The 121896-nt window shown below is 44.8% G+C and overlaps 4 protein-coding genes across 13 annotated transcripts in view; 3 read left to right on the plus strand and 1 right to left on the minus strand.

The window, feature by feature from the left end:
- Positions 1–13177, plus strand: part of SKOR2 (SKI family transcriptional corepressor 2) — a 37439-nt gene extending 24262 nt beyond the window's left edge. The window contains exons 8-9 of the mRNA XM_059723554.1: positions 9471–9536; positions 12402–13177. Coding sequence (XP_059579537.1) covers positions 9471–9533 — 63 coding nt within the window. The 3' untranslated portion in view covers positions 9534–9536; positions 12402–13177. The remainder of the gene's footprint in view (positions 1–9470; positions 9537–12401) is intronic.
- A 30218-nt stretch (positions 13178–43395) lies between these two features.
- IER3IP1 (immediate early response 3 interacting protein 1) lies at positions 43396–50560 on the plus strand. Of its 2 annotated transcripts, none has more exons than XM_019496124.2 (3): positions 43396–43563; positions 47401–47502; positions 48561–49021. In XM_019496124.2, the coding sequence occupies exons 1-3, from the start codon at positions 43473–43475 to the stop codon at positions 48761–48763; spliced, it is 396 nt and encodes a 131-aa protein (XP_019351669.1). In that variant the 5' UTR covers positions 43396–43472; the 3' UTR covers positions 48764–49021. The 2 variants fall into 2 exon arrangements, with proteins under 2 accessions (XP_019351669.1, XP_014449436.1); XM_014593950.3 differs by lacking the exon at positions 48561–49021 and adding an exon at positions 49059–50560 and having other exon boundaries at positions 43420–43563.
- A 5058-nt stretch (positions 50561–55618) lies between these two features.
- On the plus strand, positions 55619–75137 carry HDHD2 (haloacid dehalogenase like hydrolase domain containing 2). 2 transcript variants are annotated; one of them, XR_001371550.3, is made up of 8 exons: positions 55619–55716; positions 60647–60748; positions 62462–62670; positions 67336–67420; positions 71955–72171; positions 73097–73160; positions 73903–74244; positions 74347–75137. XR_001371550.3 is itself a non-coding variant. In XM_006263342.4 (7 exons), the coding sequence occupies exons 2-7, from the start codon at positions 60648–60650 to the stop codon at positions 74004–74006; spliced, it is 780 nt and encodes a 259-aa protein (XP_006263404.1). In that variant the 5' UTR covers positions 55619–55716; position 60647; the 3' UTR covers positions 74007–75137. The 2 variants fall into 2 exon arrangements, 1 of the variants encoding a protein (XP_006263404.1); XM_006263342.4 differs by having other exon boundaries at positions 73903–75137.
- A 1122-nt stretch (positions 75138–76259) lies between these two features.
- On the minus strand, positions 76260–121455 carry KATNAL2 (katanin catalytic subunit A1 like 2). 8 transcript variants are annotated; one of them, XM_019495944.2, is made up of 17 exons: positions 121308–121447; positions 111763–111827; positions 110902–110972; positions 107406–107572; positions 104394–104436; positions 103795–103924; positions 102539–102637; positions 101841–101939; positions 100907–100984; positions 98508–98606; positions 97771–97834; positions 96973–97091; positions 93629–93720; positions 90278–90388; positions 78444–78606; positions 77399–77501; positions 76260–77065 (listed from the first exon to the last, which is right to left on the minus strand). In XM_019495944.2, exons 2-17 carry the CDS (start codon positions 111769–111771, stop codon positions 76926–76928), a joined length of 1587 nt encoding a protein of 528 aa, XP_019351489.2. In that variant the 5' UTR covers positions 111772–111827; positions 121308–121447; the 3' UTR covers positions 76260–76925. The 8 variants fall into 8 exon arrangements, with proteins under 8 accessions (XP_019351489.2, XP_019351487.2, XP_059581274.1 ...); XM_019495942.2 differs by lacking the exon at positions 111763–111827 and having other exon boundaries at positions 121320–121452; XM_059725291.1 differs by lacking the exon at positions 111763–111827 and having other exon boundaries at positions 103795–103891; positions 104394–104433; positions 121308–121452.
- Positions 121456–121896: the final 441 nt, after the last annotated feature.

Below are 121896 nucleotides of genomic sequence, written 5' to 3' on the forward strand. Positions count from 1 at the left end.
AGTACTTTTGTATTTAGCCTTCCCCATACCGAATGATCGCCCTTGCATCACTCAGCTGTTCCAAGGGCAGGAGTTGTTCCTAAATAGCCTTGCTTACCTGGATCAGTTCTGCATCTCATCCTCTGAATTTGCCTTGTGTGATCCTGGGGCATCCAGTCTTTGGTTACTATTGTTTTCTCTAGGTGAGTTGGGTTGTAAAAGTAATGCTGACAGTGCAGTTGTCAAAGTCATCAATCTGCAGTTATGCACCGAGGGGAGTGGTCTGGTTTCTAGTGGTGCTGGCTGCCCCCACACTCCCAATAACTTGAGAGACTGACTGCAGAAAACCCAACCCTGCTATAGAAGTTATGTATAGACTTTGAATTTCCTGCTCTTATTCCCCACACTCTTCTACTTTCTCATGCTCTTGAGGCCATGCGGCTTCTTCCATTTAATAGATTTCATAGATCTTTAGGGTTGGAAAGGACCTCAGTAGATCATCAAGTCCGACCCTCTGCCCTGGGCAGGAAAGAGCGCTGGGGTCAGATGACCCCAGCTAGGTGTCAACATTTGATGTTAGACAGGAGCAATGGTCTCAAGTTGCAGGAAGGGAAGTTTAGGTTAGATACGAGGAAAAACTTTCTCACCAGGACGGTACTAAAGCACTGGAACAGGTTACCCAGAGGGGTGGTGCAATCTCCATCCTTGGAGGTTTTGAAGACCCAGCTGGACAAAGCCTTGGCTGGGATGATCTAGTTGGGGCTGGTCCTGCCTTGAGCAGGGGGTTGGACTAGGTGATCTCCTGAGGTCCTTTCCAACCCTCGTTTCTATGATTCTATGAAGAATGCATGTCCAATGTTGTGAGTGGTTTAGTAGCAGTAGGATCATGTCTCCAGCCAGGCAAATGCTTAGATAAGGGCTTTTAACTGTTGGCATCTAATTAGCCTCATCCACTTCACTGGGATTTCTTCAGTGAGTAAAATAAATCTAAGTGTGTGGGTAAGAGTTTTGCAGGACTGGAGCCCATACAGCCTTAATGCTATGTCATATTGTGTTCACTGCACGGATATGGTTTCACCCTCTCCTAACCAAAGAATGAATGGATTTCCTCTCTAATGCATCAGGCTGCAGATCTGAGCCAATATTTTAAACCAAATCTCCCAGATCTCCATTCTAGGGACAGTTTCTCTTATTTATGGGGAACAGGAAAAGATCGCAGGGTTCAGGGAGTTGCTTTTTTATAGACTCCTAGAAAAAGAGGGCTGGAAGACAACTCAGGAGTCAAGTGTTTGTGTAAACTGGTCTTAATATTTTACAGCCTCCCTAGGTAATCTGTTCCAGTAATTAACCATCCTTGGGGTTAGATAGTTCTTTCTACTATCCTGTCTAAATTTCTCTTGTTGCAATTTAAAACAGCTACTTTTTATCTTGTCTCCTATGGTCATAGCGAACAGACTATCACCATCCTCTTTATAACTACCCTTATGAACAAGAATAAAAATACATTGTCTTCACTTTGGCAGACAAGGCTCTTTGGGTAAATCCGATATCTTTTATGAGACCAACTCTAATAGTTGGAAAAATTCTTTGCAAGCTTTCAGGTACGAACACCCTTCTTCAGGCAGAGGAAGCGTCTCCTTGTTTTCACTTTGGGGTGCATGTTAGAAAAACGCTAGGAAAAGTTCACAGGGTCTTCGTTAAGATCAAAAAATCAGGGCAGTGGTTTTCAAACTGTGTTCTGTGGGGTTGTGCGATATGTCACTGGGGTTCTGCCAAGAGACGGGTAATGGCAGAGCGGGCTGGGAGGCCGTGCGTTGCCAGCGCGGGGCAGTCACATTGTGGGGCTCCACTTGGAAAAGGGTCCGGGGTCCGTGGCAGAAAAGATGATACGAGAGGGTTCTGTGACTTTGCTAACTTTATTCAGGGGATAGTCCAAATTTATACTGGTGTGATTGATTGCAGAATTTGTTTGCTATATAACAGTTAATATGAGTAACATATAATATAATGTGTGTGCGTGCGTGCGTGCGTGCGTGCGTGTATATAGGATATGCTCTATATAGGATATGGCATATTAATAGAAAACTTGTTCAGCACAAGTATGTTACTCATATTAAATGTAATATCCTATATACATAGGATCTGTAATCTAAATACATCCTATTCACATGCTTATTTAAGTGGGCAGAACTCTGGATAATATAGCTCTACGTCACAGCAGCCTGTAATATAGCATGCACGCGCTGTAGGCTGGTCAGACATGTAGAACCTCACTCAGTCTAAATCCAGATTTCTCAGAAACATTCGTTGCTGACTAAGCAATTGTGCAGTGGAAATTTTAGCAAACTGTTGCAAAGTGCAAATGCCAAAAAAGCATCTGGCAGACAAAAATCTGTAAAAGTTTGAGAAAATGTACCTAAAGTATAGCTTTTAAAAAACTTGTTAGCATATGAAAATTGGAATTGCCTTCTTTACAGGTATTTCTCTCGACTTTATACTATAAGCAGTGATTGTTAATATAGGAATAATATTTTTAACTATTGCCTCAAAGGCAGCTAAGGTTGAGCACACTTTTTTATTGCAGTTCTTGAATGACATTGTGAAACTGCAATGCAGAACACATGACAAATTGCTAAGCCAGCATCCACATTTGAAGTAGGGAGTTTGCTGGGGAGTGACAGGTGTCCCAAAGCCCAGCCATGGATCAGTCTAGAAGTGCCCTCTGCTGTTTCGCCGTGGTTACTGCATGGTGCAGCAGCCAGGACAGAATAGGTGGAAAGTTCTTCGTTTAAGGTTTAGTTAAAATAACGTTCAGTCAATGCGTTTAATGTCAGTGCTACCGCAGGCTCGCAAAGATTATTTTATGATTTCCTGCCTGGCAGGGGCAGAGCTTCTAATCATGAAAGAACCTATAGGACAAATCCTGACCCGGTTGTACCTCTTGTAATGGGTATTGACTTTCATAGGCATAACTGACTGCAGCACGCAATTTTGGCGGGGGGTTGATCCTGTGTGGGCTGCAGCAGGCCTTGTTAAAAAGAGCTGATCAGTCGCAGGCTCCTTTAAGTCTGCAGCAGCTAACTGGAAATGTTCCAATACGTTTGCTTCTCCTGTGGAGGTGAAATGGGGAGAACACGGGTTTGAGAGCATTCCTCTCCCCTTGGAAAACTCCAAAGTTTCAGTAGTTTTGTCTGGAAGTGGAATCTTATTTCAATCCCATCAGCTTTGGCTTCAGTCATTTGGTTATCAAAGTATACAGCTGTGAGCTCCAAGAACTGGGTACATTCAGACATGGGGCAGGGATGGGCAACTTGAGAGCAGTGCTCTGGCTGGTTCTCTTTTTCTTATGCATTATTAACAGTAATGATGGTAGCACAGGTAAATTCTACACTTGGAGACACTGTGCAGTCCTATTGCATTAAAATCCTGTCTCCTGTGGAGTTATGCAATAAGGGAACTTGGTCCTTTCATTTGGCCTCACCATTGAGATGTGTCAGCAACGCTGAGGCACGAGCTCAAATAGATTCCAGCTCGCACCTCTGCAATAACACTGCCTTCTGTGCCTGAACCCGGACTCTGAGTTTGGACTCTGAATACACAGAAAGCTGATGTGTTGAATAAGCAAGTGAGATTTTCCTCCAATCCATTTACCTTTTGACCGAGAGAAATTAAACTTGTACCTGTCAGGGTCCCTGGATGTACTTTAGGTGAATGAGATGGAACCTGGTAAATTCCAATTTAAAAAATGAACTGATGACATGCTGGAATTATTGTTTGCAAAGAAAAACAGAAAAAAGTGTGTGTGTGTGTGTGTAATGTTAATACACCTGTTGAGTCTATATGTATATTAAATAGGTAAAGCCAACAGGTTCTCTTTCATTTTGTAGTAGGGGAATTTCCACTAATTCAGTTAACTAAAATGGATGCCCCCTATATCAAAGGTCAGATTTCCAAAGGGCCTCAAACCTGTCTCTGCTTGTGTCTGTGTCCAGAATTTCTTTTACATGTGATTTTTGTTATTGAAGCATACAACTGAGATAGCTTATAGCCAGTTGGCCTGGTTCTCAGTGCTTTGCACCTTGTGCAGCCAGTTACATTGATCTGGCCCATGCCATTACCTGGGCAGAATAGAAGAGTGTTTATACACTTTGCATAGGTATGACTAACAGCCCTAGGTAGAAAGAACTGGAGAACTGTTTTGTTTGGGTGCAAATCCTTCTGCAGTGAGTATGCTTTCCAGTTGAAAATACAGGCATATTCTTACATTTGTTTGTATATCCCATTGTGTCCAGAAATACCAGATGCACAAATAGAGTCTGTGTCTTGAGAGTTTAAACCATAGAAACACCTTGTGATATATATGTTAAATAATGTGCCTTTTTCCATGTGGATTTGTGTTGTGGTTTGGATTGGCTGTGGTGGCTAACAAGTATTCTGACTAAGTTATGCATCTACTCATCTAGCTCTACAGTATTTGGCTAAATAGATTCAGACATCACTGTTTAAATTAGAGGCACTGGGGAAATGGGTTTTCCTCCATTTAGTATATACTTTAAATCAGTGCAGACCACTACATGAGTTACAGGTAGAATTGGGGCAGAAAGATGGAAGTCTCTGTCTGTGTACAGAAGCTCCTTGGGATTCACTGGAAAAGCACTGTGCTAACATCCAAACCCTGCCATCTTCTTCTGCTGTTGCTGATGGTAGCATTATCCATGCATACTCTTGATCTGGGTGATGAGGAACACCGTGGATCTCCACACCCATTTGATGATCCTTCCTGCTCCTCTTCCTACCTTTTTTGTGTAACCCTTCTACTGAGCACCTGTCAGCAGCAACAAGGGCTGGGTTCAGTTTTGAAGTACTAAATATATTTTACCTTGGCTGAAGCCACCACCCAGACTACCTGGGAAACACTAAATGAATCACTAGGATGTCCACTAAAACCAACAACCCTTCCCTCGCAAGCAGTGTAAATGCAAAATCCAAGTTTATTATAAAGAAAAAGCAAAAGTGAACACTAGCTATAATTTTATAACACTACAAAATACAAAACAAAGTCTATAGGTGGCACCCTCTTGGGAAGGCTTTACCCATACCCAGGCAATCTGGGATTTGGGGCTCCCCAACAGGTAGCTCCGGGGGCCTGCACCCCTATACCTGCCCTTCAGCAATGAGCTGGGGAGTGGGTGCCACACTGGAGAGTCCTCCGAGCTGCTCCATGGCTTCACCATGCTGCAGGGAGCTGTTAGACAGTGTAGGTCCTTTTACTTTGCAAGGGCCCCTCCTTGCTCCCTACAAAGCTGTAGCACTGATTTCCACTGCCACATAGTAGCTTTAAGGAGTTAACTGCATCTCTTGTCAGCATATCGCACCCCCAAAGTTTCTAGTTCTAATCCCAGCTCTGCTGGGGCAGGAAAGCCAGCCAAACAGCAAAGGAGCCTGAACTGCAACCAGCACCGACCACGCTGCTTGGCCAGGACATACAGCTATAAAAGCAACAACATGTGCCAGGCCCAGACATGCAGCGAATATACAGCGAGGCTCAGCAGTACAGCTGTGCTGAGACACCACAGCTGTAAAGCAATAAAAGGGGGATTCACGCCTGTCCTGCACCAGGGCCTGAACATACAACAAAAGAGCGCCAGACCTATTTGGCTGCAGCCCGGAGATTTAGTCTCAGCTGCACTGCTATACTGAGACTTGACAGCTATGAAACAACAAAAGAGGGGGCAGGCCTATCTTGGCTTGGACCTGAACTGCAACCTGCACCCAACCACACTGCTTGGTTGGGGCATAAATTGCAAAAGGGACAAAAGATGGCCCCGACCTATTTTGCTGGCCCTGGACTGGGCAGCCAAAAGCCAGCCAAGCCTATACGGCACAAACAAGAAGTGCCAGGGCTTCACCCTGGCCGAAATCTGTCAGCCAACATATGGCTGAGTTTCAGCCCCACGCTGGTGGGCTGAAATGCAACAGCTCTAAAGCAGCCCAGGCTTATGGCTTCAGTCTGGATATCCAGTCTCAGCTGTACCACTACACTGAGACACTACAATCCCCAACACGGGGGCCAGTGACTGCTAAGACCCTGTTTCCTGGGCAGTCTGCACTAGGACTCATGGTACCACCCCACTCAAGCCCTATGTGGCCAAAACTGCCAGCAAGACATGCAGCTGGGGCTCAGAAACAGCTATGATGAACCCAAAAGAACCAGTTATGATGAACCCAGAGCATGCCAGCAAAATTGCCAGGCTCGAAACTTGGGTAGTTTGCTGCAAGGATTGATCCTCCCCCTCCCCCCAACAGCACCATCCTGCTCAAAAACCAGAAAAAAAGCAAAAGAGGAAAGAAGAGGGAGAGAACAGGACTTTGCCTTCACGTAGCTTCAGTCTGCTTCTCCAGTGAAGAGGGGGACCACCCCACCCCCATGGGAAGCAGACTTTCTGGCTCCCAATTCAGCTTTCAGGCTTCAGCATCCCCAGGAGGGAAAAAGAGAGCCATCCCAGGTGGCCTGAACCTCAAATAACTGTCCTGACATCACCACAGGGTCCAAATCAGAAGCCGCATCCTTTGAACACTGCTAATGCAGACAAGTAATTTAAAGGTGGCCAGCACTCCCGGTGAAGTGGCCAGAGTCACCAAACTGGTTCCACGGGTCCCTTGGAGGGACTCCTAAGACAATGGTCTGGACACAATGTGGGGAGAGGAAGTGGTTCTCTTTCAGTCAAAGAGGAGGCAAAATATACAGCACAAACAAGATACACAGGAACATCAAACCAGAACACACTACCACGCACAACCCCAGGTGTGCGGGGGTGTTACATTTGTCATCATTACAAATGCATAAAAGGGAGCCTGTTGTCAGCAAAGAATAGGTTACACTACTCATCCTAGTGCTGCACTGATGTCTTGAACTACTTTTCCAAAGGGGAGGTAGAAGGTTTTATACTGCCCTGTGTAGTTTAACTTCCATTAGGAACAAAATAGGAATGTCTTCGCTGGCCTTATAGCTACGTTCGTTGAAGGAAAAATAGATACCTCCAAACGTGGAGGAGAAGCTTGTACTGTCAAATATATTAGAGGGATAGCCTAAGAGAAGCTAATTTGTGACAATATGAGCCTCATTGTGTTGCCTAGGTCAGTATGACCTTGGGAGATTGACTGCCTAATTACCAGCCATCCAGGCTGCTGGTACCTGCCAGCCCTTTTGTGCGCGTGTCTGCCTCTGTCTTCCAGATTCCTGCAGGGTTTGGGGAGAAAGGAGCACTTCCTTTTAGGGCTGGTGTCTGCCCAGTGTTTGGGAAGCATCTGCTGAAGCCTTTGGTTTCCCAAAGTGTATGCAATACATCTCTGATGTAGTCTAGAAAGGGGCAAATCTACCCTGCCTTCTGCCTGGGTAGCTCCTGGTAAGTTTTATTGGCAAAGAATATGAGTTACTCAAATGGGTAATTCAGGAAAATAGATGCTTATAGCCCAGGGCTAGCAGAGGGGGGAGTTTACCACCCTAAGCAAACAGCCTGTGCCATGCCCTGAAGATCACTAGGTTCACGGTCTAGATGGAGGGGACAGATTCTGTGGTGGGGGAGCTCTTGACGGTGCTGAAGGATTGAGTAGCAGGGCGCCGCAACAGTTGTCTGCTGCTATGAAGGAAGACGGGGACAGCAGTAGCCATTTAAGCAGCTGGATCCTGGACCATTTCAAGCTTTGAAAGTCACAAATGTTTTAGGTCCCTCCTCTGTACACCTGCGTTCCCCTCCCACCACTTCTGTGGGTTCACTGGAACCCTCTAGCCAGCAGATTTCACATTTTAATTCATTTTTGCATTTTCTCAGTACAGCTTCTACCTGCCTCGTGATGCCAGGCCGACCACCCTTAACGAGAGACTCTGGGTTAATCCCTGAACTGTAGAAGATCCATTATTTAGTCCCACTGTGGGACTTTCCTTCTAATCCCACACGTGGTTGCAGGTACCATCCATGCTGCGAGTAAGCACTGTGAGTAGGGACAGACCATACACATCCTCAGTAATTTGGATTGATTTTTTTTTTTTTACACTGATGCAAATTATACTGGGGATAGGAATGGACAGACATACAGCTGTCTGCCTACAGCAGATGATTCTTCCTACATCTTGCTACCACGAAGCAGGAAATAGTCTAGTTGTCTTAGCAAATAGCTACCCTGGGCTGGAAGCAGGCTGATGACATCTAAGCCATTTTAAGTTATACCATTGGAGCTTGACTTCTAATTTTTTTGTAGAGTATTTCTGCATCAGACTGGGAAGAGTTACTTCAGTGTAGGGGTTTTCATCATTTATTGACTACTTTGTTTTCACTGTTGGAAACATGTTGTCTGTCCAGGCCCGGACATACAGTGACTTACACAAGCTCAGTGAGACTATTCAATATACACAGTGCAATGTACCAGAACAGGGCTTTAAAATGCTATGGCTTAAAGAGAATACAGAGGGATGGATTTTCAAAAATAATTGCATAATTGAAGCCTACACAATATTTGTTGCGAGAACAAACTCAGGGTACTTTGTGCCCAAAAGTTTGTGTAACATCTCACCTAACTACACACTTGGTCCAATAAGAGATATCCCTTGCTTGTCTTCCTGTGTCAGATGCAGGTGTATGTGCAAAGTGAGTTGTTTAAACTTTCTAATGCATTTTCCAATGTAGTTACCTGTTTATTTGTGCAACTTCATTCTTTAAGCTTGACTGATCTACCGGTGTGTGCAGAGCATTTGTGAGTGCAGTTTCAGCTGGGAATAAAAACAAGTGCATTTTGAAATCACAGTGAGGCTGCTCTGAACATTTAAGTGAGGATTAAAACACACCAGATAGCTAGTAGTTTGGTTTCCTATGATGAAATGTTTGGGGGATTCGGTTTTATGGTATTCTAAAATTTCAACATTAGCACAGGACAGTCCTTTATATCATTCCTAAAAGCCTATTATGTGTGTCATTCTCAATGACCATGAGAAGCATGAATGCATCGTTTTCTGTGTTCTTCCATTTTTCCTTAGTTACTACTTGCAACAGAGGGTCTCTCTCTCACATGGGTGGAAAATTGGGGTAACTTTTGACATCGTTGGCCATCTGTTGGTATAGACATGTGCAGAATCAGATTATTCTATTTGTACAGACAGAAATAATTTCCTGCTTTATTCTGCAGGCGCTTGTTTTTGCTACTATATTGGTTCCTAGACTACCAATAAAAATAAAATCAAACCACATAGTGCACATACTGCTATGTAAGAACTGGTAAGGTATCTTGACTTGCAACCTTCTCATTTTCTTTCCACTTTACCTTCCCTACCACTTGCCCATAGTTTAAAGGCCTTCTTGCTTTAGTTCCAAGCATCTCGCCCTAAAATAATGTAGCCATGTGAAATAAGCTCTCTTCCAAGGATCCCAGCCTATTAAAGTGACCTTGTTACCAAACTCTCAGCTTACTGTAATGTTTTTGGCTCTGTGTCATTACAGATTCCCTATGCAGCAAGCTTGATCAGGAAAGAAAAGCTCGGCACGCACCTCAGCAAAAGCTAAAAGGTGAGCTGATGAGCGTACTCTACAGATGGTTCAGCTGGTCTATTTCTGTATATAGCATTGCAAGTATTAGGGCATTCCCTGTGTTTCACAGCAGGGATGCTACTAGTACTGGTCTAAAAGCTCTGCTTATGGTTTATATGTTTGTGACTCTACTCTGATGATACCTAAATGTTGCTAGCAAGTTATAAATGTAACACAGGCCGAGATTGTGGGGTTTCCTTGGTAGGGAAACACCCTATAGATGAGCTGCTGTGGTATCAGATGCACATTATACTAATTTCTCCAGCTGCCCAAAGGTGTTATTAAGCTTTGTTCTCTATGGGGGATACTAACACACATTTGGAGAAGAGTCGTTAGCTGAGCTAATGAAAGGGAGGAGAAGGAAATGGGTACACTATTAGGGCACTTGTCTTTAAAGGAAAAAGGAATAGGCAGAGCAGGGAGCTGATTTCTATTAGCTAGTGACCCCTAGCTTCTCTGTACTAGTGAAGGAAAAAAGAGAGAGGGTTAGGAATGTGGAGAAAGAAAGCACATGGAGCAGACTTAGAGTTGTTATGGCCCAGCCCTGGATTGGAGCAAAAAATATGAACATAAAAATACTAATGACCACAAAAAATATTTAGAAGCAACAAGCATAGGCATAAACAGATACAAGCCAGACAAATTACTCCAGCCCCTGTACCACATCAGTGCACAGGTAGAGAGTTACAAAGTCAGTGAAATCATTGCCTTTATTTTCCTCTGCACAGGTTCTTATACTAATGTGCGTGAACCATAGACTCTTGATGCCTCGGCAGATCCTGGACTGTCCGAACACCAACTTGGCATGCAATTCAAACAGGTTAATAAGTTTAATACAAAAAAATCCCTGAAAGAGAAGGGGGTTGGGACCTGCAGCAGGGTAATTCAATCAATGAAGAGCTGATCTAAAATGAAATACCTTGCCTGACCATGGCATTAGGCTCCTAATTCTTTCCTGCTTGGGACCAAGTTTTCAAAACCAGACATTCCCTAAAAAAGAAGCTGTTGGAACCACTCTGCCAGCGGGTGGGATGCCTCATCCTTATGCGCGGAGAGCACGAAGGATTGATGCATTTCTCATGCTGTTTTTGTTTTCAGTGACACACCATCCCTGCAGACAACAGGGATTTCTCTAAGTAGGCCCTAGTGCTTTTGAAAGATTAGTGGTTACTTAAATGCTAAGCTAAATCAGCCAAGCAGAGAATCGCAACCATATTGCTGGAAGCAATTTCTGATTCTCAATGTGCCAAGCTAAACAGAGCTGCCTCCAGAGGAAACGTGTTTGTGTGTATGTGTGCGAATGCGTGCGTGCATGCATGCTCACACACATACACTGAAGGAAACAGAGGATCTTTGTATTTCTGAACAACTGCAGGCTAATCAAGTAAGGCCTGACTTGTCTGAATGAACATGGTCCTTGAGTAGCCTTGCTATCCTATTCTTCTGCGAATATCAAAGAGAAGCTCTCAAAGCAAATATTAGCCTTCCTACCGTAACATATACTGAGACCTATACTGCAATCACCATTCCTCAGCAAAACCTCTGCTGCCACATAGTTTGCCTGGTGAGATGCTCCTTTTTATCAGCTGCCCTGCTCATGGATCATAGCATCGTAGGGAAGTAGGGCTGGAAGGGACCTCGCAAAGTCATCTGATCCAGCCCTGGTAACCTGTTTGAATTGTATGCCAAGTTGGTGTTCAGACAGTAAAGAACCACAAAATCATTTAATCCATCTCAAGGCAGGAAAATCCCTGACTAAACCATCCCAACCAACTCTGTCTAACTGTTCATGAAAATTTCCAAGGATGGAGATTTCACAACTTCTCTGTTCCAGTACTTGGCCACCCTCACAGTCAGAAAGTTCTTCCAATTCTCCAACCTTAATTTCTTCTGCTGCAGTTTGAGGCCATTGTTCATAGTTTCATCCCTAGACCCAGGGAAAAGTCTATCTCTGTCCTCTTTATAATCTGTATTCTTTTTATGCGTGGTGTTAACTGAGGTACAACATGGGCATGTCTACACGAGACGTTACATCGCCATAGCGACAAGCTATGGCAAAGTAGCTCATCGCTATGGCAACGCAGCATTGGCAGGCACTAACCGTGACACTGCCCCTACTGCGCAGTAGCAACGAGCTCATTGCTACTGTGCAGTAGGGTCGAAAACGACCTGTGTGCTGCTGAGACTATGCAGTACCGGCGGGTACCGTGTAGTCATTTAGTACTTGCTAAGGGGCACGTATAGATGCACAAAGGGCACATATGGATGCTCCCAGGAAGTCGTAAATTGACTAGAATCATATAGGGACTCAGGCTACAAAGAGACATCACATTTATCCTGGGTTAAACCTTTTTATCCTGGGACAAAGTGCAATGGGATAAAGTTCATGGGATAAGAAGTAATAACAGATTGTCCATGGACTTGCACAGTGCATCTGAATGGTTATCCTGGGATTGCATCATCGAATCAATGGCAGAAAAGCAGCAATGTATTCAGCCACTCTTTAAACCCTGATTAGACGGGTGATGTGTACACACTCCAATCCAGGGCTATTTCTGTGCCAGGACAAACACAGGCATAACTTGTCCAGGGACAAATGCAACGTCTGTTCCTAGCCTCAGTGGTAGAGCCAAGGACAGCCCCTGGCATCCTAGTTCAAATTTCCCGGTGTAACCACTAGATGACACCCTTGGTGAATAAGCGTTCTTTTACCTGTTACATGAGAATGTAAAGCTATGAAATCAAAGGGATAAATGCAGCGCTGTTTTGTAAATATTTGAGTAAAGAAATCACGCACTGGAATTAATTAATGGTAACGTTTGCTTCTTTTTTTGTAACTAACAGAAGCACACGACCCTCTGCAGCAGTTCTCTTATAAGGTACAACCCACCACTCAGAAATCTGACTTGTTTAAAGACTGAGAAAACAGAAGGGCTTGGGAATTTAAAAAGCAAGCAAACAACAAAAAAAATCAGGTTCCTCTGAACCCAAGGACAAGTGACCTCAAAGCATCATGGACAACCATGTAAAATAGAATGTAGCAGCCATTTATTAGTAAAAAAACAAAAATCAAAAAATGCCTGTCCTGGATCTTTTTGGTGGTACCAAAGTTTAAGTCTTTGTGTTTTTAGAAGGACGACTGAACTGGGTAGAGTCTGAGAAAATGCTGCGAAAGGGACCGTGCTGATCCTTTCAACGCCTCAAACGCTGAAATCGTCTGCAAGTTCATCTTTTGCTTTTGAATAGTGATTGTTTCATGGAAAGAAGTGTGTGACTTGTCAGAAGGGCCACAATCACATTTGGATGGATGGATGGATGGATGAATGGATGGTTGGATGGATGGATAGATAGATGGAAGGAAAAAGCGTTAGCCATACACAGTGCTTTTTAAAAGCAGACTGGAAATTCCAACACCTCCCCACTTCCAGGCCCCTGTTCTCCTCTGGTTCTTTGCCTGCTGTATGAATTAAGATTGTACTCTTCTGGAAATATTTTACAATTTAATATTGAGTGTAATTAAGAATATAATCACTGTTATCAAAAAAAGGTATTTAACTCTGTTGTAGTTTCTTTATCATTCATGTGGATAAAAAGTCTATAATAAAAAAAGCCTAAAACTATGGTGCCCTGGTTGTGCTTCCTTGGAATTTAATATTGTGTGTTCATTAAAGAGATCAGCAAATCCGATATATATGTTAGCAATATTTTTGCTTTCAAATATTTGAATACATTTTATTTTTAAGTAGAAGTGGCCAAGATTGTTATTAGAAACGCAGAAATGGATAAATTAAGGTGATTTTGGGAGATGCAGGGATGGGATTTTCAAAAGCACTTGGCAGATTTGACCTGAAACAGCATCTTTTAAGTAGACTTAGGCCAAACTGTGAGGGTTTATGAAAACTGCAGTCAATCTTGGGGTGTGTGCAAATACCCATAGTCTGTTTAAGAGTATCCTATATATAGGCAGTATCATGATCACTTCAACCCAGCTGAATCTGCACGGGCCCACATTAGGTTCCAGGCACTGCTTGACCCTGTAGCATAGATTTCAGGAGTATGGAGTACCTCATCCACTCCCTCTGCACTGTTGTGAGTTTTGCAGATTTTACCGAACCAAAGCAAAGTGTGAAGACACTCTGGGAACAGATCACACTGGTATAAAATGTAGAAGACAGCAGGCATTTGAGTGAAGGTACAAAAAGATATAGAAGCTGCAAGCCCTGTTGCTTATTGGGACAGATAGTTCCTGCAGACTGGGTCAAACTCAGAGATTGTTATCATTCATGTACTAGAACACCATTTAATCCACCATTTCTTTTTAACTTCCTATATTTCAGATCTTGATGAGCACAGCCCATAAAAATCCAACAACATTATGAGAAGAGGACCCCTAACAATTTATAAGCAGGGAGCTGAATTTCATGAGTGCTGAGTGCCCACAGCTCCTATTGATCCCTGATGGGAAACTGCTAAAGTTGTATGACACTTTAAAAAGAAACATGCGGCTTGTGAAACGAATGTAAGTCTCCCACTTTGCAAGTTATAATACAAAAGACTGCCGTCAGGTTGACTGCAGATACCTTTTGGTTTGAGAACTAACAACATAGGACAGCAAGTTAAGAGTTGCTAAACTCTGTTCCAAGTCTTTGCTAGATCGGGGCCTGCTTGGTGGTACAAGGATTGTGACCTGGAAATAACTAAACAACATCAATTAAAACAATAAGCTTTTGTTTCTGGGTCTTCAGTCCTCTTTTTCTCCAGGGCCCCAGAACATCTTAATCCATCTCTGCCCCCTAGGCAGGAGTGAGACAGAAAATGAAAGCCAGGGCCTGGAGACTCCGGCTGCTGTTGCAGCTGGAGCAATGGCAGGGAGCAGAAGTTAGGTAGGAGCCCAGGGGCTGCAATATAGCCCCTCATGGGATGCATGTAGCCCACCAACCACCAGTTGGACAGTCCTGTTTTAGGGTATCATGGCACCACCCAAAAAGATCTGAAAGATTGGATCAAAGATTTCAGTGCGACCCTTTGGTGCTCCCCTTCCCTTACCGCTTTTATGCCAGTTACTGACAGTGTGTTTGGATTCAGGGCAACTGGATCCTCATAATGAGAAATCTCACTGCAACCTGTAGCCTCAAATAAGTCTCTTGACCAAATCAATGTGGAAACAGCACTAACCTCTCATTCTTACAGAAGACTTGAGTTGTCCACCAGGTTCCTATGATCCTAAAGAGACTTCCCAACAGCTGGGAATTGGCTCCAGCTGCAGGTAAATTGATGAGGTTTTGATTAAAGTTTAAACAGGAAGCATGATGTATTTTGGCACTTGCAATGTATGAATTTCATACCAATACCGGTGGGAAGCTGTGCCTACGTCAGTTCTGGAGAGAGATGCAATAAAGAGTGATATGAATTTTTTGTGTGGGAGGGAAGGCACTGTTGACCAACTGATGGCAACATCTCTTGTGAAGAATGAGCTCTTCTGTAATGCTTACTGTGACGCATCTTACCTATCTGACTGAGGATAACCCACACTATATGGTAATAGCCTTGCTCAGTGAAAGATGACTAATTTGCTGTTATCAGAGTTCTGAAGCCATTAGTTTGATAAAGTGCATAGAGTATCTATTGTATATAACAGATTAGGAAAACCCTGCAGACCTAAGGAAACAATCGGCAAAGGGTTTTTCTTTTTCTATTCATTAATTTTCACCAAATGGATCATGACATTCTTGAACGATTTTCTACAGAGAATAATCAGTAGCCTATGTGTTATCCAAGTTATTGATTGTGAGTGGAACAAATGACATTGTATCTCATGTAACTAACTCATGCAGAGGACTTGGTGGTATATATATCTGTTTTAAATTGTACATTCACATTTAATATATGTTATTGGTTAATTGTGCTGTACCGCATAGCCAGGACTCGAAGTTGACAAGCAGTCAAGCTGAGAGTTCACTTTTCACACTGGTGAAGCTGAAGACTTTGATCATTCATAGGAAACAAACATAAAAGGTCATGACTGCAGTCAAATCTACTTCAAGTGAAAGCCATTGTGATTTTTATACTATTGTTTGTTTCCTTCTGATCAACCCTCTGCTTTTTGTAGCTGTTAATAATGCTCAGATCCCAGCTATTTTCCTCCCTGCAACAAAACAGCCATCAGCATAAAGAATAATACTACTGATTGCACCCTGGGGGTGTGTTGACACGTGCATTAGATCCAGGAGTAGTTTACTTTCGAGTAAACTACTCATGTGTGAATGCTCCTGGGCAAGCATTTATACATGCAGGGATGCGGGAGCAGATTTGCTGCCAGTAACAGCAAACCACTCCCACCTACTGGGGCCTTGTAAGATGTCTCCTGGCTGGGGCTGGGATTGCTCCCTGCCCCCAGGAGGCTGCCTGCTGCCAGGATGGGAACAATCCCTGGCAACAGGGAGCTCCTGGCCCCAGCTCCCCAATCAGGGGCAGGGGACTTGGAAAGAGCTGCAGAGAAGGGGCAGGTCCTAGCCCCCTGCCCCAATCTGCCAGTGGGGCATCTAGTAGTGACCCCCTGGCTGGGCCAAGCTTCATGCCTCAATCACCCAATCGGGGCATGGGGTTGGGACCTGCCCGTGACCTGGACAGTTCCCAGCCCCCGCTCTGCTACTGCAGGGTGGGAGCTGGAGAACGGGTTCCCTGCCCAGCTCCGTGATCATGGAGCTGGGTGGGGATCAGGCTGGAGAGGTAGCAAAGTTATTCTCAATTAGAGCCGTTTACTGCACAGCAAGCATGTACATGTGTAGATGCACATGCTTACTGCACAGTAAACTACTCTACTGCACAGTAAACTATCTCGTGTAGATGCACCCTGAGGATACTAGATCACAGACCTAAGTGTCTGTGCAGTGATATTACTAGCTTGGAGTTTTCTTGCCTCTAATTCATACTTTCCCAAATTTTTCTCCCCTTGTTATCTGTTGTTAAGGGCATTTACTTGAAAATAATCTTTCACCTACAGAATCTACAAAATCCTGATCCTTCTTCCTACTTAAAGTTACAGTTTCTCCACGTCCTATGAGAATGCACAACAATGCCATCCTTTAGTGCAAAGTAACTCATGCTACTTTGATGTGACATCACATGATATTTTGATGGCATTTGACTCAATGACTTTCCAGCTTTTGTTGTTCCTGTCTGAAATCCCTGGTAAGCCATGTCCCATATGTTGCAGAATAGCTACATACATAAGCACCTGCTAAGTCTGCAGCTGCAAACAGTATCAGTTAATGCCCTGATTATTAAAGAAAACATTCTTATCTTATCTCAGTACCAACCTGATTCAAAAAACAAAGTATTAACAATAGAGCCTTTGGGAGCTGGTATAAAGTTTGGGGAAGGAGGGCTTGATATGGCCTAATTAATGCATCACCCTTTATTACAGGCAATAAGTTAAAACACAGGTGGGTCACAACCAGTGATCAAAATCCACCTCAAAAAAATTACTGCTGGGTCTTTCCAATTTCTTAATGATCCTCAGTGTGTCAATAGGAGTTGGTCCTGGAGCTCTGGATGGCAGGAGACTGTGGAAGTGCAAAGAGCAGGAGCTGCTGCTGAGAGGACGCTGCCTCTGTTGTATTTCCAGGTAATACCAGCAATTAAAACCAGCCTTGCTTTTGCTGTTGATCATCTACCATTCTTGTGTCCTTTACTTTTCATGAAAGGCTTGTACTTCAGATGACCATAAGCTTCATTATTCCTGTTTCTCGGGGTTTCTGTGATACCTTAGGGCCTGCTATGGCAAAATGACGTGTTTAACAGTAGCAGCTCCTCATTGGGTCTTATTCTCATTGAGCTAGATTGTTTTTACACCCACAATCAGTAAGGAATGGTATGTAACTGTAGCACGGAGAAGTTACCGAATCCTACTTCCAACCCAATCTCATGTCATTCTTCACTTTTCATTATTACAGTGTTGCTTAGCAAAGTGCAATAACTCCCAAAGAGAAACAGTTGTGGATCCTGCTTTACTGAATACCGTTATATGTCTATAACTTACTGTAACTTGTACTTTCCTCTGATTTGAATCTGAATGAATAGAAAACATGAACTCATTTCAATGATATTTAAGAATCTCCCTCCCCATTTTTCCCTATTCCTTCCAAACAGTCATGTAAAAGACTCTTTGGTTCACAAGGGTGCGTGTGAGACAAGAAAGTGGCCTTAGTGCTTCCAAGAGCATTTTCACTGGAAATACAGACAGGAGTTGTGGGCACTCAGCACCTAGCCAGAGATATTCAGCAATCTACCACTTAAGGCTCTTAGTGTGCGTGCAAGAGAGAGATCTTTCCTATAGGACCTATCCAAAGGAAGCCAGTGGGGAGATTCTTGTTCACCTTGGAGAGCTTTGGATTGGGCCCGTAAATAGTATAAATCTCAAGATTTTACAGAGGGTTTTTAAACAAAAAATGGGGAGCAGTGGAGCAGGCAAAGGCATGAAGCTGTCGGTGCTCAGAAGTCCTCCGGCACACATGGAATGCAGAAGCCTTTTTTTCTCATTAATCCTAGTTCATAAGACTCAAGGACCCATTAAAGAAAAAGAAGGGTCTTCCCTTTAGCAGCCCCCCACACATCCACCCGACTGTGATGCCCCCAGCAACAGTGACTTCCTCTCTCTATTTTGGAAATGGAGAGGGAAGACTTTCAGGACTCAGCTCTTGCTTCCCAAAACAAGAGGAAGAAGCTGTTGCTACTGCTGCAGGTGCTCAAATGAGAAATATTGAATTTGTGGGGTCCCATTGAAGTGGGGGGCCTGTGTCACAGCATAAGTAGCTTATGGATTAACCTAGCCCTGCTGTGACTATATTAGGCCTGCTCTGCATCCACTTCACTGGCTCTCCATAGAGTACTGTTAAATATTGGTCCTTCTGAGAATGTAATCAAATGCGTGCTCTTGGTCATGATCTCCGGGTGCTGAATGATCTGGGCTGTGAAAGCCTAAGGCATCCCCCAAATGAGATTCATCTCCTTGGGTATAATTGTGTGGTTCTGACATTTTTTACATTTTTACTAGGCAATGTGAAAGCCAGGCTGAGATCATTTTGTAACTACTTATTTATAGGAACAAGCGATTTAGGAGCTTACATCCAAAAGTGACTCGGGGCCAGATGTGAAAGGATATTTAGGTGCCTATAGGAGGTAGAAAGTACCCAGTGGGATTTTCAAAAACATATAGCTCACGTAGGTACTTTTGAAAATCCCGCTACATGCCTATCTGTATCATCAACAGGACTTTTAATTAAGTTCCTAGGTGTCTAATTTGCTTTTGAAAGTTGGAGTCAAGCTCCTAGATCACATGAGCACTTATGAGAAATATGATTTTTCTCATAATACAACTCTCCATGATTAGACAACACCATGGTCGTGTTTGGATCCTCCTTGTTTTAGACCTTGGGTCAAAACAAGATTTCCACAGCCTCTTTAAATGCTTCCAGGGGCTCATTTCACTGCAAGCTAAAGGGACGTTGTCCTGTGTGTGGATGCAGGACTGGAAACCACTGTTGTAGTCTTAGCTCTATTATGGATTTGCTGTGTGACCTTAGCAAAGTCTCTGATCATCTTTTTGACTTAGCTTTGCTGCCTTTGAAAATGCAGTTCTGTGCATTACATTCAAGGCAGGTTTTCATCAGGGTAAATTAACTCTCTGAGCTCCATGCTGCCATACAAGCCAGCTACTAGTGCCAGCTCTAATTTAAAGTTAGTTCAGGCAATGTTGTGCTATAAATACAGTCCATTCAGTGTAGAACAGTGGTTCTCAATCATGGTGCTGTGAGCTCCTTTTAAGGGTGCCATAGTGTCCCACGCAACGTTGGCACTTGGATGTGCAAATACTTGCATGATTCTCAAGCTAAATCCAAAGATTTCAAATAGGAACTCATAGTATGAAAAACATTATGCCCTGTTGCAGTCTCTCTGAGTAGTTTGCAACAGAACAATGGCTCTATTATTTTGTAGTCAAGATAGGAGTGAAAGAAGAGCTGGCATGTTGAGGGGTGCCTTGAGTTTAACAAGGGTCTTCAGTCTAAGAAGGTTGAGAACCACTAGTGTAGACATACCCTTAATCTCCTCTTCTAAAACAGGCTCTCTGTTCTCATCATCATAATAGCCCTTCTCTGTACTGTTCCACTTTGAATTCAATTTTATTTGCCTGATAAAATATATACAGTATTCTAGATAAGGTTTTGCCCATTCTTTATACTGTGTTATTAATACTTTTCTACTTCTGCTGGAAATACCTCATCTGCTATATGCTAAACTTCACTGTTTTATGGCTGTATCCTGTGGGCAGCTCTCATCATTATCCTGTGACAAACTGATACACACAGGGCTTTCTTCTCCTCTGGCATTTCCTGCTGCTGAGGTTTGCCCCCCTTGAAGTTGAATAATTCCAGTATTACCCAAGCTTAGGAGTGTACTGACTTCCCTCTCACTGCCAAGTCACATAAGTGATGTTAACTCATGCCAGTTAATGCGTGTGACAATGCATCTATTTTTTCCTAGTGAGGCCATGGTCCAAGACTTCAATTCTGTGTGCCTTCCACATCCAAATACCCACTGAAGCTGGTTGACTTTGGGTGTTGAAGGCTGGTGGCACAAAGTCCCTCAGTGGAGTCTAGTCTTTACCCCATCCTTTTTACATAAGAGCAGATGAAAGGCATTGCCTATCATGAAAATCCAGAGTGGAGAATCTGTGTGAGTCACCTGTGTACTTTATTGATCTTCTGTAAAAGGCAAGGATTATTATTACAGCCTACCATAAACCTGCAGAGAAAAGAAACTGATTAGGAGAGGGAAACAAGTCAGCAATTAGTCCAGAGATGCTTCAGACTGCATCTTCTCTTTTACTTGGAGTCTGACATGGTGAAGTCTATCGAGGGATCGTCTGCAGTCCCAAGGTAATTCAGAAATTTGCGGTTTCCTCTCTTTCTCTTCTTGAGTTTAGTTTCTGTGGTCAATGCGGGGGGTTTCTAAGAGGTGCCTGCCAATTCATTTTAGGGCAGGAAAAGAAGAGATGACACAGAATGTGGCTGGCAGGTGTATTTGATAAGTTGTGTTCAGGGGGAGGTGCAGGTGATCACCAGCTCTCAGGATCAGGCGCTTGGTGTGTTGGGCTGTTCCTCGAGAGCAGTTCCTAGATGAGTCCGTCTATGTGAGTAGGACAAGAAGTTTAATCCAACATCTCTCCACACACATACACCGGGAAACAAATGCGAATCAGTAACAAGTGCGAAGCACAATTGGAAGTAACAGGTGCAAGACAGTTGATCTAATTGATTCTTCTGCTTTGCTGTTCCCTGTTTTAAAAAAATAGGGTTTCTCCTCTCTTTTTCTCTGGTTTCAGGGCATCTGATTCTCACCATTTCCAATATTTCACTGAGAGCCAGGCTTCAGGGTTCCTGATTTTAAATCTGATGTAACTTTTCATACAAATGTGAGAGTTCCTTTTCCCACTCTGTGGGGTTTTATTTTCTTCAGTCACTTGGATTTTTTTGTACAAAGAATCCCTTTTACATGAATGTTAGTGTTTTAAAAAGAATAGGATTTAAAACGCAACCTGCACAAGCTTAGTGACTCACTCTTTTGATACCTGAGGAAATACCAAAGGCAGTTGATTAAAATATTTATTAAATGTATATCATCCAGATACAAATTCAATGACTCCATGCTTCTTTGACATCCTGGGAGAAGGTGCAGCTTAAATAGTGTACAAGAACCAACACATTAACAGGGCAAGGAAGGAAATTTAAGCATGAAGTGTGAATATATAGATATAAATGTCTATACGTTTATAAGAACAGAGATCCCTGGGTTCAGCAAAGGGGGGGGAAAAAAGAGACTTGACTTCCCTGTTGTTTAATGGAGGCTCACACCTGGGATTCTTTCAGTTATATTTTTTCCAGTAACTACATGTTTTAATTTTTTAACCTTGCCTTGAAAAGTAGAGAATAATCTTGGGATCAAGACATTGAAATGGGCATCAGGAGATCTGGATATGGTTTCTACCTTTTGCATAGACCCTCTACCTGACCTTGGGCAAATCACTAATTTAAATATATACAGTATTCTAGATAAGGTCTTGCCCATTCTTTATACTGTGTTATTAATACTTTCCTACTTCTGCTGAGGGCTTTCCTCAGCAGAAGTAGGGCTTTCCTACTTCTGTCTTCAGAGAAGAGACTCCCCTCTCTTCTTCCCAGCTAACCGCAGGCTAGAAGATTATACTCACTCCCCCTCTTTCCCTGGCTTCAGTCCTTTCCCATGTAGACAGATGTGAAGAATACCACCCCTCCTGCCCACGAATAGCCTATAGCAGTGGTTTTCAACCCGTGGTCTGCAGACCCTGTGGGTCCACAGACTATGTCTAAGGGGCCAGGAAAAGATAACTATGATCAATCAAAAGTATGAGAATACCAACACTTGCTATTTAAAGGGGTCCGTGCTTCCATTTGAAATCTTTTAGGGGTCCACAAATGAAAAAGGTTGAAAACCACTGGCCTGTAGCATGGAGGGTAGGGCCGTGTGGTTGATGTTTGAAGCCCCTTAGATGTGGGGAGAAATCAAACCACTTGGGCAACTGCTCTAAGCACTGGCCTACAGTTTAAATGGACTGGAGGTGGTGGTCACTCTTATCACAGTATGAAAAGAAAATGGTGACTACCACCATATTTTTGCAGAGCCTAATACCTGAGATGTGCCCTGAGAATGTCTCAGGGGATCAAGGAGTAAGAACACCAGTTTCCCAGATCCCAATTAGTTTGACGCATGAGCTAGGCATGGAGCTGCCCAGTTTCCTCAGGTGCTTCTGGGCACGCTCAAGCACAGAACTTGAGGGCTGTAGGAAAATGTAACCTCAAACACTGAGGCTCCAGCATTGGAGTGGGAGTGTTCAGCATCACAATTTTGGATGTAGGCATTTAAACTCTGCTTAAGTCTCATTTTAGGTAGCCAAGTCCCTTTTTTAGATTTGGCCTTTAACTTCTCTGTGCTTTACTTCTCCAGCACTGGGATGTCTTAGGGATCTGAAGAAGATAGTGACCACAAGATGCTTAGCTACTCTGCAAGTATCTAGGTTCATTACACTGAATTTCAGCAATAATTCCTGGTGCAATACCTTGTCGATCTTCTTTTGTAGCATGGCCAATGACAGTAACAGAACACTGCACAGCACGTTGGCTTCCAGGAACTCAGGTACTTTACTTTTCTAAAGTATTTTCTTATGGGTTTACAGTGGCTTATGCATGTACTCATTTGTATGGCAGTGGTGCTCAAAAGGCTCAATCAGTATCTAGCTGTCATTGATCCATTTGTGTGAAAGCACAGAAAGACTCAGTCACTCACCTCAAAACTGAAGTATTCCAGGGCAGGTAAGTGATGGGTAAAAGGATGTGGAGTCTGTTGGCAGAGTGACCGGCAGAGATATGCCCATGACACCTCATCCCCAGGTAGGAGAAAAATGAAAACAAGGGACTTGAGCCAAACCCCAGACCCTTAGTCAACTTTGGGTCAGACCCAAAAGCCAGAACGGATAGAGTGAAGCTGAGGAGCCGACAGCCTGTTGTGGCAGGAGAAAGGTGGGATGAGGGGTCTACTAACCAATGTCAATGCAAGAAACAAAGGGTGAGTTCCAGAAATCAATTGTGCAAATTGAATGAGTGATGATAACATTAGGGAGCTGCAGAGGCTCCTTCCTTTCTGAAGCAAGGGAGGGAAAAATCAAGAGATCTTGTGTCCCAGCCCCCATAAAGAGAGGATTACAGGGTTGACATAATCCTTGCAAGATCAACCCCACCTGGTTCTGGCTGGCGGCTTTGGGGAATATAGGGCTCTGGCATTTCCTCCTGGTGACTTCCTCCTAATTGCCGTAGCTATTCATGTGGAGTGGAGGAGGAGCCCCCTTGGCACAAAGAGCTTTCATTCCCCTCATCACTAACAAGCAGCCAGTTTGGTCTCAGCAACACCTTATCTACACCCCAGGGTATCTTTGAAAAGCAGTGAGCTAACAGTGGGCACAACAGTTAGGCTGATGGGACAAGGCTGAAGCCCAATAACACATGTAATATGGCTGCATAGTCTAAGCCAGAGCTGTCCAGTCCAACTTCTGAGTAATCAGGGGGCTACAGGCCCCCCAGCCACATACTGTGTTTCATGCCTCACTATCATCCATCCTCTGCCGCAACGACCTGCACTGCATAGGGTCTCTGGGTCCTCCCAAGCCCCCCACAGGTGCGCTCAGCCCCAGGGGCTGCACTGGTCTGTCCCCATAGGTGGAGGCAAGAAGCGAAAGTCGGAGGGGGAGAGGCAGCCCAGAAACTCCAGTAACAGAAACAAGGGAGCAATGGGGGGAGCAATACCCGAACAGGGAGCCCAGGGGGCACCACAGTTTAACCTCTTAGGGGGCCCATGCACCTTGCAAGATGCCAGCTAAAGAGCTCTGATCTAAAGATTAAAACAGTAGTTCCCAATTTTTTCCTAGTTGTGGCCCCATTTCCAACTCGCGCCCCACATTCTGATCAGCTCATGACTCTATTTCCAGTCCAAGCTCATCAACAGTAATCGAATTGTTGCGCCGCCTACATCCCAATCAACAGTGCCAGCAGAACCAGGAGACATGAGATCTATTCCTAGCCCTGCATCTTATGACGTGTCTGAACTTTGGCAGGTCACTTCATGGCTCTGTGACATCTTTAAACAGGCATCAGGCTACCCGCCTAAAAGAGGAGCATTATATTATGCTGCAAGACTTTTGAATGAAAAGTGGTACAAAAGGAAAATACATATATGTATATGTGTTTAAATGCCTTCCTGACTTTAAAAATGATCAGCCTTTCCATTTATGTCTGCAGTGTTATTAAAATCCCAGCTCCATAACAAATATTAGAATTTTCAGTAACAATTAAAAAAATTAAGTAAAAGAAGCTGGGACCATGGCACAAAGGGCTGCATTTTTAAGACTGTTTCATGGCTGCAAAACTTATCTATGATTTTCATATTTTGTGCAAGGTTCTTCCAGCTCTATTTATGAGATCATCATGATATCCATCTGCGGAAGTATGTTACTCTTGGCTGTGATTCACCTCGCAGTGAAAGTTCTCAGAAAGTAAGTAGCGGACTGCCATAGCACCCCAAACACAAGTAACCCGTGGTACCGATCTTGTAGCAGATGTTTGTTTTGCTTTGTTTCCATTGTGCTAGCCGTGAAAAATCATGCTGTACTGCCAAGGATCCTGCTATAAATGAGGTGATCCTGGAAAATATTAAAGTGAAGAATAATCATTGCGGCAAGATTTCAACAGTGGATTTTATTGGGCCAATATATGTAAGTTACATCTCAGAGCAGCAGGCCGGACTCACGGAGCTTCCTGTCCCTAAAGAGACCTTTTCCAGTGGAGTGTTACCTTACTTTTCCTTTGCACGCTCAATTACACCCCCTGATTCACCGCCACTAATACAATGACAGCAATGATGACTGGTAGACCTTTCCATCTGCAGAGAAGGATATCTTTCTCCTACCAGAAAAGTCTTCATTAGAAGAGACAAATACATGGCAAGTCCTGGGAGACGTGCTAGCAGACTGATTCCACATGGATGTCTTCATTTCCTTCACTGGAAGGGCAAAATGCCAGGACATGGATCATGAAACTGGAATGTGCCAGGAGTGATTAGAGCAGCAGTGGGGAGTAGACTCTGACCTTGTTTGTGTATATATGTATATATCCTGTCCTACAGTATATCTGTGTGCAGAGTTGTATTAAAGGATGACTAAAGAAGTCCAGGATGGAGTTCCTCATTCAGATGTTCGCTCCTTTTCCCACACCAAAAAAATTTCCCCCTGAAAAATTCAACCTCCTTCCTCCTCACTCTCTCTTGAATCTTGGAAATACATCTGAGCTTGTGTGTGTTGGCACATGGCAACAGTTAGGGGTTAGGAAAGGGCTGAGCCTACCCAGGAGCACCAATTCCTGCAGGCAGCTGGAAGTCTGCAGAAATCTGGTGGGTAGTGAAGACGGCATTAGTTTGCTCTGGTTTCCCACAGCATCCAGATGAAGAACACGGACAATGGCAGCAGGGCTTCTTCAGTAGCAGGGTTGTGGAGGGCAGGAAAGGGAGAGACTATGCAAATATGCCCCATCTCTTTGCATCCTGGAGGTCTCCTACGTCTTTAAGATACTGGAGATCATACTGTAATCTAGGCTGGTAGACCTCACTGCCTGCAGAGACCTATAGATTTCTCTCCTCAGTGGGATAATTTACAGGATTTTTTTCTGTGATTTTTTTTTTTCCCTATGTTTTTCTTCTCCCCAGAGGTTTGTCCACATTTATGCATTTATTCCCACCTTTAAGTCCTTATTTAACCTCTTATGTCTGGTTTATTTGTTTCAGGAGCTGGGTAAATTTGTTGCTATACTATGGGTGTGAGGAGTCATTCTGGTTTTTAGTTTCCGCCTGTCTCTGCCTATGATTCTAATGTAGTATTCTCTATTAATCTTTAAACTGAGCATTGTGACCCTTATTATACCAATGAACTATGTCCCTGACTAATGAAGTCTTGGCTGAGGGAGGTGTTACACTAGCTTACTGAGAAAGGGGATACCCAAGACTTTGTCTCTATCCAGGTGACAAGGGGCAGTGTCTCCCACAGAAATGTTCACGCCCAGAGCAAGTTCTTAAGTTGGATCTTCCTCGTCACCTAATACCCACATACTTCCCTGAAGCCAGGGAATTTAGGATCACATTTGTCAGGAGGGATATTTCTGCATCTTAAACAGCAGTAATATAATCCTATTGGGGTTTTAACATAAAAAGATATGTTTTAGGTAAAAGCCATTTGTGAGCCATGACAACAATTGGCCAGCCCAGATCCCCTGAAATACCCAAGTCTGGGGCAAAATCCCCCATTTGTTCCTTGCCCCCTGTGGAGGGGGCAGATTCATCTGTGAGCTGGCACAGACGTAGGCATTTTGTGGACAGATGTAACCTCTGGAGTCTAACCTTTGTTCCTGCCCGATAGCTGCTATAGGATGTGGCAGGCGTACAAAATGCCTTGGGTATTCCCCACCGCTTAGCCTGGACAGCCTCCAATGTGCCTTTGGTGTGAGGGTGTGCATGGTCCGAGGATACAATACAGGCCCCTTTGTCCCAGGGGTATTCTCCAGGAAGGAGCTTGTGTGTGGGCAAAACCACGCAGAACACTAAAGTTTTATGTGTGTGTGTGGAGAAAAGCACAACTTATGAGACAGCAGTTTGCCTGTTATGTGAATGAACCATTCATCCTCAGAGACCATGGCCTGCTCATTCATTTCCGAAAAACAAAATCAATTTATAAAATGAGTGATTCCCCAGGAAAAACTGTTTCCTCCATGTTGGAGGCTTCATTTTCCCCGAAGAACTCAATAGAAAAGTTTGCAAACTGTGCAGTCCCATCCATGGCAGGAGGCAATAAATCCTAGGACTTTCTCTTCCATGATGTCACCTGCCCACAGCAGCAATCTGGTATTTAAGGAGAAGTCCATGGCCAGCCAGTTGCAAGGGAAACCCTAATAACGTGGTTCTGGTGGAAACGTGCTGCCAGATTGAGTACTGGAGACCCAGAGGCAGCAAAGTGGTATAAGGGCCTTTATGGAGAGACCCGCACAGAATCCAGGGTTGAGCGCAGACCGATGGCCAGGTGAGACCCTATTTTAGATCCCCTTGTGTCATGTCTGGATTTGTCGTGAAGAGACTAATGTCTTGTGTAACCTTTCCATCAAAAAGGGGAACTAAATCAAACTTTATCTCTAAAGCGACTCTGCCATGTCTGAGCCCAGCAGAATGCCACTTGCTTGGACGAGGACTCAGCCACTTAGACTAGTTCCGTCCTCTTTTGGAGAAGACAGAGAAAGACTTAAGTGATGGCCTCTGGGGCACAGACAAAGGGATGGTCTCTCCTTCATAGAAATATCAAAGAGTCTCCTACAGGTATTCTCTTGAAGGTACAAGGCACTATTACATACACAGAACCAAAGAGTTTGGCTAGTATTTAAAACAAATAACAGTGCATCAGAGCCAGATTTATATCTCAACGCTAAACTATATTTTTGCTCCCTCACTCTACCACCAGCCTATTGCAAGTACCTCTGTGCTTTGTGCCACAGTGCCCCATGAATACAAAAGAAAGCTTCCCAGCTGCCAAAATTCACAAAGCCACTGCCTTATCTATCTGTAAATCTCTCCTTAAAGCTTGCTGCTGTTGTGATGCTTGCAAATCCCTGCTGTCTGACACTGGTTCAACACATAAGAGCTGAGACTCCCATTTCTCTGATAAGCTATCTATTTTATTATCTCATCCACCCCCATTCCCCACACCTTTTGTTTGCCTTATTCATCTGTCATGTCCAGTTTGACACTTAAACTAAGCTTCCTAGGGCTGGAATTGTCCTCTCTGCAATGCGTTTATATAGCACCAAGGCTGCAATGAGACCTTACCCTTGCATGGGGTATTTCAGCATTACAACAATACAAATAACAATATAACAATATAATGGTGGGCACACCTACACGTGCCTATTAATGTGCAGCAATAAGTTCCAGAGCTTATCACTACAGAGCTTATTGCTGCTGGGGGTGCATCTGCATGTGCACCTGGAATTGCAGTGCACTGAGCAGGGATGGAGAAGCCCCAACTGGCAGGAGACCTGGGGGTCAGTCTGCCAGCCCAGGGCTGCTCCCCCTGGCTCAACATACTGAGGAAGGGCTGGCTGGGGGACGAGGTGCTCCATTGTGGAGCTATCTGGTAGGGCTGTGCAAACCTTTGGTCCCTGATTCAATTCGGCGGAGATTCAGCCTGATTTGGTGGCCGAATCTCTGAATCCGGATTGAATCAGAGGACCCTTTAATCTCTCCAAATCAAATTGGAATCCTCCAAATTGATTAGGAGAGATTCGGAAAGATTCAGTGATTCAGACATAGACACAGCTTTAAATGTTTTTTCTGCATACCTCGAGGTACCAGGCGGCTTGTGAGTGCTGCAGTGTTGGGGCACATGAAGTGTCCAACAGGAGCACAGTGAGGGGGGAAGGCATGCTTGGCAGTAGACTCGGAAGTGGACCAGAAGCAGTTCTTGTCCACTTTCGGGTCCTCCGGGTAGCACGCCGGGGGGGCCCCTGCACCCCCCCAGCTCAGCGACTGGTGCCTCCTGAGGTTGGGGGGTACCCAGGGTCCCCCCGTGGCTGATCACTGAGTCAGGAGGGTAAAGGAGAACCCCCACACACTCCCTGGCGGACCCAGATGTAGACCAGAAGTACTTCCAGGTTCACTGTCGAGCACGTGGCGGGCCCCCTGCACTCCTGTGAGACGCTCCATGTACCCCACCACTGCAGTGATCACAAGCCATGCTGGTACCTCGAGGTATGTAGAAAAAACATTTAAACCTGTGTCTATATCTGAATCGCTGGTTCTCTGAATACCCTCCAGCCTCTATACGTGTGTTGCTGCAGATTTTTTTACTCCGCAGCAGGATGGTACTTGTAAATCCTGCTGTGGAACAAATTAGTTTACTCCAGCCTACTCTGGGCACTCATGAAGATGTTGAGACTTTTACTGCACAGCTAATTAGTCTCATGTAAGTGTGGCCACAAATTACATAAAAAGACCGTTACAGTTTCAAAGTCAAACATTAGGAAGTGCCAGAAATGAATTTGGCCACCCATATAAGTTTAGCATTGTTATTATGTCTTTAACCTTTAGTCTTCTATTTCCATTTGCTCCTTTCCTTGAAGAATTTGTTTTTCACTTTTGGAATTGAGGAAGTCTAGGAAAAGAATAGAGCTATGTGACTTAGAAGAAGGTAGAGCACAATTAAGCAACAACCTACTTACAGTTGTAGGTATAGGCAACGTGAAACTCCTTTCCTTATAGAATTACTAAATTGTCCCCTCCAACATAACAGCTTCTTGAATGAAGACACAAGGCACTATCACATACCCAGAACCTAATAAGAGTTTACTCCAATGTTTAAAATAATTCACTGGGAGGTAGTTCTGAGAACAAAATTTATCCCTGCAACAGATGCATTGCTTTGACCATGAAGGAAGTTAGTGACTGACTTCCTTATGCCTTTGTGTGCCCAATTGTAAAAAGGAACATAAGAAAACCTATCTGCTTTGCAGGTGTGTAGTGCAGCTCACTAATCAAATGTGTATAAAGTGCTTTGTAATCAGTGGATTAAAATACTTGGATGTGGCTAGTGTGTATGTGTACCATGATTATTCCTGCTGAGAGCTAGAGGAGCTCATTTGTAAGTCCCAGGCTGTATACTGTTTGCTGAAGGAGATTCTCAGGTAGGACGACTAGCTGTACCTTGTGCTTTAGCAGCACAGGATTTGAGTGCTAATTTCTCTGCTCCTGGTAAATTCTAAGTGGTCATATTAGGCTAAGTACAGACATTCAAAAGCCTGAGGCAGAATCAATCAAAACTTCATGGGTTTCTCTAAAAGTGTAGATTGGATTGGGAGTGCACAGAACACACATTCGTCTGTCGGTTTGGGGACATGCAGATGCCTGCACTGGTGGAGGCCAGAGGCAGGGATGTTCCCTCATGCCTCCCAGCAAGCCAGAGATTGCAGAGGGCAGGCAAGTGGGGGGCCATTCCTGATCAGCTGTTAGGCATATGCCCCAAACCCCTTGCTGTCACTGCAGACCCTCCCCCGTGCCCAGCCCTAGGCTTCCAGAGTGCCAGGTTGCTGGACATGCCAGGGTGACCCAGTCCTGTAGAAGGAAGCAACAGACTTCAAGGGGCCTAATCCTTCCTTCTGTAGAGTGCTCCTGTCCCTGCTGCCCAGCACAGGCCTTCCAGGTTGCTCAATGCATCTTGTCAGAGCTCAGCACCAGCCAGCAAGACCTGCCAGGCAGCCTGGGAGGCTTGTACCAGGCAGCAGAGACAGGGGCGCTCCATCGAAGGAAGTCTCAGGCCCCACAGAGCTCAGCACCGGTGGCAACAGGCACGATGTGTCTGACAGCCTGGGAAGCTTGTGGGGGTCTCTGTAGAAGGAAGGATCAGGTCCTTTGGCTGCCACTAATGCTGAGCTCTGAGGGGCCTGATCCTTCCTCCTATGGAGCTCTCCTGTCCCCACAGCCCAGTGTGAGCTTCCCTCCCTCTCCCTGTCCTCCTGCCTGTCTGCATCTTGCTGGTTCAGGTCTGTGACAGCCCAGAACAGCCAAGCACCCGGTGAGTGCTAGCACATCTCCCTGTGAGGGAGGGCTCATGGCAGGGAGAGGCTCAAAGGCCCCTAGGATGCCAGCAGACACTGACCTGACATGAATTGATAGAGGATCTAGTACAGAAGTTCAACAGAGTGGTCTAACCTAAATCAATTAAGTCTGATACTGATAGACATCCATGTCTATCTTAGACAAGGTTCTGCCATTTTAAAATCAGTCTTTGTGCACTGAACTTCTGTTCTGGTAAAGGTTTAGACTGGTTTCCGGTCACTTATACCTGTTTATGTATAATGTCTGTACCTGGTCTTAGGTGGCTTAGTGGCAGCAGCAATGGGGCCACTAATAAGTCCAGCCTCTCTGCCAGTCCAGCATGTTGTGGCTGAATCCATCCTCACCAGTCTTTCCTGTGGATCTGTTCTACCTTCTGGGCATACCTTTACCTTCAATTAACATACATGGGAGTTGTACATTGTATAACTCATTTCCTGCATAGTTAAGCCTCCAAGGCTACATGTCTTACAGCTTATCTGTACTCCAGAGTTGCTGCTGCTGTGGCACTACTGGAAACACAGCATGTCTGGGCAGGATGGCTTTTTCTCCTGACCTAGTTACATTGCCCCCTCTGGCATAGCTGCTTCCATACCTAGGATTTTGTTGGCATAACTGCATTGGCTATAGACGTGTGATACTTTCATACCCTATGTAGAGTAGCTAGGCTTTGTAGTTTAGACCCAATCCTCTTTTATATTGTTCTGTTACAGTTGGCTGCATTTTGACCTCTTGAATTCAGCCAATTGTAGCTTCTGCTTGCTTGTTATACATTGTAATGTAGCTAGGCTTAGGTATAATGGACTAAACTCTGACCTTAACTGTACTTAGTTAACACCATTCATTTTAATACCTCACAGTGGCATTATTGGGGATAAATAAATTAAATACTGAGATCAATTCAAGTACTACAGTAATGGCAGAGGCCTTATAAGCACCTAAAATTGCAGTAACTGAAAGCATGATATGGTTGTCAATATGTCTGGAATGCAGCCTGTTCAAATGAAGTGTAGACAGTGTCACAGTGGAAAATAGCATCTTTCTACTTCAGGTTTTTTTTCCATAAACACTGCAAAATCTGTGAGACTCCAAATCCAGTTCTTGTCACTGGGTAAAATACTATAAACTTTTCAAAATAAATTAATATTAGTGATGTGAATACTTGAAAGATGACAAAGGGTTTAGATTGTGACTCAGTTAAGGTCATGTCCCCAGTACTTCTCTAGCTCTTCTCAGGTAAGGTCATACCTAGATTGCCTATGGAACCTGGTGCTTCTGACACACATATCAGATTATGACTTCATTGGGATCAGTCTTGATTTATGTTACCTTACTTGAGAGAGGACTCAGGCTTCATGTGTGAACAAGGTCCCTGATCGTGCATCCTGCTCCATTTTGGTGAAGAGATCTGATCACAGCTTCAGAGCCTGGGTTGTAATATAACTATGTTATAACCAGGTCACCTAGGGACTAACACTGAAGAGCAAGCTGTATGAGAAAAGGCTGACAAATATGGGACTGTTCAGCCTAGAAAAGGAAGACTTTGGGGGGATTTGGTGGTAGTTTACAAATATATCAGTGGAAAGCTGTCGGCAGTCCCTCGGAATCAAAGATGACATCCATCAGACTTGATGGGTCCTCAGGTGACTGAGGAGCCTAATTTTGGATACACACGTTCTTTAGCAATGTGGGCATGTTGCGCGGTGGAGTGGGATTCACAGCCCCAAATTGGTCTTCTCCTTCCTCTGCTGCCGCCATTCCACCTCAGTATCGAGTCGTTGGGCCTCAAAGTAGTGCGTGCCTTGGTGGACCGGGTGGCAGCACACCAAACAGTCAGCAGCTTGCTCCTCCCAGCTGTTGGTGTCAATGCCTCCATGCTGAAGGTGACCTTGAGTGTGTCTTTGTACTGTTTCCTTTGGCCGCCCTTTGAGCATTGGCCAATAGAGAGCTGGGAAAAGAGAAACTCATGAGGGAAGTGGTTCTCAGACATCCTGACACAGTGGCCCATCCATTGGAGTTGATTTCTCAAGACCAAAGCTTCGATGTGGGTGGACACAGCTTCGTGGAGGACTCTTGCACTGGTCTGCAGTCCTCCCTTTTGATCCCCAGGATTCAATGCAAGCGCCACTGGTGAAAGCTCTCAAGGGTCTTAATGTGGTGTCAGTAGACAGTCCAGGTTTCACTGCAGTAGAAGAGGGCGGTCAGCACAACAGCCTTGTAAACCAGGACGTTTGTCGACTTCCAAAGGTCTCTATTTTTGAAACCACATTGTTGCAGCTTGAAGAAAGTGGCACTGGAGCTGGTGCTGGACTTCTTCATTGATGGTAGCCCATTGAGAGAGGTGGCTGCCGAGATACAGAAAGTGTTCCACGTACTCCAGAGCCTCCCTGTCTACACAGATAGTGCAAGGGATTGTGGCGGGCTTGCTGCTTTTGCCTGGCAAGCCCGGCTTGGAGAAGGACACTTCAGATTGGTGGAACATTTCCACCAATCAAGTAACAACTGGGAAGGGCTTGCACCACTCCTGCTTGGGGGGGGGAGGGGGGCGGGAATGCGAGGAGCTCCTGGACCTGATTGAAGACTGAGTTTTGCAGGTCTGGCAGACTTCACAGGCAGGGCGTCTGGTGTAAATGAAAGCCCAGCGTGCTCAGCACACTGGGCAAATGCCTGCGAGGGACTCAAGAAGAGCGGAGCTAAGAAAAGCTGGGGAGCTCTCCCTCAGCAGTCAATAGGCCCAGGGCTCCTATAGCTGCCACTAGAGAAGCAGCCTTGGGAGCGGTGCGAGACTGCTCGGGCTGTTGATGGCACACAAGGACAGTGTGGGAAGACCTGGCCCTGGGAGCGGTGTGAGACTGCTCAGGCCCATCATGACATGCAGTTTGGTGCATGGAGCCCAGGCTTTGGGAGCTGCAACCCTGGCAGGGCCAGAGGGCCACACAGTGTGCAGGGCAGCACATGGGGCAAGGGCCTTGGGGGCCGCAGTGAGGCAGCTCAGGCCACATCTCCTGGCAAGTGACCAGGTCCCACGGTGCACAGGGCGGCGCGTGGGCCCGAGCCTTGGGAGCCAGCAGAGGCTGCTTGAGTTAGCCACCCAGCATGACGATGGCCAGCTAGAGCCTGAAGGGCCTGGCCTGTGCTAAAAGAGCCTTCGGTGCCAAGCCAGGGCACAGGGAAATGATAGTGCTGCAGTGTGAGGACCAGCAACCAGAAGCCAGCAGTGGTGGTGCAGCAGCTGAAAGGAGTTGAGCTCTTGGTGCCCAGAGCAGGGCACAGGGTGGGGAGGAGCCCAGCAGCACGGGAGAGGCCTGGAGAGGCGCTCCAGCAGAGGACACTCCATTGAGCTGCACCCTGACTGCTGCCACCTGAAGGAGTGTGAGTCGTTGGGCTCTTGGGCCCCACAGGGGAAAGACTTTTGGGACGGGCAAACCCAGAGAGGGGGCTGGGTGAGCAGCCCCCCCCGCCTAGTCGAGGCCCTAAGGAGAGGGGCCCCTGGTGCTTCCTGGACACCCCCCAAGGGACTCCATTGGAAGGAGGACTAGCTCTTGCCATGGGTCAGGGACTGTATTAAGGAATAGATGTTATTAAGATTGTTCATGTTTGAGCCTTATATTTTGCAATTGAAATGTTGTATTGTGATGTTGTAAATAGTGTTATTTAGGGTTTGACCTTGGTTATTGGTTAATGTTCATTGTGTAAATATATGTATATGATATTTAGTTTTATGTATATTATAACTCAATACATTGTATATAGCTAAGAACTTTGGGCTTGGGCTAACTCTATAGAGGAAAGAGGGATCTGCTTGAAATTCCGGCATCCATCTCTCAGCACCCTCTCCTGACTACCTGTCCCATCCGATTGAGAATAAGGAACACCCTTGGGTATACCCAGGTTACAAGATGTTCAGCTGGCCTGGAGAGGGTTGGTGGAGAACCTTCATCTTGGTGATGTTCAAGGACAGGGCAAGTCTCTTATATGAAGCATTGAAGAGATCTAAGGTTGCTTGCACATCCTGTGCAGAGTTAGCCATCACGCAGCAATCATCCGCAAACTGAAGGTCATGGATGTCCTTGGTGGTGAGTTTCATTTGAAGTGAAGTGCCCGAGATTGAAAAGTTTCCTGTCCAGTCGATACTGGATACTGACGCTGGATGGTAGATCATCTCGGATGAGGTGGGTGATGATGGTCAGATAGATGGTGAACAGGGTGGGGGTGATCACACAACCTTGTTTGACTTGTCTGGATGTGGAAAGCATCAGCTTCAGATCTTCCACTCATGACAGTGGTGGTCATATCGTCATGCAGGAGCCTCAGCATGGTGACAAACTTCAGTAAGCAGCTGAGACATTGGAGGATGATCTACAGAGCTTCACGATTTAAGGAATCAAACACCTTGGTCAGGTCAATGAACGCAAGGAGCGGTTCTTGATTTTGCTCCCAACATTTTTCTTGGACCTGCCTGGCAATGAAAACCATGTCCGCAGTGTCGTGGGATGATCAGAAGCCACACTAGGTTTCTGGAAGGATCTCCTTGACGACGGGACGAAGATGGTTCAGGAGGATGTGGGCCAGGATCTTACCTGCAATGGACAGGAGGGAAATCCTACTGTAGTTTCCACAGTCAGATTTGTCCCCCTTCTTGTAGATGGTCACAATGGTTGCGTTCTTGAGATCCCCGGGGATGTCCTCTTTATCCCAATTGTTCCTTTGAAAAGAAGAAGATCAGGGGAGAGCACCAGGGGCTAGGCAAACAACTATTCACCAAAGCACCCCAGGGGAAAACCAGACACAATAGTCATAAACTCCTAGAAGAAGGTTTCAGACTAGATATAAGGAAAAATTTCTTCATGGTTTGTGTGACCAAACTCTGGAATCGACTCCCAGCAGGGTTGGTGCAGGCACCTACCCTGGAGATCTTCAAAAGGAGACTGGACACACACCTTTCTGGGGTTATTTGACCCCAGAAGTCTTTCCTGCCCAGAGCTGGGGAGCTAGACCCAATGTTCTCAGGAGGTCTCTTCCAGCCCTAAACTTCTGTGTATCTTAGGATGGATACTTTTGCAGGCTCAGCAGCTGTGGACTATACAACTGACAAACTTCTCTAGCAAAGGAAGTCTAGAAGAACCATGCACATTAACAATTTGTAAATTTTTAATAATAAAAAATTAAGGGGGGATTAAATATACTTCCACTGACTGCAGAGTGCCTTGGATCAAGGCAGAAAAGTTACCGCAAATGGATAATAAAATCCTTAGTGTTCAGCTGTGGATAGTACCATATTTCACAATTCCCAAACCTTTCCTGTATCTCTTAAATCACTGAGGGACCTTGTTGGCAGGTTTGCTACAAATTAGCCCTGCACCCTTCCCAAGTGCCACTCTGAGCTTCTTGTCCTGTCTGATCTGGTGCTTGGCTTTCTGCTCCCTGCCTAATCTGTTACTCTTCTTTCTGCTTCTTGCCCTGTCTGCTACTGTGCTGCCTGTCCCCTCCTTGATCTGCCACATGCCATACACAGAGGCTGCCTGTGTCACTTGTGGCATGCATGCCGTAGGTTGACCACCCTGTCTTAGGTGCAGACACAGGCACATATACAAAACAAACAGTGACCACATTTGAAAAACTTTTATTAAAACTGTTGTCTGTGTCTGGGTATGTTCAGAGACAGTGGATGTGTCTACACATAAAATTAATGTGATACAATAAACTCCAGAGCAGTTCACACCAGAGTCAGCTGCTCCTAGGCTCACATGTAGACACTGCACCTGGGACAGCAACAATGTGAGCTGGGACAGAGCAGGCCACCAGCAGGCTGGGCTGACGTGGTGCAATTTACACCGGTGGTCAGCATCTACATGTGCGTTTCGGCACAGTGAAATACTCCACCATAAGATAGTGGAGTATCAGTGCTATCCTATGGCAAGGTTAATTAGTTTACTACACTCTGACACTGGTGCACATGTAGATGCTTTACTGCTGAGCTAATTAGTCTACTCCCTGGTAAAGCACACATGTAGATGAACCCAGTGGTTGTTAAAACTATATGAGAAAAAACCCAAACTTAAAAAGAAAAGGGTGCAAAAGGGGTGAAGGGCTTGATTCTGCTCCCACTCAAACCATCAGAAAGACTGCTTGCATTCCATCAGCTCTGGCCCAGGTGAGGATTAGGCAGTAAGGGTGCATCAACACGAGATGCTTAATGTGCAGTAGCCTAATAACACTGCGTGGTAGCATGCTAGGCAAAAACTATGCTAACATGCTACTGAATAATAGAATTAGGCTACTGCACAGTAAGTGTCACAAAAACCCCATGTGCTAGTGCTACTGCACAGTAACTGTGGTTAGTATGCATTTAGTTAATACTTCATTAAGCAAGTACTAAACTAAATGCGCAGTGACTACTATGCATTAATGAACATGTAGATGCACCCTAAGGTGCAATGAACACAGTCCTAAAAAGTTCTGATAGCTTCCTGAAAGATGCTGTGACCCTCAGCTCTCCCTGAGTTTGACTGTGACTCAAGAGTACCAGTTTACTGTGCTCTGTAGGCCTCTGACACAATTAAATAAAAAAGCAAGGACAAAGCTGAAACCATGGAAAAATATTGAGAACTTCATATTACTTCTCCAGCCTGACCCATAAGCCTTTGACATTTGCAAAGTGGTCTAAAACTCTCCTTTATGATGATTGACTACATTCTTCAGATGATACCACAGGAATCTACTGTGATGAAATGTAACACTCCCATGGAGACAAAAGTATGTTTACGTCTTTAATGCAAGCAACTTTGTCTGGTTTGCTTTTCAACCACTGTAACAAGATGATTCGACGATGAGACTTGTGTGGTTGTTAGGTTGCCATGATGGATTTTAGAAAGATGGAAATCATGTCACATTTATGTAAGCTTTATAGCTGCTGCTCTTTAGAAATACATCTTAATTATTGGGTAAAAATATCAAGCTGTAACTTGTATACTTACTTTAAAAACCTCATTTTTTTTAGTATCATACTTCTGAACGTTAGCTCTTCATTGAGGTTAGTATTTATTTATAAGCTGGGTATCACAGGCATATAATACAGGAAATGGTTCTTGATGGCAATAGTTATTAGAAATGCTTGCTTTTGACCCATGATATTTGTCTGTATTAAATTATAGAATTGCTGCCACAATGCTCTAAATTATGGCTGAGAATGAAATGAATTGTTCTTGTATAGCCCAGCACTTAGCACTGTCTAAAAAATCACAACAACTTTTTAGGTTGAAATTGTTTCAGCTCAAAACTATTATTGGAAGTGAAAATGTGGACAAATTAAGATGAGTTACCTTTTGAAATGAAAAATATGTTTTTTGTGCTTATATTATTTTCATATACGTTTCCCTCTTCTTGAATAACTTAAAATTGCTTGGTTTAAAACTTTAGAGTTGTAGTTCTCAATGAGGATTGCAGCTGAGCCACGTTTAAAAAAAAATCTGGTTCAAAAATAAAGGAAGTTATATTTAAGGTCTGAAGCCTGCAAACTCATAAACATATAGATAATTCTAAGAGGATAGTTCACAAGTGTAAAGCAAAGCCAGGCCACAAGTGTATGCAGGATTAAGGCCAAAATTTGGAAAGATTTTAGCCTGTGATACAGAAAAACACTTAAAAGCTTAACTTCAAGCACGTGCTTAAATCCCACTGATTTCAGTGGCAGAGAGACAGATGCTCAGTTGCTTCCAGAACTGGGAATATTCATGCCTTAGCTGGTAAATATTTCATTATGTTTTTCTGCAATCTCCCCCAACAAAAAAGTAACAAAAAGTTTGTTTATTTTCTAAAATAAATTCACACAGAGGGAAAGTGAATGAGATATGACACGTTATACTTCTAGTGCAACTGGTGATCGTTCTGATGTTCAGTTCCATCTGGCGATTGATTAATATGCATAATCAACATTGTTTAAGTCCATAAACCTATACCAGGGATTAAATGGCTGTACAAAGACTGAGGAAATAAAATTGAAGGAAATGAGAAGCTGCAGTGTTTTTGAGGCTAACATAAGCTTGAAAATATCATAAATCTCTATTGATCATGCTTGTACTGAACTCTTCACTGTATCTGATCACAAACATAAAAGAAAGCATCCTATAGCAGGGAAGTACTTGTCAGAACCGAGGCACAGAGAGAGGGGTGTGATTTGCCAAGCATCAGATAGGACGTCTGCATGACTTCCTTCAGACAGCTGAATCTGGGTCTCCCAAGTTTGACATGTTAAGCACTAAGTTATCATACCTATCAAAGCAGAATGATTTTAGCAACCATCAAAATGCAGTGATTATGCAAATCATTGTACTCTGATTGGGTAATAAAAGCTATCAACCATTCAGAGTTAAGGAGTTTGCATACTGTATGATTATTGAGAAATAAAATCACGGTGATTATGCAAATCAGAGCCCCTTAGCCAATCAGATAGAAGGATGCAAGTGAGAAAAGATTGTACATTTATGCATCAATAACTATACAGTATCCCTGAGCTCCAGTTATTATTATTTTTGTTATTTGACTGCAGTAGTGCCCAGAGGCCCCAATCAATATAATATCAAATATAATTGTTTTATTTCCGATTCTGTTATGAATCTTGACATCTGCAATCATTACATCTTGGATAAATGACAATTAGGATCCGAGCTGAGTTTTTTTCCATCTCCTGTTAGTGTAAACATTTAAGTCAACAAAACCCAGGGAAACAAGGAAGAAATATGCCATAGCCATAAAATTAAATACAAAATAACACAACACTATTTATTAGGGGAAAGCCCTCTTTTTAAAGGGCTGTGGTGGTATGAATTAATTAATTCATGAACATTCCTGAAGGCATCTTTTCCTTGATCAGTTTAAATGCAACACCCAGGCCCTTTCTTGTTTGCCTTGCACAGCCAAAATAGTTATGGAGCCCAGTAGGAAATCTGGGGGTGGAAAGGACAGCAGGACTGGTTTCCTGCTGCCTCCATTGGGTTCCCCAGCAGCGGTTTCTCCAGACCAGGACTGAGTGTGAACGGCTTGTGTGTGTCTGCTACCTCTGGAGGGGGCAGTTCCTGTGATGTTGGCACAAGCCTCAGGACAGTGAGGCCCTTCTAGATGAACAGGCAGGAGCTTCACAGGCTACAGCCTACTTTGCCACAAGCTACAAATGGACTTGTGAAGGGTAGCAGTACTAAATAGAAAGGTTAGTCTCTACGGGTGAATTTACCTGTTACACTTAAACCCCACTAAATCTGTGGACTGTTTAAGTGCTTTGACTTGCCACTCGAGGGTTGGGGAGCAAGGGGGTGGCTAGGAGCCAGGACACCTGGGCTCTATTGCTGCTGGGAGTGTGTGGTGCTGGGAACCGTGCATCCTGGAAGTGCTGGAGGATGACAACATACTCATATTTGTTTCCGTGGAGCTGACTGAAGACACCCTAAGACAAGCTAGGTAGCATGGCCCAGTTAACCCTTGCCTGAAATGGCATAATTTTGAGACTCTAGGTAGGCACTTTGCATGAATTAACGAGCTTTACCTTGCAGATGCTTACATTTTAAGTGCCTTTTGTATGGTCTAAGTGGAGCATGTAACTTCACTGTAAAGTGCCATCCCGCCCTGCCTTCCGCCTCACTTCAGACAAACAGAATTGAATGTCTGCTTCTCAGGGCTGGGAGTGGTTGGGGGCGGGCAGTCCCAGGAGGGTGGTGGTGCTGGTGCAATCTCCCTTGTACCAAAGGGACTTGCCAGAAGCTTCAAAAGCACCCTGGGTGCCGCACAGTTTGGCTTCATCCTTGGGCTCTGTGCCCTGCTGAGTTAAGGACCTCATGTGGGTGGGACCAGCCCTGCTCCTGTCACAGGCAGAGTGGAGCAGAGAGGCGTTTCCTGAGACCCCTTCTTCCCAGCATTCAACACCGCTGCGGGGTGACATCGTGACCAGGTTGCATGGGACAAACCCCAAGCATCGTGCATGACTGAATGCAGGGGTGGAGAGGAGTGGAGCATGCTGCTTGCCCCCTGCTATGGCCCAGTGCAGCTACCTCAATGACTGTGGTGTCTGGGGCAGTGTGTAGACGGCATAGCAACATCTCTTTCTGGTCTCACAGGCCTCCAGGGCCTATAACTGCTTTCACTACAGCTTTCTATTTCTTCCTACCCTGCACAATCTCCTTCCACCTTGGCGCATCTTTGCCTGTACCTTCTAGATCAGTTTTGATGTTGTCTTCCCTTTGTCGCCTCAGTTTACCTTGAAGCCTGATACCCTTCACCTCAGGTTCCAACATCTACCCCTCATTCCTTCTCTCGCAACACACCTGCCCATTTCCTTCTCTGCGCCCTTATCATGCTCAAGACATCAGCAGGTCTTTGGTTGAGATCCACAAGCCCGGTGTGGTGATCACTGGGTCTTTGGTAGAGATCCACAAGCTTGGTGTGGTGATCACTGGGTCTTTGTTGGAGATCCACAAGCCTGGTGTGGTGATCACCAGGTCTTTGGTTGAGATCCACAAGCCCGGTGTGGTGATCACTGGGTCTTTGTTGGAGATCTACAAGCCCGGTGTGGTGATCACTGGGTCTTTGTTGGAGATCTACAAGCCCGGTGTGGTGATCACTGGGTCTTTGGTAGAAATCCACAAGCTTGGTGTGGTGATCACTGGGTCTTTGTTGGAGATCCACAAGCCTGGTGTGGTGATCACCAGGTCTTTGGTTGAGATCCACAAGCCCGGTGTGGTGATCACTGGGTCTTTGTTGGAGATCTACAAGCCCGGTGTGGTGATCACTGGGTCTTTGGTAGAGATCCACAAGCTTGGTGTGGTGATCACTGGGTCTTTGGTGGAGATCCATAAGCCCGGTGTGGTGATCACTGGGTTCAATAAAGGAACAAGACCAAGGATCACTGGTTTGATAAAGGAACAAGAAGAAGCAGCATGCTACGTGTGGAGCACTGGGCAACCTTTGCCAGCCCTTGGTCTCTAGCTAAGGACCTAGCGCAGGGACCCTCTTTCTGTGCCGGAGCTCCTCAGCCTCCTGACGGCCGTCTATCTGGAGCATTTTATGGACACCCCCAACACCTACCTTTCTGTCAGAAGAGGGAGACCCTGGTGGATGCCGACCTTGAGTCCGCCAGGCAGCGGCCCCTTTGCTGCCTTCGAGAAGCCCTTGCTGAGGCTCTGGCTGCACTGCTCTACTCCCAGCACCGCTGCGTTTCTGCACTCCCCATACGCAGCCCCACCACGTCCTGCCACCTCCATGTCAACCTCCATCTACCTGGCCGGGGAGGAGGGGACGCCCCGTGACTGCATCTTTCTGCACCTCATCTGCTCACGTCTGGGCAGATTTTCACCAGGCAGCGTTGGCTAGCTCCTCAAACTCGCTCAAGGGCTAGTGGCCGCTGGCCGGCGTGCTCTCCTTGGTTCCCTGCCTCGGAGCAGACAACATGCCCCTTCGGCCCCTGCTTCCAGACCTTTACTGTCCCAAGGAATCAACTGTTACGCATTCAGTTTTCTTCTTAACTCGGCGGGGACGGGCGATGGAGGGTCACAGTTTTCTTAGTGGGCTTAGACCTTCGGTTCCCCCAGGGCAAAGCAAACAGGCCTGGCAGGCAGCTGCTCCACAGTCACGTCCGCTGCACTCGTGCGGTCCCTCTTCACGACCGCGGCACGGCCCTGCTAACACGGCGCCCGGAGTCGTGCCCAGGGACGTGGGGGCAGCGCTGGCCTCGGGCTCGTTGGGGCCCCGGGCAAGAGAGTCATTCGGGGCCCCTTCGAGGGTTACTTTTGATGGCCTATAAGCAAGTCGGACATTTTCGATTTCAATTTCACTTTGCCCTATCTGTGAAACTGCAATGACAGTATTTTAATGCAATATTGATAATACAAATATTCAGCGTCATTCGTTTTTATTCCTATGAAGTGCAGGGCCCCGGACGGTCACCCCGTTTGCCCTCCCCTCCCCGCGCCACTGATGGGAGCAGCTGCAAGGGGGGCCCTGGAGGGAGTCTCCACCTCCCAGGCGGGGGCGGGGGTGTGTGTGTGTGCACGTGTGTGGGGGGGTGTGAGGGGAAAGTGTGAGAGGTGGAGTGTGTGTGTGTGAGGGGAGAGTGTTGTCTGAGGGGGAAGTGTGTGTGCATGTGTGCGAGGTGGAGTGTGTGTGAGGGGGAAGTGTGTTTGTGCATGCGTGTGAGGGGAAAGTGTGTGTGCATGTGATGGGAGGAGTGTGCATGTGTGTGAGGCGAGAATGCTGTGCGAGGGGGAAGTGTGCGTGTGCATGTGTGTGAGGGGACAGTGTGAAGGGAAAGTGTGTGTGCGCATGTGTGTGGGGAACTGTGCATACATGCATGCACGCGTGTGTGCGCGCGCGCATGTGTGTGAGGGGAGAGTGTTGCGTGAGTTGGAAGTGCGTGCACGTGAGGAGGGACGCGCGCGTGCCCGGAGGCGCATACGCGCAGGAGGGTGTGTGCGCATGCGCGTGCCCGAGGGGAGCGCGCTGCCTGAGGGGGGGAACGTGTGTGCGCGCGCACGTGCGGGTGACGGGATGACGTTCCAGACGTCATCGCCCCGGCCCCACCCGTCGCCACGTCCCGGCCCCGCCCCCTCCCCCCGAGCGGCGCGGCGCGGCGGGGCACGGCGGGCTATGGCGTTCACGTTGTACGCGCTGCTGCAGGCCGCGCTGCTGTTTGTCAACGCCATGGCCGTGCTGCACGAGGAGCGCTTCCTCCGCAACGGTGAGCGGGGCCGGGGGGCCGGGGCCGGGGCCGGGGCCGGGCGGCGCGCGGGTGCTTAGTCATGCCCGGCTGCCGTCTGTGATCCGGAGGAGCTTTTCCCCCAAAATCGTCCGCGGTCTTCAGATGACGTCATGCAGCCTCCTTCAGCGCAGCGCTGTCCCTTCGGGCGGCGGGGCTGGGTCTGCGCGTGTCCCCGGGCCTGCCTCACCACCTTGCACCCAACCCCCTCCTCCGCTTTGCGGGCGAGCCGCCGGCGCCGCGTTGCGTCTCCATCCCGTGTGTCGCTCCTCTCCTGGAGACCGTGCCGGGGTGTCTCGTGTGAGAGTCCCCTATTGACCGCGCCGCGAGCCGGGCCTGCTGTCAGACGAGGTCGTTAAGAAAAATATTAAGTAATTTCGGACCCAAAAGTGATCGTTGAGCAAGTGTGCTAGTAACGTCCTTACCCCTTCCTTCCTGCCGCTGTCGTCTCCCCGCGAGCCAGCGCTCTGCCCACGTTGCCGTTACGTGAACCCCCATTTCCACTGTTATTTCACCGATGTTTCCCTGAAGTGCAGCGAGGAGATGTAGTCGATCTCATTGTTGTGTCGAAAATAAGTTACCCCCGAAAGCTTTTAGATAATCCTACAGAATCTATCTACTTTGCATACATTTTTTATCTGGCTTTCCATTTTTCCTCGTGTCTTTTCTTCAAATTTTGCTTTAACTATTCTTCCAGGGCCCTAGAAGCACCCCATACAAGTGTTGGGGTTTTTTAACATGAATTTTGTAGCGTGATGCGTTTAGTATACAGGCAGTCCTCCGTTTAACGTTTTGAGTTGCAATGTTTTGCACTTACGTTTATAAATTGAGACCCTGTTTCGACTTTATGACCTCACGCTTGATCCGATTCAGTGCCACGCCGGCAAACAAGTTCGCTGCGTCGCCCATCTCCCTGGAGAACATCTGTCCAAACTTCCTTGGACGCTTCCTTTAAGAAAGACACAACTTCAGAAAAACCTGGAGCCAGGACTCCTGAGAAACCCTTCAAAAAGTCCAACCGAGAGCCCTTCAAAAAGTTCAGCAAAGTTGCCTCAAAAAAGTCCTTCCAACTCAATATGATTGCTGTTTACAATATAAATACATTAACGTAGCTATATTACTCATCTATAATTGATCGAGTACAAAGTTTGGGGTGTTTTTGGTGAAAATAGGGTATCGGGCCTTGGTTCAGGAACCAATCCCCCATTGTTTCTTATGAGAAAATTGGTTCTGAGTTACAACATTTTGACTTAAGACGCGGTTTTCAGGAACCAATTGTGTCGTAAGTCCGAGGACTGCCCGTATTCTGTCTCCACTTTCTCCTCCACTCCCAAGCCTTCGCCATGCATTTCTGCTATTGAGGAGACTCCCTGTATCTGGCAGTTCTCTGTACAGAAGGTTTTTAGGATTGACACAATCTTTTATTCTATTTAGTCATTTTCTTGCAGCAGTGCCCTTGTACATTTTGTATTTATAAGAGGGAGTGTTTGTACTTTCCAGCAATTCCTGACAGACCCTTGTTCTCCCTTCCATTCAGTTTTCCTTAGCTTGTGTTGATTTTTGTAATTTGGTTTCTACTTGTATTATTTCCTGTCCCATTCTCTTGCTCCCTGCTCTCCACTTCCTTTCTCTACTTCTGTCTCACCTTCGCTGAGCTGAAACCTTAGGTCTCACTCTGGAAATTCAAGGTCAGGCAGGTGTATACTATGCTACTGAAAGAGCATCCAGGCTCTTAAAATACATCTAAAATAAGCAGACAGGATTTTGTTTGGGGTTGACATTTCCCTGTGATGGGTCAAACTGGGATTAGTGGCAATTAGATTGGTAGCATCCTTTCTCTGATCCTTCCCAACAGGACTTGGGAGGGTGCGCAATCTGCTGGGGCTTTGGGCTCCATTGGGAATCATATACAGGCTTTCTGAGGAGGTGGTGGATACTCAAAGACAAATCAGGCTTAGGAAGTGCTCTCTTGGATCGAGCAGTTATCCATATGATCCACTAGTCAACTCTGACAGGATCGTCCCATATTCTCAAATCTTCTGATGTGTCCTCTTGTGGATAGCTGGTAATAACCAACCCCAACAGAGAAAAGTCCTCCTAGTCCCTTTCAGCTAGCATTTAGTTTAGACATAATACAAAGGGTCATAGCCCATAAAAACCAAAAACACACAAAAAAACCAAATCTTGTTCTTTCCGTTGTGACTGGATATCCTCATCCCTTGAAAATCATCCTTTGAAGATAATAAGTCTTGCTGGGATCTTGACCCCCTAGTTTTGTGGCAATGGGTTCCAGAGTTTGTGCTGTAATATATAATCTTTTATGTATAAATATGTTGCCTTAACAATTTTGTTGCTGGAAATAGCAAATCTGAGCATCTAGTTTACTTTGTCTTCCTGCTCCGGTTTTACATACCTCAACAAGGTCTCCTTTTATTGTTCTCTTCTCCAAACTAGAGAAACCCTTTCAACCTTTATTCAGATGGAAGTGTGTTATACCTTAGTCACTTGCATTGTGTGTGCTGGATCGCTCTTATGTCTGCTTCATCTCTGCAGGGACAGAGTGACCTGAACCAAAAACAGGATTCCAGATTGGAGCACACCACTGATTAATGTAACAGCATTATCATAGTTTTCCTATTGCCTTCTTTATACATCTTGATACCTTGTTTGCTTTTAAAATAATGCTGCACATTGAAAGTCTTTTATTGAGCTCCTGTGAATTATATATAAGTCTTTCCTGAGTGGCTACCTAGTGATTTAGAGTCCAGCAATATGTATGAGCAGGTTTAATTATTCCTTCCAGTGGGCATTGTCTTGCATTTAGCAACTCTAAATTTAATTTGATATCATGTTGGCCATTCATTTAACATTATTGGATCCTTCTGTGGTTCCTTGTGGACTTCCTGTTTCATCTTGACTAATGTGATTCTGTCCTTTGCAAATGTGGCTATCTCTTCATTCATTCTTAATATATATTTTAACTATCAAGTAAGAGGGATCTTTTTCTAGAACAGGAAAGTCGCTTAGGACTGGTCCATGAGCCCAACAGTGTGGGGCCAGTCCTGCAGGCTGGATCAGGCCCACAATCCCTGGCTCCTTTGGGGCATACCAGATCCGGTGCTCATGGCACTTGTTCCAGCTGGTCCAGGATTGCGGTGCATGTGGTTCCCACCATGGCTGGATCAGGATGTCAGTGACATGTGTTGCTTGGTCCTGCTGATCTGGGGCAGATGCTGCATGCAGCATGGCTCCCAGACTGGCTGGAGTAGAAGCTGGATCCAGCGTGCAGGCAGATCCTGGACTGGCCCAGTGCAGGGCTAGCACCAGGGGTTGGGTGTGTGGCTCCATGGACCAGATCTTTGACACCCCGGGTCTAGAAGTTTGGAGCACTGTTATTCCTACTTTCTATTTTATCTACTTTATTTACTACTTTACCTCCTAGTTGGTGATGGAATTTTATCTGTCACTTCAAATCTACTTTGTTTGTAAAATATCCTCGTGGGTGGGTGGGACTTTGTCAAAAGGGTTTATTTTTTGCTTTGTTTTGCATTTCAGGTGAATTGTCCATCAGATCTATCCAAGGATTTGTAGAAACCTAAATAGCCATAGTTTGCCTTTTCAGAAACATGCTCACTTGCAGTTGTTTCCACTAACTGTTTTAAGCGGTTTACCTGCCTTTGTAATAAGGCTTGCTGGTATGTCATTTGGCTGTAATAATGGCAAAAATGAATCTTATGTGAGTGAGATCACCTAGTAATATTGGCAGTAACAGCGAGTAACCACATTAAAACATCACCCAACCTTCTTTGTGTTATACAGTTGGCTGGGGAACAGATCAGGGGATTGGAGGATTCGGAGAAGAGCCAGGAATTAAAGCACAGTTGATGAACCTTATTCGATCTGTACGAACAGTTATGAGAGGTAAAGTGAAGATGCATTTTTGTTGAGATGCTTATTGTTGGCTACATTCTTTCCCCTTCATTTAATGAAATTGTTTGTTCATATAACGAAACTGTCCCAGCACCTGCATTTGAAACGTTGCCCCTTTAATGAAGGCTTTCCTTCCCCAGCTGGGGAAATCATTTCTGCTCAGTTATTTTCACCCAGCTCTTTCCCATTGACTCAGGCCACTTGGTACAAAATGTGTGCATCATCTTCCTGTTGTGCTCTAAGAAGATGGTGTGAGGCACAGCTCTGCTACCCAGTTGCTATACCCACAGCTTCATGTGGAAACCCCCCCCTGGCCACCTCTATCATACATGCTTGTAGTCCTGGGTCAGGGTGTGTAATCCTGCTGTTGCCCTATTATGCTACTTGCTTATCATGGCCTAAACGTTTTTTTTCTCTCTGGCTCTTATCCTCTCCCTAAGATTTCTGCTTTGGAAAATGGGAGAGAGATGAGTAATGAAAGGGACTCAGTGGGTGAGTCACAAAAGCACAGGTTTTTAGTCGTCTAGAAAAGAACCTCCCTCCGTGTCAAAAGTGTATTGGTCAGGCAAGCTGGCATTGCTCGTTGGGCTCTTGGAAAGGGAACGGCTGCCGAATTCTGGATTAGAAAAGGGTTACTTGCTTGGGAGACGAGAAAGAAGCCTTTATGCCTAGGGCCCAAAATGTTTGTAAGCCAGTTGTTATGGAAGCTTTCTTTCCTATGGTCATACAAGAATTATGATTTCTAGAATTCAACACTGACCTGCCTTTAAATTATTTCAAGTATCATAAGTCAGTTGTGTGTGAATTATTGCACGGTGAGAGAAACTACAAGAATTCCTGATAGACTTAGTGGCACGCAGTGTGTGGACAGCTCAGTATGTGTTAGTACAGAAATGGGTTTGTATCCACTTCATGTTGGTGGTGGTGAAAGGTTGTAACTGTTCTGACTGTTTGGCAGTGTACCGTCTAAAGGTCTGGCGTGTGTCACAGTAGGTATACTGTGCTGTCCATGTCACAAAATCTTCACTACAACCCATATGAATTTACAGCTTTCCAGGGAATACAAGACATGTCCTCAGAAGACCAGAGAGAGAAATGGCCATGGAGAGAGTTCAACCTCATCTGTAGAAGAGCTTTCTCATGGTTAGGTGTGAGATACCAGGGAAGAAATAGCAGCATTTGGAATTTCTACTGTTGTTTTCTGTTCTCCCTCCTGGACAATCCCCCCTCTCCCTCTTTCCCCAAATCCTGAATGTGCATATACCATTTAAATATTTTTAAAAAATCAATTGATTATATTTTTCCCCATTAGTCTCCCAGCATAATAATCTGTCATGAATTTTTGGGGGGGTGAGCTATTGAGATGCAAAGGTTACTTTGTGGTACCTTCTTGTGTTTTTATTTTCTTCTGTTTCTCTAATTGTTCCTTTTGGATGGTGCCCTGATCTTTCTTTGGAAAGGGTGGCACCTGAATCTAATAAATAAATGATGTCCCTGTGTGCAGCCTAAAGGAGTATTTCCATAAAGATTTTGTATTTCCTTTGCAGTACCATTAATAGCAGTGAACTCCATCACAATTGTATTGCTCTTACTATTTGGCTGAAGATGACTGGTTGAAAACAAACCCTTTGGACATCCAAAACGGAGAGACCACCACCCACGACTGCTTCGGGATAATTGGGATCCACCACGGTTTAGCTGTCAAACTTGGCATTCAGCTTAATAAAGACACTTTGTATTTATCTTCTTTCTAAATGTTCACTCTCAGTTTCATTACACAAGATAACGGGATCAATGCAACAGTGCTGTATATACATTGGACTGCAACAAGTTTTACCGCTGACTGTTAATAGCGCCAACTGTTACAGTATGTGTTGTAACATATTGTAATGATTGTTAAAAGGGTGCAGTTTTTTTTAAATGTCTTGTTACTCAGGGATGAATGCACTTCCAGTACACGCTAGGATTTCAGACATAAGCGAATTGTAATGTTTTTGTTCTCTTAGTTATTATCACAGTATTATTAAATAGACACTTCATTTGGTTCTTAAGATGTGTTGCAAATTATTAATGAGACATTTGTTTGGGGAGCGTGAATTCATGTGGGTAAGATCCTGGCTCAGTTGAAGTCAAAGGCAAAAATTCCTGACTTCACTGGGGCCAGGATATTGTTTGGTAGCATTTGATATTTTCTCAGACCAATGACATTTAAAGCTAACAGCAAAGTATTTTGAAAATAAGTGCAATAGTGTGTAAAAGCTACGAGGGCTGTTCTACGGCGAGGAAACCTAGTTATTGAGTGTTAAAATATAGATTAGGAAGTGAAGTGCCGGTCATTGTTCTGTCAAGACATTTTCCTCGCTAAACATCTTTGTAATAAGGTAGTATGTTAGAAATGCTGAACTGTTTGTATTCTAAGCTGTTTTGAGTAATATTGGAGGAAAATTCTGCACCCTTTTTTCAAATGCAATTTAGTTTAAAAAAAAAAACCCCATGCAAAACTAGCAGTGAATCTTCAGACTCTGTTACTCCTTCCTTATCACTCCTTTCCACTTTAAATAACTGTCTTTTTCAAAGTGAAACTGGTTTAAACATTTCTGAGTCCTTTGTCAGGCAAAAGTGCTATTATTTTGATAACAGTTTTCCTTGAATCAAGACAGCAGGATCATGTCCAATGTTACATAGTGAGTTTGACTTTGTGAAGCCTGATCCATGCATCTATTTTCAGAGTAGCTAGGCTTCTGTTGTTCCTCTTTGCTAGTGTGACCCAAATTCTTTTTGCCTATGTTTAAAGCCAGGAGGAAAAGAGGAAAACTAGTGAAACCTTGTAGTTGATATGGTTTTAGAACAGTTTGCTTTTACTTTATCATCTCCTTTTGATGTCACTGACTCGAGCTAAAATAATTTTTTATATGAGGGTAAACCTGTAAAACGTGAACAAGTTCTGTGATGCTCGCTTGCAGTATTTTACAGAAGCGGAGTTTACCCAGGAGAACTCTTTTTGTTTTTTAGGGAACGTTTGTAAATAAATTTGTATTTCTTAAGTTAATTGCTTTCTCTCTCTCTCGTAACTTGATCTACATGCAGTGGAAATATCTCCAGCCACACCTTTAGTTAGTTTCAGATATTGAGAAGCTTGTTTCTATTGTGATTCATAATGCATTTGCTGATGCGACTGCTGAAGTACAGCTTCCTTTCTGTTGGAGGGCAGTAAAAAGTCTGTCCAGGGATAGCAGTAGTATAACCTGCTATAACCTTGAAAATTTTACTGAGTAAGAAAAGTATCATTTTTAAAGAAATCAGATGAGACCTGTTAAATACACACTTGGTAATGATTTTTCTTCTTTTTATTATAAAAAAGTAATCCTATATATAAGGATCTTCCTTCATCAGTGTGATTTGGATCATACTTGTGTGAAACAGATAAGGCTATGGGCCATGACAGTGTAAGTTTCCCCACACAGCACTGCTACCTTGTCAACCTTGAAATAAAAACGCTCATAAAAATGTGGTGTTTTCACATGCATGTTAATGACATTATTTGGGCTTAACAAAATGTGGTGGGAAAAAATGTCCTTTTCAGTTTAGGAATGTTATTATAGATCAGATTTGGGCTCTACACAGGTCTGAAGTACTTTTCACCCTTTTATTGATTCAGACTGTTGCAAGAGCCCATTTCTATTTTAGCCCCCCCTCCCCCCCCCAAAAAAAAACACCAAAAAAAACAAAAAACCAAAACAAAACCTAAAGGACGCAATTGCAAACAAAGGAAACCAAAAACTCATCTCCCTTCAAAATTCATGAGGCTGCATACTTAATGGTTTCCATTAAGTCAGCCAACTTTAACTTCAAAGTAACTGATTTGAGCTTCGATCCACAAAAGCTTGTGCTCGCTCTCTGTATCTTAGTGAGTCTGTAAAGGTGCATTTCTGCCCTGCCTTCTGACAGACTTCAGATGACTCAACTACCTCTCTCTGATGAGATATGTAGTGGAGATAAAGGAAGAGCATCTGCTGCTACAGTCTAGTGAAGGTCACCCCTGTTATGAGCTAGATTTTGTGCTAACTGAAGTCAATGAAAAGACTCCTGTTGGCTTTGGGTAGTGTTTGATCTGACCTTTTGAGCTTGATCTTCTTTTTCTCCTCTTTCAGCTCATTTTCTGATTAGGAAATTGATCTTAAAATCCCATGTCTCTTATCCCAGAGAACAAGGGTTTTTTCCCCCTGTAAAATCCCTGTTTTAAGTGTGCAAAGTTCAGGGCTGAAATTATTAATAGTACACCAGTTCCTCAGGTTAGAGCCTTTTGGGGATGGAAGAAAAAAGGTAGGCAGCATGCTGGAAAGGAAGGAAGAGAAACTAATTAGTGTTACTGGTGTGCTTGGAGTGCATTATGAATAGAGAAGGGGTGTCAGGGTATTGGAAAATGTAAAGAGTTATGGAGATAGAGACATGGAAAGGATCCAAAAGACCTGGGGGAGTTGAGAGCTGTGTGTAAGGAGCCCAGGTGAGAAACGCAGGGGAGTGATAAGAGTGCAATTATATACTGTCTACATGGACTTGAGCATCTCAGCTAGCATATCTACTGAAGCAAGGAGTACCTGCTACATATCTTAATAAGCTGATCATTCAAAACAAATCTGGAGTCCAATACATAAAGCATTGAGGATTTAAGGTTCACTCTGCTTCAGGAGAGTTCAGGTAGTCCTGAAAAAGAACATGTAAAGTTTCTCTACAGAAAGTATTCTAGTTTAGAAACACCTTCCCATGCTGGACATTCTTGTTTAAAAGTTGCAAAGATCTATGCAGAGGTCAAAATAACAGTAGGCACTAATAAAATCATATAGCTCAGGTTTCAATTACTTTCCAGTAATTTGTTTTAATCTTGGCACGGTGGTTTCTTTCAAATTGCAGAGGGCAGATTTACGATCGAGTAGGTGAGGGAAGTGACATGGCATTCCAAATGGAAGGCTTTCTCTCCAGGACTCTCATTTCCTTGGAGAAAACCAGCACGTGTTGAGGCTACAACTCTAATGTCCTGACCATGGTTATGAGCACTGTTGCCTTCTATGGCTGGATGAAGACAAAAAAATAGGTCTTCCTACTAGAGATGAGTAACTAGAAAATCTTTTTCTTGACACTTGTATTTGGAGCCTCAGGAACTTATTTAGTTCTATCATCCTACCCCAAAGAGATAGTAAGTCTAGCGATTGGAGTGCTTGCAAAACCCCATGGTTTAAGACCCAGCTTTCCTGCAGACTCGCTCTGTGACCTTGAGCAAGAACATTTAGGGCCAGATTGAAAACAGGTTTAAAGTGCTTGAAGAGGGTCTTCATTGAGATCTGGGCATTTAAATCCAAAATTGTCACCCACAAAACCGCTGTTCAGACCCCACTTAGCCCTGGTGTTGCCTAATCTCCAAGGTCTTTTTCCCTGTTGACCTTAAAGTTGCCTAAGTGCCTGAAGTTCTCCTGCCTTGAAACAACCTCAGGCTTGACAAAGTTGAGCAGGAGAGTAGTTAGCTCATACTTAAGCCTCATCAGTAAATGAAAACTTAACAGGGTGGCAATAGAGGTCGCCTAAAATCTCATTTGTACTATCATAAAATCTTTTATGGTAGCACAAATGCTGAACAAATAGACATTTCTAACCCTTGTTGTACCACATGAACAGAAAATCAGCAGTGCAATGAAAGGTGATAATAGATTCTGCTGCTTTACAGCAGCAGATGCCTATTGCCTCTGTGGTGCTTCCCCTGGTCAGCCAGACCCAGGCCCTTGGTCTGCCTGAACCGGGGAGCAAGGAGATCAAGGGCAGGAGAAGAGGCAACATGTGTTTTACCCAGTGCCATAGACCAGCTATGTCACAGCACATCACGGCACAGCTCATCCGCTTCATTCAGTGACATTTACTTGTAGTCTTAAGTGTTCCTAATTTGAAGTCCCTGGAGGAGCTAGATCTAATAACATGCTATAGCAACACCGAACATGCATATACTGAATCGGGCCCCTAATAAAATATAATGGTGGCTGCTACTACAAGGATTGTGGCTCCCTGCAGTAGCCTAGTGATTGCAGGCCTCAAGGAGGATGCAGAAGCCCCAGCTTCAAGATCCTCTGACAATTGAGGGGATTCAAACCCACAGGTCCCTACCTCAATTTCCCATTTGCCTGTAAGGGAGAGATTGCTGTAAACCACCTGAGCTTTTGTTGGGAAGGGCAGCGCATGTCTAATATAATAAATAACACTAGCATTTCCCCACCTCACAGAGCTGTTTTGAAGATAAATACATTAGGAGAACATATAGTACCCAAACACTATTGGAATGAGTGCCAAACAATATGTAAAAAGATTTAGTAGACTGGTACAGATACAGAATGAATGAGTACATGTATTAACATGTCTTGTCCTGTTCTCCACTGAAACTGAGAGGATAGCGAGCTTTTTTTAACACTCGCTCATCCTTAGGACCCTGTTAAGTGAAACATGAGTAACTATGACAGTTTGCAAATACTGAGGAGAAGCAAGTCCCACCTCCATTCTGAAATGTCACTGAATAGCCGGGTCGTTCCTGTTTTCACCACCTGAGCAGCAACGTAAGTTCTCTCTTCAACTCCATAATGTCTGACACCAGCAATCTGAATAGTTCATTGGATATTTAGGAAACAATGGAAATTTACTTCAGAATTACTGAAGCTTTCCCTGAGAATTGTAAAATCATACAGAAGTAGGGACTTCCATAGGTCATCTAGTCCAACCCCATGCCTGAGGCAGGATCATCCCCATCTAAACCATCTTGTACAAATCCATAATCTAACCTCTTAGCAAAACTACGGTCAACTCTGCCACGACACAAGACGTAACACTCTAACCTGCCGCAGGGGGACCACGGCAGCCAACGTCTTGCTTGGGTAAGGCTGTTCATACACGCTCATGAGAGCCCAGGTACAGGGCCATGCCCCCCCGTTCCCCATCCTCCCTCCCCCAACCTACAGAGGAAGGCAAACCTCCCCCAAATCCATACCAACCTCTGGAGCCCAAAACAGCACACACGACTGCAGATGAGGCCTAACCACTGCCAAGGAGAGAGGCACTATCACCTCCCAGGTCTCGCAGCTCATGCGTCTTTCCCAAACCTGCATTTGCCCTTTGTGCAGCTGCATCGCACTGCAGGCTCCTGCTGAGTCTGCGACCTGCCAAGACTCCCAGCTCCTTCTCCGTAGTGCTGCCATCCAGCCAGGTAGCGCCCGCCTGTAGCGCGGACACAGAACAGGCTACTGTGGCCAATTCTGCCGTGCCCTGGGGGTGCTTACACTATTGAGGGGCCTGCAGCCTGACGTGGGCCAGCCCCCAAATCCCATCAATGCTCCTTTCAGGGTGGGGATGTCACAGTTGACAAGTGAGACCAGGACACGGCACCAGACCACCTGGGTTTGATTTCTTGCAATAAAGCCATGATGCCATGGCACATACATGAAGCATGTACATTAAGCATCCATGAAGTGTGTACATAAAGCATGTATGAAGCGTGCATGGGGCATTACATAAAATGTGCATAAAACGTGTACAGGAAGCATGCATAAAGTGTGTACATGATGCATGCATGAAGCGTGTACTTGAAGCATACATGAAATGCACATGGTGCATACATGAAGCATGTATGACGTACACGATGCATGCATGAAGCTTGTATGAAGCACGCACATGAAGCCTACGAGGCACATATGTAGCATGTAGAGGATACGTGTATAAAGTGTGTATTTGAAGCATGTACATGAAGTGTGCACAATCCCACGGGCAGTGCCAGTGGCAGTGGCCGGGGGAGCGGAGCTCCCTGCACAGCCCGGCCCTCCTAGCACCTGCCCTGGCCCCTGCCGCAAAGCATGGTGGGAGCTGCCCGCTGAGCCCCGGGCCCATTCGCACAGCTGTGCGCAGGCGCGTGCCTCTGCACGTGCCCTGGATCCAGGGCTGGCCCTACAAGTGCCTGTCTGCAAATACCAGCCCCTTCCCCGGAGCCGCACCATACAGGAACCAGACGCCTGCAGCTGGGGAACAGCAGCTTTCCTAATGTTTATTCCTTGCGGAGAGAAAAGAAAAACAGGCGCCTGAAGGGGCAACTCATAAAGCCGTCGAGGACCCCACACTGGGAGGGAGGGGGTGCAGCGTGCTCGCCCCGCCCCTTTTCCGCCGGGGGTTGACTGGAGCCAGGTGAGTCGGGTGGGTTGGAGGTGCCCTGAGAAACCGCCCCCCTCTCCCGAGAATGGACCTGCCCAAACCCCCTCGCTTCCACTGAGTGGACCGTACCATGTGTGGGATAATGGGGGGGGACAGGGGAACCATCAAGGTCAATGTCTCGCTGCCCGCCTTCAGCAGAGTAGAGCGGTCCGGGGCCCCATAGGCTGGCTGGCCAGAGGACGATACCATCTCCGTGGCCGGGGGGGGGGGAGGAGGGGACGGGGACAGTCCCCCGTTCAGTGCTTGATGTGTGGAGGACCGAGGGGTGTGGCACTCCTTGGCCCCGCCCCTGGGCGGAGCCTGCCGGTGTGTGGGGGAGGGGGACGTGTCCCACAATGCCGTGCGGCACCACCAAGGGTGGCCACATGACTTGCGGAGGGGATGTATCCCACAATGCCTTGCAGCATCACCAAGGGCACGCTCTGGCGGCAGCATGACCTGTGGAGGGGACAGTTCCCACAATGCTGTGCGGTATTGCAAAGGGCATACCCGTGGCAGTGCAACCTGTGGAGGGGACGGTTCCCACAATGCCGTGTGGCATTGCCCTAACAATGTGGCCTGTGGAGGGGACGTTTCCCACAATGCTGTGCGGTATTGCCAGGTGGCTGGTGGAGGGGACGCCCCGCAGTGCTGTGCTGCGCTGCGCTGCGCTGCCACGGGTGCGCTGTTTGCACGGGTGCTCGGCGGTGGCGTGGCCTGTGCCCATGCCATTAGCAGACTTTGTGGTGCCACTGAAAGTGCTCCCATGCGGCAGTGATCAACCATGCTGTTCTTCAGGCCCAAGACTGCACGCGGTGTATCTGCACGGTGTAGCACGATCCTTGGTTGGTGCGTAGCGGATGCTGTAACATAACTAGAGTCCTGCATTACAGCAAGGTGAAATTGTCCCACCGTGGACAGCAGAGCAAGGTATTTCCTAATGTCAGGCAGAAGGCTCACGCCCTGCAGCTTGCAAGCTTATTTCCTTCCCAAAACTCACCCACTGGTTTCCTGTTTTTTCCCATCCGTTGCAACTGTGACATTCTTGTTGTCCGCGCAAGGTAAGTTCATGACCTCCGCGCTCCCTTCTGATCAAACAAAAGAAAGGCTAAGCCTGGGTGAAAGACATAAATACAGTTGTAAAAGACCGAATCACGCAATGTTTAATTGTGATATAGAATCATAACTAGCAAAAGATACACTTGTACCAGAGTGCAGGGTCTTTTGTGGGGGTATCGTATTTCCAGAGGGACGGGAAGTGAGACTTCAGTAACTGGATGCTGATGAAAATTGCAGAATATTCATAAATTGTTCCAGTATTTCTTTTCGATGGTTTTACTATTACGTAGAAAGAACTTGAACTCCTGGAATAGCTAAGCACTGGAACAGGCTTCCTGGAGAGGTGAAAACTCCAGTCTTGGAAGTCTTCAAGAGCAGGTTAGACAAGCACTTGGCTGGGTTGGGTTAGACGAGGATAATCCTGCCTGGAGCAGGGGATTGGACTAATCATCCCTTGTGATCCCTTCCAGCCCTATTTTTCTATGATTTTGTGATTCTTTTATGGCTGAAGTATGAAACCAAGTGTCCTCTAAACTGAGTGACTTAGGGCAATAAACTAACTCATTCAGAAATGTATAAGCTTTCATAAGAACAACATACTTTGTCAGATGTTATGAACAGGACAAAAGCCATCAAGTAAGGATCATCCTTTAAATTAAATTAAAAGGTGTTTGGTTTTTTTTGCAGTGGCCACCCTAGTACAAAGAATTTAACCATTTTTTTTCATTTATAATACTAAGCTGTACACTTCAGTGTGTGATCACTTGTGTGACCATTATTGAAAAGTGGGGGAGTGGAGGAGAACAGTGCATCTTTACTAATATATTGATGCACAATATGGACTATTAGCTGGCCAACAAAGGATGGTCACCCCAAAATGATAGTCCTAATGTCTTAGAGCTGCAGATTGAGTTGAGTGAGGGGTGCTACCAAAAAATTGCAGCTGCTCATAAAGTTTTCATAGCTATTTTTTACTGCTGGCTGAAATGAGAATGTGCACTAATGTAATCCTGTCCAACTCTCTGAGCTTAGAGGCAGTGGTAAAATGGTTTAGTTGCACTTACTGAATATACTATTTCTATGTTTTCAGGTGCTTGGCGTTAGCAGGTGATATAAGTGCTGATACCGTCTCTAACATGGGATGGAAAGGATGGCCTTATGTCTAATGGCACAGGAGCCTTTCAGGGCTCTAAAACATCTCTCAGTCTTGTGACAGGCATCAAGACCAAAATACTTCTCTGTTTATGGGCTTCACAACTGCAGATGGAAGAGCAGACAGTCATCTTGCGGGGGTCACCTGACCCCCAGTTATCTTTCCTGCTTGGTGCAGGGGGCTATTCTCCAGTCCAAAACCATAAACCACTTGCTGCACATGTACATGAACACTCACACTTGGATTTCAAAGTCCTGTAGGACTGATTAGATTTTGAATTTTATTTTTACATCAATTGGATTTTAGTTAGGCTGCTTTGGAAGGGGGACTATGTGTAACCAAATTCTCTGCTATGGGAGAAGACTGTTGCCTGGGCCCAGCCTGAGGAAATGGGCTGCATCCATGGGGTCACCTGAGACGTGGGGTGAGAGGGTTAGGAGTTTCACTCACTAGGTGGTGGAGCAGTATGAGAGCCCCTCTATCAGCCCCTGCCCCAGTATGTATGGGTGCTATGAAGACATGAGGTTTGGCCAGAAGATCCCATATGCTCACAGATCTATTTGTCCTGCTTTTTTGTCTCCCTTACTCCTGGCGTCAGGACTGAAGAGCCTCCAGGAAGTCAATTTTATGACAGAAGGGTTATGTGGAGTCATGCTGATTCCGCTGCATTCAGCCTTTTCCGAGGCTGGAGGTTTTGACCTTGGGAAGATGTCTTGAGAACCTGATGGCTTCTTTTATAGTGAAATTGCCCGAGAGCCTTAAGTATTTCTGCTGGGGTAGTAGGTGCAGCTATCAGCTATTTATAACTAACGTTTAGCCTTGGTTTAGTACCAGACACACTACACTGTAAGATAAGTTGATTTCTTTTTTGATATCAGCTACTGCTATGTATTACTAAAATTAGGCAGATCATAAAATTGTTTGTGGAATATGCCTTGTACCTTAGATATCAGGTTTATGGTTTATCTGCACTGATAAAAAAAAGGTTTGATAAAAGATTGAAATTTGCTGGGGCGTGTCCCAGTCATGCTTGGTACCAGGCAAAATTTCAAAAGTATACACTTACTTATTCACTGTCTGTGACTGTGAGCAAAGCAGCTTGACACCAGCTGCTGATTAATGTCTCAGGATGACTGGTTGTATAGTTCTGATGGGCTGGTAAATTGGGGAGAAAAAGAAAGGGTCCTGTTGGATAACAGTGAGCAAGTAGTTCTGCACGTTGGTGCAAGGAGCAGGACGCGTGGTTTGTAAAGAGAAATAAATTCCAGTTACAGCAGCAAGCAGGGCTGGTTTCTAGACCTTCAGGTGTCCAAAGTGACTTACACCTGGGCCTGAACAACAGGACCCTTGTGCTTTTCCTCAACCCGTCTATGTAGCTTTTGATGGCAACTTTCTGTTTTGAACTGAGTATTCGGCACAGAAATCTGTTGTGCCTTCAGAATGAGGGTCAGATCCTCTAGTGAAGGGGTCAGCAACCTATGGCCGAAAGGCCATATCCAGCCCACTGAGCAATTTCATCCAGCCTGCAAAGCCCAGCAGTTGGCAGCAGGAAGAAGTGGTGGTGGGCAGGTTAGAAGCATGGTCCATCTCAGACACTGCTGTGGTTTTTGTCCAATCACTCCAAAAAGCGGTTACGGACCCCCACTCTAGCCTGTTGAGCATGCGCAGATCTTACTGTTCATCTTAGCACGTTGCTCGGCCAAGGTACGAACTGTGTCTGCTCTAGGGTGTCCACTGATGCATCCCCAGTGTACAGGGCATCCCCTTGGTGAGGGGCAGGACCACTGGCCCCCTTGGCCAATCAGCGATGAAGGGTGGGAGGGATCATCACCTCAACCAATCAGCAGCAAGAAGTGGGGCCACCGGGCCCCTTTGCCAATCAGCAGCAAGGGGTGGGGCCACCACAAAAAGCTCTTGCATGGCCCAGAATCCTGCTCCTCCTGGCTTTGCACCACCCTACCTCTAGGCACAGCCAATAGAATTGTGAGGACAAATGATTGACATGTATTTCCACCAATGAACTGAGAAACAGGATTTTTTGCAGTCCGTTCCTCATTTAAAAACAGGATGGTCTGGTATAAAACAAGACCAGCGGTCACCTTAGTCTGCTCTCTCAGGCTCCAGCCCTGCTGGTCTTGGCTCTGCAAGTTGCCTTGGGAATGAGGTGACATGGGTTTTGTTGCTGGCTCTGTCACTGGCTATGTGATCTTAGACAAATCCCTTAACCAATCTGTGCCTGTTTTTCCTCCCCACTTTTGTAAAGCATTTGGGACTCTAGAGCTCCAAGTGCTCCATCACCCCTTCATCCTATTTATTTTCACTTGAGTGGAGTTTCTGAAGTCAGTGACACTTCGGAAATGAGCAATGTGAGACCCCCAACCAACAATACCATACCCAGAAATCCCTTTCCCTGTGGTCTCAGTTGTTCACAGAATATTTAGACGCACTCGGGTAGAAACACTTAAAAAACAAATAGCACCTGATTTCCATATATAGAGTCTATGAGAAAATACCACCCTATCAATTATGCATTTTTTTAACACTGCCTTTTATTTCCCTGTCTAAAGGGGCCCATTTCATGTTGCGAGTAATGTTCTGAGTAATACCGCGGTTGGCACGAATGAGACGCTTAACTGAGTTCCTCACTTTTATTGTCCATTGTCTTCTAATCAGGTTTTTTTTTGCTTGTTTTTATTTTTGGGGGGGGGGAAGGATGGCAGCTCGGCGTGTGCTGAAAGCCGTCTTGGTGGATCTCAGTGGCACACTTCACATTGAAGACTCGGCTGTGCCGGGTGCACAGGAAGCTCTTAAAAGGCAAGTGACACCCCCCTTCCCAGTTCCTCCCTTAGACAAAGACAAGTGTATGTGCTGTTTTTACAGAGAGAGCTTGAGAGCTGAATGGGTATCCTGAAGATATAAAACGTAAGCGAACATACATATGTGGCTGTTTTCCTTTTTCATTTATGCTGCTCTGACTACATGCTAACTTCAGTAAAGCTACTGGAGTTTCAGTAGTATAAGTTGGGAGTGACTGGGAGGAGTTTGATCTGTTGGGAACTGTAGTTTATAGGAGGACTCCTCTAATTTAGCCTTTCAGCTTATTTTTTTTCATTTTGTTTCACTCTTTCCCTCCTTTTTCTGTTAAGGAAACAGTCCCAGTTTCTCAGTGCATTGACTTACCATGCTATGAGAGTATTGGATAATGTAACCCTTCTTTTCAGAACATTAACTCCCCCCAGCGTCACTAGGTAGTGACGTAGGTCAGTGTCCTCAAATACACAGGAAAGCCCAGTAGAAATACCCCTCTGCAGTGCCTGTGCAGGGAACTGAAACACAAAAGGGTATGGTGATTTTACCTCAGTGATGCAGCATCCATCTGTGCTTGTTTTTTTGTATCACATCCTAAGTGCTGGAGAACATGTCTTTCCTGGAAACCTTGTCCTGTAAAATATGAGGAAGAATACCCAACATTAAGGTTGCCATCAAAATGAGTGAGAGAGGATAGCACAGATGATGCAGATATTGTGGCCTGTGTGTGAGCATTACTTTAAATTCCTGATCCTGCAGACACTGGTAGAGTTGCTTATCTTCATCCAGTGGTCCCACTGTTTTCACTGGGATTGTCTGTGCAGCTCTAGGAAAGTACAGGTGTGTAACTCTTATCAGTGTCCTTGTAATCTAGCTAGCTCAGATAAGGCACAGCTGCTCTTGGCTTTACTATGTGCTGGCAACCAGAATATAGTCGGGGCCCCTGGAGAGCATGTACTCTGGTTGGTAGCATGCCCATTCTGCCATGTCTGCATAGCTGCTGTTACCTATGCCAGATACAACAAACCAGAACAGGTATGCTATTATGTGTTACAGGTAGATCTTGATGTGAGAGAGAGAGAGAGAGAGAGAAAGCTCACATGGGAGCTAGAAAGCACAGGGTTTCCTCCTGCTCCTATTGGAGTAGAGATAATAGCTGCCCCCAAACCCAGCCACCTGTATGAAGCTAGAGCTGGTTTTGGCAATTGTGGCTGGCTGCTGTTTCAGGTCACATTTTTTATCAGAGAGAATCTATGGCAGGGTCAGTATTAACTTTTTATGGAAAATCCTTACGGATGTGAAGGAGGGGGATGCTGTAGAGATCAGCTGTCCACCTCCCAGGTCAAGGACTCCCATCCAGAGCCTCAGTCCCTAAAAGGGATGTCTTTGGGATCATGCCACAAAGCCACTGAGTGTCCCCATTATCCACATCAGCTCTGCCTGATTGTTCACAGGCTTTGCTTAGCCAGGCCGTGTACTTATATCTGCAAAGAACGTCTGTCATTTCACTGTGTAGAACAGCCAGACCTTTTGAGTTAGAGTCTTAAATAATTGAACAGGGGTCTTTTTCCTACTGCATGCTTCCCAAAGAGAATTAGTAGCAACTAGCAATTGGCTTGTTCTGTGAACAAGATAGGTAGGTTTTTCTTGCCAAGATTTTGCTTGTGTGGGATGTGGAAGGATCCAGTAGCCCATTCAGCTGTGTTCTCCTTGGCTTAGACTGCGCGGTGCCCCAGTGACGATCCGCTTTGTCACCAACACGACGAAGGAGTGCAAGCGAGACCTGCTGGGGAGGCTGCAGAAACTGGGATTTGACATTGCCGAGGATGAGATCTTCACATCTCTGACTGCAGCCAGGAGCCTCCTGGAGCAGAAGCAGGTCAGACCCCTCCTGCTGGTGGACGATAATGCGCTGCATGATTTCAAAGGTATGATGGAGCAGACTTGTTGAGCTGCATGGGAATGATACTGGGGGGTAGGACTGGCAGTGGTATGTCCCATGGAAGGAGGAGAGAGCCTTATCCCCAACGTACAGGCAAGGCAGGAAATGGAGGTTCTGAGCACTGTTGGCACTGGGAGCCTGTAGCACTTGCCACAGGAGGAGCCAGTTCTAGCATCACTTGAGCACATTCCTTTTTGAGGCCCTGCACTCTGCCACCACAAACACCTTGCCCCATTATCCACTGAATTCAGTTTCTGCTGCGTGTGCTGCTGTACACTTGACTTTGCTGCTGGGTCCCTAAGAAGACCTCTCAGGATAAGTAGTACACACCCTTTCTTGAATCTGGCATGTGCCCATTTTTGCCTGTGAATGTGTGCTGTGGCGCTTTCATGTCCTACTTTTGCCAGTTTGCTCTGATATGTCGGCCCCAGTGACCAGAGCCTGAGAGCATCATGGTTCTTGGCCATAGGGCTTTCCAGGTGTGGGGATGATGTGGCTGGCAGTGAGGAGTTGGGGTTGGGATGGAGAGAGGGTGGTGACATACTAACCCCTGACCCAAAGCACATGTGTAGTTTTACAGGATTTGTGAGTAATGTAGGGTTAAAGCAAAATAAGGAGGCAGGCTTGTTGAGGGCTCAGAGTAGTTTAGAGGCTCCCCCACCCCCACACAAATGTAATGAGTTACTGTGAACACCCAGCTACAGTGTAGTAATGTGATTTTTGCAGGTTTTAATTAAATCACAGCACCATGAGCTGTGCAATATTCCAGACACTTAATGGATTGTTTGCATACTTTAGTAAAATCAACACAATCCATAAACTACATACAATCATGATGAATGCATGAGGCAGGGAGTGCTGTACAGCCAGCCCATGTGTTTCTGTGCTGGTTTTCAATTTGACTTTCAAAAATGTCCTGAAATCATATTCTTGTTAGTGCACACTTGGGATCTATCTACAAGGAATCTCTGATTATCTGGGGGTCTTGGCTGGGAGTGGGTTGTGGAGTTATGAGTGGGGTTATGAATGGGTTGTGGGGTTATGTGGGGTTCTGAGATTACGAGTTATGTTATCTAAAACTGCTGGATAAGCTGAGCTTTAGACTAAACTGAATGTCTGTACATGCTTCTGATTTGGACAACATTAAACATTATATGCAATTTGGACCCCCAGCATCACTAGAAAGTGAGCTAGGCCAGTGTCTTCATATTGTTTGTTTGTCTGCAAATTGGCACACACGTGCTGTAAGTCATTGCGCCATTTATGGGGACAGCAATCTGAGGTTTTCTTGTAACGTGTTACAGAGACCTTGTCTATGCTGAGAACTAGTAGGGTGTCCACACCAAGATTTTCATAAATTCTCCCTATCACTGGCCCAGAAATGTGTGCAGGGCATTTTTACCAGTCAGATACCTAACCTTGCTCAAAATGAGCCTAGAAGTTACAGTGGTAAAACAAGCCTGGACAAACAGCCAGGAAGCTGCTATCAGTAAAGGATTGGCACCCTTGTGTGTCCGCTTGTCCCGAGGCTATCAAGTGTAAAATTCAAAGGCATTTTAGTATTACTTAACCAGGATTAGTAACGCAGACTTTGTTACTGTTAAATCTTTAACTCAAGGAAAATTAAGCTAACCAGATTGTAAAAACAATTAGAATTTTGAATATTGTTTCATTTTAATTCAGAAGCTTGCAAACACAGGATTGCTGACTACCAGTTTTTTTTTTACCAAACTGAAATCAGAACTGGTTGTATAATTTTGGTAGGGTCTGACCTTGGCATGCTCCGAGTTGGAGATTTCCTTTAAAATGTAGTGCAACATTCTGCTTCATGTTCTTTAGAATGGGTGTGCAAAAGCAACGTCTTTATGGAGACTTTTATAATCTCTTCTGCCTATTTTTTTATCAGGTGAACATTGCTCAGTGAACTTTCTATATCTGTGTTCTCAACAACCCTGCACAAGACTAGAAACTGCAATTGGTTTCTAACTAAATTTAATAAATTCAGTTAAATCCATGCAATTCCATGCCTTTTGGGTCTCTTAAATCAGTTGAGTAGAGGCTGATATTGATTCAGCTTAATTTGGTAGAGGTTTAGAAACTGATTGAGTTAACTTAGTGCCATTTCTGTGTGTCAGTGAGACCCAGCATGAAGTGGGTTGGATATACTGGGTTTTTTCTGCCAGAAGCAGTTTCACTTGTTTTTCCTTTCCGTTACATTCCTGAAGCAGTTAAGTACGCTAGAGGTTTTAAACTCCTGGTAGTGACTGCTGCTGAATTATTCTTGGATAATCTTCCCTATATACAATTGGTCACAGATGGATGCGTGTAATCCATTCTCTGGTTAATGGACCCAGATGCTTTGAGGGAGTGTCACAAATCCCCCTGGTGTCTCTCAGTGCCACATTTTACGTTTGGCTTTCGGAATTAGCTGGAAAATTCGCAGTACATGGCATTGGACAACAGCGTGTCTGACTCTGCATCTGCTGAGGCCCAGGAGTACTAGCTTATCCCAGCAAAGGAGTGGTAAATGCTGAATGGGAAGGCAGGGCAGAGATGCCAGCTTTCTCCGAACACAGCTGTCTGCCACCTCTGCTGTGCCTCTTATTCTTGTGCGTCTGTCCTGACACTGGCTGCCACACCTCCTCAACTGCTGGTTCTGTGCCTCTACGCTGTTCGTCCAAGGGTGAGGTCCTATGGCAAAGGTGGCATCACCGTCTCCTGCCAAGGCAGTTGTGCATCTGCTGTGCTGGACAACAAATGCAGGAGCTGGAAGTAAGGGATTCTTACAGGGTGATTTGGCTGCAGGGTGGATGAAGCCAGTCCAAAGTCTGATCCCTCATAGGTCATGCTACAAGATCCCTTTGAGCAGTGCTTGGACCCACAGTCAGAATGACATTTACCGCACCCACCAGAAACCACCCCCTCTGCCCCAAGCAGAGTTTTCTGTAACCAGATGAGATCAGAAAGCTCCATGAAATTCCTCTGGGATGTTGCACTTCCAATGTAAATAACCTGCAAAGCCACTGAGTACCCAGAACACTAAAGCAGATGAAGATAGAGAGCTCTGTTTCAGGGGAAATGAAGAAGCTGGGGTGGGACAGAGCACTTGGCATCTCTGTGCTGAATATCCAGATCTGGAGTTGAACTGCTTTTATGGAAGAATCTGGAAAGAGCGATACCTTGAACGAGAAGCAGTCACCAGCTCTCGAAGTGTGCATGCGTGTATATCTATTGCTGAAGGTGGAACCCAAGTCTTTTTGTCTGGAAATGCTGACTTCTGTTGGCAACCAGTTGACTGTACCTGGGCCTTATATTAAAATTAGAGGGTCCTGATGTGTTAAAACAAGGCTGTCCGACCTCTAAGTAGCCAGGGGCTGCATTCCTTGTGGGTCACAGCATTAGGGGTCCCCAGGCCATCCTGGCTACGTGCCATGCAAGATGTCCTACTCCTGCATAGTCCACCTTCACAGGTGCCCTCCATCCCCCAGCATTGCACTACACACCCATGTAGTCCTGGCCCCCCCCTCAGCTCACCGCACCGTGTCGCACTGCCTAGCCCCCTGGGGCAGGTTCAGAAAGGAGAAGCTGGGGGAGGAAGGGGGAGCCAAGAGCCTCCTGCTGCTGTTGCAGCCAGGAGAGTGGCTAGAGCAGTCGCCAGGTGGGAGCCTGGTTGACTACAACTTAACTTCAAACAGGCCACAACCAGCCTGTGGACCACCAGTTGGACAGTGCTGTGTTAAAGCAAGGATCTAACTTGCTCTGAAAACCAAGGACTGATGCTTTCCTCCATGCTGAGCTGGAAAATGCTAATTTGAAATCTGCCCACGAACGACTGCAACCCGCCTACCTTCAGCAGGTCGAGACATGCTTCCATCAGTTTGCATTGGTCTGATGGCCGGGTTTCCCTCTGGCAGTGCTGCTTGTGGACTGTAATCAGCCTGGTTTTTGGCAGTTTGAACTGCTCCATGTTTCAGAGGCTTTCAGTTCCCCTCTCAGCTTTGCCTCGTGACTGTGCAGGAAGCTGAAGAGAGAAGCTGTTCATTTCTTCACTGCCCTTCCTCTAAATAACACGTAGATTAGTGTAGTGCATATTGCTTTTATTCCCTATGGTCACTGTTCCAGTAAAGGACTGGGATACTGGCATTTCCCATGCATTTAGAATAGGCAGTGCTGGACATAACTGGCTACAGTGATGGTACATTTAGTGGCTTTAGCTGTATTTAATGGCTTTTGTAGGTTAAGTGTGGGCCTTGTAGATATATAAGGTTGTAACACAGCATCTTCCAAGGAGCAGCTTGGAAGGAAGGAGACTGGGCAAAACTGCCTGATAGATTCAGAAAAACCTATACCCCTTGGGTAAGGGTCCCCTGTAAAACCTGTCTGCTAAGACTGCCCAGGGGCTTTAGAAGTAGCCGGTGTGGGCAGCCGCTCCCTGGTACGCTGTTGGTGTTGTAGGCAATGATTCCCTCTCCCCTGTCAGTGCAGCCTTTCAGCTCCATCTGTAGATGGGACGTAGCCAGGTGGGAGTCTGAAATGTGTTGCAGAGTATATACCAAAATTAATTCACTTTCTGGTCAGTAGGCAAAGGATGTATTTTAAACCATGGGGATGAGTAAACAGAAGATGTTACATTTTGGCTTTAATTTTCCAGGCATAGCTACCAACGACCCCAATGCGGTGGTGGTCGGACTGGCACCTGAGCACTTTAACTACCAGATGATGACCCAGGCGTTCCGGTGAGTTGTTGTCATCTTATGAGTTGTAGCATGGTAGTCCTAAAGGCCTACGCACAGCTGGGGCCTTGTACTGTGGTTGGTATAGAGATATCTGAGAGAGAGTCCTGGCCCTGAAGAGGAGGTTATAGTCTAATCTAAAACTAAACTCAACCGCTTTATCTCAGGAGGGACAGTGGGAAGAGCAAGCTTATGGCATCCCTTTCTATTGCATTAGGCATGTCACTGAGGGAGAGCTGACTAGTGTGCTCTGTCTGGAGGCCTTAACCTCATGCTGTTTTTAGGTAGTTCAGTATGGAATTAAACAGTTTTCACAACCTAGAAACTATAAAACTGCTGCTGAAATTAAGACGGGTCTGGCCATCGATAAGGATAACAGCAGTATCAAGAGCTGTCCCAGTTCATGTGAGTACACTTCAGAACCTCGTGCCTCAGGGTCTTGCCATCTCTAATTGAGGGATTAGGACAGGGGTGGGCAAAGTCTGGGCCACAGGCAGGATCCAGCCAGCAGTGGACTCCAATTCCCAGCAGCCCCTGCCCATGTGGCTGGGGCTGGTTTCCATGGAGACCCCAGCAGCAGCCTTGCTGCCATGGAGACCAGCCCCAGCAGTGCTGGCAGGCAGCAGCAGTGCCAGCCTCTTCCTGATGAGGAGGGGGGGTGCTGAGAGGGTGCTGTGCTGTGGGCAGGAGTGGGGCAGGCTCAGCTGTAGCCCTGCTGGGAGGGGTGGCTATGGGAATTTTGGGGTCTCCATGGAAACTGGCCCCAGCCACTTGGGCAGGGGCTGCTGGGAAATGGAGTCCAGCTGCCAGCCATGTTGCCTACCCTGGATTAGAAGGTGATGGAGAGGCTAAGGCAGGTTACTGCATGTCTGTCTGTCTGCTGTGTGGTTTCTTGCATCTCTCCCTGAAGCATCTGGTTCTCAGCACTGTTGAACACAGGCTCCTGGGGTAGTGCGTGCTTCAGGTTCAGGACACCAGACATTATTCTGCAGATGTACTTGGGCCTGGTGATCAGGCGGTCCTGTGCCTTTCTGCTGGGAGGAACGCTGAGAAGCATCAGCTTAAACTCTGCTCCCCCAAAGGTCCTGAAGGGAGCAGTTGCCTCTTCATGCTCTGCGTCTGGCAGTGCACAAAGGCCTCAACTCTGCTCTCCTACCAAACGTACAGCTGAGAGAGCCTCTGCTCTGCCTGAGGTTGGCTGCAGAGCTACTAGCACACAACTATTTTTTACTTTGAAATCAGGAAACAAACTGGGTTCTCCATCACTTCTTAATCTGCCTTTAATGTCACTAAATTCAAACAAAAGGTATCACCCCTGATAGGCAGTAGCTTGTGGAGGGCATCTTCAGCAGAAAGCTGGCAGTTTCATCTGCTTGCCAAGCCTTCAGATACTAAAAGCATATACTGACCCGGCACTGGCTTTGTAGCTGCCTCCTTAGTGAACATTGCTGATGGAATTGATTTTAGAGATCGGTTCGTGGGTCAACTTTAATTTCACAGCTGCACAAAGTAAACCTGCCATCTGACTCGGCACTCACTGCTTCTTGGTTATCAATATTTCTGTCACAAGTGTGTTAGGTGCTCTGTGATGGCAGGGAGCTGCTTCAGCCAGGAGACGTGGGTGTTTCAAACAAGGGCGTGAGCACATGACCGCTTTTGGCAATTGTGGCTCTGGTTTCCATTGTGCCAATGTCAAAAGGGATGTGGGCAAAATGAATCCTGGGGAAGTGAGTGGAGTTACCCTAGGGATGAATTGGGCCCATTGCTATTAAGTAGAGGGCTTGGAGTTTGTTACCAAAATGTTACAAGGTGAAAGTCGTCTTCCCCCCCCCAGACCTGTTCCCCCACACTGAGCAGATTTGGCTACAGCAAAGGATTGCAGATACAGGTGCCTGACAGCCGCAGTCAGTGCCCAACCAAAGAGTAGTCCCATGACAGTACGAATAAAAAACCTGAGTTAAAAGGGCCCATCTGCTCTCTAGGATTGTCCATGTTATTTTGGTGTTTGAGCCTCTGGCAGCTGGGTAGATAATGAAATTCTGCGATTAAGCACAGCTCAAACATGCAGGAAACCCTGGATCTTGAGCTGTGTTCCTGACCCAAACACCCTTTGCAGATGTCAGCTTTTAGTGCTGTGAACCTGAGGATATAAGAAACAGTTTTCACCTGTACAGAGTAAGATGGATGTGACCAGCTCAGGGAGGGCTGCCTTGTCTTTGCTGGGTCTGCTTTACTTTTCCTTTATTCAGTAGAAGTTCACTGTAATACTGAAGTGTTCCCATTTATAAACTGCTGCAAGTGCCCTGGGCACTTCCAAGTTGCACAGGAGACAGGGGGAAAAAGATTTGCCCCCCCAGAGCAGGCATCCTAACCAGGGCTGATGCAGCTTTTTGAGCCGAGGCACCATGGAGCATGCCAGGAAACTAGTACTGACGGGACCGAGACCGCTTGGCTCACCAGACTGAAAAACCGCCTTTCCCTGTCCCGAGCAGTCTGCCAAAGGGACCCTGCCAATTCCTGCGCTGATTGCTTTGCAGCTTGCTTTCTCCACAGTGCTAGTTACACTTCTACCTGGTGTGATAAAGACCTGAGTTGCCTGCGGTACCTGAAGAAAGCACTGTAAAATCAAGTGAGAAGCACTCAGCGATCGTTACCTCAGCATTTATAGATGCTATCTAGAGGGCTTTTATTGCAGTGAAACTGTAAGACCAGGGGAGGATTGTAACAGCTGAACGGTGCTTGGCAGTACCAGGAGGATTCCTCCAGCCTCGCTTTCAAGCACGCTTCCAGTATGACTGATCTTAGCGCTGCTGTAGCTGCAGAGAGCTGCCAGGTGTGTGATGGCAGCACGCAGGCATCAAAGCCACGGGTGGCAAACTCTGGATGTGAAATGTCAGCGTAATCATGGATGCTCAGGATCAGACCCCACATTAGCTTACAGAAGCCCCCTTATTGTCCCAGGCCCCAAATTGTGAACTTGGGAGCTTAGTTTAACTGTTTGTGCTGTATGAATCTTTAGTGGCTCCTTAGGGCTGCATTGTGTACACACAGACGCACACACGCCCCACAGAGTCTCTGCCCCAAGAGATTCACAAGATGATTAAAAGAGAAGCAGCATCACTAACCTGATGGCAGTGTACAAGGTACCTGTGAAACATCTTCGACTAGTGTAGTCAGCAGCAGCATTAGGAATGCTAGTCTGTTTGTGTTTAACTGCATTTTTTCTGGGTTAGCGGCAGCTTTGTTCTGTGCTTTTTAGCAGGCTGCCTGCCTGGCAGGAAAAGGGCAGCTCATTTCTAATTCGTCTTGCAGAAATCCACATTTTAGACATTAGTTGTGAATTCTCTGCTGCCGCCTGCAAGATGCTTTCCTGAAGAACTGGACCAGTGATGGGGCATGTGGGAACCTAGAAAAGATGTTTGTATAGTTCCCCCTCTCCCAAATTACTCCTGCATCCACTTTTTGAAGCACCCAGCTGCCCTGGGTAGCTTAGAGTCCAAGTGTAGAGATTGCCACCTGTTTGCACAGCTTCCCACGACCCTAATCAGACCTGTTAAATGCACGCTGACCGGCTGTTTGGACCTTTCCTTCATTTGGAACATTTTTCTCCCTGTAACAAGGACACGGTGCTTAACTTTGTTCCCAAAATGTAATGTCTCAGAGTAGCAGCAGGCGCAGGAATAAGTTACTTAAGCACTGAGGGGGGCACTAATACTTATCTTTGTGGACAGGTTGATCTTTCTTTGTGACCAGTGTTCGTTATATGAAAACAGCTGAGATTTTTTGCTTCGTAAAAGCTAAATAGAAAATAATTGCTTGTGTACTTTCTTCATGGAATCCATCCTCCCTCCTATCCGGGCTCAGGCGTGCAACAGTTGGGATGCGGCAGCTGAGCTGTGCAGCTCTGATGTTCAGGTGGAGTAGCTGGTGCTCAGAACTGCTCTGCTGAACGGCCCATACTGCAGACTTCTCACGTAGGATCGTCCTGAAAGCATTTCAGCGTTGCTCTGCCAGGAAGGCCCTGGGAAGATTAGCAGGAAATTCAAAGCCTTCCTCAATCAAAGGTCCTAGCTGCTATCAGCAAGTCATATCTGTAGTTAATATATAATACAATATTTATGGGAGCAAATCAAATGAGTTTTTACTTTAGCCTTAGGAAGTGAAAAGCAACTTTGAGGTTCTGTTAGACAAACAAATCTCACTGAGCCACTGACTGAATAATAATAAATAGGTAAGTAAATATCTATTAAGTATTCTTCTCCATCTTTTATGGCCTTTTGAAGATATGAGTTCCTTTCACTCGTTTGTAGGTGCCCACTTCTCTACAAAGAGGAAGGAAGCTATTCAGTTTACTTAACTCTTTGAGGTTGATTTTAAACCTCAGTGCAGTTGAGTTTTGTTTTCATTAAAGTCAGTGGGACTTTTAGCGTTCGACTTCATTAAAAGCAGGATTGGGTTGTTAGAACTTAATATCTAACAACCCAATCCTGCTTGGTGAATCCAAGGTTAAAAGCATTTCTTCTTCCATGGTTTCTAGGTTGATACTGGATGGTGCTCCACTTATAGCTATCCACAAAGCCCGATACTATAAGAGGAAAGATGGCTTGGCTCTGGGACCTGGACCGTTTGTAACTGGTCTGGAATATGCCACAGACTCCAAAGCTACAGTAGTAGGGAAACCAGAGAGAACATTCTTCCTAGAAGCCTTACGGGGGACTGGCTGCACACCAGAAGAAACTGTGATGATTGGCGATGTAAGTATAAAGACAGGGCAAGTGCCAGATTCTTTTATACCCTTTTCCACAGCATGCATGTGCCTTTCAGACACCAACAGACTGACTTTTCCAATACCCTGGGAGGTTGATTGGAGGGAACCGATTCACAAACACTTGAGCTCTGATCCAGTGTCCATTTATTTAATGCTGTGTCTTCAGCGGCCATGAATCAGGCCCTAAATACCTAGTCCACGGTCACACAGACTGTCTGTAGCAGGGGATAGAAACCATAGCTCCTGAGAACCCTGCTGGCACATTGCCTCCATATAAGCATTGTCATGAGCATGTATCCATCACAGGCAAGAGTAGTGGGCCAGCTGTTAAGGCAGGAGGAAATCCTGAGCCTCAGACAGTGAAGGCAAGACTCAGGCTGCCACAGCAAGGACACTGGGACTGGATCTATGATGAGTAACCAAGTGTGGGAAAGACACAAGACTGTGACAGGTTGGAGGGGCTGGGACAGAAAAGCCAAGCTTTGGAGATAGAGGTGGAAGTCTGTGTGCGTTTAAGCATGCTACTTTAGCATCTGGCACGGAGCCCAGGATTCCTGAATCTCAGCCCTCTGCCATCAGCAAATGCTTGTGACACTTACTGCCTAGGTCTGCTCCCTGTTACTCCATTGGTTCAGGCAGCAGAGGTTTGAGCAGCCGTAAAACGGTTCCAGCCCTATTGATGATCGATGCAAGAAACAAGGCTGAGGGGCTGCTTGCTGAACAGTGAGAACAGAACAAAATGCAGAATGTCTGTTTATTAATGGAGCTCCATCCATCTGTTTGTCGAATGAGGCAGGGCCACTGTAGGAAAAGAGTATGTGACTTATTGTTTGGTCACACCATGGCTAGGTACTGACCACCATAGGAGTATCCATTAACACGTTTCTGTGCCTTTCCTGTTCTGTGTCCAGGACTGCAGGGATGATGTTGGTGGGGCCCAGAATGCCGGCATGCTGGGTATTCTTGTGAAGACTGGTAAGTACCCTGCAGATTTTGACATCTTGTGATACTTTTGGGCTCTGGTATCTTCCCTCTGGCTTCCCAACTACCCAGCGGCTTCAGAGAAAGACAGATCTTTGCCACAAGCCCCAGGTCTTAATCACGTGGAGAATGGAGATCCTCCAGCAGGGACCTCGGCCTTCTGTCACTGGAACGTGAGCACGTGGCTGCTGGTAGGCTCTGAGCACATTAAGGTAGAAGAACTTGCTTCAGAATATCCTCTAGGTCCCAACTTCAGCTGCCAGAAACAGGAGCTGGCAGCTCCTCAAAGATAGCACTGTGATCAAGAAGCCTGAAAGCTTGCCTGCATCCCTCTCAGCTGTAGAGTTGGTCCAGTATAAGAGATCACCAAAAAAACCCTAACCCCTTGCTTCTCTTACAAGGACAGTTATGCAAATCGTTCTGTTTCATACACTGGGACCTAATAGGACTGAGAATTACTGTCATTTTAATTATATTGTGGTAGCACCCCAGTGTGCCAGGCACTGTTCACACCACTAAACACAGCATGTGCAGAGCTAAATACCACATTTATATCTCTAGCTTTGCTTGTCCTTGTGCCCAAGAAATCACAGCGGCAGCTGAACCAGCTGTTTCTGCCACGTGCTGGAAATGGAGGTGGGGCACCAGGCACCATGGACTGAAACTCCTAGTTACAGGGAACACTTTAGACTGAAAGCAGCTTTGTTAAAAGGACCTCTTTGTTCTTTCCTAACAGGTAAATATCGGCCAGAAGATGAAAGCAAAATCAGTCCTCGTCCTTACTTAACCTGTGAGAGTTTCCCAAAGGCCGTGGATCACATTCTACAGCACCTGCTGTGAGACGGGAGTGTTGTGGTGGAAGAAACCAGGCTCTGTTTTCACACTGTTGCCTTTATTCCCCACCACACCCCTCAAAGCAAAGAAATGTCCAAGCATCAATGTTCAAACTACACCTGCAACCAAGAGAACAGGCTTCACTCTAGAGCACTGAAAGGAAATGGAACCAACCTGCACTTAATGGAAAAGCCTTGATAAAAACACAAAGATGAAGCACTGAGCAAGGAAAAACAGGTCTCAGGTCAGCTCAGGGAAAGAAAACCAAGTGGCAGATGAAACAAATTGCTTTTGTGCATTATGTGGGGAAAGGAAAGTGACAACGCTTTTTCTCTTTGACTCCTAGGAAATCACAGATTTAAAGGCTCATCTGAAATGTGCTAAGTGAGCTAAGCCGGAGAACCCACCAAAAATAACCTAAACAGAGCAAAACAGGCATTTCCAGCCTGAAACAGCAGCAGCTATGTTGGTAGGTTTGTGTTACTTGCCATGTGTCTCCTCTCTACTCTGATCCAATTTAAATGTAGAGATGAGGCACATTTAGGAGTGACTTTTAATTTAAAATATTGCCATTATTAACAGTACTCACTGATGATTTCTGTCCCCTCATTAGAGCAGGTAACACTGGCTTTTGTTTTTCAAATTTTATGTAAAATTAAAACTATCAGTATTTTACAGATGTTTTAATTAGATGCCGTTATTAACAGGAATGGTGCAGAAACAAAAATCTGGTCCTTAATGGCTTATAGACCATGAATTTTTGAAGTTAGACTGCAACAGGGTCCTATTAGCGCTACCGTTGCAAAATTTCACTGTTGTTTTTTTTCTTTATGATGCTCTGGGAAAAATCCTTCATGAGCCGTGGGGACAGATTCCCACTTTTATGCATTTGGTTAGTACAGCTGGAAAATGACATTTCATTCTGTAGCCTGCATTGCTTTTCCTGCACGTGCTAAATCCACCAGAATGAACTAACTTTCTAATGATGGTAAATGGCTTTCCTGGTGCATTTGCAAACTGTAATAATCAAAGTCCCTTGCAGTTGTTTTACAGTGCTCCTGAGTGTTAAATTATTACACTGTAACTGTACATCATTGTAGTATTCACCTTATTGAAAATACAGCTTTGTGTTAATGAGCCACGCCGATTTTTGTTAAGAAAAGCCATTATGATGAATGTGGAGCAGGCTCCACATAAATGAAGGGTCTTGCTGTCGCTTTGTTGCGTGGCCACATGTAACGTGGATCTGATCTCTGCAGATGCCAAGTGACGTAGCATGAACATATGGGTGCACTGTGGAAGCCGTGCAAGAGGAACGCAAGCAGCAATGGCAGTTCTTTGGTGCAGGGATGGTCCTTTTGCTGGGTGTGTGTACCAGGCACCGGACACTGGCATCCTGGTGTTGTGTGGCTGTAGTAAGAAGTGAAAGAAAGGGTGCTGAATGGTCGACGGTTCTGTGTGCAAGATGTATGTTGATTTTGCTCAGGTACCCAGACCAGACCCTTGGCTCCTGTGTGGGTGGCCTAAAGAAGGGGAGCTGGGAGGGGAGTAAGCATGGAAACACTCCTTCTGCTAGGACCCTTCCAAGTTGGATCTTCTGTGTTGCTGGAACATAAGCATTGGAAACACTTTGCTTTACCATTGTGAGTGAGCTAGCTAGGTAGTGTGAGGGTTACCACAAAAGTGCTCAAATATACAACTCCATCCAGGTACAAAGAGTTTCTTAAAAAAAAAATAAAAATCTCCATTTTCTTTAACTTTCCTCTACAAGGAGCTACCTTGTCTCCTCCTCCTCCTCAAGATTAGGGTCTCCCATAGTCTTGTGCAGGTTGCACTACAGAGAGAACGTGGCTCAGCCCTGTAGCACTGCTTGACACTTGCAAGGTTTTGTATACTGAACTTCCAAAAAATAAGTAGCCACCAGCCCTCCATCACCTTTAACTCCACAAATATGCCCAACCCCAGCCTTTACTTTTGCTCTCCTCTAGTAACAGCTCCTCTTCAGTTTGTGCATCACCCATCTTTGCGAATACCTTTTAAAAAAAAAAAAAAAGCCCGAACACCTGGCTTCTAAAGACACCACTTAACATAATTACCTTATGAACATTAAAAGAGAAAAGGAAGGAGGGAAATTGTGATAATAAAATACATTCTATTACTGGATTTGGGCAAGATGGGCTAATATGCAATTTAAGTTATGCCCCAATTCCTTTAAGAGTAATTTACTGATGATCAATGTCATTTGCCTTCACCAGGGTGTTGCAGTATCATTCCACAAAGCCAAACCTTTATTTGGATAAAACATTTGCCCAAAGCACATCGGATGAGATGGACAAAACACCTTGGCACATGAACAAATCACAGCCCAGATCAAAGTGGCATCCAGGTAACAGCCACAAGGCAAACACAAGATGCCAAGGTTTATCCCAGGGGGAACAAATCATTTCTGCCTCACTGTTGGTTGCAGTGTTCCTGGCAGTAAAGAGCCAGACTAGCTTGAGCGCAAGAAATCCCTGAGAAGCAAAATTTTATTGGTCTTCTAGCTCTTCCTCAGCTAGCTCACTTCCCTCACCCTCAAGAAGAGAAAATCAGCTGCAATGAATATAGATTGCAGAAGACGAGTCATTTTGCAGTAGTTTATGCATAAAATATGTGCTAAAAACTTCATAGCACATTAGCTGTAGGGTGGTACTGTCATGAAGAATACCACTTGTTTGCCAGAAAAATTATAAATAAAATGCACCTTATAGATTTGAAAGTGCAGATTCTGTCACCCAGAGTCTCCTGCATTCTTTCTTTGTTTCTTTCTTTCTTTTTTTTTTTTTAATAGTTTTTCCTTCTGAGTTTAGTCCTTCCGAATGCAGCCAAACCCAAGGAGCTGTCATCTTGGAGCATGGGTTCCTCTGATTTTAGCCCAATGCTGGCTCAAACTGACTCAAATTCCCTCTGCCAGGCCGTGTACTTCTGACTTAAATTCTTTGCCGATGGCTTAGTGTGAGCAATCACATCCAGGAAATCCGCTGTTGTGACCACGTCCAGTCGGATTATGGGTAAAGTACTGCTACCTGGTGAGAGAAAATAGACCAGTGTTGAAAGTGAATGAGACGTTGATCAGTACCAAGTTGCTCTATTAAAACAGTGAATAATGCAGCACATCTAACTTAAGGCACTAATCAGAAGAGTGGAAATAGCAGAAGAAATTGTGCTAGTGCACAGAAACCGACAGGTCCGAGGAATGGCCTGCTTTTCAGAAACGTTGGCTGGAAGTCTGTTTTTACAAATACAGTTTAAAACACTTCAAAGCAGATGAGAGAGCTCCACCTGCTGGATTGACTCCCTCAAGTGAGAACATCAGGTCGGCATCGCTCAGCTCTGATGTCTGTGGGAGAGGTACTCACCGGGCTGATGATTCTCAAGGGCACTGAAGATTTTCCTCACTGGCCGCATAGCTGCTTCCTTGCAGACCAGTTTAATGTCCGACCCCGAGTACCCTCCGGTCTCCTAGCACGAGATCAAAATGACAGGCTGCAATTCACAGGCTTGCTGATGAGACACTTGTACAGCTTTATACATCACGTGTTTTCTGTCGTGTTATTCAGCTCTTGAGTAGTGCAGATGCTGTTCACAGGAATTAGCCAAGCGAGCAAAATATCGCGCTTGGCTTCTTAAGGGCAGGTCAGATATCTGTCTCCTACTGACTGCAACAGGAGGTAGATACCTCCCTCCCTGTAATGGTTTGGACATGTTTGGGCTGAGAGGTCCCCACTGGGATTGAAGCCCCGTGTGCTTGCCTCTGTATGAACGGTGGAGCAGACTTCCCAAGCTAAGAACTGATGCCCCAGAAACTCTTTACTGACACTCCTGCCTTTCATGCTGGAGCTGGAACAAGTTTCCTCCTCTATTGAGTACTGGATTATGCTTTACTGTGCTCTGCTGCAAGGAGCAGAGCAGAGCATATGGGAATTACTGTGGGAACATGGTATTTCTGGACCAAAGGCCATGGCAGTCAACATCAGACCTGATCATTGGAACGAAGATGCAAACTTTTTCACCAGCAGACAGGGCTAGTTCCCTGCATTGGTTCACTTCCTGAGAAGTGCTTAGTGCTGTGGCCCTTGCTGTGATCCTCCTTTTCATGCATTCGAGCATCCGCCTTCATAACTTGAGGTTTATTCCCTTCCTGGTGCCCATGCTGACTGGCTGCAGTGCTAAAACAGTGAAACCTGCCAGCCCTAATTCTCTGCTTTTCCCCACTACTACACAGGTGGAAATTACTGCACTTGGTGAAGCTGCTCCTGGCAGCAGAAGAATCAAGGCCCAGCCAGTCACACAGCTCCTCTTCAGTCTCTCTCATCCTCATATTGAGGGACTGCTAATGCTCAGAAAGCCTTCAAGGCTCTGAGAGGCTAGCTGTGGATTATACCAGCTCCCTTCTTTGCTCACCTGGCCCAGCAAGCCGTAGTCCAGCTCTGTTCTCAGCTCCACTCCTCCGCTGTTGCTCACAGGGGGCAGCCAGTGCTGAATCATAGCCTGCCTTGCTCCTTTATTTGGGAGGTCAACCAGGATCCTCTTCTCCAGCCGTCGCAACATGGCATAATCTAACTCCCTAATGGGAAGAAGACAGGCGGTCAACTGTCGCAGCAACCCATTTTGTTGTGCAAACCATGGAGTTTCAAATGCTTTCTCCATTTGCCTTTTTAAAGCTTCTTGCCTTCACATCAGCCTGATTGTGAATTGTAATTAATACTCATTGCATTGCTAGTAATTAAATTACTGTTACCATCTTTTGCATACTGCTGGTACTTAAGCTGATCTGACTGGCCACTATGACCCATCATACACAGAGTAGGCAGGTGCTGTTTCTTTTCCTGGCTCTGCTGCTGGTGCACAGTGTCCCCCTGGGTCAGTCATAGCACCTCACAGTGCTTCAACCTCCCCCCTTTGCAAAAAGAGAATATCCCTGCCCGCCTGCCAGGGGTGCACAGAGGCTTAACTGCTCAGGGAGCTTCAGCAAAACACTGATTAGAAGCTTTCTGGCAGGGCCCATCTTTATTATGTGATTGTACAGCACTGAGTACAGCAGGAACGTGACCCATGACTGGGCCTCTCAATATGACTGCAATACAAAGAGCAACACTGCCCAGCAAGACAAGCCACCTTCTACAAAGCTGTCAGGAAGGGGAAAGCTGGAAAAAGAGAAGTATCAGGACCTGGGTTCTCTGCTGGTCTCAGAATATAAAAGGGGATTTGATAAGACAGACAAAAATTGGGGTGTGCCCTGCTCTTATTATCTGTAAGGCCCAAGGAAGGCTTCACAGCAGGAGGATTTAACTGGTCTTCCAGCTGCTTTGTTTCCTAGGAAGTCTCCGCACCAGCAGTTCTAGGGAATCCTCCAAAATGTTGTGTGCCTTGTGCTAGACACTCCCCACAGGGGAGTGGGCATTAAGCTATCAAAAACCCAACAACTTGTTTTACCCAAGTGTTTTTCAGATGCTGGAGTCTAATAAAAGTTCACGGGAACAAAGTCCCATCCCAGTTAACAAGGTGTCCCTGCCGGCACATAAATCTACTAGTTGTCTTTTTGCTCACAGGATCGTCCAGGAAGAACAAAACAAATATCCTTCCTAACAGCTTTTCCCCCCAACACATTTACCCTTGTTTATATATTCCTTTACAGGGCTCCGTGAGTAAAGACACAGCATCACTGCCAGCTCCAGCTCAACCCACTCCCCTCCTGCACACCCCAGGCTTCAGCTGGGCTGAGCTGCCACACTCCCGCGCACCCTGCCAGGACTGTCCTGGGGACTCTATTCATCCCAGCATGCTTGTATATAAAAAATGCTCCAGACCTTACAGCTGCAATGTGAAGCTAACTCAGCAGTGTCTAATTAAGTGGGGACAGACAGGCAGACAAACACAGTATTGAGCACTACTTTACTATTAGTCTCAGTGGGTCTACCCCAGATGCTTTACTGCACAGCAGACTAATTTTCTGTACAGTAAATTGTCACTGTCTACATGCGCACAGCAATTAGGGTGCAATGGACTAATTTACTGCGCTTCTGAATAGTCCCATCAGATACAAGTGGTATATGGCAACATAGTAAATTACTGCACTTAAAAGCATGTGCAGATAGTGACGCCAGGATTAGTTTACTCCAGCTTAAATTGAGGCAGAGTATATTCAGTTGCATTAATTGCACGTGTAGACACACCTAGTGAGATGCCTCTAGAAGCCCTCTGCTTACAACTCATCCATTCAGTAGAAACAATAAGCTCTTCTGGGATTTGGGGCAACTCCAGGGATTGCAGGAGCAGGCTGAACAAGCTGCCAAAAACCCTGCAATTTGCTCTCTGATCTTTGAAGTAAAATCCTTGCCCCACAGAAATCATCAGAACTTTTGCCATTGATGCCAATGGAGTCAAGTTTCCTCACTCTGTAAGAGGACCATGCTCATTCCACAAAGTAGAAGTGTCAAAGGTATGGTCCACAAGCTGGATCTGGCCTGCAGAGCTGATCCATCCAGCTTGCCAGGCTAGCAGCAGGACAGTGAATTTGGAGGAGTGGCCAGCACTGAATGGGGCTTGCCACAGGATCTGAGGTGCTGGTGGACATGGCTGTTGGTGGCAAGGATTGTGCGACACAGTGCTCAGTTGCCCTGTGGCCGCTTGGGCAGAGGTCCAGAGCCAGTCTGGGGCCCAAGGTAAGTCTGACACCCCTGCCGTATAGAGTAATGTAGCTGTCAATGCAAGACTCCACAGTCTGCCATTTATACCTTAACCAAGGGACAAATTCCAGCATATACAGGAAAACACATGGAATATACTGGGAGCTGAACATGCTAGCATCACAGCCTAGTCCTGTCACTGTTGGCAGTTGCCTCCGTCCCTGCTCTAATAACATTTTCCACTGATAATCACAACAGAAGCAAAAACCAACTGATTGAACAAAATGGGTGCCTGCTTGGAAAATCCCACTGAGATGTCTCAGAGGATTTCCAAGAGGTATGAGTGTCTGGCATCTCCTGCTCAGCTCGCGGAGTGTGAAACTCCTTACCACCTCAGGAAGGCTCTATCAGGTTCTCAATAGTTGTGTTTGATCTGAGCCAAAGAGCAAGTAAACACAGATTAGAAAACAGGCCAGTTCAGGGCAGGTCACTCACACAATTGAACAACTCTAGTCAAAGCCTTGGAAACAAGACAACCGTACAAAAATCAATGCCTACTGGTCCATATTTATCGATACGCTAGGGAGTGTGTGTTATGTCTACAGTATGTGATTGCAACAGCAGATCGTGGGGCTTAAGCCTTGTGTATTCCCTGTGCACAGGGATGAATCTAGCTAGCACAAGAGCTTTCTTTTGGAACAACCGTCAATTAGGAAAGGAGAGAGAGAGACGTTAGCCCCGCAGAAAGTCACAAAAGGTACCCCTGCCGCCATCTTCCTCCCGAAGTGGAAAGCACGTTATTTGACCTCACCTTCTCCAACAGAAAAAGAGCAACACACCCAGCTTTGGTGGCACCAAGATGCTGCATGGCACAAGCTTGTCCCCTTGCACCAAGCATCTGAGAACAAACATCACAGAAACAATGTTATCCACAAAGTTTAAGGCATTATTGCAAGGTGCTTGCACCATCACAGTGAGTACAGTGTGAGAAGAGGCAGAAAACAGAATAGAATAATGTGGCACATGCAGGCTAGGCTATTCCAGGTGCTGATCTGTAGTGAAGTCATGCAGAATAGTCCCCTGCAGTTGGCCCAGGACATTTTGCTGACAGCAGAACATTTGGTCACCATACCGAGTGGCCCCACTTTGCACACATGACGTTCTCACCCTTGACAAGATTCCACTCCACCAAGGAGCAAAGCCTGAAGCAGCCTTGGAGAGCCTAGGTGCCCAGTTGAAGGCAAGCTGCACATCCTGGCAGCCACCAAGTTCTCATTTCAAGGCAGGCATTCAGCCGTTGAGTTTCACTTGATCTCATTCATTCTTTCAAATGGCATCCAGAGGGCATATCCCAGGCAATATCCTTCTCAGCCCACCTGGAATCTTTCTTATTAAGGAATCCAGATGATGAAAATCCAGGTGCTGACATCTTTTCCAGTAAGTATCTCCTTCAGGCACATGCAGTTGATGACTGTAAGGCTCCCTCTCAATTCATCTGCACTACCATCTCCCCTCCCCAGCTCCTCCACACTCATAAACAAATCCTATTAGAGTATTCTCAGGATGGGTGGACCCTATTCAATGTATCAGGAGTCTAAATTCACCCTGTCCTTGAACAGCTGTTAATGCACTTACTTTGATAATACACTGGGCGCGTCTATACGTCCATTCACTGCGCAGTAACTTACTGAGCAGTAGGTGGTTTTTAGGCCAGCGGCTACACGTGCAGCCATTAAAGCGCAGTAATGCTGCATGTGGACGCTGTGTGTGGACTGACTTGGGACTAACTGCATGTGTCCCAAGTCAGTCCACACACAGTGTTACTGCACAGTAAGGCGTCTACATGCACATTACTGCGCAGTAACTAATTGGGTGTTGTTAATTCAATACCTGCATGATGTAGGTATCAAATTCAGCACCCCCCATAGTTACTGTGGAGTATGGGCATGCACATGTAAATGTGCACCTGTACTGCACAGTAACCTAAATTACTATGCAGTAAATGTGCATGTGCAAATGCACCCACTGTCATTTGAATCTTAACACTAGGTAAAAGAAAAGCAGTGAGGAGAAGGAAGGAAGGAAAGGAGGACACACTCACCAGTGTGCTAATGGCCTCCAGAGACTAGAGCAGGTGGAACAAGTTCCTGAAAATCCATGAATATAGAACAGGTGTGGGCAAAATGTAGCCCGCAAGCCGGATGCAGCCCGCCAAGCCATTCTATCCGGCCCGCGGGGCCCCTAAAAATTTAGAAAATTAGTATTAATCTGCCCTGGGCTGCCTGTCATGTGGCCCTCGATGGCTTGCCAAAACTCATTAAGATAATTACTCCACCCAAAATAATTGCCTGCCCCGATATAGAAAGTGGGTGGGTCCTTGTCCTCACTGCATTTTGCAACTCAGCCCTAAGGCTGAGATGCATTAACAGCTGTCCAGGGATTCAGTGAGTGTGGAACAGGATCAGGTGTAAAGATTCAGAGGCCTATATGCCACTTAGGGTTTGTCTGCACCACTTCAGCCACTCACCCCCATCCCTTTTCCTCTGCTGCTGGGTTCACTAGGGTCAACCCTAGTCACTAGAGTTGACCAAAAACCCTGATTTCAGCGGTGAGTAAGAGGGTGGGGAACTTCAATCTGAGAGAAGACCCCGATTTTTTAATCAGTGCAATCCCCTGCACCATGGTTTTCTTACTACACAGGTGAGAAGAAAGGCAACAACAGTACATCCCTCAGAGATTAGTGTAAAGGCTTCTAAGCACCCAGGGAGGGGGAAAAACAAAGCATAGTTAAGGACTACCTTATCATTTAATTAACAAGGGGTTTATTTTATTTAATTAACATTTACTGATTTCAACAAGTAATTTGTCATTGCCCCACCAGGCCATGTTGATGACTAACAGGAAGCCACGTTGGAAACTAGGGAGTAGGTTGCTGAATGGGGAAATCAATAAGCTTTCTAACACACACTGTGGTATAGATAAAGAGTGCATTAAGAGCTTTGTTTTGGCTTCGTTTCCATTCATCTGAAAGCAGCTTGATATTAATTTTTCCAAAGATCAACGGACAGCCAAGATACACAAATCTTTCAAAGTCTACCCCAGTAGAAGGCTGAAAAAGTGAGAGACACAAGTATTTACAGAGACCACTTAAAGCTGACAGTCATGGGACATATCGACTCCGACTCTGCTATTGACTCCACATGACCTGATGCAAGACATTCAGTCTTTCAGCACTCAGTCACCTCCATCTGTACAATGGGACATAAAAAGTCTCCTACTTGTGCAAAGCTTCAAAAGGGGCCAAAATGTAAAAGGGACCAAATGGCACCATAGAAGTACAAGCCATCAGACCATAATCAATCCTACATCTTGGATAAGCATAAAGGGACAGCTGCATAAAAAAATACAACTCGCTGAAAGCATTACTTAGCAGCATATTTGGTACCGTGGGAGATGAAAAGCAAAAGGACACGCAACACTTCAGACTGCCATTTTGTATCTATATAATGCTTTTTTCATCCTCAAGGTGTTCTGCCCGCCTTCGACAGTGTAACAAGTATATGCTGTTCAGATGATCTCAAATTTACAGATGAGGAAAAGGAGGTAAGGCACTGTCTTAAAAGAGTGAAAGGAATTAGCAGACATCTGGGATTAGTATTCATGCTTCCTGGTTCCACCAGACCAAACCTTTCCCCTCAATACTGTATAAAAATTAACCTGAATAGAATGAAAACAGGAAAATAGGTTGGAAGGGACTTCAGTTCACCCTGTCCATGCCCTTGCTCAAGGCAGGATCATCCCTGTCTAAAACATCTCCTCCAAAGGTTTGTCTGCCCTGCTCTTAAAAACTTCCAGTGACGGAGATTCCACAACCACTCTAGGTAATCTGTTCCAGTGCTTAACCACCCTCATAATTAGAAAGTTCTTCCTAATATCCAACCTAAATTTCCCTTGTTGCCATTTAAGGCCATTACTTCTTGTCCTGTCCCCTGCGGCCACAGAGAATAGTCTATCACCATCCACTTTATAACCACTCTTCATGTATTTGTAGTCTATTATCAAATCCCCCTGAGGTCTTCTCCAGAATAACCTCAGTTCTTCCAACCTTTCCTTGTAAGTTGTGTTTCCTAGATTTCTAATAATTTTTGTTGCTCTCTGCTGGACTCATTCCAATTTGTTCATATCTTTCTCGAAATGCAGTGCCCAAAACTGGACACAGCACTTCAGGAGAGGCTTCACCAATGCCCAAGAGAGTGGAACACTGTTCCTTGACTTGCAAGAGACTCTCCTGTTAATACAACCCAGCATGCTCCTGGCCTTTTCCCTTCTTTTTTTTTTTTTTTTTTTCAACGAGAGCATATTCTTGACTTGCACTCAACTTCTGTTTCACTATCACCCATCTCTGTCTGTCTTCATTCCCCAATTTGGATTTGTGCATTTCAGCGTCCTATAGTAAGTACAGGACTTTTCACTTATTCTTATTGTACTTCATTTGCTAATTCTAACCATTTTTCTAATTTATCAAGGTCATTTTGAATTCTAATCCCATGCTTCAAAGTGTCTCATGTATGAGTACTGCTCTAGTTCCACTCCTCTTCCACCATCTCCTGACTGCCCCTTTGTCATACTGTATAGAAAGATCAAGAACGACGGCTCTTCCAGGACTTGTTCATGTGTACTGGGCTTTTGGAAGGAAAAACTATTCATATATAATTTAAATTGGATAAAATTCAGACCTATTATAAATGCTCCAATTCCCCTGAAGTTCAATTCAACTGAAGTTCATGGTCTTGCACCATCTAAACATAAAAATTACCACTATACACCTAGACCCAAATCCTTGAAGAAGTATTTATGGGAGTCAGATGCCAAAATAATTGTGAGAATCTGGGCCACAGCTAGAGTGTAGGCTGATGCACTGATTTTAATGGAGTTTCACCCACTGGAAGAAAGTCTCTTTATTCAATCTGTTCAGTCAGATTCATAAAGAGGCCCTAAACCAAGCATTAGGCTCACTGGGCCAATGCTACTCAGACTGCAACAGAGTTCAAATACCTGGCCACTAATCAGCGGTCAAATGAAACTACATGAAATTCCCAAACTTCCAGGGCTACAGTTTCAAATTCTGAAAAGAGCTCAGCTCCCTTGTAGGAACCAAAAAAAAGGGCCAAATTTCCAAATGATCTTGCTATGGTGGTTGCTGAACTCTTGTAGTTCTGGGCTTGAGTATCTTATGTTAGAAGATGAAATCCTGGCCCACTGAAGACATCCACTTCAGTGGCAGTCAGGATTTCAGTCAGACTTGTAAAATCCTTATGCATGCCCAAACCCTGCACATAAGGAATTGTATGCAGTAGTTCCACTGAAAAATGGATTTTTTTACTTTTAGCTTCAATGTTTAGAAAAGTGTGTCATTCCTTGACATTTGGAAAAAAACAGATTGAAATTAGGAACAGTCAGGGTGAAAATGTCCTTAGTTCTTATGTGTTGTTTTAGTTTTTATGTAGTGAAATCCATAAATTTTGGAAACTTAGTTTTACAGTGGGAAAAATCATAATTTGATGTTTTTGGTATGAAAATGGCAATTTCAAGGAAAATCTACAGAAATGAGCACTTCTAGGCTGAGAACTAATCCAACATTAAATGCTGGAAATATTACAATACATTTTGTTCTGTTTGCACAGCCCTTCCCAAAATGAGATTACCAGACCCATAAAAGGAAGAGATTCATGTCATACAAGACACACGTGATGATTTATCTAGATACACATTGACAGGTCTCACCATTGCCTCAGAAGTCTGGAAGATCCACAGAGTGAAATCTTTTCAGGCACATTCTTCCGTACCCCATCTTACTGCTCCTAGACTTCCTGTATTCTTTTTCAGATCTATGTAATGGGCAGGATTTACATGAATTCACTTGAGAATGAATCCTTTCAATGCTCTACTGATGGGCAAATGGTCAAAAGGCTGTAATGCTATGCATGAAACTTAAATATAGAGTATCGTTTCAAAACTGACCATGAAAAAGATCCGTGTGTTGCTTAAAGGTCTCTCGTATAAAGAGTAATGATGCTGTAATAAATTAACATTTTTACAGCAGACTGCTAATGAGATTTAAAGGGAGAAATGGGTTATTAAATTAGCCAAGACAAATATTTGCATATGCTTCAGCTACTTATCTTGAAGTATTTTTCCGATACTAGCATGTTTAGAATATGACTAATCATATTCTAATCCATTCTTTACATGTACATATTGTAATGCCAAACAGGCCAGATTTTGCGTGGGTTTATTTCCACTAGATAGCCCAAGGGATACATCAGTAAAACACACTACACTGTTAAAGTAAAATATAAAGCTATTGTCTGCCTTTGTATTTTGACCATGTGAGAATAGAACTATCAATCAGGACAGGGGAGAGACTTTTGGGGTAGCTGCCAAGTAATTAATTTATGGCCAATTTGTTCATTTTTACAGTGGATTTCCTAGATTGCTAGGGGCTGGAAGGGACCTTGTAGATCATTGAGTCCAGTCCCCCTACACTAAGCAGGAAAAGACAGCTGGGGTCAAGTGACCCCAGCGAAGTGACCATGCAGTCTCCTTTTGAAGACTTCCAGGGTAGGTGACTGCACCAGCACTGGAGGGAGTTTATTCCACAGTCCAGACACCCTGACTGTGAAGATTTTCCTGGAATTGAGCCTGAAGCGGCCTTCCAGGAGTTTGTATCCATTGCTCCTGGTCTTCCCTAGGAATGCCCTAGTGAACAGCTGTTCACCGAGCCCTTGATATATTCCCCTGATGTAGCGGTAAGCCGCTACCCAGTCCTCTCTCAGCCTTCTCTTCTGTAGGCTGAAGAGGCCCAAGTCCCTCAGCCTCTCCTCGTATGGCTTGTCTTGCAAGTCCCTGATCATACAGTGGCTCTTCTCTGGACCCTTTTAAGTTTTTCCACGTCCTTGTTGAAGTGCAGCGTCCAGAACTGAACACAGTATTCCAGCTGCGGTTTCACCAGTACAGAGTACAGCGGGAGTATCACTTCCTTAGTTTTGCATGAGATGCAGCGGTTAATGCAGGCCAGTGTAGTGTTTGCCCTGCTGGGCACAGCATCGCACTGCCGGCTCATGTTCATGCAATGGTCAATCACCACCCCGAGGTCCCTTTCAGTTGTGGTGCAAGTCAAATTGTTGCCACCGAGCCTGTAGGTATGTTGGGGATTGTTTGCCCCCAGATGGAGCACCTTGCACTTCTGAGTGTTGAACTTCATCTGGTTCTGGTCTGCCCAGCTCTCCAGCCTGTCCAGGCCCGCCTGTATCTGCAACCTATCTTCTGTGGCATTTACCACGCTCCTGCATAACTTGGTGTGGCTTGCAAACTTGGCCAGCGAGCTTTTCACCCCCACATCCAAATCACTGATTTAATGCTCCCAAGGGGCAAGTGCTGTACTGAGACAGAACTACCTCATATAGCACCCCTGAGGCATAGCACGCTCAGCATAACATCTTCAGAAGTGCTTACATGACCTGAGAATCTAAGGCCATGGTCTATACACTAAAGATGAGCAAACACATGGTGTGCAGCCCTACCCTCACATAACTCCCTAAAATCAACTGCAGAATTTTCTCAGGAAAAGTTAGGAGTAAAACTAATACGAGCTGCACTGAAGTTGGTGGTGTGTAGATGCAGCTTATCCTGAGCTGGCAGCTATTACAGGCTGCTTCCTGCTGCTTAGGCGTTCTCATATACAATCAGACAAAAGTGGCTGTGGATACCCAGGCTGCACTGTTCAGACGTACTACACTCAGCAATATAAATGACAACTCCCCGGTCGTAGTCTGAGGATTTCCAGTCACAGATCGAGGCTCTTCCCACCAGTGTCCCTAGGGCATCCTTGTGAGAGTCAGCCGGAGAACCACTAATCAAAACAAACCGAGCAACAAAACATTTGTGGTTTTTGTGGGTGCAAAGCCCTCCCTCAGCTCCAACCACTTTCAGATGGCAACAGCCTGTGGTTGTCACAATGCAGAGCTGTCTACATGCTGCAGAAATGGATGCGCTCGTCAGTCGGATTCCAGGCACTGCTACAGTCAGCTATGGAAATGCCAGGGAGTCATTTGTTCAACAAGGAGGTGTTGGTGAGTGGTTGCTGATTAGGGACAGAAGCTTTTGCTTGGCCCAGGGGTTTGCACACTTGTTTGTACTGTAAGCCATACTTTGGATATGAAGGATGTACCGCAGACCCCTGCTCTTCTGTTCGTGATAGATGAACCCCTGATCCCCTTCCATTTATAAGCTCCTAACATTTCTGTGGCAACTTGCTCTCATGGTCAAGTAACATGAGAGAAATATTAAATGTATGTTCAACTTTTAAGCATATGTTCAACTCTGTTTTGAGCCAGTTTAATAGCAGGAAACAAGAAACCAATATCATGCAATCTGTTAGTTGTGTGCAGACTTCAGCAGATGCTTCACATGCCACAGTTTGGACACCTCTGATCCAGCTCTTTTCTCTGAATCTTCTTCTAGTATTGGCCTGGATTTGTACAGCTAGCACAGACATGGTGCATATGATAAACTCTGGTTTCTGCAGGACAAGCTATAGTGGCATTAACAAGTAAGGGGAATGTTGTATTGAACTGGCCAGTATGTATGTGTACCAGGTAGAATCAGAACTGCTCAGTTTGTGTGTCACAGCTTTTTTCTCTTTGAGCAACCAAATCAATCCTCTTTATTGGCCTGAGATGAATGGAACCAATTCTTTGAGGAGATGGTACTAAAAGCAATGGCAGAGTAGAAGAATATTAGACAGATACAGACAAACATAGATTCTCCCCAAAAAGTCAGCACAACTCCCCTCGCCAAGATCATCCTGCCAGGGGGAAAGTGGCCTCTCATATAACTATCTCATACAACCACGGATCCCTTCTCTTCCATGTCCAAAGAACTTCCTCAGCTGAATGGATGATCTCCACAAGATTCAACCAGCTGCACTCTCTGCTGCTCTACCATTTCCCCAGGTTTCTGTCAGAAGGGATACTCCAGCTCCACAGCACTTGGGTCTCCTTCCCCACTCCAATTATTTCTGAATTTTGTAAAATGGCTGAGGGCATTTTGTGTGAAACAGACTGATTGATGCCATATTGTACTTCGTGTTTCCCATCACAAGCTATTGATTCTTCTAGGCCTAAATTATATTACAGAAACCAAAAGTTTTATTCTCCAACTTTAAAAAGGCAGATTTTAATACCAATAAAATCCAACCTTCCTATTTATGGAGTATCTTTCTGAGCACTAGATGTTGTAAGCACCTTACAGAACTATGCTGAAACCCTTCTTAGCGTAAACATAGTAAATAACTTGGCTATAAAGTCAAATACTCCATTTTAAATATTAGCAGCTGGTTGCATCAGCATATGCTGACTTTATTATGGATTATTCTCATGTGGCACAGATAGCAAGAATTGTAGAATTTAAAAGTAAAAGCTCCAAATTAAGCTTTAAATGCTTTAACCAAATATCAAGGCTTTTTTCTGCAGGAGTCTAAATAAAATCTTTATCTGTGCTTAGAGGCTCATGCAAATGTATTCAAAATGTACTCTCTGGATCTCTTACCATGGCAGATTAGAAGCTGCTAAAACAAATACAAGATCATCAGATTGGGCCAAGCCATCCATCTGCACCAGTAATTCAGTTTTCATCCGCCGGCTTCCTTCGTGCTCACCACTGCCAAGATGCAGAGAAATGTTATTTGCTCAGTGCATTAAAGCTTTATTTATACAGTGTCATTCACAGCAACTGAGCCCCAGTCACAGTTCTGTCCCAGTTCAAAGCATGATTAAGTACCATTAGCTAACACCCAGGCATTAAAAGTTGAGCTTCCTGATGATTACTTAAATGTGTTCAGTTCAGTGCATTAGACTGGAGTGAATCCACTGGAGTAAAACAAAATATCTGTTTTGTTTTATCTTTGCATAAAGATTAACACAAAGGAAATGAGGAGATACCAGAGTTGATATTCAGAGGGGAACATTTCTAAGGCTTTCAAGGGCGTTATATTGGAGAATTATAGTACAGGTTGCAATTCACGCATGAGAAAGGCTGATGTGTTTAGTGCAAATAGTATACAGAGGAAGTTATATGGAAAACACACACTTGTCATTGAATTTAGTGTACTTCAAGGTCAGTTTTCTCAGCAGGAAGCTAAAAAAGTGCAGATCTGAAATAAAATGAAAAAAGACCCATCCTGCTTTGAAACAGGGAATTAAGGACCCTGCCTTAGAAAAAAGGACCTGGAATTTCAGATTCATAGATGCTAGGGTCAGAAGGGACCTCAACAGATCATCGAGTCTGAACCCCTGCCTAGGCAGGAAAGAGAGCTAGGGCCAGATGACCCCAGCCAGATGCCTATCCAGCCTTCTGTTAAAGACCCCCAAGGTAGGGGAGAGCACCACATCCCTTGGAAGCCCATTCCAAATTTTGGCCACCCTTACCGTGTAGAAGTTTTTCCTGATATCTAGCCTAAATCTGCTGTCAGTTTGTGACCATTGTTCCTTGTTACCCTAAGAGGCACCCTGGTGAACAGAGCATCTCCGATCCCTTGCTGCGTTCCCCTAATAAATTTGTACACAGCCACAAGGTCACCTCTCAGCCTGCTCTTGCGGAGGCAGAAGAGGTCCAGGTCCCTCAGTCTCTCCCCATAGGGCTTGTCCTGTAAGCCCCTAACCATACAAGTGGCCTCCTCTGGACCCTCTCGAGTCTATCAACTTCCTTCTTGAAGTACAGCACCCAAAACTGGACGCAGTACTCCAACTGCGGTCTGACCAATGCCGCATAGAGAGGAAGTATCACCTCCTCGGTACTATTTGTCATGCATCTGCTGTCATGTTCATGTTCATCTTGGAGTCCACTATGACTCCGAGATCCTTTCCGCTTCTGTGCTGCTGAGGGTCACTTCCCAGCCAGTAGGTGTGCTGGATATTTCTGCACCCTACGTGCAGCACTCTGCACTTGTCCGTGTTGAACTGCATCCTATTGTGTACTAGGGCTGTGCATCCTATTGTGTTTCGCACTAGGGCTGTGCGAAACGGCACCGTTTTGTTTCACCTTCGGTTTTGACGGTTCAATGGAACAGCGTTCCATTTCAAATTTCATTTTGATTTGAAACAGCTGTTCTGTTCCGTTTCATCGAAACTGAAAGGCTGTTTCGATGCTGTTTTGACTTTCGCTGGGTGTGGGGAGTCAGCCCCCCCCAAATCACAGCATGGGGGGTGGGAGTGAGTCCAGATGGGCTGACTCTCTGCCCTGCCCCTGCCAGATCACAGCGCTGGGGAGGGGTACTGAGCCGGGCTCAGTTCCCTTCCCCTGTGCTGTTATCAGCTACCGTCAGCGGGAGACAGGGAGAGCCAGGGCTGTGCTCCCTGCTGGTGCCCTGGTTCTCCCCTGTCTCTTGCTGCTGGCTTCAAAATGCGAAACATTTCAAAACTTTCGAAACGTTTCGACTAGCCTCGTTTTGTTTCAAGGCTGTTTCGAAGCCCTTCATTTCAATTCAATTTCACTATTTCGAGCTCAAAATTAGTCAAAACAGCGTCGAATCGAAACAGCCGGCGAAATTTCGCACAGCCCTACTGCCCCACTTTTCTAACCTGTCCAGGTCTGCCTGCAATCATTCCCTACACTCCAGAGTGTGCACTTCACCCCGCAATTTAGTATTGTCTGCAAACTTGGACAGAGTACACTTCACACCCGCATCCAAGCCACTGAAGATGTTGAAGAGTACGGCTCCAAGGACCGAACACTGCAGGACCCCACTACCCACATCCTTCCAGGTTCCAGGAATCTAAGAGCTTGTGCTTGCAAGGTGCCAGGAAACTGAAGCTTTGCTGCCCCAACCCAATGCACCAAAGCTATTTACCATGTAGTTAAGCACTGAAGCCTGGGAGCTGAAGTGCTCAGCACCTGTCAGAAAAACTCCAATAAAGCACAGTTAGACCTTAGATTATAGATGTTGCCATTCAGGTATAATACCTTGGTTTTTTTGAAAGCATCCTCTCATGTAGTGCTGTATCACCATATAATGAAGATAATCAAATAAACTCTTAGAAATGCACACAGATACCTCACTTACCACACGAGGGCTGTGAAAGGATACTACCAGGGCACAAACTGCCAATGATTATGAGTTGTATCTTTACAATCCAGTGTTCATTTTACAAGCATAGGGAAGCATTAGGACATGGTATTTGTGGCATCTAGAAACCTCTCAAATAGGCACCTTACATATATAATAGAAGTGTCTATATATTTTGTTCCCTCCCCACATTTTCTGATTTTTTTAGACTGTTTTAATGGTGTGTCATGTCATGGATAGTAACATCACATCAACAGTCCTCCAACCTCACTGCTACAAGCCCTGCCTATGTCTTAGTCACCATAGTGTCTAGTCAGTCAGTCCCTTTCTCTCTTTCACACACTTTTGCCTTCACACTTCCTTCCAGACCACTCGTTTCAGTGGGAACCAAACACTTCCTTCCTCCTTGTAAATCTCTCCTCTGTCTACACTGGTTCCAGGTAACGGTACTCTCTCCTTTATTTATCCCTTATCACCACATGTATGAGCTGACAGTCTGTCCAACAATAAGATGTAGCGAGGATCCTAAGATTGAGAATAGACCTGAAGAAAAACTACATTTGAAAACTAAAAGAAAATTACTACACTATTACCGCTCAACGTAGTTATTCTAACAATGCGATCTAAATTAAAGGTCTTTCTGTGGGTCCAATCAAGCTCCTATTGACGTTACCAGAACAGCCTCAGGCCCTGTTTGTACTAAGATTTGTTTGCTTGGTAATAAGCTCAGTGTTCTAGTAAATGTTAATTGGCATACGATCAAACGCATTTATTGAAAAGAATTAGAGAGGGAAATGTATTCTTTTGAAGAGATAGCAAGCTAACTCATCAGTTACCCAGGAGCGGTTCCTCTCTGACTCATTACTGACTCCAGCTCATCCAAGAAAATCGTGGAAGGAGCATGGTACCGGGCAAGTTCAAATAAAACCTGTTCATAGGGGAAAAAAAATATTAACAACTGAAGGAAGACTGAGCAAAGGTGTTTAGGATCATCATGTAAAGACTAAATAATAGTGCACACTTCACAAAAACCTTTAGGAAAGAAACAGAATAAATGTTGGGAAAATGATTGGCAGAGAAGTTCCAAAATCATTCCTTAATTCTTCAGGTTTATAAAGGAGAGATAAAGAATACATTTATGTAATCCAGTCTTTTTGTTTTCATCTTTCCTCCTAAAGTCTATGCAAGTATGCTGAGAATAATGGGATAAAAAGATAAGAATTGCAAAAAGGGACTCTGGGGAAATCCCAAATCATCACCAGAGATTAAGTACTTTCTTCTTTTACTGTTGTTGCATTTATTTTTCAAATGGGGGAGGGGGAGGGGGAGAGGGGGATGACACACAGTCACTGAAACTCCTGTGGCAAAAATGGCCATATTGTCTTAATAAAATAAAGTACTTCTTTGAGGAAAACAAACATGGCCTGTCCTTCACAGGGTAAAGTTAGATTAAAAATGGAAGTTAAAATGAGTGACATTTGCCATTGCAGTGATGACGTGTTACCTATTTTTCCTTTATAAGGGTAGCTAAATATAAAAATATTCATAGACTATAGAAACATCCTTCAACTATTTAAAAACAACATCATAGTCTGGGATCTGGACTTTCCATTTGCCATGGAAAAACATGGGCTTTATTATTTTAAAGAAGAAAAATGTGGATTTTCTCTTTTTAAGGAGAAAAACACAGGAAACGGTAGGTTTCCTCTTGCAGGCTGGGCAATCAGGCAGGGGGCACCATTTGCATGTCTGTGTACACAACAGCCAGGCAGTGTGGAGAGCAGCTCCCACGGCTCCCTGCAGGTAGGCCTTGGGGGGTGGGTTCTGGGGGAAGAAGGGAGGGAGTTGGGCAGGGCTGGGAGAACTACCCAGCTGGGGCAGTGTGTGAGGCCTGGGGTTAGAGGGTCAGGCCCAGGGCAAAAATCCATGGCCACAGAGCCCAGGTGAGGAGCAGGACAGAGCCACAGACAGCTCATCTGTGGGGTGGCGGGGGGGCTAGCTCCGTGTCACTGTGTGCACTCCAGGGAGGGGGGCATGTGCCCCCAAGATTTGTGCACAGATGTAGGCTGGCCGCTGCAGGCTTGGGGCTTCTTGCCCTGCTGCCTCCTTGCCCTGTGCCACCAGGGCCCAGCATGGCAGGGCAAAGCGGGGCAGGGAGGCTTGGTGCTGCTACCAGGAGCCCTGCTCTGCCATGGTGAAGTGTTCCCTGCCCACCCAGCAGTAGCAGGGGTGGCTGCGTGGAGTTGTGCCACCCACAGCTGCCAGGTAGGCTGGGGACACCTTGCTACCGTGGCACAGGGCTCTCAGCGGCAGCACCGAACCTTCCCACCCCATTCTGCCCTGTTTTGTTGGGTCCTGCCCGCTGAACTGCAGAGGCCCTGGGGAGAGGACAGCAGGGTGGGGAGCCCCAAGACCGCAGTAGGCAGCCCACATCCACTCCCCCCGACAGGCTCTGCTCCAGCTATGCTGCCCACAGGGGAAGGGGATCTGGACTACGTGCACCACTTGGGCCGCAGCAGCCACCACCTCCCACGGGTAACAGCTGGGGTTCGGGTGCTGCTGGTGGGGCACAGGGGGCTGCACACCTGGGTCCCTGACCCTGTAGCCCTAGCAGCTGGGCGTCTCCTCCAGTATGGCTGTGGGGGCAGGGGGCTGTGGGTAGGGAATGAGGGGCACCAGCATGGCTAGGGGGCTGTGGGTGGGGAGTGAGGGGCAATGGCATGGGTAAGGCACCAGCATATCAGGGCTGCTCAATGCCATAAACCAGCAGGGGGGACAGCTGCAGCTGGACCTGTGTCTTGGTGAGCAAAGGGGGCAGGGGGAGCTCTGATTTTCCATGATAAAAAACCCAAAACTCAAACGCCAAAATATATAGGTATTTAGAATTTATTTTATTCTAGCGATTGAGGCACTGGTAGGCTTCCAAATTACTCTAAAATTGTAAATATATCAATAAAATATTGTGTTCAACAGATATCTATCTATCTATCTATCTATCTAGTGGTGTTTCATTTTAAGTGCAGTAATACATGGATTTGGGGGTATTTAATCAGAGAATTTGTGATTTTTTTTTAATCAAAGAAAACCAGGATCCTTGATCATACTTCACTAACTATGGCACCTTTCATCTACGGGAGTGAAAAGGCTTCATAAATATCTTTATAAGGACAGGCCTTATTTTCTCCATTCTATAGATGAAGCACAGAGGTTAGATTACTTGCTGAAAAAAATCACACAGCTTGTGGCAAGTTCAGAATAAAACACACATTTCCTAGCACCAGTGCTTGGCTCTAAGCAGTAGGCAAAAGTGCTTCTTTGTGCCAAAAATAAATGAGTATAAAAGAATCAGCACACAATCACAGCTCCTTTTAAAAAGCAATCTCAGCTAGAGCAAGACTTACCAGTTCCTAATTTTGGAATCCCAGATTGCTCAATTAATCCCCCTCTTCATTCTTTTATTCACTCATGACTACATTACCTTTAAAGTTAGCTTATAAGAGCCTTGGGGCAGACCACACTTTTATTGACAATTACATACCACCTATCCTATACAGATCTAGTAAAATCTGGGACCAACTGTGACATCTGCCATTCCAACATGGAGCACCTCCAGTGATCACAGCAATGAGGACATGTTCTAATCTAGGAGGGGTGTATGTGGTAGCCATGTTGATCTGAGACAAAAAGAAATGCAAAAACCTAGAACTCTTGGTTCCAAAATGGTACTTTTTATTAGATCAACTGAGAAACTGCAAAAAAAGTTGCATAAAAATATACTTTTTTTGCAATTTCTCAGTTGGTCTAATAAAAGGTATCATTTTGGAACCAAGAGTTCTAGATCCTTGCATTTCTTCTAATCTAGCAGGAACTTTCAGTTGTTCTCAGAATTTAGTTTGCCTGCTGATGACTCAATAAATCAAAAATCTTTGACAGCTTTGGGAAGTCATGTATTACTGAGCTGAAACAACACAGCAGGAACTTGACCAACATGGTATCTTAATAGAAATAATATGTATTCTTATTTTACAGAAAGGGAAATGAGTGAAGAGTGAAATGACTTGCCCAAGACTGCAGAGGGTATCAACATACGAGAAATACTCATCAGTTCCTGTCTCTCAGTTTTGTTCACCCCATTATAAAACTGCTACTCTCCGGCTGCCTGTTAGAGCATAATTCTTACCCGGACAAGTTTTTCTGAATCGCCCCTCCACTTGCTGACAATGGTGGAGGCTGAAATGTTGAAGAAAGTTGTGTTGCATTCAGTGGCAACAGCCTTAGCCAGCAAAGTCTTCCCAGTACCTACAAACACAATGAAGAAATTCACTCTAAGCATATGTAAGCATTTGAGTAATTCCCTTCATCAACTTATTAGTCAAAAGTGAACACTGATAGTAAAAACCCCCCCCAAAAAATGACTAATCAGGACTATCTGGAGAAACACAAGGAATAGGACCTCAAGGCACAACACCACTAACAGGTAGATTCTTCATTTGCCTTCTTCCTGAATTTTTTTTTTAAATGAACAAAGCACAACAACAGACTGTGTTGTGGCAAGTAAATACCACAGTTCCCAGGAAGGGACCATCTGAGCCAGGTTGGCTGGGACTGACATTAAAAGATGCATCAAATATGCACTGCTGGCAACTACAGACAAATGAAGCCACAGCAGCGATGATATTTGAAGCACATCACTGCTTTGATCGCCCATGGTCAGGAATGATGGCTGGGGTATTTAGGCACAGCAATATTCTCAGGCTGTGCACATAAGTGGGGAACTCTGTGCACTGAGAAACAGATTGAAGGAGTGGTCTACCAGCAGGCTATCCTCTCACTTCAATTCACACCTCCACAAAAAAATTAGATGAAATTAGCATAAACCTCTAAAAACAGCTTACCATCCTCTGCAGATGATTCTTCTGTTTGGCTAAAACAAAAGTAGTGATGTACAACTAATCATATAGTCTATAGCTGTAACTACCTGGAGGTCCATACAGTAATAATCCTTTCCATGGGGAGAGAATCCCTGTAAACAGCTGTGGATACTGTAGAGATTAAAAAGTAATTCAAGTAATTCAAATACGCATACTCTATATCAAACATTATTTTTGAGGCAATATTTTCTGGTTTATTCAGGAAAATCAATAAGCTGAAAGAGAAAAATAGAACTATATAAAAAATTTGACCTGAATTATCAATAAAAAGGGACATTTACATTTAAAAGGTTTTATACGAATTTTACGTTTTATTTTGATACAATGCACGAGGTTGGCTAGTCTCATCCATAAATCATTATCCTGTAGCATGATGCATGCCCAATCCAGCCGCTGTTATTTAGACACAATTCCTATAGAATAAGGAGTGGGGATAAGTCTGGGAAGGTTTAGACAATCCTGCCCTGACCGGGGTGGGGATTGTACTACATGACATCTTGAGTTCCCTTCCAGCTCTATTTTACCATGATTGTGTGACAGAAGAACTGGCCTTTTCCAATCCAGCATACTGCAGAGCCTTCTTATGTAAGACGCTATAGGTCACTGTCTATTTAAATTCCATTTGCTGAATAGGAACTGCATTCAGAACAGGATAGATACAGTAAGAACTGTGCAACGGTTCTCTATTTGCAAGAAACATGTTAACTAGCTGGTGACATTCTAACCATAACAACATGTAGGATGATGCCCAGCATTGGTTTTCTCGAACTATTTAGGGCCTTACCCTTATAGGATACACAACTGCTTCCTTGACTAACTGCTTGGCTGCATCAAGTCCAATAATGTCATCCCACTTTATGTTTGGATTATGGAGATAAATGTCCTGCAACACATATTTGATCTTTTTAGTAGAAATAATGTTCTCCTGTAAAACTATAATAAACACTGAAGTAGCGAAACAGCCTGTTTATACCAGAATGTAAAGTTACAGTGATATTAAATGAGACTGTTTAATTCAAACCACACATACTGTAAATCCTTGGTTTACCATGAGACGTACACAAAAATAATTCCTAGAGAAGACATTAATTATGGCCTGATCTCAATGAAGCCTGGGGAAGTTCTGCCATTGGCTTCAAAGATAGCAAAAAACCGCTATAATTGACCAGACCAATGGTCCATCTCCTTAAAAGTAGCCTGCATCACATAGTTCAAAGGAAGGATTAAGAAACTCCAGAATGGAGAATGATGGAATAACCTGCCTAGGTGAGGGTTTTGTGAAGTAGGTTGTTGCCTCTAAACCAGTTAGTCTAAGATGCCATCCTGTCCTACCCTCTAAAAGAGGGACTACAATTGGCCTGTCCCCTGAAGTATTCATCCAACTAAATGTACTCAACAGGGCAGCTGTTGTGTAAAAATTAGATGTATACTCTTATTATAATTTGGCGGCTAAACTGTACTCTCAGATAAAATGAAGAAAGGTCCCCACTGACTAGAATGAGAGGTGTATGCTCCAGGAAAATATGTCATTGAATACATTTAGAAAAATTATTTATAACAATTAATAGATCACACTTTCCTTTCTGTGAACAGCAACTTCAGCTGAACCTGATTTATGATGCTAAACAGAGACTTCTAGAAGACTTTCCAACACTAAAGTAGACTCTCTAGTGGACCAGTTACCATGTGTCATTCATTTTATTGATTTACTGGACACACACAGCCATCACAATTAGGCACATATTAGTAAAGTATAAAAACACACCATAAAAATCATCTAAAAACTGCTGCTCCTGCTGTTCCTGCCAGGAGTGACTACAGCCATGTCATTTTGTCAAGAGCTTCATAAAAATAAAAATCAGCCAAAACCTACATGAAGAAATCTACTCTGACTCCAGCTCACAAACTTGCCAGACTCAGTCCCTACAGGGCAGATAATTGGAATGATCCCTAAAACCAGTGAGGGCCAACCTTTTTGGCATATGTGCCACAAATTAGCCCTATACCCTCCACGAGTGCCATTCCAATCCCTTCTCCTGTCCCATCTGCTGCTCTGCTTTCTGCTCCCTGCCCTATCTGCCACTGTGCTGCCTGTCCCCACCCCATTCTGCCACATGTCACATACAGAGGCTACCCATGCCACTTGTGGCATTCATGCCACAGGTTGCCCACGTGCCTTAGACAAGGACCTTTGACTCAGGAAGCAGTGCAGTTGCTCAGCTCTAAGCTTGGACAGCCAGTCTCCCAGCTTATTTAAACATCCTTGACAAGACATAAAGTAACAGGCAATCTCATAACCACAGTGGGCTTTCAGGATAAAGTCCAACACTCAGGACTGGACCTGGCAGAAAATATGGACTGAGCAAAAGAGACTCAAGTAAATGGGTTTAAGTGCTTTTCCCACTTAGAAGGCAGTCTGCTTGAGGGTGGACTTGCAGGTAATCCTAAGCAGAGTTGGTAACAATACTCCTTGCATTTGACTTGTTCCTCCAGTAATTTCATTACTAAAAGGATTCAAGTGCATCTTAGAAATACTGCTTTTTGCCTCAGATAATCACTGACCATTCTCTGTCTTGGTACTCTGTTCATATTACCAGACAAGTTTTACTGAGAGGCAAAAACATCTACAACTAAGCACAGTATATTGGCATTTAATTTTTCCTTCAAGGAAGACCCTGTTCATTTAGACCCCGATTCACCAAGGAACTTACCACGTATGCAACTCTACGTATGCAAGATAAAAAAAGATCAGGACCTACTTGGGGCCCTATAGCTGAATTAGGCCCTTAATCAGCCATCTCAGGTAACATGCAGCTTCCCTGTGTAGATAACTAATGCACAGTTTTCATAGGAAAGGCAAAAAGGAAAGCAGTGCTGGTCCGGCTGGTACAGCTCCTATATCATAAACAGCAATATGTCCCTATAGGAAGAGGAGCAATTTAAATTACTTCTTTGTGCTCCTGGTCAGGAAAAAATCTGTAATACTACATGCAAGGATGGGAAAATGTACTGGGCTTAATTTATTCCTAATGTAACTTTAATGGTGCTGCCGCAGGAAAAAAACTTGGTCCAGTGCCTTTGAGAATTAGCACTTTCAATGCCAGCAAAAAGAAACTGCCAGCATTCTCAGACAACCACAGAACCCAGGCTCTCCAAACCACTGAAATGAAGATCCAATCTTACTCTGCTTATGACCGTTGCAAGTTCTCTCATCTCACCAGTCATGCCAATGAAAGCACTCAGAGGTTTTAATAATCGCTCCTAAAAACATAAGAGCATAAAAAATTGTTTATACAAATTATAAAACTGTCTCAAAAAAGATACACTGCAGGAAAAGTGCTAAAGTTCGGAGATGCCCTCATCTCTTTATGGTAAGGGTTAAGCTCATCCCAAGTCTTACTCACAGTAAATCAGTCCCATACTCCACAAGTAGCTCTACCGATCTCAGCATCTGCATAGCAGAATCAGGCCTACATGAATTAGAGGTATGTGAACCAGTAATTTAAACAACTGTTATCATATTGCCTTGCATGTTGTTTTAAAGGAAGATGTTCCTTTCAAGCATAATAGTACAGACAGGCAGGCACTGGGTGAGAAGGCCTGATTTTGCTATCAGTGCTGGCTTGTGGTAGGGAGTGGTGACCTTGACTGCGGATCTCTACTCCAAATATTTAAAGTATGCTCAAGGAAGAGCTGACAGACGGCAGCATCTTGACAAATTCAGTGAGAGAGGAGACTCCTGCCCGTATCCTGAAGACAGAGGGGGATAGTCTGTTCCCACTAAGGTGAATGACAAAGTGCCCAGTGAGTTTGGTGGTACCAGGATTTTACCCAGAGTTATTCTTTGGAGCTATGGCAGTTCAGCTATGTATGCAAACTTTATTATACAATTTGTATGCTCCATTCAGGGAGTACATAACTGCGAACAAATTAGGCTTATATTAAGTGTCAGTGTCCACTCTACAAGGAAATAAGCCACACTAGAAGTCCAAACCAGTCTTTAGTACCAAAAGCCAGGACAATATTATTATGGCATTTTGCTTTAGTTTTGTTCCCAGTTGTATACTTCAATGAACAGTTAAAGTTCACTTGGTCTGATGGAAACATAAGCACTTACAGAAGGATCTGGATCATAGTTAAGGCTGTTTAAGGCTATTTCATTTGATGATCCTTTGATGGCATCTTGAATCATCCCACGGAAGTCAATTATTTGGCCCTTAAGGAAAGAGGGGCAATGTCATAAGCTTTAATAACTCTTAAACAGGTTCATTCTACAGGTTAAATCATCAGGAATTACAGAAAATAAAGCAAGCTTAGCAGGAAAACAGTTCTACACCTACAAAAGGCAACAGGCATAACTGAGGGCAGTTTGGCCATGAAAGCTTGCTGCCAGTCACACATGGAATCAGCTGAAGCTGTGGCAAAAGAAACCAGCTCTCCTACCGTTCAGTGCCATGCTTTAAGTACAAAACCATCTATCCACACTATTTTCAAGCAATGTAAAAAGATTCTACATCCAGGTTTCATTTCTGCTATGCAGAGGGGGCTCTGAAATATGCACTCTTGCTTGTCTAGCCTATTTTAAATATTGTTTCTAAGCAGAGTCCACTCACATTGCCAAAATGGAGTAAGGATTAAAGTTACCATCCAAAGTACATATAGTGAAGCACTCAGACAGTCCCTCAACAGCAGTATTTTATATAAACATGTACAAAAGAGGCTCATGTCAGTCTTTTGCTTACAGCTTCAGTGTCTTTTAGTCATACACATTCCCACAACTCACAGATGTATTTTATGTATATATTTTCTACCAACCCTCTTTGGATGACTGCTCTCTCCTCCACCACTTCTGTTGATTGAAGATATGTTTAAGCCAAAATCAGATTGCTCCAGAGTAAGTGTATGGTCATTCTCCTAATGAACAAGCAAATTTAAAATATGTGTTGTCAAGCAGATGAATTTTAGACATCATTCTTCACACATGCCCAGATGATTACTTGTCCCAGCTGACTGGTTATTATTTTTGCCAATTCAATGGAATGTATGTTTGTGCGCTAACACAGGACATTACAATGGACTCCTTTAAACCTCAGTTCATCTGACTGCTGAAAGCAATGAAAACAACCACAGTTCTGGCACTCAATATTTATTCATTTCCTGGGCAAAGAATTTCCTGTATAGTAAGGAAAAAAATGCATACTACTGTACTTAGTAATAAGAAGAAACCTTTACGCCCACCATGAACTGAGCACCGGAATACAATAGGAATAATGGTTGTGACTAGGAATGGAGGCAGAATACTCAGTGTGTCTGCTTAAATGCAATTTAGGGACATTTTAGGGTTTTCAGTTACCCCTATAACTGAAGACTGCTACTGAAGTTTTCTTTGAAGCTTTATTGATAAAAAACGTAGAAGCGGCCAGAGATCCAGCCTCAGCACAGACATGTATACAAGGATTTTTAAGAAACAGCTCTTAGTCATTTCTTCAGTGCCCAAAGATTATGAAAGGTACCAAACTGGCTTGTTTTGATGGGCTGGAAGCCTGCTGTTTCTGCTCTCTGCAGCTTAATTCACCTTCATGGAATGTGAGTAACAAAGCAACGAGCCCAGGAGCCCGTACTCTCAGACCAGCTTCACAGAGCAGAAAACTGTAGTAATAAATTACATCCCACAATCAGATGCATGAGACTGGATTACATGAATGTGCCTGTGGCTGAGGCTGGACATCCTATTTGTTCTTCCTTGGTCTGTAATCTTCATTCTGTCTGGCACCATATGACAAATCCTTAAACCTAGAATTAATTAAATTTTGACTTAGGTGGGTGCTGCATCAGGCCTCAAATGACATACTCTCTTCTTTCATTTCCTCTCTGTGCCTCTTTCCCACCTTCCTACCCAGACCACTTTTCCCACTAGAAGCTTATAGAAGTTACATTTAATTTACACATTTGGTGAAACTCTCGATAAGAAAGCCCCAAATGTTTTCTCGTCATTTACTGACTGATTTACAGTCCAAACTAGAATCAATATCAATGGCAACTGTAACAGTTAGGGTAGAATACACTTGAACCTGTTTGGGGGTATTCTTGCTAGATGGTTTAGGCTCAGCTGTCCTTCCAGATGAAGTTTTTGATAATGGCCGCTGCACTGTTTGATGATGGTTGATCCTAGGGAGATTATGAGAAGAGCTACTTGCTGTCCTAGGATATAAAAAGCCTTTCAGGATATGAATTTTAATTTCTCATTTTCTTGCCAACAGGTCTCTAAATATTGAAAGACTCAAAGTTGGGATTTTCAAAAAAGCACACTGTTGACCGAACTTTGCTCCCACTGAACTTATGAACTGATCTCAATGGAAGCAGAGTTCAATGCAGAGTGCTTTTTAAAATCCCACCATAACACTTTATGTGCAACAACGAGGGGATTTTTCAGAAACATTAGCAAACTCTCCACGTATCAGTTTGGAAAACAGCATACAGTGTGAGCAAGAATTCTGTTCAGTTTTAAAACAAGACGCTAAGATCTCACCATTTAGTTTGCAGCATGATTTTATGCTAAGCACAGCTTTACGTTAGCTACATATTTTCAGAGCATCACGTAACTAAATGGATATTACTCTTTGGGAAAAACATTCTACCCTGTGTTCAAGCCAAGTGACATTTCTCTTACCTTCGTGGTCTCCCTCCATTTCTTAGCTGCTGCTTATTTTCTGCTATGGCAAAATAAATGTTGAAATAAGATATTAGGAGAGGAATGCCATGGTCAGGAGAGAAGGACCGTTTGATAAACTTCATTTTAAAAACATTTTTGTACAAACCTAGTGATTTTGGAAGGCCCCATGTGAAAAGCCTTTCAGGACTGTTTATGCAGGACTCTTTAGTTTTCCCTTTCTGTAACATGTACAAAACATCCTTAGGAGCAGTCTGAAACCAGGAAAGTGCACTATTCATTGGACTGGAGAGTCGTGCTCACTCTTGCTCTTCCTATCTGGCCCAATTCATCTTACCTTCTTTGCTGCTCAGTGGCCCAGCTTCAAGGGTGGGAAAGGGCTACCAACCCAGTCTATCCCAGAGTCCAGGGAACTCTTGTCAGAAGTGAGAGATGTGGATTTGAGCCCCATCAGGTTGATTAAGGACTTGACACCACTTCCTACTTTCATGGCAAGCATTTTGGCTACAAGTTTGTCTTATAAAAGGCAGGTGGCACCACCATTTCTTCTTCCTCCAGCCATGTTTTTGAATGAAAGTGGACTCAGTTTGCTGGATAGACTAGAAGTCTTGCACCCAACACTCTTGCTAAGACTTCAGCAAAACCTTGGCTCAACAAGGCCTCAGCTTTTAGCGGACCTCATCATCTTTAGTTTAAAAAAGGCCCTCTCTCCTCTTTAGTTTAATAAGGTCTCAGCTTCTAATCAAGTTTTTCCCTTTCCACTCCCTTCCTAGAAGGTGCCAGAATAAGGCAGTACCAGACCTGGTTAGCTTGTCCAAAATAATGAGCAGGGAGTTTTGCAGCCCTTGCAGATCGCACCTGGAAGATGATAAATCAAGTAACATCCTCAACAAAGATAGGGAGATATGAAAGAAGGTTTAACAATAAAGGGATAATTAATTGGTACCCATACCAAAGTAGAGAGAGGTAATTATCTGCACTGGTCTGAAGTCAGGCAGAAGGCAGGGCAGGGTGGCACCTCAGAGACTAACTCATTCAAAGAATAGGAAACAGCCTATTTCATCAGAAGCATCTGATTAGAAATAGACTGTTGCCTACAAAAATGTATGCCTCTCTGAACAAGTTAGTCTCTAAAGTGCCATCCTGCCCTGTCTTATACCAAAGTGGTGAAATAAGGTACACCTCCATGTGGTAAGTGGTTTCTATAGGTATTCAATGTATAACTAAGGTATAAAATATGTTTATTTGCTGGATGTGTAAACTCCTATGCACTTCCCCTTTGGTAGCTGGTTTGATCAACTGGCCGACAGCAGTTAAAGGCTCTTTAGTTAATCTCACTGTGTCATTTCTTTAAACTTAATATATACTACATGTAGTAAACCAGGGATGAAGCTGAACTGTGAAGGGCTGGGGTCTTGCCAACCCAGTCGTTTGTAACATGGCTGCTGCACCTGGTGTTGGTGCAGTAGTGTTAGTAAGTTAGGTGTGCTTCAAATCTGGTTCGTAGATCCCAAATGGGCGTACAGGGCACATCAGCAGGGCTCAGTAGCTTGGTGCCTAGACAGCAGTGCTTCTGCACTTGTGCAGCAGCAGAACTCTGGGTGCCTAGTGATCCTTCCTGGTAAAAATTCAACACAGCAGAGGTTAGGAGGGGGTTTTAAGGGTCACCCGCTTGGATCTGGATACCTGGATTCTTGCTTAGTCTTCTGGGTCAAAGGCCTACTCTGGATCAGTACGGGTATCAGAATGCAGCCCTAAGCATGATTTAACAAGTGCTTTGTAACAGGAACTGTGACCCTGCTTGATTTATAATTAATTCTTCTATTTATGCAAACGGAGGATTCTTTTTCTTTTCTGACTCCAAAGCACAAGACCCTGGCTGTACATCTTGCTCTCATGCAGATAACATTTGCTTCCAGCCAGTTCTGATCTTTTACAAAATTTCCATCACAGTGAATGTCAGAACAACTGGTGGTTTTCAAAAGCATTTTATCCATATAAAAATAGTAACACTTATATGCTTCAGTGGTGTCCCATTTACCTGGGACCTTCACAGTTCCCCACAGGCTTTTGAAACAACTGAAGTGGCTTGGCAGCATTTCCTTCTCACTTAGCTCCTTCCCTAACAATTAGTTTAATGTATTAAAAGGCAGAGATATGGAGAAATCAGTGTCTCATTCACATCTTCATAACTCTGCCTTTTCTTTTATCATGCTTCTCATCACCCCCTGTAAGTGAACCTGCTGCATCCCACTTCAACAGCAATCAAGCTCTCAGTATTACCTCAGTATTACATGCCTCAGTTCTGACACGTCTCATTCTGTCCTGCTTTTGCTTGTTCCTGTGGATTCCAAGCCCTTTGAAGCAATGGCTTGTTATGTATCTGGCATGTAGCATGTAGGGTAAAGCACCATGTATGTCTATGTTGCTATAAGTAGATATCAAAGCAGTTTTAGAAAGATGCATAAACATCATTGCTCCTATTAAAAATCATAGAAATACAGGGTTGAAAGGGAAGATCACCTGCTCCAACCCCTGCACAGATACAGGATAAGTTGTTCCTAAATCACCCCAGACAGATGCCTTTTCAACCTCCCCTTGAAAACTATCAGCAAGTGAGAGGAGATTCCATAGCTTCCCTGAGCAGCTTGTACCATCACTTCAGAGAAGGGCAGGCAGAAGAAGGAACATTCCCCAGGTCTCTCAGTGCCTAGTTTGGTGCTCTAACCACTTGACCTCTAGCTCTATAACAATTTGAAAACTTGGGCCTGGTGGAAGCAAGATTAAACACAGAGAAGTTTAAAACGTGTGTTTCATAGACAGACCTGATGAAAAATGTCTTGCATTTGAAAGTTTGTCAAACTTTATCCCAATTACATAGGTAGTCCAATACCAGATATCACCCTTGCCTCTTTCATATACAAAACATATATATATATATATATATATATAGTTTAAGAATGACAAAAAATGAAAGATAAAAAGCTTTCTTTCTGGAACACAGCTACATACCAGTGTCTTGGATCTTTTTGGTAATTTTAGGGTATTTTTGGAATTTGACATAGTAATAGCTTTCATATTCCATCAAAATAGTCTCAAGATCAACGTTGTCACAAACTTCAAAGCCGCGTAAACCTAATTTGGTTTCTTGTTCCAAAGCATTTGCAGCATCAATATACCTAGTATTTTCAGAAGAACAAAGAAAATAAAGCTGAATGTCATGATGTTATAATTTTTTGAGTGAAAAGTAGGAAACACATCTCTTACAGTTCAAACTGTAGCCTGTGCTGCATGACTAATAAACACTAGCAACCATAATCACTTTTCATCCATGTAGAGGTGGAACTAGGAAGCTTTGTGCCTTGGCCAGGAGCAGTGGTCAGGGCAGCAGGGGGAGCTGCCATTCTCATGCCCTAAGTTGGTACCCAAGGAAATGACATTTAAATGAGTTCCTGATTATACAAGATTTACACTGGTATAGCTGAGGTTGTTATCAGGCCATCAAAGATAAAGGGGTAAATATTCAAAAGGGATGTCTTCCAGTCTGGCTTGGTGTCAGTGCAAATTTGCCCTTGTATTTTTACAACCAGAAAATGAAATGTTGGTGCTAATACTTGAACCTACATTCTCAAACTCCCTCATTTCAAATATAAATGATGCCCACAGAGGCTGCAGAACAAACCTGTTATCTACCATTCAAACAGATTTAGGTATGAAGGTGGTGATTTAGTGCATCTGCAAATTACACCAGAAAATGGAAGGCCAAACAGTATGAAAATTTAACCTAATTACTTGTTCTAAACTACTTAGGAAGTTGGTGAGAGTAGGAACAAAGATTTCAAAATCCCTAACCCCAGCTTATTCCCCTCTATTGTTATGCTTTCATACAAAACATTTCTTCAGCCTTTGGAAACATTTGTGCGTACATCCCAATGTAACTCCCAGTAAGAGTAATGGAAACTTGTGTGTGTCCAAATCTTCTCATGCAAGAAAACAGCTTTTAATCTGGAAATTCAATGCTGCTATACCTGATGTTAACTCAGCCCCAGCCTCTCCTGTTATTCTCACCCATTTACATAAATATTAACATTTTTAATTCCTCAGACAGCAGTTCTCCTTATTCCAGATTTCTAGGATAGTAAGGTTATTGTTGTTCATATTTTGAACTCCAGTGTCTAAACCAGGGCTGGGCAATTATTTGGGCTGAAGGGCCACTTAGGGAGGTTTGGTGAGGTGTCGCAAGCTAGGTCAGCACCACCTCCCCTGCCCCAGCAACAGCTCACCAAAACTGCTTAAGTGGTTCTACCTTGTGCTTGGATGGGGCTGTGGGCAGGCAGGGCTGACATCATGGAGCACTGACAGTGCGGGGCCAGGGCCCAGGGTAGAGCTGTGGTCTGTTCAATGCATGCCCATGATGGGCACCGGTTCCACAGGCAGGGTGTGCAGGAAGTGGATTGTGGCTCTGTCCTGGGCCCCAGTCCTACGCTGTCACCAACCAGCAATCCAGAATGGCCAGGACCCATGCAGGCAGGGTGCACATCTAGGTGGAGGGGATGGGTCCATGGGCAGCAGGGAGTGGCATCCAGGAGCGGATGGGCAGGCAGAGCTGAGGCCAAGGCCAGGATCACAGGGTGGTGACAGCCCGAGGCCAGGGCCCAGGCCGAAACACAGACCACTCCCAGCATGCCCCTGCCCCAAAACTGTACAGCCTGCAGAATCAGGGGCTGTTACAAGGGTGTGCAGGGAGATCATGGCTCTGTCCTGGGCACCAGCCCCACGTTGTCACCACCTCACGATCCCAGCCCCGCCTACCCGTCCCACTCCTGGACACCACTCCTCGCCCGCCCTCAGTCCCATCACATCCGCCCTGCCACATGCCCTGATTATGCAGGTCCTGTCCAATCTCCATGGAGACCCTGCCCACCCACTCAGTCTGGCACCCCCAGCAATGGGTGTGGGGTGGATGGGCCGGGTTGCAGTGGCCACAGAAACTGGCAGCAGAAGGTAGCAGCAGGTCTGGCAGTGTGGAGATTGGCAGCAGCAGCAGGAAGTGGCCACCGCTGCTGCGGCTGCCAGGAAGCGAGTCTGGCTGCCACGCTGCCCCAGCTCCGCTGTGCAGCCAGGGGCGCTGGGACTGACTGCACATGCCATGGCCCAAGCTGCCCCCCCACACCTGGGCTGGGTAGGACTGAGGGATCTGCTGCAGGCTGGACAAAATCTCTTGGCGGGCTGGATCCAGCCTGCGGGCTGTATTTTGCCCACCCTGATCGAAGCAAACCTGAGAGAAAAAGATGATCTTTGTGAAAAATTCGAAACCTGACCCTTTTGGATAAGGTATAAAGACTCACAATTCCCATCTTGAGACCAGAACAGTAGTGTAGCTCAGGGGGGGATAATCAGGGCGACAGCTCCAGACACCAACATGAGGGCGCACAAAAATAGCAGCTACTACTACTGCCAATTTGCCTGCTGCCTGAGGTGCAGAGCTGGCCTGTTACACCTCTGGACCAGAAGCCCTCCAGCAAGAACAAAAGACCTAACTTGTCATTCCTGAGGTTAGTAATTGAATGCTTTTCAATAATCCTTTGGGGCCTGTCACATGTTATGACATGCACAAACCAAATTAGAAAAAAAATCCATGCCAATGTAAAAGGGCCCCTTTAGTATCTGTTACAAGAAAGAAAGAAAAGGGGTAAGAGAGAGAAAACAGACAAGGAACTGGAAGCCCTATGCAGAATATAAGGCAGAGGGAGGGCAGTGGGGCTCAGCTGTGAGAGGCAGAAGTGCTCTGACAGAGGGGAATAGAACTTGTTGGAAAGGACTGGCTCAGGGAATGGACAGCAATTAGGCTTGGGGGAAAACGGACTAAGGCTAAATGGGCTCTAAAGAAGGCCAGGTTTATTTAGGGCCTATCCAAAAGGATATGGGAAGGTTAAGGAGAAGGGATTGAACTGGGGAAAGACCCAGCAGAGAATCAGAGACTGTAAGAGATGAAAATAAGTCCAGCAAGGATAGAGAGAAAATCCTAAAGGACATTCCAGAAAAGAAGGCCAACTGTAGGAAGCTGGGTGTCAGGATACCTAGTGAAGCCTTAGACAAGAATGGTGCTGTGCCCTGTCAGTGAGACACACAGTCTCCTGAGACCTACCTGCCCACTGATGTGGTGGGGTGTGATGGGTGAGCTAAGTGGGGATACCTGGGCAGAGAGGAAGGCTTGAGCAGTGCTGGGAACACAGTGACTATGCTGAATGAGTGGTTTCAGCTGATCATTTAAAAATATTTTAAGCAGCTCTTTCTGGAACAAATATAAAAAATGCATCTAAAAAGTCAATGTTCATGTCATTTAGTAGCATTAGGATTTATGTCTTCTGTACACAGTGCAGCCGCTTCAGGGCAACATCTCAATTAGGGCCAGCCTCTTCTATCCAGTAGAGGGTTTAAGTGCATATCATATAAGTAGCCGCGCACACACAGACGCACACGCAATATTACACTTGTGATAACATACCCTTCCTCTGTTAAATAATGCAAAATGAGAATGAGAAGATTTTTTCGACGGGCTTCTGTCCGCATCTCCTCCTGCAAAGAAAGACAAAAATTCTAGCTCAAATGTATAATGTCATCTTTATAGCAATCAAGCACAACTAAATATAGCCTGCAGAAATTAACAGAACAGCATGTAAAACTGTACAATCTAGAGTCTAAAACCAGAAATAAAATGTTTTCTCCCTCATTTTTCTTGAATGTTAACAGGCATCCTGGATGGGTAGAAGCCTTTTCATAGAAAAAAAAACGGGTTGTTACCATACCAACATGTTGAAGACTCACTGTTATGTAGTCAGTGTGGATGCCACTGTAGACACGTATGAGCTCCACTTTCATGAACTCAGTGTTTTTTCCGAGTAGCCGTATCCGGTAGGGTTATGCATTCACCCCATGCCTCCTTGCACTCCTGTGCAAGAGGGCAAAGGGAGAGGCCACTGTAACTCTGCTTCAGTTCTTTTGCAATCTGAATCCCATGTCTGCAGAAGACTCTTGAGAAGTAGTGAGAAAGGGCAGGATAGGCCCACTCTCACAACATCTCAAAGAGGTGAATGCACACCCGTACTAATAAGTTTCCTGTCTTGAGTCCGGGAGACGCATGTACCTTGGATTTGACATGCACTCCTATAATAAACCATTTTGGAATTGCTGCTAAAGCAGGGGTAGCCAAAGAAATACCTGAAACTCAAATACAGAATCGGTTTCACATTTATTAAAGCTCCTCAGCACAGACCCGCATGAAAGGTCAGAGTAGCTGTCAGACTTCATTCCATATAAGAACGCAGACAGTGCCATTTATCTCCAAAATGCGCTGCAATACATATACCTTCAACATTACTTGATTGCATCCATTCCTATGGTGGAGCGCAGCATCCCTCAGCAGACAGCACCCTAAAAAGACAGGAAATTGTGGCAAAGGCCTTGGGACAAACCCTTGCTCTGATGAGAAGTATCACTGTTTTTTTAATGTTTAGAGTCAACTATCCCTCAGTTTTTAGGATCTCACCAGAAAAAAAAAGCTCCAAAGTAAGTTATAGGGAACACAGTAGTGGAAATTTGAACTTGGGGCTACACTGCTGACTTCACACTTAGACAACTATGCTTTTCTTACCAGTTTCTGCTAACGATGGCAAGACATCTAAATGCGAGCTGTATATATATTTGTGTCTTAAAACAATTAAGTACTACAGGTCAGGGGTGTCAAACATGGCCTGTGGGCTATGTCTGGCCTGCAGAACTGTTTTGTGTGGCCTGCTGGGCTCCCAGAGGGGCCATGAACTCTGAATTCCTTCCAAAATCCCAGTGAGAGCCCAATGGTTTGGATCCACCCCAGGGGTGCAGGGATGCCTCTGTTATTGGTCAATATAATACGCTAAACAAAGTGATCCTGCTTACAGTGCTTTTAGATCACAGTGAATTCTGTCTTCAAGAATCATAAGACTGCCCATTGCCTATAGAGGTTAAAGCCCTGATTTTTAAAGACAACGTTCAAATCTAGCATTTGCATGGACAAATTAATAGCCTGAGTTTCAACAGGACCTTTCAGTGAGTTGCCATGCTAGTGACGCTTCAAAATTAGGTTTGCACCACTGTAAATATTCACCATTGAAATTCAAGCAGAGAAGTGTGAACAACCTGTATGCAAAAACTGCGGATACATGATGGCACAACAACAGAACAGAACCACAGTTTCCAAGACGTAGTTGCTCTGTCTCAGTGTCTCTTAGGGGGGAGAAAAAGAATGCAGCAGAGCATTTGAAGGGGAGCTTGTCCAGCCAAAGGAATGAAAGCCAGGATCTGCAGGTAACAAACTCACACGCCTCTGACTTCATGCTGCACGTCTGCCTTGGAGCTTCTGCAGCAGTGACTTCTGCAGCACTGAGCCATCCTGAGTGCACAGACAAGTCGGAGCTACCAACGATCATAGCAACAACTTATTTGAAATCCCAACAGACAACAAACAGGATACGCACCCAAAGGGACACTTTTCCTGTTTATTCTCAAATCTTTCCAGTAACCAGGGTCTATCATACCAACTGTTTCAAGTGCGGAGCCACCTAGCGGAATAAAGGGAAGAGGTGTTTTTTTCTCCGCATAATAAAATTACTTAGACTAGGAGATGGGATTTTTGTTTCATTCTGCATAAATGATCAGGCATCATCTTTTTTCCAGCTGTATAGAAAGAGAAAGCTGAGACAGACTAGGGTGGAGGCATTAAACACTTATAAGCAGTAATATTATTACTTATTACTGAAAGATGAACTTTGTTCTCAGTGAATGGAAAAAACCAAAGCAAATATTAGAAGACCAGACTGAAAGGTCATGTCTCTCGCATGCAGGGTTTTGAAAAGAATCATAAAATTGTAGTTCTCTTGCAATTTTTCCTAAATGACTTCCCAGAATCAAAGCTTGAGGACTAAAGGAGGGATGAGAGTCTTTGCCTATAGAGATTTTATTTTTACATGCAGTGATTCATGCTCAAGCTGCAGGTAAATTCAGCTAGTTTTGCTCTATCAATAGGTTAGTGAGCTGTTAACCAGTGACCCCTGCCAAATTCACCTCTTTGCTAGCTAGCTTATTAAATAACAAGGACAGTGTTCACACAGTCCAGTATGGACTTCTAATACTAACACATTAACAGAAAGAACACGAAGTATAAGAAAACCCAAGACATATTTCTTGACCAATATTTTTCTCCTCCTTTCCCTACCAAGTCACAGAATCCAGCAGGGCTGGATCTATTTTGCACTGCGAACCCGAAGTGAGTGTTTAAGAATCTAACTCGTCTAGTCTAAGAAAGACGCTGGAAAGTTGGAGAGGTTTCCTTGCTCTAGCAGCCTCTAAAAAGCAATCCAGAGCAGTTCTTCAAAGTCCTTGGAGGATGTCAGTTAAGATTTCACACATGGAGAAATCCAACTAAGGAGTTTCCTTTTCACTGATCTTACCATTCATTAGAGCTTTGTAGACTGAGCGGTGCCCCCGGCCCCCCCACATCTGCAAATTAGCCTCCTTCCTTATCTAAGATAATGTGTTTTAAGATTTTCATTGTGTGCCTCACAACCTTCTGGGAAGTTTGGCCAGGGCCTTTACATAAATACACAGTCACACTATAACAAAGCATAAGCCACCTAAAAATCACTGGATGTTATCAATATGTTTAAAACTAATCTATAGCATTAGTATGCTATAGCATTAATCTAACTAATCTATAGCATATACCCATGCAACCTACCTCCAACCCTCCTCTTTTCTCTCTGTTTTCTCTTCTTGTCTCCTTCTCCTCTCTTTCTCCCCCTTTTTTTCTTTTCCACTTCTTTTCTCTCTCCCCCTGCACACTGGATGTGGTCATCTTTGCTTGTGAAGGACAACAACACAGCATTAACATGCACTTTATATACAGGGTTGATTGTAATATATTTAGTTTGTCAATGCTGCCCGTCCACTAAACAAAGATCAGGCTTAAGAGTCTGATTCTGTACATGGATTTGCTCCCCCAGATGCTTATACCTGTGTGGGTTTGCCCACAGGGGCTCCTTTCAGAAGATCAGTGCTTATGCTGGTATTTTTAGCTTAAAAAAGGGCTGGCAATCCTACATTCTTTTGAACAGTCAAAGCACAGCTGTGTTCACAGCTGATCACCTGGTTAGTGAGCGGTTAGAGAGCTCGTCTTCACAAGATCCATGCACAGTTGGGCCTGAACAACTGCTTGGAGGGACGTTCTACCTGGAAGAGTCCCTGCGAAAAACATGGAGTCTGAGTCTAAAAACAGACCTTGGATTTCTTCCCACTCGGGCTGCTTTGAGTTAACTGCCTTTCAAGCTGTGTACATAAAAGACTGGCTCCCCTGTTTTGTTGCGTCTAAGACAGGAACAATCGGACTCAGGATAAACTGTGTTTTTAGCTTGAGTTTTCCAGCATCACTACCACCCGCTCAGTGCAGCTACTGTTAGCAACAGCAAGAGCGCTATTAGGCACAGGGATCAGGCAGCTGCCAGCTTTTTAAACATGGTCTTGTGTAGACTTGCTCTAAGCAGCATAAGAAAACAGTGTTCGAGACTGGAAATTCCCTACGCTAGTGCTCCCAGGGTTACCACCACTGTTGGGGCCTACCCAGGCAGGTGCTCTCTGCAGAAAGATCCCCAAAATGAGAGGAAAGTTTAGACTCAGTGGCTCATTCAGCCTTTGCCCTGTTCTGACCATAAGAGTGCCAGTTGTCACGGCTGGTCCCTCTCCATTGGAAACTGCATGCAGACCAGCAAATCCTCTCACGCCACCTAAAAGCCAATCAGCTAGGAACAACTTTCATTCACACCCCACTTGCATGGGATTTGAAACAGAAATAGAAGCAAAAGTCTCAATTCTGTGAGGCCCTCAAATGAAGACAATAAGAGTTGAGGTCACTGAAGGATGCTGCATTAGCAAGGAAGTGGTAAATCTTATGCATGTGTGAAAGAAAAGAAGTACTTATAAGTACAAAGTTACTTAAAATTCAGTTTAGCTTCATAGTGATTTAGCCTTGCTGTTTAATTAGTATTTAGAATTGCACGTTGTTTATAGTCATTGGTATTTCAATAGATGTTTAAGTGTTTAAAGTTTAATAAGCTCCCATTCTTCCAAGAACAAAAAATGTGTGTAATTAAATTTTCAATTACTATAGGGGATTTTTGAGTCCATGCAATTAATAAATGCTTAAGGCACTTAAGCATGGTCTTGTTTTAAAAACTAAATAGTTGAGCACTTAACTAATTACCTCCAACACTTACAGTATATTTTATTTATTTCTAAATTAACAAAATAAAGATGACATGTATTCTTTCCTTTGCAGCTGTTAAAGATGCATGAGTATGTAATCAGGTTTCAGTTTAAAATTAAATGGTTTCTATACTTGGTTGCAAAACCTTTTCCTAAATAGAGTACATATTAGAGATCAGACTAATGTCTTGTAAAACTCAATTGACTTCAATTGAGTTAATCAGGGATGAACTTAACCCCATAGTTCTTCACTGTTGTTTGAGCAGATATTTCTGTTATCCTGTTGTTAATAAATAAATACAGTTATTTGGCTGCAAAGTCCAAACAGCCTTTTTATAGATCAAAAAGATTGCCTGGACTTTGCAACGAAACAACAGCCCTTGGCAATGCCAGGTATACAACATACATATCCCCTTAATTCTGTGCCCTTGTGCAGCCCAGCTGTGCCCTGCAGGAAGCAAGGGTCCTGTATAAAAAAAAAGAATATGATCATGTAACTAAGGATGGGACCATACCGCATGTGCACAAGAGAACATTAAAGTGGCAGTAGATACTGTACATCTAGCTCCCGTTAATGACTTTGCAAACTAAATGATTTTATTGTTACACGGCTTTTAATATGGAATATCTTAGGGATTTTTAAAAAGAAGGGAAAAATAAATGCTATTATGTGCAAATGTAACAATCCTTTTCAGTATGTATCAATGTGGTTTGAATACCAAAACATCAGGACTTCTACCACTTGAGCTACTGGATGAATGAAAGTAGTCAAATGCTGGACAAAGTTGCTGTCCCGTAATGGGGATAAGGAAAGGGTGGCAACGTTGCCTGCTTCTCTCTCCCCATCCCCTCTTCACAAGTGTAGGAGGATCTTGCCCTGTATGTGCCTTCAGAGTAAGGGAATGAGTTCTTGAGAAGGTCAGGGGGTGGGGAGGAGTATGTACTGATGTATCAGCATACTTCTAATAATTTTATAAGAAGGAAGCAAAATTCAACACCTTGAGACCTGGAAGCTAACACTTTTGCTCCAGCCTTTTCTTTTGAGTCAAACTTGCATACTTGTAAAGCAACCTCAATGCAACAGAAATTCCTTGTCCAGGAGAACCTTTCCATCACCAATTCTCTGGTGAAATATGAAACATCGTAACAAGAAAGAAACATAATTCAACATCTTGCTTGCCATCAGACACCTTTGAGGTAAACAGAATGCTCCAATTTTTATCCGAGCCTATTTTGCATAAAATTAACTTTTCTAACTAAGAGAAATTACACCACCCTCCTGCTCTCCTGTATAATATGAATTTTTGTTTCTACCTGGGAGAAATTTTACAATCTTTGCATTTTCCTACGCCCGAGGAACGGCGAGTGTGCCCAAAAGCTTGCAAATAAAGACAATTTTTTTTGCAACTGTCTAGTTGGTCTAATAAAAGGTACTGCTTCTAGCACACTGACTGCTTGTACTTTTAGACCAACACGGCAACAACCTTTATCCCCAAGGCACAATGTATACTTACATAGCTCCAGTTAAATTTTAAATTGTAAAAATGATGCAAACGTATTTCATTAAATGGCCTGAGCACTATGAATGAAGACAGGCACATCATCACAAAATGTCTGCAGTGAAATATTGGTCTTACTTAAGTCAACTGAAGTTTTTATTCTTTGTTTTAACTGACCCTATACAGCAGTGATTCTCAACCTTTTTAGACTTGAGGCTTCCCTTGGAAAATGCCAGCTTGTAGTTTTCACTCTTTTTTTGCCTACAAAAAAAGAAGAGCAGTTTTTTTGTTGTGAAGAACTCACGAAGGCCACCACTATGGATTTCTATTTGAAGTCTCTTATCTTGTTTATCTTGTGAGTCATATCTGTAAACCTAACAGTGCTGTAAAATACAGTATGTATGGCACTCAGTGGCACTCACACAAGGATTTCATGGTATTCTGTCTGTGAATCACTGCAGCAGAGATTGCAAATAGTCAATACAGACTATGCTTGATTTTAGCCAGCAGGTGGAGTTAAAAGGACAAGCTAAGAAATTTAGCCAGCTGAATTACTCTTACTGCACAGCTGGGTTCAGATAATGAAAGATATTAAATATGATGGACCGCCTCTATTCAAGGCTTTAAAAGTAAATAGAATCTTTCAAATCAATACGTATTTACACACTGTAGTCAATATTTCAAGGCAGTTAGAATAACAATTACTGCATAGAATTACAAGCATTCACTATTGATTTTTTTAAACGGTTCCCAGGAATGGAAGAAACCACAAAAAAGGTTTCCACTCTGCACAACACAATAATGGAAAGAATTGCAACCACTCCTTGCACTGGAAAACTTCAATCACTCCTGACCACAGGAATAAGAGCCAGGAACTCCCAAGTCATAATGTAAGGGCTAGAACAAATACAGATGTGTGGACCAAGCAGCCTACAAGTTAAATGCTGTGACACTTAACGTTTGGGTATCTATCATACCAAAATGGAATATGGAAGCCCAGATTAGAAACCTCGGCTCTAAATGCGGCACTTCCAATTAGTGATCTCAAAGAACTACACCTAGGCGGTGGGAGCTCCCTAGATCTAACCAAAAGGAAATGCTAAGCCCATGGCGTTGTCTAAAATGGTGCTCCTCTCCAGAGCACAGGCACCTCCATCCATGTGGGATGCAGATCCCAGAATCCTCTTCTGAGGGATTGGTGCCTACAACCATTCTTTCAAACAACTTCTTTCATATGACAAAAATGGCGTCTGCATCTTTATCTTTGTGTGCTTTGGCGTTTTTGTTGGTTCAGGAGCTCTTGGCCATGAGAGACGTTACCAGGGATCACTACGTGGGAGTGGCTCTTGTGGATCCCCTTTCAAACAACTCAGCAGGGCTCATTTCACTTCTAGAATGGGCTCAGTGGTCTAGTCTAAAAGGAGGGAGTAGCGGCTTCTGGGTTCTACTCCCACAACTCTCTATTTTATTCAACAGCTATAGACTATAAACCAGAAACAGTCTTGGAAGTAGGGACAAGAACCCAGGGCTTTGCCCATCCCGGGCACATGCCCTAGCTGCTAAACTATACCATCAATCCCCACTTGCATTTTCTCTCTCTGTTCGGATGAATTCCAGATTTTGTTCTGCACAACAGCACATCTTACATCCAGGGAGGATGTGAGATTTTAGCACTGAAAATGCTAACTTTTCTAGCTTATGGTAGTGTTGGAGCAGTGGTTCTCAATCAGTGTGACAGTTCTCTGGAGCACCTCGAGATCCTTTCCAGAGTGCCATGGGGTGCCCCACAATGTTAGCACTGTTAGGTTTTCTTAAGACAAACCCAGAAATTTCAAATAGAAGATGACAGCTGTGGTCTTCCTGAGTTCTTTCAACAGAAAAACTGCAATTAGTTTTCACTCCTTTTTTTGCCCTCAGAAAAATAACAGCTGCTAGGATTTCTTAGGTTGATCTCTTTTATTGGACTAACTATGTGATTGGAATAAAGATAAACAAGCTTTCGAATGTAAGGCATGTAAGGTCTCACTTGAGGAATAGTTGGTCCAATAAAAGGTCACACCCGAAGTAGAATATCTTACATTCAAAAGCTTATCTACCTTTATCTCAACGACATAGCCAGTCCAATAAAAGAGAATCACTCTAAGAAATCCTTGCCTCTTGCATAATTTCTGGACCAACATGGCTACAACATCACTCTTACACTACCAAAGCTAAAAGCTGGCATTCTCTGTGGGGTGCCTCAGGTCTAACACACCTGTCTCATACTGATTAACTTCTAGCCCCTCTGACCTTCCCTGCCATGCATTTGTATTTTTACAGACCTGCATTTTGCATACTGGCTGACGCTTCTATCAGGACACGACAGAAAGAAGAAAAAGACCAGCAGACTCTCCCTATGGCTGAACAAGGGTGTCTGTGCCCAAAAGCATGCGAAGAATTTTTTTCCACAACTATTCAGTTGGTCTAATAAGTGATATCACATTTACCCAAATAACCTTGTCTGCCTTAAGTCTAAAGAGGTTGAGAACCACTGTGTTAGACTGAGGTGTAGGTTGTAGCCGCGTTGGTCTGACACAGGCAGACAAGGCTTTTTGGGCAAATCTGATAGCTTTTATTTTAGACCAACTCAATATTTGAGTTGGTCTAATAAAAGCCATCAGATTTACCCAAGGAACCTTGTCTGCCTGTGTTAGACTGAAAGAAATGCAAAAATCTAGAACTCTTGGTTCCAAAATGATACCTTTTATTAGACCAACTGAGAAATTGCAAAAAAATATATTTTTCTGAAAGTTTTGGGCTTATGCACCCTTCATCAGGCTCAGGGAAACTTCAAGATGGTAAAAAAGTCCCCACATGTAGGAAATAAACTTCATTTTTGCACAGAGTAAGCAGAAGCTGGAAAGCTGTCCCTCTGGGCCCATGAGAGTCTCTTTGTGAGCTTGCTCTTTGTTGGTTAGATCATGCAAGATTTCTTCCCTGATGGTGTCAGATGACAGGCAAGGAGATGTGCCCCCAGCAGCTGGCGGGGGCATGGCTGCGCTGGCGGCAGCGGGAGTGCAGTGGCAGGAGCCCAGCGGCGGTGAGCGGGAAGCTCCCAGAGACACCGCGGGCACTGTCGTCAGCGGGAGGTGGTGAGTGTCCTCTGCCCTTTTGCAGTGGTGCACTGCCACGCTCAGGGGGTGCATGTGCACCCGTGTGCACCCACTACGTGTCGGCCCTGAGGTGTAGAAATCTTTCTTGTTGTTTAGCAATGACGTTTATAATCCAAAAACTTCATGTTTTAGATTCCAATGTGTTAGACTGAGGCAGCCACGATGGTCCAGGAATTATGCTAGAGGCAAGGATTTCTTAGGCCCCTGCTACACGTTACGTATATTGCACAATTAACTGGCGAATCGCATAATGAATGTAGACCAGCCACAAGTGCAAAGTAGTTTAACCAGTTAACTGTGTGACTATTACTTTGTTAATTATTATTTGTTAATTATTGTGGGATACTTTACGTATGTGGCTGGTCTAAATGGACTGCGCGATTCACGCAGTTATTGTGTGCGTTTATTGTGTGATATCGCACAGTAAGTTTAGACCAGCCACCCCTGTAAGGTACCTATTGGTTATCACCCCATAAAAATGACTTTCCAGCTATAAAGATCCAACCAGCTACAAAGTTAGGGCTTGAAAATGTGTGTAACAACTCCAGGACTAGTTTCTATCCAGCTTGACTCTGAATGTGCAGCAGGGCCCTGACTGGGATTGAGCTGCATGAGCTTCCCCATGAACTGAAGCAGCATGCCTGACTGTGGAAGGCTTGTTGATCTCCGTCCCAGCCGTGTAGTGGGTCCAAGAGCAATGGCCACAGACCTCTGGCACCCTGTGCCCAGAACAGCCCCCTTCTGCCAGCCACACACTAGGGGGATCCTGCTGCTGCACTGCCGGGCGCCCAGCAGGGGGCGGCAGAGCGCAGCCAGCAGCGCCCCCTGAAGAGAACTAGGGAAAGGGGAGCAGCTCCGCGCACGCGCACTGCAGCCACCACCCCTGCGCATGCGCACACGAATAGCCCGCCTGTCTCCATAGTGACGGGGAAGCACAGTTAGCTCCTCCCCCCCGCGCGCGCACTCACCGCCTCCTTGACCTGGTAGGCGGCTTTCAGGGTCTGGTACGACAGCTCCATGGCGGGGAGGTACCGCTCCGCCGCGGGTTGACGGGTACGAGCCGCGGACACATTCGCTACCCTCACTGTTGAGGGGGAGATGGGCGGGGACGGGTGTATGCCGCTGACCAATCAGAGCGTGGGGGGTGGGACTTGACTGCAGCACTGACTAAACAGAACGGGGGACTGTCGGAAGAGGCGTCCAATCGTAGGCCGCCAAAGGAAAAAAAAAAAAAAGCGGCGTGCTGGAAGAATTTAACCAATCAGCATTTAGGGGAGACGGGGTGCTGAACGGACCAATCAGGAGGAGGAAGAGAGACCGGCGAAGGCAAGCGACGTTGCGCGCGTGCCAAGGACTTTAAGTTTGCGCATGCGCGGAGGTGATAGGTGACGTCATGGCTCCTGCCTTCAGGTCTCTTATTTTGCATCCAGCAATACAATGCTGCTGGGTGGACTGAGGGCGAAGTCGGTCTTGATCAACCTGTTTGGCTTCCCCATTACAGAAGGAAGCGCCTGAGACAACAGCAGGTGTTTCTAAGCCTTTAAAAATAAAAAAAAG

This window comes from Alligator mississippiensis, chromosome 3 (genome assembly GCF_030867095.1).
Source record: "Alligator mississippiensis isolate rAllMis1 chromosome 3, rAllMis1, whole genome shotgun sequence".
NCBI lineage: Eukaryota > Metazoa > Chordata > Crocodylia > Alligatoridae > Alligator > Alligator mississippiensis.

Bases quoted from the DNA above. Each gene is read 5' to 3' on its own strand.
- IER3IP1 (XM_019496124.2), top strand. From the start codon at position 43,473: ATGGCGTTCACGTTGTACGCGCTGCTGCAGGCCGCGCTGCTGTTTGTC. The intron at 43,564-47,400 runs GTGAGCGGGGCC...TGTGTTATACAG, and splicing joins GGAGCGCTTCCTCCGCAACG to TTGGCTGGGGAACAGATCAG. The intron at 47,503-48,560 runs GTAAAGTGAAGA...ATGAATTTACAG, and splicing joins TGTACGAACAGTTATGAGAG to CTTTCCAGGGAATACAAGAC.
- HDHD2 (XM_006263342.4), top strand. From the start codon at position 60,648: ATGGCAGCTCGGCGTGTGCTGAAAGCCGTCTTGGTGGATCTCAGTGGC. The intron at 60,749-62,461 runs GCAAGTGACACC...TCCTTGGCTTAG, and splicing joins GCACAGGAAGCTCTTAAAAG to ACTGCGCGGTGCCCCAGTGA. The intron at 62,671-67,335 runs GTATGATGGAGC...TTAATTTTCCAG, and splicing joins TGCGCTGCATGATTTCAAAG to GCATAGCTACCAACGACCCC.
- KATNAL2 (XM_006263333.4), bottom strand. From the start codon at position 121,358: ATGGAGCTGTCGTACCAGACCCTGAAAGCCGCCTACCAGGTCAAGGAG. The intron at 110,973-121,307 runs GTGAGTGCGCGC...CTTTCTTTGCAG, and splicing joins CCTACCAGGTCAAGGAGGCG to GAGGAGATGCGGACAGAAGC. The intron at 77,502-78,443 runs GTGAGCAAAGAA...ATCTCGTGCTAG, and splicing joins ACTACGGCTTGCTGGGCCAG to GAGACCGGAGGGTACTCGGG.